The sequence below is a fragment of the Jaculus jaculus genome, chromosome 2 (assembly GCF_020740685.1).
Source record: "Jaculus jaculus isolate mJacJac1 chromosome 2, mJacJac1.mat.Y.cur, whole genome shotgun sequence".
NCBI lineage: Eukaryota > Metazoa > Chordata > Mammalia > Rodentia > Dipodidae > Jaculus > Jaculus jaculus.
Genome location: NC_059103.1, coordinates 68,244,365 through 68,347,997, shown reverse-complemented (window position 1 = coordinate 68,347,997; position 103,633 = coordinate 68,244,365). Strand labels below are relative to the sequence as shown.

General features: G+C 42.1%; 2 protein-coding genes and 1 pseudogene across 5 annotated transcripts; 1 reads left to right on the top strand and 2 right to left on the bottom strand.

The window, feature by feature from the left end:
* Positions 1-6,055: 6,055 nt before the first annotated feature.
* On the bottom strand, positions 6,056-47,119 carry Pdilt (protein disulfide isomerase like, testis expressed). Of its 2 annotated transcripts, none has more exons than XM_045144551.1 (12): positions 46,933-47,119; positions 40,228-40,434; positions 33,727-33,860; positions 32,299-32,436; positions 26,721-26,831; positions 26,517-26,642; positions 18,856-19,053; positions 14,836-14,956; positions 9,262-9,440; positions 7,290-7,373; positions 6,182-6,379; positions 6,056-6,139 (listed from the first exon to the last, which is right to left on the bottom strand). In XM_045144551.1, exons 1-12 carry the CDS (start codon positions 47,117-47,119, stop codon positions 6,056-6,058), a joined length of 1,767 nt encoding a protein of 588 aa, XP_045000486.1. The 2 variants fall into 2 exon arrangements, with proteins under 2 accessions (XP_045000486.1, XP_045000487.1); XM_045144552.1 differs by having other exon boundaries at positions 6,056-6,175; positions 6,248-6,379.
* Positions 47,120-58,621: 11,502 nt separating this feature from the next.
* Acsm5 (acyl-CoA synthetase medium chain family member 5) lies at positions 58,622-93,938 on the top strand. Of its 3 annotated transcripts, XM_045143641.1 has the most exons (15): positions 58,672-58,755; positions 59,074-59,131; positions 61,221-61,437; positions 72,925-73,135; positions 75,521-75,728; positions 77,771-77,914; positions 80,700-80,853; positions 82,997-83,076; positions 84,737-84,860; positions 85,922-86,002; positions 86,106-86,207; positions 89,919-90,046; positions 90,131-90,230; positions 92,537-92,656; positions 93,020-93,938. In XM_045143641.1, exons 3-15 carry the CDS (start codon positions 61,237-61,239, stop codon positions 93,101-93,103), a joined length of 1,737 nt encoding a protein of 578 aa, XP_044999576.1. In that variant the 5' UTR covers positions 58,672-58,755; positions 59,074-59,131; positions 61,221-61,236; the 3' UTR covers positions 93,104-93,938. The 3 variants fall into 3 exon arrangements, 2 of the variants coding, with proteins under 2 accessions (XP_004665499.2, XP_044999576.1); XM_004665442.2 differs by lacking the exon at positions 59,074-59,131 and having other exon boundaries at positions 58,622-58,755; XR_006635756.1 differs by lacking the exons at positions 80,700-80,853; positions 85,922-86,002; positions 86,106-86,207; ... (2 more) ...; positions 92,537-92,656; positions 93,020-93,938 and having other exon boundaries at positions 84,737-84,859.
* Positions 73,441-75,317, bottom strand: LOC123458545 (annotated as a pseudogene).
* Positions 93,939-103,633: the final 9,695 nt, after the last annotated feature.

Genomic DNA, 103,633 nt, shown 5'->3' with positions numbered 1-103,633 from the left:
CAAGAAATCTGAGGTCAAAAGTGTGGAGGTTCCTTGAGCTGAGGAATAACTTTAAAATTAGTCTAAATTTTCCTAAGTCTACCAAGAGCTGAGTCCCAGAGGATTCATTTCTCCCCTTCCTGTAACCATTTCCTTCATCAACAAATGAGACTGCCTATCTCCATGAGCTGTAGTGGCCTCTGCCATCACACAGATGAAGTGAATGAAGACAGATTTGATTCATGGAATTTCTATAAATGCTTCTTGCCTGGTGTGGGGTCCCACAGATGTAAGATTCCAGGAGCTGAGCTGCAAGCCACCTTTACAGTCCCAGTCCCAGTCCCATGTAGGTGACAATTGCCAATCAGTGGAAGAGTGGATATTATCAGGTTGAGAAAAACCAGCCTGTGCCCTTGGTCAGGAAATGCAACCATGGCAACCACACTGATTTTCTTGGACTTTTCTCATTCTGTTTCTCGGCCTGAGTATCAAGCACTGGGCAACCCTTCCCTTCTTTAGGATGACTTCAAAGGAGTAAAATTTCTGCATCAAAGTGGTGTGCAGTTGTAAGAATTATATACCTCTTTCCAAATGACAACCCAGTGAGAATTGAAAGATTAGTTTACAATCACACTTGTAAACCTCACTAGCTCTGAAATATCTGTTTCTCACTTTTACAGTTCTCTGATAAAAAAGGAAATTCACACCTTGTTGGTGTATGTACCATTTATTCTTCTCAGAACTAGCTGTGAGTACCCTGTATCTTTCTCATGAGGCTCTTTCTAATCTCTACTCTTGTGTCTCTCAGGGATTTAAAGATGGTGACTCCATGTGAATCCTAGAATTGTCTGGGCAATGCCTCAGGCAGGATAAAAGGGAGTTTGGGTTGGAATGTAATCATGAATATTAGCATCATTTTTTCATAGTTTCTGTATTTGATACTTTCTGGTCTAAGTGCCTGACTGATCCTGGAAAGAATCAGCTCTCCTGGGTTGGCTGATCCCTGGAAATTGAAAACATCTTGTGGTAAGGAACCTTTCCTAAACAGGCCAATCCCTCCGGAGCCCAAACCCCATTCCCAGCCTCCATATCTGGGTGGTCATACTCAGGGCCACTATTTTACTTTTTTCATAGCCCTAGGAGCCTTAAAATGCAGTACAATTCCTATGCCCCTGCGTCTACTGAAAGTCTATGAACCAACAAGTCCTAAACCTGTCTGTCTACCTTGCCATTCCTTCCTGAAAAACCCTCAACAATTGCTCTTTGCATCTGTCCCTCCTTATTCCTTTGCTTCCTGACCCACTCTGGTGCTTTTCCATATGCCTTCCCCATCTCATTCCTCTAGGCTTTGTGGGCCCTTCTCTGGCACTCTTGCAGGCTATTCAATCCAAGAGTTTCTTCCTAAGCAGTTGTTTTCCTTTTACATATCAGGCTACCTTGTCAGTGGAAGTACTAGCCTCCCCTATTGTCATACTATATCACCATCATGACAAACCTTTATTTCTAAACAATAATGGTCTCTTCCATTCAACAGGGCTGGACCAACGTTGGTGTATTTCGACTGAATCACTTCTTGCTCAGCCACTCTTTTGTCAATTCTTGCTGTCTCTCTACAGCCACACACTAAAAGACTTCTTGGCATTCTTCATAGTTCCCTGTTTCCTCTGAGTTTTAACATTTTCCCCCAGAAAGGAGGAAGGAAACTCAGGAGACTCAGGCAGTCATCTAGGAAATAGGGTTGCAAGACCCCCACCAAAGATATATAAAAGGAAAACAACTGCTTAGGGGGAAACTCTTGGATTGAATAGCCTGCAAGAGTGCTAGAGACTCTCCAACAATGTGTGCACTGAGATACAGCTTCAATGAGTCACCACCTATGCTGGGGTGGGATTTTAAGTGATGCAGCTTCCTCTGGGCCTCCATACTCTGTAAGCCTTGACCCTGAGGCTAAGGGAAGAGCAACTATGGAGGCAATCTTGATGCAAGCTGCTCCTTGGAGCAGCCATAGGGAGTTCCTCATCCAGGATGGGATGAGACTTCTCAGTGGTTCGGCTGCTTTGGGAGTTTTGTGTTCCTATAAATAAAACAAAACCCTCACCTTGCTCTGTAAGTAACCCCAATAAAATCATCACTTCACCAAACTGAAATTGATGCAATTGTACTTTGGTCTGCCATCTGAGCCCTATCTGGGGTAAAGATGTGTGTTCATGTCTCTCCAGGGAGAAAGTTTCCTGTGACAGTACCTCATCTTTGCAGGCTATCTGTATTTCCTCTCCTTGGGTGAAGGCCACATCCCTTTTATTGGAGTTGTCCCTCTCCCCACATGTCCATTCTTTTTCCCCATTTAGTTTTCTTTCTGCATCCTCAGTCTTCACTTGTCATGAGGACTGTTTTCATTGTCTTATTCCTTCTACAATGGTGGTCCTTTGATCCCACATCCACCAGGCTATTTTCTTCCCTATATTAAATAATCAACTTTCTAAATGAGGTATCTACACTAGCTCTATCTTACAACAGTATGGTTTCTGAACATCCAACTCTATTGGCATTGCTCCTTAAGACTGCCACAGACATCCCTATTGCCATATGAATCATATCCAGGACTATTCAATGAATATTTGTCTTTAAAGGAGCCCCACACAATCTCAACACTACTCTCTCTTAATATTCAAATGTGCGTGGGAGATTTGATTTTAATAATTATGTCAACTGTTGTTTACCAAGTGCTTCTCTGGTTAGACAGTACTTTTACATTCTTTTTTTCAAACAGTGAAAAGTCACCGAAGAGAAGACTTGTTGAGAAGTTGAGAAAGGCTGGATTGAGAAAGGCATTGCCCATTTGATTGCACAGCTAGCTATCTCTTGCTCCAGAGTGAAACTCAAATTTCACTGATTGCCTCTGTGATGTACTGCATTCCTTGGGGAAGGATAAAGAACATTCCCTGCTTAGCTCTGCAAGGGCCTTAAAGTAATAAGTGGGTTGGGGTCTTTTGTAGAACAGTGGAGTTAAGGGCATGGAGAGTTTTGAGAAACTGATCAGACAGAATAGAATGGATTTGAATAAGAGGTGGATGTGTTGGGATGGAGCACAAAATGAACCAAGGGAGACCTTGCCAGAAGAGAGAATTGACCATTTCTTTCTGTCTGCTGATTCATCTCTCCCCACCTCTGAGGCTCCAGGTACACCTGCAGGGCTCACAGGTTGCACCCTCCAGCTCTTAGTTTTTCAGGGGTTCGATTTCCACGTGGTGTGGTCTTAGCTGCCCCCATGAGCCCCTCCTCTGACAGGCAGTCACATGGCCATGAGGTGGAAGCAGGTGATCTGTGCACCGTGTCCTGAATACTAACACCTGCCCCTGTCAAGGCATCTGGCTCCAATAAGTTCCAAGGCCCCAGGCTGTTCCCTGCTTCACCTAGATGTGGACAGGTCAAGTATGGCGGTGTTAGGGGAATGGGAACCTGCTCTAAAGTTCTAAAACAGTACAAACTGCCTTTCCTTGTAAGTATGGAACCAAAGTAGAGACCCCAAGATGGACCCTTTTTTTTCTCAAAAGAAGTCCCATTAGTACCTAGTTGAAATGAATCCAGGGGCCAGTGAGTGTGAAGGGATGAATAATGGCTCTGAAATATGTCCACATCCTATTCCCTGGAGACCCTGAAGATTACCTGATAAGATGAAAAGAGCTGTGCCGGTGTGATTAAATTGAGGAAAGGTAGGTGGAGAGCTGGCGGAGCAGGCTGGTTTCAGTCAGTGGTGCTTATCAGAGATACAGGGGAAATAAGAGACGTGAGGATGAAACTCAGGGTCAGAGTGATCCCAGGACAAAAACACAAGCCAAGGAATGTAGACAGCTCTAAGAGCTAGTGAAGACAAGAAAAGCAATTCTTCCAGAGAGTACCAACCCTGATGACACCTTTAGTCCAGCAGGAAAAATTTTGTCATGACAGGACCTTACCTTGGAGACCAGATGAGCCCAAAACTCATGATCCTCCCCACCTCTGTCTCCCAAGTTTCTGGGATTATAGTATGTAATTTATGAAATTTATTTATAAGTTCTAGCATCTGGAATTCTGAGAATAATTTGTGCTGTTTTAAGCCATTAAGTCTGTTCATTTGTCAGAGCAAAGCAATTCAGGTTTTCACTTGGATCTAGAGATACTGTCCTCACTTGTTCCTTTTGGAAAGACCATGAAATCCTATATCTCTTACAGCATGTGCTGCCCTATGGTTTCATTTGGTCTGTGAATACTTACTGAGCATCCACTATGTAGCAAGCAGAGTCATGAGCATTGGGAAAGCAGATATTTCTGCTCTTGTAGGCTGGTGTGACAATGGGGAAAGCAGCAATACAGCCTCACACAGTGAGGAGAAAGATGCTTTCAAACATTACTATCCCAGAGGTCCTCTTGAAAGTGAGGCGTTTGAGCTATTTGAGCAATACAGCCATGGCTTTGTGAAGATCGGGATGAGTATTCTGAGGGTGTTCATTCAGGAAGAGGAAAGAGCCACACAAGAAAGTGAACTCTAAAGGGTGACTGAAGCCTAAAGGCAGGAAGGGAGGCAGAAAAGAGATCTGGCTTGGAAAGTTATCTTACAGACGTGAAGTAACACTCACATTAATTACCTCACAGTACTCATACATGCACAAAACCAACATAATAAGAGCAAAACATTGACTTACAATAGAAGAGGAAGAAGTAGTTGGAAAGAAGCAGGTGTTCAGTGAAGTGGGGGGCAGGAGAGGAGGGACAAAGACAGCGGTGGGAGGGGAATGGGATCAGAGTACATTGTGTCTGTGTCTGGAGGTTGTCAATAGAAGTTGAAAAAGAAAAGGAATGATTTGTAGAGCTAGACATTTCAGGACATTGGAGGCCAGGAAAGCAGACGAGATTTATTCTAAAAGCCATAAAGATGTCATTTTGTGGCTGAAACAGTGTGGAATTGCAAGCACTCATGGCACTGGTGTGTTAAAGATCACCACAGAAGGGGCTGCAAAGATGGCTCAGAGGGTAAAAGTGCTTGCTGTGCATGCTGCGCATGCCTGTAACCCTGGTGCTGAGCGGGCAGAGACAGCGTGACCACTGGGGCTCCCTGGTCAAGCAGTCTAACCAAAAGATGGGGACCTCCAGATTCAGTGAATGTGTCTCAGGGAAATAAATCAGAAGTGCTACAGAAGAGGAGCCCTGGAATCTTCCTTGGACATCTGCATGTGTGTGCATGTGTGCATACACTGTGTATTCATAACACAGAAAAAAGATCACCTCAGCAGCTGCAGGAGTATGGAGTAGTTGAGGGGAGGTAGAGGGCAGGTAGAGAGCATTAGCAGAGAGATCTGCAGCTGAGAAATGGTGTGTGACTGTCATCAGCAATAGAAGCAGATGGAGTCACACAGTTGTCACATAGTAGAAACAGGATGGAGTTACATGAAGGAAAGTGAGTGTAGTCTTACAGAAGATGGTAGAGTCATGGGAAGGAAAGGGAGTGGTGTCATGTGGATTGCCAAGTTTATGGTAAATCCATGGAGACTGATTCATGATGAGTGGGTGACTTACTGAGACATGAAAGTCTAAGTAGGATCCCTATCTTACTCTTCCAAACTGAGTATAAACAAATCAATTCACATCATTTACAAGGATTATTCAAATTCTGCAGGCTACAACCAACAAGAGGTGGTACCACAGTGGTGAAGCACACAGTCTAGAATGAGATTGTGAAGAATGTAGCTGGACAACTTTCTAACTGTATGGTCCTGACTGGCTGTTTAGCCACTTTGCTTCAGTTTCCTCATTTAGATGATGACAGTTAAATGAAAATGAAGGTCCAGCAGCTGCACTCACTCAATGTTGCTAGCATGGTCTGCCTTGTAGCCCTGGCTGATAACAGGCCAAGTGGCTCTCCAACACAACACTGACCAAGAAAAAGAGATAATGAGTCAAGCAGAATCAAAGACACTCATGCACTGTATTGTATAACCTCCCCTCCGCTCCACCACAATAATATATAGTATTATTGGAAGAGACCCATTCAAAAAATGATGCCTGAAAAATAGGCCCTTCCCTCCTGGCACTGGAAAAACTAAAGTTCTTCCTTGGCTTTTGGTTTCTTCTCTGGCCTTGCAGGTTGCTTAGGCTTGGCCTCCTCCTCCTTCTCAGCTGTTTCCTTCTGCGTTGCTAACTCTTCCAGTTTGGTCAAATTCTCCACCTTAAGCAACTCTCCCACTGGCTCTTTCTGTTCAGTTATGTTCTCCAGCTCAGCCAGTTCTCTCACTGGCCTGTCTTGTTCAGTCATATTGTCCAGTTTGAGCACTTTCTCCTCAGGTAGCTTCTCCATAAAAGGTACCTGATTTTCATCAGCAAATATTTCTTCTTCTATCTCTTCAGTTTGCTCAGCGGGGAATAACTATTAAAGAACAAGAGTAAGGAAAGAAGGATGGAGAAATAGAACAAAGATATGTGTGAAATTTTGATTGTATTTGTGATTGTTAAAGCTCTTTTTTTTTTTTTTTAAAGAGAATCAGTTTTTGGACTGGAGTGCCCGCATAAATACAATGAATTAATACAGTGCTCAGTGGTGGTTTGGCCCTTCTGGTAAGGGCCTACTTCTACTCTAAGTCCACAGGTATGACTGCCCAACCCCTCATTCCGGGACTGGGCAGGTGATTCTGGCTTAGCCAATGAAATCCTTCTCTAGGACATACATTGGAACTACAGGGAAGTGGATGCTTTCTTTCCAAACTGGGAAGAGTAAAGTTTGAGGCCATGGGGTAACATTTGATCCTCTATGAAGAAATAACTGATTGAGAAAATAGCCAGCATAGAAGAAAATAGAAGTTGGAAGAGAGAACACAAGTGCTAGCTTCTGGGTCCATCCATGCCAGATGTCCCCATTGGCGTTAAAGCAGAAAAACAGTGCCTTTGACATTTGCAATAGAATGAGTGCTAACTGATGCAGAGGAAACCTTCTAGGAGACATCTTTAGTCAAACATGGTTTGTCCCATCCATCAGGAGAATGATGCCAGAGGACAAGATCCCACCAAAATCCCTCACAAAAGTGGGCCCAGAGAAGCAATGCTGGGAGCTGTGTGTTACTCCAGAGCTTTTGCCTTTCTCTGTGTTTCCAAGGCCTGTCCTTCCTACTTCCTTGTCACAGGTGCCCTGGAAAGTCATGGTAGGATAGTCTTCTATCCCACCTGAAAGCCACCTTCAGAGAGCAGGAGATAATGGAGCACCACCTTTTATTCTGGACAATTGAGTTCCTAATAATACCATGTGAGAGAGAATCATCTTGCATGTTCCCATTTCCCCTCACCTCATCCTCTGTCCTAATCTTGACTTGGCTTTCCAGGAATTCAGTAATACCCTGCACAGTATGTTCTCCTTTGTACAGGACAGCCTAGGGAAAAAACATAAGAGAGTTATGGTGGGAATTGTTTGTGGATAATTACATACATAAAGTCAGAATTAAATTCTTAGCAATCTGGATTTGTTGAGAAGGTACCTTTACCTCTCTGGAGTCTTTATTACCATGGCCTTAAAATAGGGGTGATAAGAACCAGGCATGGTGACACATACCTGTAATCCCAGCACTCTGGAAGCAGAGGTAGGAGGATTGCTGAGAATTCATTTTGAGGCCACCCTGAGTCTACATAGTGAATTCCAGTTCAGCCTGAGCTAGAGTGAAACTCTACCTTGAAATAAAAAAGAAAAAGAAAAACTCTCCCATCATAGAATGTGATGAATAGATCACAGCATGGACTTTATAGGCTAACCTCTGGTTTCAATGCTTTGAGTGTGGTCTGATTACTGAAGGACTAAACTCCGTTTCCTTATCCATAATAAGAAGATAATACTAGTGTTTGCCCCAGGATTATGAACATTAAATGGATTGGTATATTAACTGTGTTTTAAGTGGTATTTGAATCATATGCATTTGTTATTATTAGTAGTACTACAATAATGATGATGATAAGAATAAGTTATTTTATGGGCTGGAGAGATGGCTTAGTGGTTAAGTGCTTGCCTGTGAAGCCTAAGGACCCCAGTTTGGGGCTCAGTTTCCCAGGACCCACGTTAGCCAGATGCACAGGGGGCTCATGTGTCTGGAGTTCATTTGCAGTGACTGGAAGCCCTGGTGCATCCATCCTCCCATTCTCTGCCTCTTTCTCTCTCTCTCTCTGTGTCACTCTCAAATAAATAAATAAATAAGTTATTTTATAAAGCAACTGACACACATTCATTGCTAGATTGTTTACTCTGTCAGTCTCTAGAAAAGTTAAAAAGCTTTTTACTTCCCTGTGGTTGTTTAAGCTTTTTTTCTATAACAAGATTAATCAGTCTTTGCCTCATCTTTTCTATATCATTTCCCCTTGTCCCCTATATTTGTGTCATCTGCACTGGGGTGTCATGCCATCTACAGTGCTCTGATTATCTTCCTTGCTCATATTACATTCTCTCTCTAATCTGATTCTCCAGAGTGCCATGTGCATAGAGATTTCAACTCTGTCTTCCCTCTGAAATCTGTGCCTCCCTTTAGTTTCCATTGCACTTAGAGATGGAACTATATCATTATAATTTATCCTCCCACTCAGCCATATTGTTCTCAGGAGCAGGGACCTTGGATTATGCTTCTTGGATTGACACCCCTCCCCACATGACAAAGTGAGGTACAGAGTGTGTTCCAGCAGCACCAATGATTGTTGTGTGGGGACTAGAATCCCCAGAGTAAAGAACATTGACTGGTTGTCTCTGTCGCATATTATTTCATCTGGTAGCACCCCATTCCCAGTATTCCCATGGAAACTTATTCCATATTGTCTAGGGAAAACACAGCCTCAATACTAGAAGAAATGATGTTATGATGGCTTAGACATTAAGGCACTTGCCTGCAAATCCAAAGGTCCCAGGTTCAATTCCCCAGGACCTACCACATAAGCCAGATACACAAGGTGGTGCATGTGTCTGGAGTTCATTTGCAGTGGCTAGAAGCTCTGGCATGCCCATTTTCTCTCTCCCCCTTTCTCTCTGTCAAATATATATATATGTTCAGTCACATCCATTTGGCACACAGATTGGTCAATAATGAACAAGTTATACTTCAAGTATAGTAATAGTATAGTTATCAAAGGAAAATGCTAGAAAATACTCTTAACTGAATATGAGAGCATATTAGGGACTGGAACCAAGAACAGAGCTGGTTCAGTAAAAGGCACAGCTATAGCAAAATGGAGTCTCTGCTGACAGTATAGCATTATCCAATTATGTGGACCTCAAGAGCCCCTTACCTCTTGAGAGTCAGTGGGGAAAAATCTGAAGAATGGGTAGTGCTCCCAGTTTTCCAGCTGAATGTCATTTGCTGTTACGTCAATCTTGGCAATGAAGACCGTGGAGTGGTTTTGATACTTGATGCCCACCTCTTCCAGCACTGGGAATAGCAGCCTGCACTTCTCAGACCAAGGTGCATCTGCAAGAAAGGGGTCTTTCTGAGCTCACACTGACCAGGACTCTGAAAGCCGATGCCTCCGCACACGTACTACTACTGTGTTCTTCTTAGTGTGTGGCTGCTCTAAAATGTACTCTCTTTCGTTCATATGTTAGGTTATTTCTACATCTCAATACTGGTTATTATCTCTTTATATGTGTGTTCATGTATGTATATATGTCCATATATATGGGCTCACATTTGTGTAGGGGAGCATGTGCACATGTGGACACATGCAAATGGAGGCCAGAAGTCTGTCAGGTCAACCACTCTCCACCATATTTTTTGAGACAGGGTGTGTCACTGAACCCAGAACTCATCACTTGGGCTAGACAAGATGGCTAGCAAGCCCTCCTTTCTCCATCACCCCATTGCTGACGCCACATATGCTTTTACAAGGGTGCTGAGGATACAAGCTCAGCTCCTCATGTTTCCAAGTACTTTATCAACTGAGCCATCTCCCCAGACCTGGTACCTGCTTATTAAATAAAGAAAAAGTTAGCCTGGTCCTGCTCTACCCAGACACTAATCCTTTTCGTATGTTAAATTATTCTTCTATTTTTAAAATAATTAGTCCTTTTAAACTACTGTTCCACTTTGGTTGAAGGAGAAAAATCAAGGAAAATATGCTAGATGATCCCTCATGTCGTGTGTTTGTGTGTGTTACATAGAAGTTAATCAACTTGCCCATGGTCATCTAAAAATGATGAGGAATGAACTGGGATTTGAGGAAAGATCACTTGGACTTGAAAAAAAATGTATTACAAATGTAACATAACCAAACGTACGATACCGCAGCTCAGTGCAACACAGCGCAGCGCAGCACAGCACAGCACAGCATAGGACAGCGCAGAACAGCACAGCGCAGCACAGCACTGCACAGCACAGCACAGCACTGCACAGCACAGCACTGCACAGCATAGGACAGCGCAGCACAGCACAGCACAGCACTGCACAGCACAGCCCAGCACAGCACAGCACAGCACAGCACTGCACAGCACAGCACTGCACACACAGCACAGCACACACAGCACAGCACACACAGCACAGCACACACAGCACAACACACACAGCACAGCACAGCACACACAGCACAGCACACACAGCACAGCACAGCACACACAGCACAGCACACACAGCACACACAGCACAGCACAGCACAGCACACACAGCACAGCACACACAGCACACACAGCACAGCACAGCACACACAGCACAGCACACACAGCACACACAGCACAGCACAGCACACACAGCACAGCACACACAGCACAGCACAGCACACACAGCACAGCACACACAGCACAGCACACACAGCACAGCACAGCACAGCACACACAGCACAGCACAGCACAGCACACACAGCACAGCACAGCACACACAGCACACACAGCACAGCACACACAGCACAGCACACACAGCACAGCACAGCATACACAGCACAACACAGCACAACACAGCACAGCACAGCACACACAGCACAGCACACACAGCACAGCACACACAGCACAAAACACACAGCACAGCACAGCACAGCACAGCACAACACAGCACAACACAGCACAGCACAGCACACACAGCACAGCACACACAGCACAGCACAGCACACACAGCACAGCACAGCACAGCACACACAGCACAGCACACACAGCACAGCACTGCACAGCACAGCACTGCACACACAGCACAGCACAGCACAGCACAGCACTGCACACACAGCACAGCACAGCACAGCACACACAGCACAGCACAGCATAGCACACACAGCACAGCACAGCACACACAGCACAGCACAGCACACACAGCACACACAGCACAGCACAGCACACACAGCACAGCACAGCACACACAGCACAGCACAGCACAGCACACACAGCACACACAGCACACACAGCACAGCACAGCACACACAGCACACACAGCACACACAGCACAGCACAGCACACACAGCACACACAGCACAGCACAGCACACACAGCACACACAGCACAGCACACACAGCACACACAGCACAGCACAGCACAGCACACACAGCACAGCACAGCACACACAGCACACACAGCACAGCACAGCACACACAGCACACACAGCACACACAGCACAGCACAGCACACACAGCACACACAGCACACACAGCACAGCACAGCACACACAGCACACACAGCACAGCACAGCACACACAGCACAGCACAGCACACACAGCACAGCACAGCACACACAGCACACACAGCACACACAGCACACACAGCACACACAGCACAGCACAGCACACACAGCACACACAGCACAGCACACACAGCACAGCACACACAGCACACACAGCACAGCACAGCACACACAGCACACACAGCACACACAGCACAGCACAGCACACACAGCACACACAGCACAGCACAGCACACACAGCACACACAGCACAGCACAGCACACACAGCACAGCACAGCACACACAGCACAGCACACACAGCACAGCACAGCACACACAGCGCAGCACAGCACACACAGCACAGCACAGCACACACAGCACAGCACACACAGCACACACAGCACAGCACAGCACACACAGCACAGCACAGCACACACAGCACAGCACAGCACACACAGCACAGCACACACAGCACAGCGCAGCACAGCACAGCACACACAGCACTGCACAGCACAGCACACACAGCACAGCACAGCACACACAGCACAGCACACACAGCACACACAGCACACACAGCGCAGCGCAGCACACACAGCACACACAGCACACACAGCACAGCACACACAGCACACACAGCACAGCACAGCACACACAGCACACACAGCGCAGCGCAGCACACACAGCACACACAGCACAGCACACACAGCACACACAGCACAGCACAGCACAGCGCAGCACACACAGCACACACAGCACAGCACACACAGCACACACAGCACAGCACAGCACACACAGCACACACAGCACAGCACAGCACACACAGCACAGCACAGCACAGCACACACAGCACAGCACAGCACACACAGCACAGCACAGCACACACAGCACAGCACAGCACACACAGCACAGCACAGCACACACAGCACACACAGCACACACAGCGCAGCACAGCACACACAGCACAGCACACACAGTACACACAGCACACACAGCGCAGCACAGCACACACAGCACAGCACAGCACACACAGCACACACAGCACAGCACAGCACACACAGCACAGCACAGCACACACAGCACAGCACACACAGCACACACAGCACAGCACAGCACACACAGCACAGCACAGCACACACAGCACAGCACACACAGCACAGCACACACAGCACAGCACACACAGCACACACAGCACACACAGCACAGCACAGCACAGCACACACAGCACAGCACAGCACTGCACAGCATAGGACAGCGCAGCACAGCACAGCACAGCACTGCACAGCACAGGACAGCACAGCACATCACTGCACAGCACATCACTGCACAGCACAGCACAGTGCAGCACAGCACATCACTGCACAGCACATCACTGCACAGCACAGCACAGTGCAGCACAGCACATCACTGCACAGCACATCACTGCACAGCACAGCACAGCGCAGCACAGCACATCACTGCACAGCGCAGCGCAGCACAGCACAGTGCAGCATAGGACAGCGCAGCACTGCACTGCACAGCACATCACTGCACTTCACAGTGCAGCATAGCACAGCACAGCACAGCGCAGCACTGCACAGCACAGCACAGCACAACACACACAGCACAGCACTGCACAGCACAGCGCAGCACAGCGCAGCACAACATAGCATGCCTGTCAGTCCCATGAAGGAATTCAAGAAGCAAGCAACTGTGCCCTAACATTGTGACAAGTAAAACTACCCTTGGAAAGGGGTCAAGGAATTTCTGTTGGAAAGATCTTTGAGCTGTGAGTGACCCAAGCACCTGTTCCTCTGGAGAGAAACCAGAGCTGAGCTCCAACAAAGAAGAGGCAGAGATCACCAGCCTAGCCATCCCCTAAAACCTTACCACTCAGATTTTCTTGCTCTGGGGGAGGAATGGCCCCAAAGGCCCCAACACTTTACTTTTGCAGGACCATCCCCATTTCTCAATCAGGTGAGCCTGAGATCAAACCTCCAGCCAGCAGCACCCTGAGATACCTCTGGAGCCTGGCAGGTCCTGGTTAGGAACAGAAGGGAGTATAATGGGTGGAGCCCCAGGGTGCAACTTAACAGCCCTGCTTCCAAGAAAAAAATGAGGCTACTTCTTCAGTTATCAGAAGCAAATGAGTGTTCTCAGAACTCCAGGTGTCGGGTAAGTGCAGACAGGCTGCCCCAGCCGTGCTCGCAAAGGCCACGTTGTAGTGACTCAGCTCTACAGGCCTAAGACACTCTGAGGACAAGAGTGTTTCAGCAAGATTAGGAGAGGCCTTTTAGATGCAATCAGAAATGCAGCAGGGACAGAGATGGAGATGGACTTCAGGTCTTGCTACTGTTTCTGATGTGCACTAGTGACTCTTGTGTGGCTGAGATCCATGACCTGTGTCAATCTTCCTCATAGACTGGTTATTGTATGCCCCACACCTCATTCATGTCTGCTTAGTCTAAGTGCTCACTAAATGCTAATTCTGTTGAAAAAGAGCTGTCTGCAGTAACTTCAGAGTCACAGTTGTTAGGTCTCATGGGAGGAAAGCTCTAGCTTTGGCTCTTCCATGCAAATCAGAGATCATGGGAAAGGTAAATTAGACCTTAGGCAAGCAGTGGAAATAAGTATAATTGGAATAACAATAATCATCATTATTACTCTGAAATATTTATATGAAGTGTTTGGGATGCTAGCTCATAGAGGCCATTTGATAAATCTCATAAGGCCCAGATCATGGGGCTTCTGGACAACAGCAGAACTGGAAGTGCTAGAGGCAGGCTGGGAAGACTCAGATCCCAGTCCCAGCACTTACTAGTGAAAGGACACTGGAAAGTTTTCTTCACTGAGATTCTATTTAGTGGTCTGTAAATAAGAGAGATAATAGTGGCCACTTTCAAGATGTAGGATTTAATCACATAAGGAAAACAGTGGCTCAGCATGAATCCTAATACAATGCTGCATCCAATCAAACATTGTTCGTCATTGGTATTACAGCTGGTGTAAATTGTTACATACTTAGATTATGTAGAAGACATTTGGTGCATTGTAATAACTAATTTGGTGAGCAAACTTGTGTGTAGTTTTCTAGCAACTTGGTGCAAGCTCTCTGGAAGTCAGGAGACAAACCCCTGGCATGGTGCATTTATGAGTTTTAGAGACTATGTTTCCAAAGACTGTTGTCCTTGGGGGCTACAGTTGAAAAATAACATTTGACACTTAGCCTCCCACTGACCCTGTAGAGGTACTTACAGAACAACACAAATACATCTTTTTCCTGGTCAAAGACAACCAAATTGAAGTTATTCCCCACAAGCTGCTTAACTGGCCCTTGGTCCCAGTGTTCTGAGATCGCTTCACTGGATTCGTGTTTCTAGGAAGAAAATTCAAGAGGTTTAACAATCTCAGACTGGAGCATGCAACTGGAGCTCCTCGTCCTTATTACAAACAATAAAAGACTTTCTTCAGAAAAGACAAACTATTAGAAGGAGTACAAAATGCTGGGCTAGATCATGAGATGGATGCCACTGAGTTGTTCAGGACAGGTTAGGGGTTGAGTGCTGAGGAGGAGATAGAGTACTGGGAGACAGAGTTTGGGTGTTTAAGCACAGGTTCTTGGGGTTCCTAGATGAGAGTGGAACTGATGTCTTTAGCATCTTCACTAGTTTCTTTTAAAAATAAAACAGTCCCTCTAATTACTCTGAAAATAAATGCCAAGGTCATTTACATTGCCGGCTTCCCCAAGGTCAACACCTTTCATCTCCTGGCTTTCTTCAGCCATGCTGATCTCCAGCTGACCCAAAGGGTTGAACTTCTGCCACCTCAGCCTCCTGTATGTGTTCTTCCCTCTGCCTAGAAGTTCTCTCCCAGATTACTCTCCCTTCTTAGCTGGTTAACCCAAATTTATCCTTCAAGGTGACATTAAAGGAAAACTCTGACTTTCCCAGATTCAATGAAGTACTGGCCCCATAAATTCTTTGAAGTGTTTTTTTGGATCACTTGTGGAATTTCATTTTTTTTTTTGTTTGTTTGTTTATTTGCCTAATACTTTTCTGCTACACTAGATGGGAATGTCATAAGAGACATTTTCCCTCTCATCATTGAGTGTCTGTTGCCTAGTACAGAGCAGGACCCTCAATAAATACTGTGCAAGTGAAGAAAAGAATGAACTCATCCTCTGCTAATGTCCATGTTTCTCTAAATAATAATGGTCTCCTGAAAACCTCTTAAGCCTGCTCCTGTGTCTCCATTTTCCCCATCACAACCATAGTCTGGATGATGCATTTCTCCCACCTTGATGGGATCCACTGTAATAGTGTCCTAGAGTTCTCCTGGCCCCCTCCTAGGCCCTCTCCATTCAGGGCTCTATCCTCACTTTGTAAATAAGGAGCCTTGTTGCTCTTAGCATGTCAAAACCTTAATGTGTTTATGGAGCCCTTATTGTCTGGCCTCTGCCTAGCTCCCTAGCTTTTTCTTTATAATTCTATCCCTTGTGTACTTTTCATTCTCTGGAAATCACTTAAAGACTTTTTCAGTGAGAGTATAAAGTAGGGTGGGGCTGCCCATGGGAGATAAGCAATGATGAAAATGATGGGAAATTAGGAACAGATAAATCAGGCAGATCTCAGAGGTCGTGTGAGGGATGATTAGCTGTGTTCCAGGAGCACAAGAGGGTGTATTGATTCATCTTCAAGAGTTGGACTGACAACTCAGAGGGAAGAGAGAGAATAGGCAGGGTTTCAGGTCCACTGTAGATGTGGTGATAGAAAATTAGGAGGCCCTCATATGAAGCCCTCTTTTTCCCCCAAACATTATTTTTTAATTTTTATTATTACTACTATTATTGCTATTGACAACCTACTTCATATGGATACATCATATGTTGATACTATCTTTTTCCTCATCCCTGCCCTCATTCTGCTGGGCCCATCCTCACTGGGGTTGCAGTTATTCCCTATGGGGTTGTGGGTTATGCATTGTAGGAGTGAGGATGTGGGGAAAGAGGATCCCTCATCCACTGTTGGTGCGAATGTAAACTTGTACAATCACTATGGAAATCAATAGAGACATTCCTGAAAAGAATGAACATAGAGCTTGCAAAAGACCCAGTTATTCCTTACTGAGCATTTATTCTAAATGCTCCATGCATCACTATAGAGACATTTGTTCAACCATGTTTATAGCTGCTCAATTCATTATAGCAAAGAAGTGGAATCAACCCAGGTGCCCATCATTGGACAAATGGATAACAAAATTGTGGCACATTTACACAATGGAATTCTCAGCAGTAAGAGAAAATGATGCAAGGAAATTTGTAGAAAATTGGACAGACTTGGAACAGATCATACTCAGCAAACTTACACAATCATATAAAGAAAAATGCCACATGGTGTCACTTATCTGCAGTTCCTAATCTGGACCAGCTCGAGTTGCTTGCAAACCTGATAGGGAACTCAAGGCCCAGACAATAGGAAAGGAAGGGTTTGGAGGAAGGGGAAGGAGAGGGAGGGAAAACAAACACAAAACTAAGACCTCTCTTTTATTAGTGATACATGGGTAGAGTACTGAGGAGAGAATGAACATGGGAACTAAGTAGGGGAAGAAATAGACTCAAGAAAAAAAAAGTACAAAATTTTATACAGAGATTTTGGGACATTTCTGAGTCTGTGGGAAGTTTGGCTGGGAAGTCCACAAAGGCACTCAGCCTGGTGGTTGTACTGATTTTCTCCAGTACTGGTACAGAAGCAGTAGAGAAGTTAAGTAGGATCAATAGAAGTCGGATGTTCGGGCTGAGGAGATGGCTTAGAGGTTAAGTTGATTGCCTGTGAAAAGTCCTTTGAAACCTAAGGACCTAGGTTCAACTTCCCAGAACCCAAGTAAGCCAGGTGCACATGGTGGCACGTGTGTCTGGAGTTCATTTGCATTGGCTAGAGGCCCTGGCATGCTCATTCTCTCTCTCACTTGCTCTCTCTCTTTCTCAAAGGAATTATCAGAGTGACAAACCAGGTATTGAAGTTTATATCAGAGAGAATGAAATGTGACCAGAAGACCAGAGGTCATGGGAATGGTAAGGGTCTTAAACAATGTATTTAACAGAAATGTGAAGTAAGACGATGGGGAGCTTGAAATTAGGCAACAAAAGGGCTTCCCTCGCTAGACTGTGGCCAAGACAGCAGGTGGCTGAGATGGCTTGAACATATCAATTGTCAGAGAATAACGTTACCAGTAGCTATTCTGGGAGGTATGGGGTCTCATGAGGCCCTCTGCCATCCATGATAAAACACTGTGACCCAGTTTTGTGCAGGAAACCATAGCTACTATTAGTTCATGAGTGTAACAGCCATATTTAATCCAGGAAACAGCATTCCATAGCCTCCCTTATCATCCTCCTGGTCTTACATCCTTTCTGGTCTCCTGAGCCCTGGAGGGTGAGAGTTAGATGTTATGTTTAAGGCTGGGCACACTTTTATTTGAAGAATTCCCCCTTTACTCTCAAAGGTGCTGCATAGTTTAGGAAATAAATGAGATTTTTAAAAAACTCATCAGGGCAGTGGAGAATATGGCAAGTGAAAAGTAAACAGTGGATGGTGACATATCATATGACTGTCTTTCTAGGGCTCTCCTTTCAGTAACATAGATATCCTCCTGATCCCACGCAACCTAAAGATATCTAAAACTTTTGAGGCTAAATCCTGATTACTCTCTATGCTCCATCCTGTTGTTCTCTACCCTGGAGCCAAGTACATCTTTCACATTAGAGGTTGCAAAGATGACAAGAGTCTCCTTTCAGAGGTCAAGCCACCTCCTCAGAAAATCTGCACTGCCATTGGAAATTCATTTTACAGCTAAAGTAGTAATGTTGGAGTTGCATCTCAGAACAAATAACAAATTGTATATTTTTCAAGGTCGGGATATGTCCCACTTTTAACCTTGAGGCTGAAATTCTTCTGCTTCTTCCTACAGAAGATTAAAACCAGCAAAATTGTCAGAGTCACATGTTGGGTCATGATATGCAGAGACATTTATCGTACCAATAACTGTGGGCTAACTCCACAATGCACGACCCATTTACATCAACAAGGAGGGGCCATTGGGAGGGGGTAGATCATAGATGAGCCTAAACAATGGTACCAAACTGCCTGTATTTGCTGAAAAAAAAATTAAATTTTTTAAAAAATAAAACAAATGACAATAAAAAAATAACAAAATTATAATGAAGAAATTATTATGTGGTTATTATTTTAGGTTAAATTTAGTTATGAACAAGCTTACCTTGGCACTTCCTCTCAGGAAGCTTTTGCCAAATTTCTTGAGGTTTTCATAGGTTATCTCATCTGTAGGCATTTTGTACCTGGCATCAGAGGTTAAATTTAGGATTTGAACAGAGGGAACATTGACCTCTGTGATCCGGAAGTACTTAAAGACATGTCTGTTTCTGGGCTCATCTGCATTAATAAGGATCAAAAGGATCTGCAAAATCAAGCAAAACATTTCCTTTGGTGGTGTAGCCACTGGTAAGCTGCATGTGCTCTGGTAAATAACCTTCCACATGCTCATGCAAACAACTTTAATGAAACTCAATGGGAGACACACACACACACACACACACACGTATGTGCTCTACATCAAAGTAAAAGAGACTAGCAAGGAAGAAGAAGGATTCAGTAAGAGGGGGAAGAGAGAGGGTAGTAGAAGGTGATTATAATCAAAATGCATTATGTGCATGTATAACAGTTAAGAAGGTAAGTCTGGCTGCCCAGGTCCCAGGTAAAAAGAAGTACCATAAGCTCATCTCTGCACCCAGCCCACTTGCTCCTGCCCAGAACAAGGTGGGGTAGGCCACTCAGGCCCTGAAGAGTCCTCCCCCTGCATCCAAACCAGTCACTCATAAAAAAGCACATGACTGTACCCACCAGGAGTAGGGAGGACCAGGCCCAGTTACCTCTGGCCTTGAGCCCCTATGTGTTCACCCAAGATACCCATGAAAATGGCCTGCCCATACCAGGCCCTGATGAAAGTAGACTAGGCCACTTAGGTCCTAGATTTCCAGCCAGAAGTGCCATGGGCTCACCCCTGTGCCCAGACTACAGCAGTGTGTAGTATGCCTCCCCATGTCCTCCAACAGCAAGACAGACAATGCTGTTCAGCACAGGCCCTAGTTGATGGAACCACTGTTGGTGCGTTCATGGCAAGACAAAGAATTATCTCCAAATAGGTCAACCCCAACACAAAACAAATAATGCAAGAAACCAAGGCAAATCATTCCCACCAAGAATGCCTCAGTCCATAGTTGAAGCCTCTAATGAGAACTACTTAGGAAACCCTACACAAAGAATGCCAAAATGCAATTATGATATGCATATTCGACAAATTTAAAAACAAATGAACAAATGGCTGAATAAAATACAAGAGAATCAGCTAAAGGAACACAAAAGATACCTGAATAAATTAAAAAAGGACACAAACAGAACCTGAATGGATTCCAAAAAAGCATAAGCAATCCACTAAATGCAATGAGAGAGTCAAACCAAAGAATTACCATGGAGTTCAATGAAGAGAAAGTGATACTGAAGAAAAACATATTAGAAACAAGACCAGAAATAACTCAATTAAAGGGCTCCCTGGACAGCATTACCATTAGAATAGATCATGTGGAGGACAGAATATCAAGACTGAGGACAAAGCTGAGGAAATAGGATGGGAGGCCAAAATCAATAACAAGTTCAAAAAGCTGTTTAGCAGAACAGGATAGAATTGTGGGACACTTTAAAAAGACTGAATATTTGAATCATGGGCAATAAGAAGAACTAAGGTCTATGGCATAGAAAATCTTTTTAATAAAATTATAGAAGAAAATTTTCCAAACCTTATAAATGTTAAGCCCACATATAAGAAGCAGACACCAAACAGACAAAACCAGAAAAGAAATTCATCAAGTCACATTATAACTAAAAAAATATTAACACAGGAAGCAAAGAATAATAAAAGTGGCCAGAGAAACTGGGCATGGTGATACACCCCTTTAACCCCAGCACTCTAGAGGATATGTGAGTTCGAAGCCACCCTGAGACTGCATAGTGAATTCCAGGTTAGCCTTGGCTAGAGAGAAACCCTACTTTGAAAAACCACAAAAAGAAAAGACAAAAGTGGAGAGAGAAACAACTTGTAACTTATAAAGGTAATCCTATCAGAATAACATCTGGTTTGTCAAAGAAAACTCTAAAAGCCAGAAGGTCTTAGATTGGAGTATTTCAAATATTGAAAGACCACTGCTGCCAATCCAAACTATACCCACCAAAATTATCCTTCATAATAAGAGAAAGAAAAGCTGTCCACGATAAAAAGCTGGCTATATGAATATATGAGCACAAAACCAGACCTACAGAGAATATTGAATGGCATACATCACACTGAGGAAGGGTAGCTATAAGAAAGAAAGAATAATAATCGAAATGAATAGTTATTGGAACAAATAAAGGACAAGAAAACACAAAACTGCACAAAATCATCAATGTGATGGGGATTAATTTACACCTTTCAATAATAACTTTGAATACCAATGAACTCAACTCCTGGATCAAATGACAAAGGTAAACAGGCTGGATCCAAACATCCATCCATTTTCTGTCTTCAAGAAACCTACCTTATCATTAAAGACAGAGTGAATGGATGGGAAAAAATATTCAAAGCAAATGGAAATAAGAAACAAGTGGTTGTGGCAGTGCTCATATCTGACAAAATAGACTTTAACCCAAAAGTAACCAAATGACATAAAGAAGGCCACTTTATAATCATCAAGAGAACAATTCACAAGAGGATATCACAGTCTAAAACATACACACACCAAACACAGGTATACCAAGTTTTATATGACAAATTCTACTACACATGGCATTAGAAAATGGGCATTCTACAAAAGTAATACAGACAAAATTCCAATCAAAATTCTTGCACCATTCTTCACAGAAACAGAATCATCTAAAAATTCATATGGAAGTACAAAAGGCCTCATATAGGCAAAAATGTCTTCATCAAAAAGAATCCTACTGGTGATATCACTATACCTGATTTAAAGATATACTGCAAAGTCATAGTAATAGGAGGCCACCATGAGGCTATATAGTTAATTCCAGGTCAGCCTGGACCAGAGTGAGACCTTACCTTGAAAAACAAACAAACAAACAAAAGGAGGCCTCTGAAACAATGCAGGGCATCACCAAAGCACTTGCTTACCCAGAAGAACCAGATGGCAAGACCCTACTGCTAAAGACACCATAGGCTGTAGCCATAGAGAAATCAAGTTGAAACTGGATGGATCCTGATGGCTAGCTTCCATAGAGCTAGAAAGTGCTATGAGAGTTGCTGGAGGATAAGTCACCAACAGTGTGAACAAGCAGTGTATCCCGCAAGGTACAGAATTAACCAGCCAGGGAAGATGTGCCCACTGATACAATAGTGGCACGTAAATTGTGGGGTAAATAACTGCTCTCTGATTTTATATGAGGCCCTCTCAGTAGGAGAGAATTCATGCCTGGTTTTGAGAACTAAGTCAGGAACCTATGGCTTGGAAAGTCATAGACCATAGAGGGAAGCTTCCACCGTTCTTTGGCTAAATGGAGAGGTTATACCTATCAAAAGCCTTCAAAGCCAGGCGTGGTGGCACATGCCTTAATCCCAGCACTTGGGAGGCAGAGCTAGGAGGATTTCCATGAGTTCAAGGCCACACTGAGACTACCAAGTGAATTCCAGGCCAGCCTGGGCTAGAGCATGACACTACCTCAAAAAAACAAAAAACAAAAAAACAAAAACAAAAACAAAAAGCCTTCAAAATGCATCTGTTTAGGCCCCTTTGATCAGTGCTGTTCTCACTCCTGGGTAAAGAAATTTCTTTTTACATATGGAGGTGAATATTGAGAAGACCCATCAAAATGACAAGAATAGAAAGATGAGCAACAAGCACTCTATCATAGCTAGCAGGGCCCAGGAAACACTGCAGAGGAAGTGGTAGGTTAAACATGAATATGGCTGTCCAGATCACCTTCTCTTTTGAGAAGGTGCTAGACACTGTGGAGACTTGGAATTCATCAAAACAGAAAATAAGAAGCTTCTGGATCTCAACATGAAAACATACTTCTAAGATGTACTCCAAGGGTCAAAGAACACTGTGGAAGAGGGGACTTAAAGAAGGTAAGAGCCACATTTAAAGACCGTGAGAGCCACAACAGGTTGGGAAGGTGTACTCTGAAGCATTGTCCTCCCAACAGAAACAGTCTGGTGCATTCGTGACTTGGCTATGATTACCTCTACTCCCATTGCGGGGAGCCCTAAGTGAAATGGGGTGAGAGAAAGGGGCCACACAAGTATGGCCTGATAAATACAACCAATTTGCAAAAGCTCATATATTAAAGTTCCCAATAATTTATTTTTAAAAAGCAATACAGAGTCATTGACATACACTGAGCAGTTCTTGACATTATTTGTACAAACAGTCCATTTTTAAGATACAATACTCAATTAAGGACATACCTCTGTGGTAGAACATTTGCCTGACATACATGAGGGCTCAAGTTCTATTCCAAGCTCCACAAAAGGAAAGAAAGATCAATAAATAAAATTTAGAAAAATTAAAAACACACAGAAAATTATTCCTTGCCTCTATGAACCATTTACCAGGGGAAGTGAATGTTGGGAGGATATGAACCAGTGTAGTGCCAACCGTGAGGTTGGGGAGAGCCTTGGAGCAAGTGTACCTCTGCACACAGCTGCACACACAGGCAGCAGCTCTCAGCCTCTGTGCCTGCACCATCCACACACCTTCATCAAGTCAGCAAGTCCTGAGTTTTCATCCTTTTTCTACCCCTCAGTTTCCTTATCTGCAAAGCGGTGGTTCTCATAGTACCTGCCTTAGAAGACTCCTGTAAGAATTAAATAGGACAGTGTAGGTAGTGGCTTAGTTTGTTTAATGGCAGATGTAAAATGTTTAACACATGCCAACTCCTATTGTTATTCAGAATTAATCTATCAAGGAAACTCATGACTTCACACATTCACACAATATATATTCATAAAGTGCCAGCTATACAGCAGGCATTTGCTGAGCAGTGGGGACACACATTGCTGCCCAAAGCAGGCCAAAACCTCTTCCTCCATGAAGCATATGTTGTAGCAGAGAAGACAGATAGGAAGTAAGGAGGTGCTCCATAGATGAAGTGTTTGCTGTGTAAGCGTAAGTAACTGGGTTCTGAGTCCCAGAGCTCGTGTAAAAGCCAGACATCATGACAGGTGTCTATAATCCCCACAAGCCTAAGGTCAGAAAGAAGGAGAGACAGGACAACCTCCCAGAAGTTCACGGGCCAGCTAGCCTGTCAAATACAATGGTGAAGAACAAGACACTCTGCCTCAAGCAAGATGCAAGGCCAGGACCAACACCAGAACATGTCCCCTGACTTCCATGTGCATGCCCACACTCACACACATGAATGTACTCACACATACCATACACACGCCACAAAAGAGGAAATAGCTAAGAAGCTAATGGATCCAAATAATAATGAGTGACAACTAGACAATAGAACAGGGTAGTAGAAAAATGTGACTGCAAGTTGGGATAAGGTGAGACTTTGGTAGAGTGAGGGTATCAGGAAGAAACAATGGGGAGATGACATTTTAGTTGGGAGCTAGGTGATGAATAGCAAACAAGTCAGGGAACAATGATCCAGCTGGTAAAATCAGCTAATGCAAGGGCCTGGCAAAGAAAGAGGCAAAGAGCTTAAAGTGCTCTACAAAGGAAAGGCCTTGAGATTTCAGCACATGAGGGACAAAAAGTCAGGAGCTAGGAAAGGTGAAATCAGAAGTCTAGTGAAATTGCCTTGGGTTTGATCATAATAAAGGGCCATGAAGAGTAGCCAGCCAAGGAGTGACATGGTTTGTTTTTCATTTCATTTCATTTCATTTCGTTTTACATATATATATATATATATATATATATATATATATATATATATATATAAATTATTTTCTTAGGTATGGTCTCACTCTAGCCCAGGCTGATCTGGAACTCAGTCTGTACTCCCAGACTGGCCTTGAACTCATTGCAGTCCTCCTTCCTATACTTCCCTAGTGCTGAGATTAAAGGCATGAGCCACCATGCCTGACTCATGGTTTGAATTTTAAATGGTTGTTTATTGTGGTTACATAGAAGAAAAAAGAGAGTAAAGGCAAGAAGGTGAGATAAGAACTCCTTCAGACACTTGCTGCCACATACTTTCAGGTCATTTATCTATAAAAAGATTCATCCATAAATGACAACATGTCATTTGCCTAGATACTAGGAAGAAAAACACAGCAGACCCTTAAAACCATCCTGAATCCTTCAACAAATGCCAGCTACCTTCCACATGCCAGGTACTAGAGTGCAGGGGCCAGGAAGACAGGCATTGGGGAATGGTCTAGTACAGTGATATTCATCTATTTATCTCTGGCTCGATGGCAGTAAGAATTTAGTGCTTCATATCCCAATCTGTCCCCCCAAAAAATTCCAGTTACAGTAAAATTAAAAAGAAAAAAAGAACAGGAAGAGAAGATGGCTACTTACTACTGTAGGTTAGGAGAAGCTGATGGAATACCATCAGATGACAGTTAATTAAATTACTTAAAGCTGGTAAGGTGTAAAATTTAAAAATATGGAAAATATACTTTCAGGAGGTACTTCTGTGATTGGAATGACCTGTCTGCTAAGCAGCATGATGAGTCACAGTGTGCATATTCTCTACTCTTATCCTCTAGGGACCTTATTCTGTGTATTTTAGGTTTCAAAGTTTTATTGAACTCAAAATAATTTTAAGTGGCTAAAATTAGCTTTAACATTCCTTTAAAAATATTGATATTAATAGTAAATAAAAGTAATTAAAGGGGGGCTGAAGAGATTGTTTGGCACTTAGGGCACTAGCCTGAGAAGACTAAGGACAGAGGTTCAACTCCCCAGAACCTACAGAAGCCAGGTGCACAAGGTGACACATGTGCGCAAGGTCACCCACGCACCACGATGTGGTGAGACATCTGGAGTTTGACTGTAGTGACCAGAGGTCCTGGTATGCTAATTCTCTGTCTCTCCCCCTCCCTCCCCATAAAAAAGTAAATAAAGAATAATGAGAAGATAATGAATCAATGTCCCTCAGAATCCAGGTATTTTTATTCTATATTAAATAGAGGCACTGACCTTAGGAGAAACTGATTTGTTTCTACTGAGAACAATGGTAACAGCAGTAATAAGCACCATGAGCCTTACTTTTTCTCATTGCCTTGCATGTAGATTCCCAAAGATTTCTTTAAGTCAGGGGCTTACTATGTAGCCCAGACTTGCCTTGAACTTGTGATTCTCCTGCCTCAGCCTCCCAAAGTGTTGGGGGTAAGAATTCCTAATTATAATTGCAGCTCACCATTTCATCCATGAGGAGACCAAGGTCAAGAGGGCATGAAACTCTTAAGAGAGTATAGCGTATAAGAGGATCAGTGTTAAAATCCAGGATCTCAGCAATCCCTTGTCGACAGCGTGTGCTCCCGGCACCTTCAGCCTGGAGACCTCAGGCAGGAGGCCTCTTCTTTCCTTCTCACCTTCCAGCCAAAAGCTGCTATGTTGCCATCACCCACCATTGATAGAGGTTAGCCCATCAAAAATACCCAATATAACTGCCCCTTTATTAGACTTATTGAGAATGAGTAAAGATCACTGAATTACCAAACAATATAAAATAAATAAATAAGTGAAATAGACTGATTAAAGCAAGATAGATATTAGGTAGCATTAATATATAAGCCATAAAATAGGTAGACAACTGTTTGTGGAAGTCAGTAAAACAGATAAATACCCTCAGGTTCTACAGGTCTGTGTTCCCATTCAAGAGCCCCAAAGAGCACTGGAACATTCTACAAACCTTGTCTTGGAAGTCCTTTAATGCCAATCTATAATGCTGAATGATGATGCCAGATGACGGGGAGCTTTTGGAGATAAAGAGCAGCATGTGATTAAGGATGCGTAACTCATAAATCAGATCCTTGTTCTGAAATTACAAGGACAACAGGTCATTCCATGCACACACCTGCTTCCACAGTTCTCCCCAGAGCCCTTTGCCACTGACCTCTACATTGTACTCTATCACAAAATTTGTGAGGTGCTGCTTTATGATCCAGTTGAGGTCATGTTTGTTGGTGCTCTCATTGATGAGCTCTTGACGTTTCACAATTTTCCCCTTGAACAAAAAGAAAAGCACATTAGAAGGAAGAGACTTCCATGATATACACAAAAAATATAAATAGCAAAATGTTTCCCTTGGATAAGAGAATAACACCAAGGATGGTGACAGGTGTAATGCATAATACAGGTCTCTAGTAAATATGACCACTGGGTAAATGAGCCTGTGAGTAGAATATGGGTATATGGCAGATATGAAATCTCAGATCTACAATGATAAGCAGTGTAATTAACGGACAAGCCTAGATGCTGGGCCCAGGCATCCACCAAAACTGCCAACCAATGGCTGGTGGCATCAGGATTATAGAGGCAAGGCCAGTCCTAGGAGATCCAGGATGTTGCAGTCATTTTCTTGTTGCTGACATAAAACACCCAAATGGAAGCAACTTATGGGACAAATGTGTTTATTTTGGCTTACAGTCTTAAGGGGGAGCTTCATGACGGCAGGAAAAAGATGGCAGAGCAGAGGCCTCCATGCCATAGCAGATGGAAAACAGCAGTAGCAAAGTTAGCCAAGTACTCACAAGAGAGAGCTGGTTATGCCACCCATAAGCCCACATCCAACAACAAACCTTTTCTAGCAAGTCTCCACCTCCCAAATTACCATCATGTGACAACCAGGCATTGAAAACACATGAGTTATGGGGAAACCTAATTCAAACATTCCATCTTTGGCCCCTATAAACTGATAACCATCCATGATGTAAAATGCAGTATATTTAGTCCAACTTTTAAACTCCCCAGGTCTTTTTTTCACCAATGAAACACTGTTCAAACATTCCCATAGTCCAAAATCTCTTTAACTGTGAAACTATTGTATATCATCAATAAGCATTCACACTGTACATGATGGCATTACAAGGAAAGATGGAGCCAATGCAATATCTTAAACAAACAGGAAAAGTATAAAATCCTGTAGTTCCAGATCTGGCATTTCTAACCAGTGACAAAATCTCTGGCATTCCAATATATCCCTCCAGTCTAGGGAAAAATCTATCCCAGACCAGTAACTTTCCTTAGCAGCTGTCTCATAGTCCTGGCATGTCCTGAGGATCTTCACTACAACCCATGGTTCATCCTTATGTCTTAAGGTCTCCTAACAGGAATTCTCTCAAAACTTCTTCAAATTGCTCAGCAACCATTTCCAAGAATTAAACCATGTTGCAAATCCAATGACCTTTTTTTTTTTCCTGCATTTTTTATACTCCCTTAATACCAGGTGGGCTACAAAATTTGTCAATCCAGGGAGGAATAAAGCTGACTTTGAAGAGCAGGACACTCCTTCAACATTCAGGCCTCTTACTTTCAAAAAAGTTTGTATTCTTTCTACTGCTATAATGCATAACAGCTGTCCTAACCTCAACAGGGTTAATCTTTCAAACAACTGCAGCTGAATGAGAATTGCCTTCAGCCTGAAATTTTCATGTCTTTCTGCAATACCTGCCTGCACACCAGTCCATTTCTATTCAAAACAACTCTTCCTCAGGACACAGGAAGAATGCACTAAGCTTCTCATGCAAATTGTCTCTAGCCCAGTCTGGACAAAGATCTTTCTTTTCCTCAAAAGCCAAACCTCATAGTCCATACTTCATTCTGCATCTAGGGCTCACCCTAACCAGAATGGTCTGTCAACCTCTGCTTTCATCACTGTAAGGTATCTCTTAGACCAAGGTTGCAAATCCTTCCAAAAACTACCCCATTCCTACTACCAATTTTATGTCACAGTTAACCTTTGCATTGCTAGTATAAAGCACCCAATCAAGAGCAGCTAATGGGAGAAAATTTGTTTATTTTGGTTTACAATCTCGAGGGGAAGCTCCATGATGGCAGGGGGAAGATGTGGCATGAGCAAAATCTAGATATCACCTCTGTCAGTGAGCCAAACTAACACTGGCAAGCTAAAGCTAATAAACCTCAAGGTTCATCCTGAGCAACACACCTCCAAAAAGTCACCATATCTCAAATTGCCATCATCTGGGGATCCAGCATTCAGAACACATGAGTTTATGGGAGAAACCTAATTCAAACCAGCACATGGAACTTTCTGGAGAAGCAGTTGATAGATTTCCTGCAGTTAAAATGCCTTCCATCAACCTTCCTTCTTCCCAAAAGATCAGATTGCCAACATGATCTAATGGCTCTCTGAATTCCTTACCATTTTGCTTTCTGAGACATTGTTCCTAATAAATGTTTTGCATATTAATACTGCTAGGAAATTGCTTCCCAGAAAGATCTGGACAAACATAGAAAACATTCTCTCTTTCTTTCTTTCTTTCTCTCTCTCTCTCTCTCTCTCTCTCTGTGTGTGTGTGTGTGTGTATGGAGGCTCAAATGTGTGTGTAGGTGACACATGGTATGTGAATGTGGGTGCCAGAGGACAAACTCAGGTGTCATTCCTCAAGTTATATCCACCTTTTATGAGACACGGTCTCTCATTGACCAAACTTACAAATTAGTCTACATTGTCTCCACAGCAAGCCCTAGGGTTCCACCTGTCTTTGCCTCCCCAGCACTGGAATTATAAGCATATGCCTCCATGCCAAGTTTATTTTTATGTATGCTCGGGGGATTGAAATCATGCTTGTTTGACAACTGAGCAGACTCCCTAACCTGTGATATGATTCTTTGTAGACCTCAAGTCTGTGAGGAAAGAAGCAAGAGCTATCTCCTAATTTTTAGTCCATCTTCTCTCCATCTCCATCATTCCTACCTACCATGGTCCAAATTTCTCACCTGCATATCTGAGATTCTTTCCCATTGGCCCCTTCACTTCCTCCCCATCTTCCCCCAAGTCTTCCTATACAAATCAGATTTTTGACACTATTTTCTTGTCTTCAAGTAGTCCTCTGGATAATGTTTTGTAGCTTACTGCTAATGATAATAGTTTCATAATACTAATTATAGTGCTCACATGATGTTCCAAGCATATTTATGCATTGGCCTATTTAATTCTCACAACATCTCTTCAAACTATATGCTTTCCCACTTTTAACTTGAGGAAATTGAGGCAAAGGAAAATGAAGCAGTATCTCCAAGATTGACATGAAATGGACCATAATTAATAAACGGATTAAATTTTTTAGTTATTTAGTTAGTTGTTGATGCCAAGCTTTGAACCCAAGGTCGATGCATGCTCTAGCCCTGGAACAAAGATTGAAAATCAGGCAGTGTGTAGTGTTCATGTGTTCAGCTCTTAAAATATACCTTCTTTGTGGAAAGTATGCACATAGCCCAGGAACCTAATACATTTATCATGAATAAGTGTAAAAACAGCTTAAATGTATTTTCATGCTTACTCTTTGGGTTTTGGTTTTATGATGGGATTTGTTATGTAGAATTTTTAAAGCTTATATGGTCCAAATTTGGTAGCATTTCCTTTGCAGGGTTACTGTCCTGTTTTATAAAGGACTTTTCCCAACCCAAATCTAGGGGAAAAAAATCTACATATCATCTCATCTTTCATGGTCCCAATTTTTGTAGTTTTGATCAGAATCCTCTGGAATTTAGTTGGGCATGAGGAATACTACAAAGTTTCCACATTCTTCCCAATGCCCTTCATTCACTACTACACATCTTTCCATTTTGACTCTGTCTGAACTCTATACTGTCTCATTAAAACTTGTGACTCAGAGTATTTCATTCCTCAGCTTAAAACCTTTCAATGATTTCCACAGGCTCAAAAGCAAAGCTTGGCATCACTCTACAAATAAGTATCACTCTATATTTCAAGAGTAATGAACCTTTTCCAGCAGCATATATAACAAAGCTAATGTAAGGACATGGTTTTGTGTGGGGAGCAAGTAAGGCATGTTTCAGGGTCTAGACTAAAGGCTTAGAACACACACAGAACCTTCTGTGGTGATGGAAAAGTGTTCTATAAGTCGATTATTTCTTATCCAACTAGCCCAAAGTATCTGTGGAACATTTGAAATGTGTGACTGGACTGGCTGAGGAACTGTGATGGTTAATTCTGATTGTCAATTATATTGAGTTAAAAAGTGCCCAAAAGATTAGTAAAACACACATCTGAGTATGTTTAAGAAAGTATATCCAGAAATAACTAAGGGGAGGAAGACCTGCTTTGAATGTAATGGTATCATTCCATAGGCTGAAGGCTTGGGTGGAATAAAAGGAGGAAGAGCAAAGAATCATCTAAGATAACACAGGCATTCTCTTCTCCTCTTTCTCCTCTTTCTCCTCTTTCCCACTCTCTCCCCTTCATAGGTGCCATGATGCACTGAAACTGAGCTAAAGCAATTTTAAATTTTATTATAGAGACAAAAAACACAGGAACTGAAATTTTAATCTAATTCATTAATTTAATAATTTAAATAATCACAGCTGCTGCCATATTGTAAAACCAAGCTCCATATCACATAGAGAGAATGAGGCAGGGAGGGAGGAAAAGGAAGAAGGAGAAAGAAAGCAAATGAGCTCAGACTGTGAAAGGCCTTGTGGATGTCATTAAGAATTTGAAGCCTAATAACCCAGATTTGATTTCCCAGATCCCATGTAAGCCAGATACACATGGCTGTGCATGCATCTGGAGTTCATTTGCAGTGGCTAGAGGTCCTGGTATGCCCATTCTCTTTCTCTCTCTCTCATAAATGAATAGGTAAAAATAAAATATATGAAAATACTTTAAAAAATAATTTGAGCATATCCTAGCATCAGACTGGTATTAAAAGGCTTTCAAAGAGGAGGAGAAAACTGATCATCAGATTTCAATTTTGGAAAGATGTTCTTCAGAGTACCAGTGAAGATCAGAACAGCAGAGCAGCCTTTTCTAATATTCTGTGGGAGACAATGGTCAAAGATTGAAGGGGCTTCGTACATATAAAATCATTAGGATTGGTTTTGGGGATGGAGAAGTGGTAGTCATTAGAATTATGCCTGAGGTTTCTGGCTTGCTTCACTAAATGGAAGAAGGTGATAACATCCACTGAGGGAGTATAAACCCTAGAAAGAACTTGAAGATTATGACTTTGGGACTAAGGGACTAACCATGATGAGCTATCTAGAGCTGTATATCAAAGTCTAGAGATGACAGACATCTGGTTCGAGAGTGAATGGATGGCAGTTGGGGATACAGGATGAATGGGAAGCCTGGAGCAGGAGAATGATCATACATGGAATTGAGCCTTGGTGACAGTTATTGCTATAGAAAGGACAAGTTTACCATGAAGAATTGCTGTAAAGATCATGGAAATGTAGCGAAACTGATATTGCATACAAGTCACTTAGTCCAATGTCACTTGACCTATAGGTGGCAGAGCCAAAGTTTGTATGTAAATTCTCTCTTCTCCTCTTTCCTCCTCTCCTTTTCCTCCCCTCTTCTCTCTTCCTCTTTAACCTTATCCCCTCTGCCCACCTCCCTCCCTCTCTCCCCCCCCCTCTCTCACTCTCTTTCCTAACTGCTATAATGGACTAAGAGACCCCTCACCAGCCACAAGATCAAAACCTACCTTTTTAAACACCAGGACACTGTCAAGAACTACATGGTAACGTCCAAAGGAATTTCTGATTGCTATAGCTCCAAATGTTAGCTCAGGGAAGTCTTTGATTGTGTTGTAGAACAGTTCTGCTACTTCCTCTTCTAAATCCTGTTTGGGAATCATGGTTAGTAAGTCATTGGTAGAAAGCAAAATGCCCTGTTTATTTAAGGGGAAGATAGTAGCCAATCTGTGTATTTGCTTTTTTAAGTTCTGGAATTTTGCTGAGTCGACTAAATCTCCCTTACTGAATAGTACATGCCCATAATGTTTCTCTGGCTGTGACTGAAACCCACACAGGCCAATGCTCAGAAATAAATGGAAATAATGGGCTATCTTCACTATATTCAGATAACATTAATTTCTTAATTACTTTCAGAAGAGCCAATTTATTTGACCATGTGTAATACAAAAATTTCATCTCATATTGAGTTATAATTAGAGTTTCAGGCTTTATTCTTTTACCTGGAAAAAAATGTAAGTCTAATATTCTTAAGGATGTAGAGAGATAAGAGTCACACACTGTTACCATGTGTAAATGCAGTCATAGAAGTCTGACTTCATTGGGAGAAGAAGAGTTATTAACTTAAATTAGCCAAGACATACAAAAAAACTTCTAAAAGCACATAATTTGTGATTTATTTGCATATATAAAAACAAAATCAATAGAAAAATAAAAAGTGATCATAGAATATTTCATATCTAAATTATTTCTCTAATATTTATCCCCAGTGATTCTGTGATGAGGGTTGGATCAATTTCAAATGAGTGAATACTTATAAAGTGTTAACAAATTTAGTTTAGAAGAATGCTCAGAAAGAGTTTAGAGATGGAGGGCTGGGGAGATGGCCCAGTGCTTAAAAGCATTTGCTTACAAAGCCTCACAGCCTGGGTTTAATTCCCCATTACCAAGGTAGAGCTAGATGCACAAGGTAGCACATGCACCGGAGTTCATTTGCAGTAGCAGAAGGCCCTGGTGTGTTCTCTCTCTCTCTCTCTCTCTCTCTCTCTCTCAATAAATAAATAAATCAAACAAATATAATTTAAAATTTAAAAATAGTATACATATGGAGACTTGACCCGACTATATACAGTAATGGCTTTCAAACCAGAAAACATAGACATCCTCTTATTCTGTGATGTTCTAAATAGACCCCATAGCTACACTATTGAAACCAGCTTAATGTTGCTGATCTCTTCTTTCTCTCTATTCTATCTTCTAACTAACTTCTGCTAGCATTTCAACCTCCATGCTTTCTTCATTCAACCTGGGAGCTCCTAAAGGACATTTGCTTGGCAGACACAAGATAGATAATGACCCAAGTGAGAGGACCTGCTCACCCCTCCCAGACACAGCACTTCTTACCAGTTGAAATACCACCACATGAATGACCCCAGTACCTGGAAGAAGCCAATGATGACCAATGGCCTGGATTTCACACAGTCTGCCAACTCCTGACTGTTATTGAACAAAAATGCTTTCCCGCTAATTTGTCTTCTCAACCAAACCACCAGAGCAGCGGATTCAACCACTCCTGGAGAGACACAATCAAATGGATCACAAAGGAATCCTCCCTGACTTGGAGCAAGATCTGTCTTCCCCAAGTTTAGTGAGAGAAGCCTCTAGTCTTGGGTTCCACCCTTTGAAAGCCAAGGTCAGTTTTCCCATTTCCTTTATCCCCCAACCTCTAAGGCATGGACATTAACAATAGCAGCTAAAGTCACCAGGCTCTTACCAAGGTCAAGACAGAGCTGAGTGTTAATTCTAAGAAGTATTCTTAATCTTCCCATTTTGAAGATGAAGAAGCCAGTGATCAGCTCACTAACAGCCAATTAGTGGGTCTGAGACCTAAGTGGAGGTATTCCCAATCCTTGCTATGGTTGACAGAAAAATAGATTGATTTTCTTCAAATATAAGTCCAATGACCAGATAGTCCTGTAATTTTGGGACTATCCCTCTGTGACTCCAGTTCTCTAGTAAAAACCCAAATAACCTCTGAGGTCATAGAATCCTGATTTTCATTTCTCAACTCCTGTTGGGGATGTAGTTAGCATGTACATTCTTATCTTCTAAATGAGGCCACATATACTTGGTCTGGGAAGACATATTGGTACACCCAAATGTGCACAGGGCTATGGACATAAGGATGTGCCTTTCCTAGGAACATCAATTTCACATGACAGCAAGGGATATAACCTACTGTTTTGTGTCAGTGTCTACTGTAGAACCAAATGGAAGATTTTTCAATGACTTTTTAAGGTAAAGCAACATTTGTTGTGAACAGCTTTGGAATACATCCACAGACCTTTATTCACTCACTTATTCCTTCACTTCTTCATCTATTGGACAAATGTTCATTGAGTTCCTATTATGATAGTCCTGCTTAGTCCTGGGGAATGTGATGAAAAATAAACATCTTACCACTGTCTTGAAGCTCTCATTATGATGAAAAAGATAATCCTCAACTAATTACATAAGCAAGTACATAATCACCCTCAAAGAAAGTGTTTGAGAGCAAAGTTCTATGAGCCTGAAGCAAAAGTACAAACCTAGATGGTGAGGTCAAGAAGGGCTTCCTTGGGGCCATGATGATGTAGCAGCTGAAAACTGAAAGATGTGCAGGAGGCAGCAAGGAGAGGGAAAACCTCCCAGGTAACGCAAACAGCTAGTGTAAAGGATTCAAGAGCAGGACAAATGATCTCAAAGGGCTTGATAAATATGTCCTGAGTTACTAAGACAACTACAAAGGGCTCTACTTTCAGTACGGTTGTTTACAATTTCTAAGAACATTTAAAGAAAACTTACAGTAGGGTGATAGCTCAGTCAATATAAAGCTTGGCTTTCAAGTATAAGGGCCAGAGTTCGCAGTCCAAAAGCCACATAAAAAGCCAGGCATGGTGGTAAGCACCTGTAATCTCAGCAACAGAGGTGCAGATATGGAAGGACCCCTAGGGCTTGCTGGCCAGACAGCCTAGCCTACTTGGTGTACTCCAGGCCGCCTCAGGAATATTTTCTAAGGTTGTACTCTGGCTTCCACATGCACAAGCACACATGGGCATGTGCATCTGCCCACATCTGCACACACGTGACCCTGCACACATACCACATCACATGAAACCTTATAACTAAGTATATGTGCTTGCAGGAAGGTATACAAGTTATAATGCACAGTTTCATTACTTCTTACAAAAAAAAATAGATACATCCCTGTAACAATCATCCAAATGAGAAAGTAAAAATGGGACATTGTCACCCCTACAGAAGTCCCCACTGTGCTCCATTGACCCTCCCCTCCCTTCACCCAGGGGTGGCCACCATCCTAACTTCTAACAGTGCACATTTGTTTGCATGCTCCAAACTTCCTATAAATGGAATGCTGTGCTGAGTTACATGGTGATGTTCATCCATTAATCTTCAAGCATGAACAACATGGATTTTACAATTTTACAATTTCCTTATATATGTTCTGTTGAAGAGTACAGGGGTGTTTCCAGTTTGGGGTCAGAGTGAGTGAAATCTCATACATGTCTCCAGGATCACAATGGACCGACTCCTGTGAGGCATGTGGGTCAGGAGTAGAATGTCTGAGCATAGTGGGTTTCGTGCTCAGATTCAGTAGATACAAATAAGAATGTCGTAAAGCAATGGTAAAGCAAGGCATAGAGGTGCGTGCTTGTGATCTCAACACATGGGAGGCTGAGGCAGAGTTTGAGAACAACCTGGGCTACACAGGGACACCCTGTAGAAAAAATGCAAACAAGCAAAACACAAACCTCCAAATAAATTTAAACCCCAGGACATCAGTCTTTCCCATCTAGTCCCATTTCCCCAGCCATTCTCTATCTCATGACCTTTTTTCATTAAGTCTATCATCTTCTGAGACTGCTACTATGATTTAGGAATGACCTTGTTCATTGTGAGCTCCCAGTGGTTCTGCAATGCCAGCAGATACTAGGTGCTCAAATCATTTTAGGATGAGTAAAGGAAAGAAACGAACCACTGGGAAAGCTGGGCTTCTTCTCTGGGACGTATGGGATCCTGTGAAACTGAGATACTTAAGAATTTGACTGACAGCTTACTCCTGAGTGCCTGAAGCTCAGGCATTGGCCTTGCTGGGCACCATGCCTCCCCTGGCACTTGACTCTGAGCCAGAGGACACAGGGACAACTGAGGCGTGAAAGCTGTGTTAATGATTGACTGGGGCCACAGCTTGGCTGCATATTTCCAGGCACACACTGTGAATGCATCATTAATAGAGGCCCTAGAGGCAGTCTGAGTCTCCTGTCTCCAGGGAGGTGGACAAGGCCAACTCTCTCACCATCAGTCCTTGGAAATTAGAGTAGGGCAGGACTAGGTTTTGACCCAGGACTAAATCCCACTACCTCCTTGAAAGAGACTCATAGAAGTCACATTGCAGGAAGTGTACAAAGTATTGTCACCTCTCTGAGCTCAGAGGAGCCCTGTGAAGTAGGAAACATGCACATTATTCACTGTCTAGAAAAAGAAAAATTGCAAGTCCACATATCAGGCTTGTTCAAGTTCTATAGTCAAAGTCTGTCCTAAAATCCAGGAACCTCAAGTCCCAGCTCTGACCTCATCCTGGTATCTGACTGTGTCTCTGCTTGGTAATAACATTGAAGAAGGGGGAGACAGGCAAACTCAGTGGAAGTTTTGGGTTGGCCTTGTGTCCATGCCTGCCTTCAGAGGAGCCTCAAATTCCACCCCATTCAAACTTAAAAACTACTATGAACATAATTGTTTCAAGAACTTAGACAGGGTTAAGAAATTAATAGTTTGAGGCTGAGGAGATGACTCAATGGGTGAAGTGCTTACTGTAAAAGCATGAGGACTTGGGTTCAAATCTCTAACATCCATGTAAAAGCCAATCATGGTGGTTTGTACCTAGAGTCCCAGCACCTGAAGGCAGAAACAGGAAGATCTTTGGGACTTGCTAGCCAGGTAATGAGAGACCCTGCCTCAAAAAACAATAATTATAATGTGCACAATATAGAGAAGAGCTCAACATCCTATATCTAGTGGGCCAAATCTGGCCCACTATTTGATTTTATACATAAATCTTTATTGGAAGACACAGTGACATAAGACTGTTTATACACGAGAGTGGCAAATGAGCATCAGTGACAGATTTCCTGGCTCATAAGACCAATTATTTATTAAGCAGCCCCTTGTAGAATTTTTAAAATTTTTTTTGTTATTTTTATTTATTTGAGAGCGACAGACAGAGAGAGAAGAGGCAGCGAGAGAGAAAGACAGAGACAGAGAGAGAGAGAGAGAGAGAGAGAGAGAGAGAATGAGTTTTCGAGGGCCTCCAGTCACTGTGAACAAACTCCAGATGTGTACGCCTCCTTGTGCATCTGGCTGATGTGGGTCCTGGGGTATCGAGCCTTGAACCAGGGTCCTTAGGCTTCACAGGCAAGTGCTTAACCACTAAGCCATGTCTCCAGCCCTAGAATTTTTTTTAAACCTCACTGCTTACCAGGTGAGGTGCTTTGACAAAGTTGTGCTACCTTTCTGTGCCTCTGTTGTTCTGTCTTTGCAAGTACCTCCAATCCTGGGCTTTCTGTGAAATGTGAGACATGTGGGAGAACTGATCATGCTGCAGGAATGTGTCAGTCCCTGTGCCTTGCAAGTGCAGTCTCATCTTCTCCGCAGCCATAGCAGGCAGTTTTCACAAGCCCCCATCTTACAGATGATGAAACTGAGGTTTGGTAAGAAGTGACTTGCTTTTGAGGCAGGCAAGAGAATATAGATGCAGGGGGCTCTAGGGATGCAGGAAGAATCAGTCTCTACCCAATGTAAAGTAGCAAGTACAGTCCTGTGAAGTAGGATCTTGATGGGAGAAACATAAGCACTGTGGACCACACATGTAGGGCAGACTTCATGCCTGGGGCAGTCAGCACAGACTTTCTGGAGGAGATGATGAGCCTCTTGCATGGCAGAGGAGGTCCCAGATGCTCATAGACACCACCAAGGGACCTCAGAAGACCTTGGGAAATTTCTCTGCCTGATCACCTTGTTGCCTCCTGATGGACTCACCTGTTGTTCAAGCCAGCACTTATTCTACCCCATGAGCAGCTGGACCTGGGCCAAGGAGCCTGAGACTTGTCATTTATTCACAGCCCTCCCCGATGCCATTGGAAAGGGCTTCTTGCTTAGAGACTGTGTGGCTCCCATTGTTGAGAATCATTCCTCATTATTCCTAGGAGACATCCCCATCTCTGGCCACACATCCCCTCTTTGCCCCTTCCTCCCTCCCTCGGGCCTGCTGTTAAGGAAGCTGGGTCAAGGCTCTTACGTAACTGTGATTCTTGGTGTACAGAGTGTACAGCACCTTCCCAGACCAGCCTGTCCTGTGTGCTTCTCATGCTCTCTTGTGTCCAATCTGAGAACTGCAGTGCATTCTCCATGCCCAGGATGTGGAGGCTCTCCTCCATCCCTTGGCAACATTTCATAGGGCTTATAAGCCCCCTCTTCCCATCTCCTGAGATGGGCTGGGGAAACATGGCCTGTTCAGCTCCTGGAATTTTCTTGTGTGCACTGCTAAGAAGAAACTTTCACAGACCCTAAGAAATAGTCCATTTCCAGTATCTCAGTCATTCGACAAATACCTAACAAAACATTCTCTGTCATAGTAGGAGCTGTGCTAGGACTTGTTCTGTTCATCAGTAGTGTTACAACCATCCAGCGCTACATGCATCTCTGCACCCAGCAATTTATTTATTCGCCCACTCATTGAGTCCATTTATACATTCATATGCACAATCTTATAAGTTAGAATCAACCACCTCACACTCCAAGGTGCATAATTCTCCAAACATCTTCAACCTCAAGATAAAATATGACATATGGTAAGCCATTACCAAGTGGTGTCATATAAATGAGTGGACGAACCAACAAATAAATGAAGAGGATTATGATGGGCTAAAGCATCCTGCAGATCACAAATGGGAAGACTAGGGGCAAGGAGTAAAATTAGAAACTGAATTTCTGCTTTGGTAGTTTATGGGGCATGTGCCTCCCTTTTGGCCCACCAGTACCTCTATGGCCTGGAACATGAAATCACTCAAAAGTGGAAGACTAGAGGCAAGGAGTAAAATTAGAAACTGAATTTCTGCATTGGTAGTTTATGGGCCATGTGCCCCACTCTGCACCTTGTGGAATGTCTGGAGCCCTTTACCTGAGGAGGAAGCTATGGTAGAGGAAGCCAAACTCACTGAATCTCATCTTCCTGGTGGACAGAGCTGAACCACATTTCTCAGCCTTTCTTGCAGTTGAGTGGGGTATCAGATTCTGGTCCATGGATTCATAGAGAAGTACTTTAGCCACTTCCCAGCCATGCACCACACCACTCATGGTGACCACCCCCCACCTCACTGCTACCTGGACATTGAGGGCAGAGCTCTAAGACTCTAAAGGCCCTGTGGTGGTTTGAATTAGGTGTCTTCCGCAGACTTGTTTTGAATGCTTGGTTCCCAGTTGATGGCAGTTTTGGAGGTGGAGCCTTGCTGGAGGAAGTGTGTTTTGTGGGGGGCATAGGGGTGTTATAGTCAGTGCCCCTGTGCTAGAGGTTGGTTCACTCTCCTGATGCTGTTGTCCACCTGACATTGGCAGAGGTGATGTCCAGCCTCTTCTCTACCACCTTTGCTCTCCCATCATCAAGACTGTAAGCCAAAATAAACAACTTTCCTCCCATCAGCTCGTTTTGGTTGGGTGCTTTGTCCCAGCAACTAAAAGGTAGCTACAACAGGCCCTAAGGAAAATGGAGCCACAAGTTGGAAAGAGCCTGAATCCCTGACAGGTCATGTGGATTGTGGCCCCTCCCCTCTACCACCTACAGGCAAAGAGGCCTCCCATTAGCATGAAATCAATTCAACCATTACCTTCGCAGCTGATGGGCTCCGACCTATTGCCCTCAAAGAACAGCTTCAAATCCGGGGCCTTCTTAATGTCAAACTCCTGCTTAAGTTCCTTCTCCACGGTGATGTCCACCTTGCCAAAGCCCAGTCCATTCTTGCCCTTACCCATGATCTCCACAGCTTTCCCAAGCTCCTTAGCCAGGTTCCTGGACTGCTTCGAGGATGGGTCATCTGAAAAATGCAATATGAAGACAGACTAATCAGCTTCTCTTCTCCCTACTCACTTTCTGTGGTAGTTTGCTGGGGTGTTTTTTTTTTTTGTTTTTTGTTTTTTGTTTTTTTGCCTTCTTGGCTCCAGTTTTGCTTGTGGTCACTGCTAAGGAGGTTTCAGAAAGCTGGATCTGTGGGTAAAGTGCTTGTCACACAAGTACATAAGTATGAAAACCTGATTTCATTTCCACACACATGCACATGTAAAAGAGACAGAGGTCTTTCCGGTAAGATGGCTGCATAGGTGTCATGCCAATCTAGCCTAGGGAGGGATTTAAGCAAAACCACAGCAAAATGCATTCTTTGTCTGAAAACAGTGTATAGGTTTTTGTCAGACACAGTGGACAAACAGGACAGACAAAGATCTGTCAGAAAGGAGGAAATCGGCCAGAATGCCACCATAATTCCCCATCCTTCGCATTGGCTTGTTGCTGGTGGCTTTGCTGTGACCTTTCCCAGATTCCCTGTGGAACTGGACCTTCTGGGCCCAGGGTTGCTGACTTTCTAAATGAGCAAGTTCAGAGCAAGAAAAAGACCACCCAAATAGTAAAACACTGAGGCTCCACTCACAGCTCAGAGCCCTGGTGTGTCTGAAATAGAGGGAAGGTAGACACTGTGTTCCTACCTTTATCAACTCTTCACATTTGAATTTCTCTTTTTTGTACTCTATAGTACTTTTGAACATAAGATAGACCACATATTCCATTTATGTGTCTATTCATCATTTACCTACCCTCTCCAACATGTAAGTTCAAGTTCCAAGATGGCAAGGCTGTCCATCTCTTCTTAATCATAATATCCTCAGCCCTAGGCATGTGTCTAGGACATAACAAACATTAACTGAAAATTTAACTAGGTACTAAGTACACAAGTAGCTCTTCCAAAAATAAAATAAATACAGGGCTATAGAGTAGATTGAGGACCAGTTTTGGTGATAGACCTGGTTTTAAATCCAAGCTTTTCCTTTTGCTAGTTGTGTGACTGTAATGGTTTGGAGACTTGTTTGCTTCATAAGTCAGACAAGGACAAGGATAATGAGTATAATGGAATGCAAGTACTTGATGAATGGCCATTACCATCATCATGGCTATGGTTAAGGCCATGACAAGTATCCTCACCAACACTGTCATCAACATGGTCATCAGCACCACCTACATCATCACCACTGTAACCTCTATCACCACCACCACCACCTACATCACCACCACCACCTACATCATCACCACCACCTCCATTACTACCACCATCACCTCCACCACCACCACCTCCATCACCATCACCACCTCCATCAACACCACCTCCATTACCACCATCTCCATCATCACCACCACCACCTACATCATCACCAACATCACCTTCAATACCAACACCATCACCATCACCACCACCACTACCTCCATCATCACTACCACCACCACCACCTCCATCACCACCACTGCCACCTTCATTACCACCACCACCACAATCCAAAAAGAGAGAAGCTGGACAACAGTTAGGGATTTCATAGTTGCTAAGACAAGCCCTGTAAATTTTTTGTAAAATAAACATTCTTACTTGGGCTAGAGAAATAGAGCAGTCAGTAAAGTATTTGCTTTACAAGCATGAGGACCTGAGTTCAATCCCCAGAACCCACATAAAGAATAAAGTACTTAAAGCTGGCGCACGCCTTTAATCCCAATGCTTGGGAGGCAGAGGTAGGAGGATTGCCATGAGTTTGAGGCCACCCTGAGACTACAGAGTGAATTCCAGGTCAGCCTGAGCTAGAGTGAGATCCTACCTCGAAAAAAAAAAAAAAAAAAAGAATAAAGTGCTTAGCATGGTGGCACATGCTTGTGATTCTATCACTGCAGAAGCAAAGACAGGAGAACTTATAAGGTTCACTGACCTGCCAGTCTAGCCTAATTGGTAAGCTCCAGCCCAATAAGAAAGCCTGTCTTAAGCTGGAGATGGTCAGCATTCCTGAGAATGATACTCAAGGTTATATACTGGAATTCACACACCCACACACACATGCACACCCTCAAACACATATACACATACCCAGAAAAGGCACTTTAGGGGCTGGGGATGTGGCTTAATGGGTAAAGCACTAGCTGTTTAAACGTGAGGATGAGGACCTGAGTTCAGAGGTAGATGCTTGCAGGCAGGGTGGATGACCTGTAACTCTAGCATTCAAGAAGCAGGGCATATGGAATCCCTAGGGAAAAATGGTTAGCTAGATTAGCCAAACTGGGGTGCTCTGTGTTCAAGTGAGAGACTCTGCCTCAGGAAACAAGGTGCACGATGATTGAGGAAGACACTTAACATCAAACTCTGGCCTCCACACATAGGTGCCCCCCAAAATTTTGAAAAGCCCATTACAGGGATGAGGAGATGACTCAGTGGGGAGAATGTTTGCCATGCTAGTATGAAAACCAGAGTTTGGATTCCCAGAACCCATGTTAAAAGCTGAATATAGTGATGCACACCTGTAATGCCTATGCTTAGAGGCAGAGACAGGAGGAACCAAGCTAGGGCTTGCTGGCTAGCTAATCCAGATGAATCAGTGAGCTCTAGGTTCAGTTCAAGACCATATCTCAAAAATTAAGTTGGAAACCAACTGAGGAAGATATCCAACCTTGACCTCTGGAGTCCAAATGCTTGCACACATATGTGCTCACACACTATATATATATATATATATATATAAAACATGTATATATATATATATATATATATATATATATATATATATATATATATATATAAATAACATGTGTACATACAAGCACACCACATACACATATGCAAAACCTAGGTGATGGAAATGCTTCAGTGGTAAAGTGTCTGCCACACAAGCATGAGGACCTGAGTTTAGATTTCCAGTATCTATGTAAAACGCTGGGCATGATTGTGAGCACCTGAAATCTCAGTGCTGGACAGAGACAGGGAATCTATGAGGGCTCACAGGCTAGATTGTCTAGCTGAGTTGGTGAGTTCTAGGTTCAGTGAGAGATCCTGTCTGAAATAATAACATGGAGAGCAAGAGACAAGGGTTCCTGACATCAACCTCTGCACAGGCACACATGGGCACCCCCAAATTCACATGAGGCTACACATACAAACACAAATACATGCATGCACAGCACACACATACATACATTGTAATGTTTCCCTCAAATGATTTCCAAAGGTCACTGAGCAGGCCTGCCAGTTCTCAAGGACTTGCTTTGAATTAAATTGTTTAATTGGTAGGAATCAGTGTTGGAAATGGAATGTGTCTTTACACCACACAAATCTCTGCTGGTGTGGAGGGGAGTATTCAAAGTGGTTGTTGTCAATGTAGAACCAGGGACGAGGGGTGTATGACAGTGGATATTGCAGTTATTTTCTTGTTGCTGAGACAAACACACAGAAGCAGCTTATGGGAGGAAAGGGTTTATTTCAGCTTACAGAATTCAGGGGGAGTTCCATCATAGTGAAAGAAGTTGGATCACTTCCACGGATGCATAGCAGAGAGAAACCACCAAACAGCCAGTAAACACAAGCAGCCAGAGCTCAAACCATCTCTCAAACCACCTGGGAACTGAGTTACGAGAACTCAAAAATTTTCCCCAGTGACACATCCTCTAGCAGGCTGCTGGAGACATAAGTATGAAACTTGACCTTAACCCAAAAAAGCTCTGAGGCATTTATATTCAAACTACCACATTGTGCCCTTGGCCCCCAGACTCATGACTATCTCACAGTGAAAATTGCACTCAGACCAACTTCAAAGGTTCTCATAGTCTTTACCAACATTAACAATGTTCAAAAGTCCTACCTCTCATCTGGGACTTAAGACTGTCTCTTAATTGTGATCCCTGTAAGATCAAAACACAAGTTATATACTTCAACACATAATGACACAGAGTAAACATTTCCTGGGCCAATGCAAAATCAATAACCAGTAAGCAAACTGCAAATGTCTGCAGTTCATGTCTAACAGCCATAACCAGTAATGAAAGTAGCTGGATTCCAATTCCACCATTCTGGCTGGGCTGAGTAGCCTGAGGAAAATTCCATCTGAGCCAGAAGCTCTCCCTGGCAGCTGTCCTACAGTCCTGGCATATGCAAAACATCTTCAGGTCTACACCGTGAACCATGGTTCATCTTCATAGCTTCATACAATGACCTTACATGTCCTCAAATACAGGGATTTCAACCCTGTTCCCCATGTTTCATCTCTGCAGCCCCTGGAGCCAGTTCATCTTCATACAATGTCATTGCTGGGTCTCCACACAGGGATTTTAACCCGGCTTCACTTTGCCCAGGAGCCATTTCCAAAACTAAAATCATGTTATACTTTATGACCTGCTTCCCTGAATTTTTCATGCTTCCAAAACCAGCACCAGGTGTGAGGCATAGTCAAATTTATAAGTTGAGTGGGAAATAGACTTTGACATTGAAGAGAAGATTACATCTTTAGAATTCCTCCATCAAGCATCCTCCTTGAAAAATAATTTGTATTCTGATGCATATGAGCCTTCCACGGGTGAATTTCATCCTCAGGCATCATTTCTATTATTTTAGTACAAAACAGTTGGCCCACCTTTAATAGTGGTAATTAGCTTAACAATTGAAGCTTCCTGTCAGTAACTTCAAACTTGCTTGAATTTTTCCTATGATAAATCATACAGCTTTCATATCCTTTGTTCTGTACCTTATGCCAAGCATATCAGCCCATTACTTTAAAATTCAACCTTATAAGACTCTCTGGGCACAGGCAGAAGAACACAGGTAGTCTTTACCAAACAGCCAGTTCCAACAAAGTTCTCTTTTTCTCCTTTAAAAGTTTATAAGCCAAGCCTCCATAGTCCACAGTTCTCACTGAATTTTGAATTATCTTTTAATTTTTATTTATTTATTTGAGAGAGACAGAGAGAGAGAGAGAATGGGTGTGCCAGGGCCTCCAGCCAATGCAAACGAACTCCAGACTCATGTGCCCCATTGCGCATCTGGCTAACATGGGTCCTGGGAAATCGAGCCTCGAACCAGGGTCCTTAGGCTTCACAGGCAAGCGCTTAACCGTTAAGCCATCTCTCCAGCCCATTTTCAATTTTTTAAGTCTCACCAGAATAGCTCATCTATCTCTACTTATAGCAAACAAACTACAGATTGCATCTAGCTTTATATGGGGACTAAGGAATTGAACCTGAGCTATCAGGCTTTGTAAGCAAGTGATTTAACCACTAAGCCATCTCCCAATCCTTGTCCATTATTTTTTGTGTGATTGACACAAACAGTTTATAAACAACATAAGGGAGAAAACATTCACTTTGCTCACAGACTTCACTTTGCTCACTCTTCAGAGGCTCAAACCATGGTCACTTGGCCCCATGTGCTTGGGCAGAACATGATGGTGGTGAGTATGGTTGAAGAATGTTTTCACCTCATTGTAGACAGGAAGTAGAGGGTGAGACGGTGTCCAGAGGTCAGGCATAATCTTCAAAGCACTTTCAATAACTCCCTCCAATGAGGTCCCACCTCTTAAAGTTTCCACAATTCCCCAAATAGCACTACCAATGGAGACCAGGTATATAGCACATGGGCCTGTGGGGACATATTATATTCACATATCATCCCACCCCTGGCCACCTATCAGTGGTGGCCATCTCACAATGAAAACTGCATTCAGTTCCATCTCCAAAATCCCAAGTTCTTACCAGCTCCAGTACTACTCTAAAATCCAAGTTCAAATCTAGAGCAATGCCTCAGTGCTTAAAGAACTTGTATACAAAGCCTGATGGTCTGGTTTCTATTCCCTCAGTTCCCACAGAAAGCCAGATGCACAAAGTGGCACATACATCTGGAGTTTGCAGCAACAAGGGCCCATGCACACACTCTCTCTTTCTCTCCATCCTCCCTCCCTACCTCTCCCTCCTCACAAATAAATTTTTTAAAATATTTTTTAAAAAGTAAAGACCATGTTCAAAGTGTCATCTGAGACTCTTACTCTTAGTTGTGAATCCCTGTTAAGCTTAAAGAGAGTTAGTAGTTCCAACAAACAATTCACAGAGTAATTGTTCCCATTACAAAGCGGAGGAATAGGAGAATAGCAAGACATCTTGGAACACATGAGTCCATGGAGAGCAGAAGGCATTACCTTTCAAACTATAACACAAATCCAAGATTAGAATGGCAGCCTATCATTGGCAATTGGTTTAATATTCCTGTCCCTTGATATTTCCATTGGGAAACAGGATAATTCTACATGTATGTGTGTTAGGTATATATAAATATAATTTGTAATATCATGTGTTTTAAATATATGCTTTTATGTTTTATATAATGTATATACTACAATGTGTAAGTATTTTAGAAAATGTATTTTAAATTAACAATGTTTTGTATGCATTTGGCAATATATGCAACTCCTCTGCCCCCTAGGAACAAGCAGACCTGAATCACCCCTCATTTCTTCAGGAATAGAATACTCACGGAAAAGCACCATCAGGAAGCGTGTTTGGTTGAGCTCCTGTGTCAGGCCAACAGGAGTCAACACCATCAGGTTCCCTTCCTCCGGGATGTACACATACCGGGCAATGTTGATGTTGGAAATGCTGGAGTCCACCTTTGTTGAGCCACAAACGGCCACTAGCAGCAGGGGCATCCAGAACAGTGCCATGGCTGTCCTGCAGGAGGCAGCAGAGGAATTAGAGCCCTCAATCATAGCAGATGGTGGACATTGAGTGTTTACTGCGCACTCTCTTCTACCTGTTAAGAGTGGGGTATTATAGCTCACTGCCTGGCAGCAATGCTCACTACTTGGAAGCATCCCCTGGATACAAGAAAAGATGTTAGGCCAGCCTCAGCCCCAGGGGTGACTGCATGGGATGAAGCTAGAACAGCTAGCACATGTGACAGGGCAGGGAATCAAACAGAAGACACTGCAGGCTTCCCAGGCACCAGTTAAGATCTTTGCAGAGATGGATCTCTTCCCAGAGTCCAGGGGTGAGCCCCTGGCCCAATCCCAGCATGCCCTTTACACAGCCCTGCTTCCTACAAATAGCCCTGCCTCCTTATGCTCAAACACCCGCTTGGACGTCCCTGTGGCAGGAAGCTCACTACCTGGAAGTGCACCCCATTTGGCTTTTGAAATGTTCTCAGGTGTAAATATTTTCTCTTTAAAACTCATAACAAGGGGTTGGAGGAGTAGCCCAGTCAGTAAAGTGCTTGCCTCGCAAGCATGAGGACCTATTTCAATTCCCAATATTCATGTAAAAATGTCAAGCATGGCGCCACACATTTGTAATCCCAGGGCTGGAGAGGGAGAAAGAGAGGGATACCTAGAGCTTGCTAGCTAGCCAGTCTTAGCTTAACTGGTGAGCTCTAAGCCAATAAGAGACCATGTCTCAAAATACATGGATGTGTGTCAAGAAGATGGCATCCGAGGTTGTCCTCTGGCCTCTACATGCATGTACACACATGTGAATGCACGCACACACACACACACAAACACATGTGGACCTTCACACATGCATACATAAAAAAGTCATAATGATAGACACTTGTAAATGTTCTAAACAATACAATAAAAATATGCCAAGCCAGGAGTGCTAGCCCAGACCTGGACTCCCAGCACTCAGGAATATGAAGCAGGAGGGTTGGAAGGTAAAGCCTAGCCTGGGGTACATAATAAGATGTTATCTTAAACAAGCAATAAAACACTATAAAATATCAAGTAGAAAATAAAAATTTCTCACATAGTTCCGCTGCCAGTAACACTATTAGTTTGGCCAGGCGTGGTGGCGCACACCTTTAATCCCAGCACTAGGGAGGCAGAGGTAGGAGGATCTCCGTGAGTTCAAGGCCACCCTGAGACGACAGAGTGAATTCCAGGTCAGCCTGGACTAGTGTGAGACCCTACCTCCAAAAAACAAAAATAAATAAATAAAAATAAAAATAAGCTGTTAGTTTGGAATGAAACTTTACAAATGTCAAAAATACCTACATGTACATTTTTAAAATGTAAATTCTTATTATATTGTTTAGAACATTTACAACTGTGTATTGCTATGACTGTTTTACGTGTGTGTGTGTGTGTGTGTGTGTGTGTGAATGTGCATGCATGTGTGTTTATGTTTGTGTGCACAGACACATTCACATGTGTTTGTGATTCTCTTTCCTTCACCCTGGATTACATATTACAATTCTCTGGGTAGTTTCAAGGACATAACTGGCATTAAATATTAGCTCCATTCAAAATAATTCAGAATTATTCAGGATGGAGCTAACATACCTGATATGTTTTTTAAAAGTAGTTCCCCAGATAGTTCCATTTTTGTTACTGTTTTAACATCTTACGTGGGAAAATTTTAACACAGGTAAAACTGGAGAGAATGGTATGACGTGCCTGCAAAGATACTCACCCGCCAAGTTCAATTATTGCCATGACCAGTTATTCCATTTGTATTCCCATAAACTCTGTGCTGTCAATTATTGTGAAGCTGATCTCAAACATTCTACATGTCACCCACAAATGTTTCCATATTACTGAATGACTGAATGATAAAAAGAATGTAGAAGCCACAATACCATTACTGTACTTAATGAAATAGATAACATTTTTCTTTATCAGCTAAGAAGTATACCAATCACTCTGACTGTCTCATAAATTTTAACTTTGTATGAATTGGGATCTGTAGTGCTTCGAATGTAAATGGTCCCATAGCCTCAGGCTAGCAGGCTGCACCTGCTAGAGGAGATGTGTCACTGGTGTAGATCTTAAGTCCAGCTCTAGATATGTGTTCAGTACTTGCTGGTACTGGCTATATTCTCTCTCTCTTTTGTGGATGTATGATGAAGTTAGCCAGTTTTCTCTGACCTGATGAAGCTTCCCCTAGAATCTGTAAGCCTGAGATAAACTCATTCCCCCCAATAAGCTATTTCTGGTCAAGAATTTGTCCCAAAAACAAGAGGGTAAGTTCAGAAGAAAATTGGTACCAAGAAGTGAGATTGTTGATGCAATAAATCTGACCAGGTGTTTTTGATGTTTGGAATGTGTTTGCAGGAGGCCTATGGAAGGAGTTGATGCTTTGAACTGGAGAAGCCTTGCATTATTGTAACCAGAGCTTTATGGGCTATTCTAGTGAGATTTGAAAATGCTAAATGTAGAGATAATTGTGGACTGTAAAGGCTTGGCTTATAAACTTTCAAAGGAAAGGAGAGAACTTTGTTGGAACTGGGCTTCTGGAAGAAAAGCTGGCTATGTTCTGCCCATATCCTGAGAATGTGAGTGAAGTTAATTTTAAAAGTAATTGGACTAGTGTACTTTGCAAAAAGCACAGAAAGAAAAATATACACCATGTCACAGGGAAAAAACTCACTCAAGTTGGAGACAAATTAAAGGTGGTCCAACTGTTTCTCACTGTGGCAAAGATAAATATGCCCTGAGGGTAAAAACAAGCCCATGGAAGAACCTAGCTAGAAAGGGTGCAATGTCTTTTTAAAGGAGGGGTTTGAAGGAAGATTAGTAAAGTTGTATGCTGCTCTTCAAGGTCAAGCTTCTTTTCCCTCTGGATTTACAAATTTGGTACTGGTTTTGGAAGCATGAAAAAATGCAAGGAAGGGGGTCATGAAGTTCACATGGTTCCAGGAGCCACTGTGACGCAGTGATGTGAAACATGGTTGAAATCCCTGTATCCCAGCAAGGCCATTGTATGGAGCTTTGAAGATGAGTCATGGGTTGTGATGGAGATCTAAGGAGTTTAGGATGCTAGAACTATGAGATATCAGCCAAGTAGAGCTGCCAGGTTGGGAAGGACTTGTCTCCAACCTGTAAGCTGCCCAACTGGAGGGGTGGAATTGGAACCCATAGATTTTGAAACTGGTTATAAATGTTGGACTTGGAACTGCACATATTTGATGTTTGTCTGCTGGTTATTTATTTTGCATTGTTCCAGTCTCTCCTTGTTATGCCTTCTTTGTGCAATGGGAATGTCACTCTGTGGCCTTGTGTTTGAAGCAAGTAACTGTGTGTGGTGGTTTGATTCAAGTGCCCCATAAATTTAGGTGTTCTGAATGCTAGGTTCCCAGCTGATGGAGATTTGGGAATTAAAGCCTTCTAGAAGCAGTGTATTATTGGGGCTGGGCTTATGGGTATTATAGAAAGTGTCCACTTGCCAGTGTTTAGCACACTGGCCTGTTGCTATTGTCCACCTCATGTTAGCCAGGGGATGATGTCCACCCTCTGCTCATACCATCATTTCCCCCTCCATCATGGAACTTCTCCTCAAGTCTATAAGACCAAATAAACCTTTTTTTTCCCCACAAGCTGCTCTTGGTTAGGTGATTTCTGCCAGCAATGCAAACTGACTGTAACACTATGTTTTGCTTTTACCAGGATCACATACAAGAGACAGCCTTGAATCTTAGATGAATCTTTGGACTTTTGAACAGTGTTTAAGTTGATAAAGACCATGGGACATGTGAATTTGGACTGAGTGCATTCTGCATTGTGAGATGATCATGTGACTATGGGTGTCAGGGGAAGAATGTGGCAGTTACAATGTCAATGACCCCATAGCCTCAGGAATTTTTGATAGTTTCCTACTTAGTGTCCAGCAGGCTGTACCTGCTAGAAACAGTGTGTCACTGGGGGCAGATCCTGAGTGCAGCCCTGGGTGGTAGGTGGTATGTATTCAGATCTTTTCTGGTGCTGGCTGTCCTCTCTCTGTCTCTCTCTCTCTCTCTTTCTCTCCCTCCCTCTCTCCCTCCCTCCCTCCCTCTCTCTCTCTCTCTTTCTCTCTCTCGGATGTATGCTAAAGTAGGCCAGCTTCTTCTGCCATGATGAAGGTTCCCCTGGTATTTGTTAACCTGAAATAAACTCTTTTCTCCCTTAAGCTGTTTCTGGCCACATGTTTGTCGCAACAACAAGAAGGAAACTGCAACATGATCCAAATGAGGCCCATGGGTTGTTTTATCTTTTGACCCTCTTCCTGGTAAGCATTTATGTAGAAGGTAGCTTGAGAACCATGTGATCAGGCAAAACCAACAAAGACTAGTGAAGATAAGGGTGAACCTCAGTGTGAAGGGACTGGTTTTCTAAAAGATAGACACATGAAGTACTCATTTAGAGGTCATTAATAATGTATGCTGTCCAGGGATCTGCCAGGTAGGTAGATGGCCAACAGCCTTGGCTGGTTTAGGTATAGCAGGAAGGCTTGTGTTTGAACTGATCTACTCATTAATATATTTGTTCACTGAGGCACTTTTTTTTTAAAATTTTTTTATTTATTTGAGAGCGACAGACACAGAGAGAAAGACAGATAGAGGGAGAGAGAGAGAATGGGCATGCCAGGGCTTCCAGCCTCTGCAAACGAACTCCAGACATGTGTGCCCCCTTGTGCATCTGGCTAAAGTGGGACCTAGGGAACCGAGCCTCGAACCGGGGTCCTTAGGCTTCACAGGCAAGCGCTTAACCGCTAAGCCATCTCTCCAGCCCAGGGCACTTTTTTTGTAAGAGACATACCATGTGAAACTTTTCATAGATGGAGATATCAAAGCACTAATTTTCATTCTTTGGAAAAATCACCAAATTTTCTAAGTTATGCAATCATAAGGCCAACAAGAGCCTTTCTCATCTTGGCATTGGTGGTCAGCACCTTCCCCATCTCCTTGATATGCAAAATGCCTTCCCTGGCAGCTGTGGACTAGATTTGTAAGTGTGTCCAAGGATCTTCTGTGAAGAATTTCTGGAGTTCAAGGTTGTGAGACCCCCTGTGAATAACACTTGATAAAATAAAGTGAAGCTTGGGCTGTTGACTGAATTGATTGTAGGACCATGAGGATGAGGGAAAATGCTGCTGGGCAGCTTAGCCAAGGAGGGTGACTAAGCATCTGAACACAGCATGCCAGGCAGCTAGGATGAGCATGCTCCTCTTGCATGGGTCTTTGACAACATTGCAATGGCCTGCTAATCTGGGAAGACTACACACTGAGCCAAGTTAGATGACTGCCTCAGAACCTCAGCATGGAAACCAGGCCCTGAGTGGTGAGGGAAACTTGCCATTTATCCACTGGCTCACTCATTCATTCACACACCAAATATGAGAGAGGTCTTGACATGTGCTTCCTGCCCTTCTAGGCACTGGGACACAAAAGTGAACAAAATAAACCAGAGTCTTTGTGCTCTAGTGGTAAACAAGTGGATGAGACAAACAGGAATAATTCAGAGTATGTCAGATGCAAGCAAATGGTGAGGGAGGAAATAGATAGGGAAGATTGGTAAGTGATGGGAAAGGGAAAGGGTTTTTAAATGGGAGCTTTTTTGAATAAAAGCTTTATTCATGGAGCTTGAAAGATGGCTCAGTGATTAAAGGAGCCTGTTCACAAAACCTGCCAACCCAGGGTTCAACTCGCTAGTACCTACATAAAGCAGCTGCAAAAGGCCCTGGTGTGTCCATGTGCTCTCTCTCTCTCTCTTTCTCTCCCTCTCTCTCTCTCTCTCTCTCTCTCTGTCTCTCTCTCTCTCTTTCCTAATGTCCTATCTCTTTTTTCTCCATCCTCCTCTATCTTGCAAAAAATTAAATTAAAAATATTTGTAATCATTTCATTTGAAAAACAAATGATGAAAGCTTCATTCATTCAGAAAACCTTTGGACTGAAGCCAGCAAAGGAGTGAGCTATGTGCATTTCCTGGGGTGAAAGAGAAATAATACCTCTCCCCAACCATCACCTTTTTATCTTTCTCTTGAGACACCCCTAAAGCCAAGGCTCAGTTGTGTGTGATCTCTAGGGTGCCCTCAAACTGCACCCCAAGCTGGTTCAGCCTGACAGAGGGCACTGTGCCACCAACGGTCCTAGGTGTGCGCCTCTTCATTCTTTCTGCACCTCACTCTGCCGTCCGCAGCATCTTCTGGGGTCCCTCTGGTGCCCTTCATCTGAGTACTACTCAGTCCTACTAATTATAAGTGCAGCAGAAAGAGACAGAGATGGGGACCGTCACTAGTGAGAATAGCTCACACGCAGGGGTATATTGCGAGCCAGCAGTGTGTAGAGCAAGTAGAGTTGTGTCCACCGGCATGTCACCGATCCCCCATGTCCCAGCCACAGGGGAACTGCTTCTTACTCAGACCATGGTGGGATTCCTCGATGCTCCCTCACTGTTTCTACTTGTGCCTGGACAGCATTAGGTAGCCTTAGAGATCTCCATTTTAAACATGCATTAGACAAATAGCTTCTCACTGGAAGATTCCAGTGTCCTGCCAGCTCACACCATCCAAGCCTTGTACAGGTCTATCAGGTCCACTGGCTCTGGGTCTTGTCCTTACATTCTCTCACCTTCATCTCTCCCCCATCCCTCGCCCTGCCTGAGGGCCTTTATCTCTGCTTACTGCATGTTTATCTTGCCTCTTCCAGCAATTCTGATCAGTCAGGTCCCTGCCCAGCAGCACCCACTGAGCAATTATACATGGACACCAAAGGCTACTCCAGCTCAAACACTGGCTCATCCAAAGGGCCTTTCTGAGTGCACATGGCCTCACCCACCTCTGCTCGGAATGTTACCAGTACTTGCTTCATATTTCATTTTGGAGGGCTCTTTTGTACCTTGTTTTTAACTTTCTTTTTAAAGATAGTCTAAGTGGCTGAGGCTGACTCACTATAGAGTCCTGGCTAGACCTGAACTCATGATCCTCCTCCCTCAGTCTCTTGAGATTATGGACATACACCACCTTCCCTGGGTTTTTAAACCTTTAAGTACAGATGAATATCATTGTTCCTAACTGTTTCCCCACCTCCTAGGATGGTGCCTGGACCTGATTTGGAGTCAGTGAGTAGTTGATGGATGAATAAATGAATGAGTTTAATTCCCACAATAAGACTTGTAGTCCATTCTAGTGTTTTTCCAACAAACTATACTTCAGACTATCTTTAGGGAGTATTTCAAATGCTGATACTTAAGTCCAAACCCAGTAGGTTCTGATTTAAGAGGTTGTGGCAGTGTTAGGCTGGGCATCACTTTTGTAAAGCCCTTACACTGGTTCTTCATGTGGCCATATTGCAAGTATGATACAGCAGAAGAAACGCATTCAGGTAGGGTCTGTCGATCAGAGTGGTCATGTCCCCCATACTCATACCTGCCAAAAGCTGGGTTGCTCTCAGGGATATGGGGCCACTCTGGGTCTCTGTGGCACTTCAGGAGGGATGTGGTGGCCTGAGAAGTAGGCTTCTGGCTTCCCCTTGTGATGAAGCTAGACTTGTCTACAGATGGGTGTTCTGAAGCAACTCAGAGTGAGAAATGGAGTGACTTCTTCAGCACTGTGAGCCACAGCTGCCTCAGCTACAGTGTTCTGAGTTCTGGGAGGGTGGGGGCACAGCGTGGGAGGGAGAAGAATAATGGAGCATTGTTGAGTAAGAAAGGTCTTTCCTAGCAGTCCCTGCTCAGATCACTTGCCATGAGCACCAGAGTTTATGTAGGTGGGGGCCTGAAGGGCGACTGACTTCAGGGTGCTAGGTTGCCTATGAATTGGAGTTTGAGTCCCACCATTCAGTATAACCCTAAGCTTGTCATTTACTCTTTCTGAGATATTATTTCCTGTTATTCAATGGTATGTAATTTATTAGGTGTGGAAAAGGTTAAACAAACATATGTGTAAAATAAATAGCTGAGTATCCAGAGGCAACAATCACCCTCTCCCATCTTTCCCGCTGCCTTTTTATCTCTTCTCTTTTCCTCTTCTCTCCTCTCTTCTTTTTTCCATTTCTTTCCCTTTCCTCCCACTCTCCTCCCTCTGCCTCTTCCATTCTCTCCCAGTCCATCCCCTTCTCTTCCCCTCATTCTACTTCCCTTCCCTTTCTTCTAAGTTGCATGTAACTTCCTTTGCTTAGCATATGTAATTACTCATCATTAAATATTTGTTGGCTGTTCCTATTGATCATATATCACTATTTATTGTCAGAGTTTGAAGCTTTTCAGCTGCTTTTCCAACTCTTGTCTAGCACTGGTGGGGCTAAGGATATTGGGAACAGAATGCTTGAACACTGGTCCATGTGCCTGATGAGGAAGGAGAGAAGCTGCCCATATGGAAATGGGCCAGGCTGATGCAGCTAGGAAATGAGACTGAGTTACAGGGGAACAGGACACAATGACAGACATGAGGTTGCCATGATTCATGAGTTTCCTGTGTATACAAACCCTCATCCATCAGTTCTAGTGGTAGAAAGATGCTCTGAGACAAAATGAATCTGAGATGCCTGTGTTCTGGTATTGGGAACTTCACAAGTTTAGGTTTGACTAGAGAAAGAAAGCAACAACAACAACAACAAAAAACCCTCAAGCTGGGAGTGGTGGCACATGCCTTTAATCCCAGCACTTGGGAGGCAGAAGTAGGAGGATCGCCTTGATTTCAAGGCCACCCTGAGACTACAGAATGAATTCCAGGAAAGCCTGAACTAGAGTGAGACTCTACCTCGAAAAAACAAAACAAACAAAAAAAATAAAAACACCCTCAAAATACATATACCCTTTGCACTCAGAATATCAGAAATGAGTTTGTATTTGTTACTCATAGAACATTTTAGCACATATCTGGCAGATAAAAAATGTTTCAACATTTCCAATATTTTAGGTACAAAGGGTGTTTTTTATTTATTTTTATTTTATCTTACTTTTTTTTTCTTATTGTAGAGATCTAGGGGCTCCTAAGTGCTAATCACTGAAGCAGACTTAAAACTCACCCACCATGACTCAGGAAATTTTGAGGAAGAGGCTCAGAAAGATTGTTAAGAGCCACAGGTTGAGACACCATGCCCACAGGCATTCCCTTCCCACAAAATAACTGACTACTGTTCCCACAACACATAAATCACAAGCCCATAGGGCATACCTGAACCCCCACTGAGGAGGGTCCCCAGTGGAATGGGGGCAAGGATGAGTGAAAAGAGGGTAACAACACATGTTGTATCCATATTAAATGTGCTGTTAATCATAATAAAAAAGAAAACATGTTGAATAAATAAGAGTTTTTACTATTTGTGGACTCAACCAATATTTACGGTACTCTCCCGATGTGGACAGTACTGGTCTAAGCACAGAGACCTGGAAAGTGCATAAGATATATGTGTCTTTGGCATGTATGTATAATATGTGTGGTGTGAGGTATGTGTGTGTGCATGTGTGTGTATGCACATGTGTGTGCAGATGCATATGCATGTGTGTGGAAAGCAGAGGGAAACATTGGACATCCTCGTTCATCTTTCATGTCATTTCCTTCAGAGAGAGTCTCTCATTGAACCTGAAGCTGCCATTTTAGTCAGATTGGCTGACCAGGGAGCCCCAGTGATTGTTCAATCTCTGCTCTCCATAGGACTGGCCCTGAGATCACACTCAGGTTGTTTCAGGCCCTCATGGTTGCATGGCAAGTGCTCTTACCCACTGAGCCACCTCCGCAGCCCCAGAAGAGCCAAAGTCTACACCCTTATGGAATCTATGTTCTAGTGCATATGTATGGAGGAAGGGATCCAGAGAACACACCAAACACATGCACTGTCAGATGTGAGCAATGCTGAGGGGAAAAGCCCAAAGGGAGAATGTTCCAGTCTTAGGAAGTTCTGTGGCATACCCAGTGAGACTTTGATAGGTAAGGTAGAGGACCATGTAAAAACGAACAATTTGAGCAGGGACAGCAGCTCTGTGGAAGCAGAAATCCATGTGTGTTGGAGTTGGCTTGCAAAGGGAAGCCAGGGATGAACGTTCCCCTGTGGGAGCTTTGAAGGCAGCCTCAAACCTTAAGCATGAAGCTGTCCTTCAGTCATTGCAGATACTACAAGTCAGGACTTTTTTTTTTTTTTCTGCTGTTGTCTCAGACAAAGAGTTCCCAGCATCCCACTATATAGAAGAACCTCAGAGAACAAATAAGGAGATCAGTGTGGCTGAAGGGGAATGAGCTAGAAAGTGAAAGGAGAAAAGAAAAGATGGTGTCACAACTTTGGCTTTGACCCAAGAGAAATGTAGATATAGGAAGCTTTTTATCTATTTTCACAATTTTATACAGGTTCTGTATAATTCTTGTTATTATTTTTACAAATTCACAGAGCTGTCCTGCCATGAATCCATCCAAATGCAGAACCATTTTATTGCCTCAACAGATCCTTATGACCTTGCCCATAACTCCCTACTTTTGTTCCTCACTCCAGAAAAATTACTTATTATAATAATTACTTATTATTACTTCTTTTTTGTGCTTTTTTGTTTTTGTATGTGTGTGCATGGTATGCTATTGTGTATGTATACATCTCTGTGGGTGAGAGCTTAAAAACGTGTGTGCAAGTGCATGTATGTGTAAGTACATATATGTGAGGGCCAGAGGTTGACATGAGGTGTTTCCACCCTTATATTTTTGAGACAGGGTCTCTCACTGAACCCAGAACTCACCATTTGTCTAAACAATCAAGCTAGCACACCCTGGAATCCACCTGTCTCTACCTCTCCAGCGCTGGGATTATAGGCAAGCCACGATAGCTACTCAACATTTAAGAGAGAACTGGAGGGCTGGAGAGATGGCTTAGTGGTTAAGCGCTTGCCTGTGAAGCCTAAGGACCCCGGTTCGAGGCTCGGTTCCCCAGGTCCCACGTTAGCCAGATGCACATGGGGGCGCACGCGTCTGGAGTTCGTTTGCAGAGGCTGGAGGCCCTGGCGCGCCCATTCTCTCTCTCCCTCTATCTGTCTTTCTCTCTGTGTCTGTCACTCTCAAATAAATAAATTAAAAATTAAAAAAAAAAAGAGAGAGAACTGGAGATCTGAACTCAGGTCCTCATGCTAGTGTGGCAAGTATTTTTACCTACTGAGCAATCTTCCCATCCCTTTACTTTCTATCTTTATGCAGTGAGGGGTTTTGAGCAGTAAACAGACATGGTCTGATATATTGTCACTATTAAATCCTTTTTGTTGAGTCTGAATGAAGTTGTCATTCTCTTTTCAGGCTGATTACCTGAAATCCACGGAACACACTCATGGTTCTGGGAAAGCAGTCATCCAGTTGGGGTTTAATTTTACGCTTGTCACTGTGAGCCTAGGAGATACTGGCAGGGAGCCACTCTTACTGGTTCAGATTGTTCTAACCCGTTGAAAGTTGAAGCCATGTACCCGCCTATTGGCTTCTGGCCCAGTCCTCCTTGGCTGTGCTCGGGGACAGAGTTCCCTGTGGGAGCCTAAGTCAGCATCTTACATTCACCAGGAAACAGAGAAACAAACTTTCACTTCAGCCCTTCAGCCGAAGCAGAACATAGATGGTTTTTGCATGCCACGGATTTTAAAGCAAGGTACGTGAGCAGGAAATCTTTCAATGACAGGGTTTATCTGCCCTGAAGTCTTTAATGACCAAGTCAACGATTGGCATGGTGGAAAATGGCCTTGAGAAATAATGAAAGGAAATCTGTGTACTGTAGTGATTAGCTGCCAGTGAAGTGTGGGAGGCCAAGGAAAAAAGCATGTGCTCACTTGAGAGAGATGGTAGATTAGTGCTCTGAAGCTCTAGGCTCAGAGTTGGTAGCCACCATAGAATCTTAGCATAGACTTTTCTGTAAAATTAGAGTTTTAAGTTAATTTCCCCCTCTAAACTTTCCTGTCCTTATTTGCAGAATGGAGAAAATAACATTGGAGACATTGAGTTGCTGCTTTCAAAGTGCTCTCTATATAGTAAGCCTTTGGTAAATAGAAGTTTGGAAAGGAATTTTCTTGTCATGAAACATTTGATTGTCTTATTCTATTGTTATTATCACCAGGAAGAACTTGGCTAGAGAGATTGAAACTAGGGGCAACCCTCAGACACTGCTTCTAAGACTTTAATATGCACAGGCTACCTCTGAGCTCCTGCTAATGTACGCAGATGGGGACTGAGGTTCCTGTCACCCACTCTCAGGATTTTGAGCAGAAAGACACTAACACAGCACTGTGGAGCACCACACTGCCACCCACCTATGGCTTCTGAGCACTATCCATCGTGACATGTGTTTGTGGGTGATATACCCATCACATTTTGCAGACTTAGTAAAAAAAGTTCCAAGTACCTCTTTCATGGTTTCTTCTCATAGGGATTCTATGTTGGAAAGATAATATTGTTCATATGCTTGGTTAAGAAAAATGCTTTATTAGAAGCGATGTTTCATGCTTTTTACTTTCCTTCACGGAAGTACTAGAAAATTAAGTTTTATATGTTTTATGGATCATATTTTATTTATACTGGACAGTGCTGTGGGATAATTTCTCAGCTCTGTCAGGCTAATTAAAGGTTGTCCAAAGGTTATTAGAGGTAATAGCATGTTTCCAATACAGTTAAATGATGAGTCATGATGTGATAGGCTTGCTGACTACTCTGATCTGATCATTGCCCAGTGTATTTGTGAGCTGAAATATCAGTGTCTCATAAATTTATATGTATAATGACATGAATATTTTAAAATTAACAGTTAAGCCAGGTGTGGTGGTGCACGCCTTTAATCCCAGCACTTGGGAGGCAGAAGGTAGGAGGACTACTGTGAGTTCAGGGTCACCCTGAGAATACATAGTGAATTCCAGGTCAGCCTGGGCTAGAGTGAAATCCTACCTCAAAAAACCAAAACCAATAGTAATAATAATAATAATAATTAACAATATTAAGACTTTATGCAACAAAAATAAATGAAATTAATGGATTCCCTTCAGAGGACTTATTTTTTAATTTATTGATTTTTTAATTTTTTTATTGACAACTTTCATGATTGTAAACAATATCCCACTGTAATTCCCTCTCTCCCCACTCTTTCTCCTTTGAAACTCTACATCATATCCCCTCCCCCTCTCAATCAGTATCTCCTTTATTTTGATGGCATCATCTTTTCCTCCTATTATGATGGTCTTGTGTAGGTATTGTCAGGCACTGTGAGGTCATGGATATACAGGCCATTTTGTGTTTGGAGGAGCACATTGTAAGTAGTCCTACCCTTCCTGTGGCTCTTGCATTCTTTCCACCACCTCTTCCACAATGGACCCTGAGCCTTGGAAGGTGTGATAGAGATACTTCAGTGCTGAGCACTCCTCTGCCACTTCTTCTCAGCACCATGGTGCCTTCTGAGTCATCCCAAGGTCACTGCCACTTGAAAAGAGAAGGTTCTCTAACCAAAAGTGAGAGTAGCATTAATATATGGAATGAACATTAAGAGAAGTACTTACTGGAAAATTTGGTAAGCAGAGTATATACATTTAGCCAAACATAAGTAGATGTTATACCCCTAGGGCTCATGACTACCCTGTTGTAGGTTTTCAGTATCAGGGATGTATTACCTCCCATGGAGCAGGCCTCCAGTCAAATTAGATTTTATTGTATTTTTTATAAAAGGTTGCACATATAGACTCCATCTCCCCTATCCCAATTCTGCAGAGGATCTTTGGTGAGGTTATTGGTATTTATTGTGGGGACCAAAAGGCCTTAGTCAGTCTTTGCAGGGATGGGGAAAAAATGATGTCTCAAGATATTCCCACCCATTCTGACGCTCTTACAATCTTTCTTCCCCCTCTCCCATGATGTGGAGGACTCAATTTTGTGAGTGGACTCTGAATGTAAGGTGACCTGAGGTAAAGAGAGGTGGAAGGAATGGACTTCAGATTCAGAGGTGAGAAGTGACCAAGATCACAGTAGAATTGACATAAGTCAAGTATGAGATGGTGTCACCCTCAGAGATGACTATAGGCTTCTCTCCAACCTCAAAACCTAGAATGGAATACTACAGTCTTTTCTCTCTGGCGACAGGGAAGAGGCCAGTAACATGAGGCCACGGCTGAGAGGCCTGATCCTCCAGGCTCTGAAAAGCTTCCGGGGTGTGTGCACAGCTCATGGACAACTACCACCTCCACCTGTCCATCAGGCTGTGGCCACCTGGGAAGCCATAAGCCTTGGGAGACAGCCAGTGCCTGAGTACTTCAACTTTGCCCATGATGTGCTGGATGTGTGGAGTCAGCTGGAGAAGGTGAGGCCCATTCTGTCTCCTGTAGCTTCTAGTGTCTGAGGCTGCCCTCAGCCACTGCAAAAAGTATCAATATGCTGAGATAGATACATTTGGACATTCTGACCTGGGAACTTTGCAAGTCCAAAAACTCAAACTGAGCTTTTAGACTTAGTGTGGGTAGGGGGGATTCGTACCAAGTGCTATGAGCCATAAACACCTTGCACTTGCCGTAAGGTGTCTCTCAGTCCTGAGGGCAAACCCCACCACAAGTTAGCCATGACCCCTCTTGATTCCTTCCAATCTATCTGACTAAGTGAAGGAGGTTTTCTTGTTGGCACTCCACCTCTCACATTTCTCTTCCTTCCTAAATAAAAGGAGATCAGAGTGTATACTTAAATGATTATTGAATAAGAAAAGCCTAATTTCATTTTGTATCTATCTGAATATAATTCCTTCTTTATTTTCCCTTCTATATGTGCCTGTTCTGTGTCTCTTGTAGTCCTATATTTATGCAATATTAACATGATTCTAACATTTAGTTGTTAATAAATAAATGAAAATTTTTATTCCAAAGAAATTTATGTGTGTTAATTTTGTTTTGTTTTTTTTTAATTTAATTTATTAGTTTTCTTTTCAGCAAATACAGGCAGTTTGGTACCATTGTTTAGGCTCATCCATGATCTACTCCCTCCCATTGGACCCTCCTTGTTGATGTAAATGGGTCGTGCATTGTGGAGTTAGCCCACAGCTATTGGTACAATAAATGTCTCTGCATATCATGACCTACCATGTGACTCTGACATTCTTTCCGCCCCCTCTTCCGCAAAATTTCCCTGAGCCATGTTGGGTTCATTTTTGGTCTGCTTCAGTGCTGAGGTGTTGGGGGCCTCTGAGGCTCTGGCTCTCTGATTTGGTAGGAGTTGATTTTTCTCTGCGTTGGTCTCCTTCCCCTTTGTGCTGGTATCCGGTTCATCAGGAAAACATCACCCTTGCTTGTTTCGCCAATTGTCCTTAGTTTCAGTCAGGCCCCTTTTGAAGTATGTTGGGGCAGCTCTCTCCTTAGGATCTGCATCTATCTGAAAAAGAGAAGCAAATTCTCCAGCAGAGAGTAAGTTAGCACCCGGAAAATTGAGATAAGAATTACTTTTTTGATAGAGAGTTTGATAGGTGTAGGCCCTCTTGTAGCCCATGATTGATGGTAGCTTGATATTGGTGAGTGGGTTTATGTTTGGGTATGGTTCTGACTTGTTTCCCAGCTCCAGCTATGGGTCTCATACCACTGAGGGGATCAGTTAGCCAAATCAAGAGCAGTTGGTTCCCCACCATGGCTGTGTGCCACTATTGCACTTGTGTGGGCATCACATCAGGTTATTTGTTGCTAATTACATTAGACAATGAGTTGCTTGGACAGATATTGGTCATTTACCCCAGTCGCCCATGTAGCACCTTCTGGCACTAGACACGCTGTCTGGGGACTGACTCTCTCCTGGCTTCCAGCCATGCCATTCCATTTTACGTGTCAGCTGCATATGGAGTCTTCAGCAATAGGGTCTTACCACTGGCCTTTGGTGGGTCATCAAGTACTCTGACAGAAGTCTGTCATTGTTTTTGGGAAACCTTGTAGGTTTCTCTGATCAAAAGCTCATTGTGGACGGTAGCCCCAAGCTGGAAGTGGGGGTTACAGGTCAGTGCCCACTAAGAAATTGAGGAAAAACATAAATAATATTCAAGAGTTAGAGAGGAGAGAGAGAGGGAGGAGAGGGGGTGGGGGAGGGTGAGAAGATGTAGATTTAGGTTAGATAAGATCTCACTCTGTAACCCAGGCTGTCCTGAAACTCTATTATGCCCAAGCTGGCTTTGAACTCAGGATAGAACTTTTGCCTCAGCGTCCCTACTGCTAGTTTTATAGGCATGAGCCTCCATGTCTGGGTTCATTTGTCTTACTTTTGTACAACCTTTTAGAGGAAAAGATAAGATTGATTCTCCTGTTAATGGATATAACATAGCACACTGCTACTAGATGCAGCAATAGTACACTGCTAATAGATGTAATAGATGTAGTGGCAATACACTGCTAGTGAGTACAGTGATGTTGCACTGTTACTAGACATACTGATAGTACACTGCTAGTAGATGTAGCGATATTACACTGCTAGTGGGTAGGGAAACTGGTGAAGATTGTGTGGGAGTGAATGAGACTCACAAGCAGGCTTTGTAATCATAGAGGATGTTTCTTCAATATACTTGAAATATGAACTGGGCAAGTGCCCTGAGCTATCTGAGTCTTATGGGAATCATAGCATATGCCACTCAGAGTCCCCAGCTCTGGTACTACAGGTGAATATCACTTCACTGACCTTTTTGTAAATTAATTAATTTATTTTTTCAAGATAGGGTCTCACTCTAGCCCAGGTTGACCTGGAATTCACTATGCAGTCTCAGGGTGGCCTTGAACTCATAGTGACCCTCCTGCCTCTGTCTTCCGAGGGATTAAAGGAGTGTGCTACCACACCCAGCCTCAGATTTTTAGAATATATTTTTAAATATGTTTTAATTAATTTTATTTATTTATTTATTTATTTATTTATGTATTTATTTGAGAGAGGGAGAGAGAATGGGTACACCAAGGCCTTCAGCCACTGCAAATGAAGTCCAGACACATGTGCCACCTTGGACATCTTGCTTATGTGGGTCCTAGAAGTCAAACCTTGGTCCTTTGGCTTCACAGGCAAATGCTTTAACCACTAGGCAATCTCCCCAGCCCCTGCACCCAACTTTTGACATGAGTGCTAGGGATCTTAACTGAGTGCTGGAATTAAAATGTTTGCCATCATGCCTGGCCTATAAAGCATTCTCTCCAGCCTTTATTTATTTAGTTAGTTAGTTTTGGTTTTTTTTTTCTTTAATTGATTTTTTAAATTTTTTTTTATTAGAATTTACCATGATTATAAAAAAAATCCCATGTTAATTCCCTTCCTCCCCCCCCCACACTTTCAACTTTGAACTATAAAGCATTCTTAATAATAATAATAATAATAATAGAGTAACTCAGTAAAATGGTAAACAAAGGACTTTAAAAAGTTCTGTGCTGGGCTGGAGAGATGGCTTAGTGGTTAAGCGCTTGCCTGTGAAGCCTAAGGACCCTGGTTCGAGGCTTGGTTCCCCAGGTCCCACGTTAGCCAGATGCACAAGGGGGTGCACGCGTCTGGAGTTCGTTTGCAGAGGCTGGAAGCCCTGGCGTGCCCATTCTCTCTCTCTCCCTCTATCTGTCTTTCTCTCTGTATCTGTTGCTGTCAAATAAATAAATAAAAATTTATAAAAAAAAAGTTCTGTGCTAACAAAAGCAACAATAACAAGGAAAGCAAATACCTTAGACAAACTATGAACCCATTTTTTTCTCAGTACTCTGCAAACTAACCAGAGATCTTGGCAAGACAGGGAATATTTATTCAAGGAATCAACCAGGTGAATCCCAGACAGTATAGCAAGTCCAGTGGCATTTTATTTTACTTTTTGAAGGTTTAATTTTTTAAAATTTTTAATTACTTTATTTTTTATTAATTAGTTTTGTACTCAGTGAATACAGTCAGGTTGGTACCATTGTTCGGTTCATCCATGTCCTACCCCCTTCCCTTGGCCTTTCCTTGTTGAGGTATATGGGTCATGCATTGTGGATTTAGCCCACAGTAATGAGTAGGAGAAATGTCTCTGCATATAATGACCCAATGAGTGGCTTTGATATTCTTTCCGGCCCCTCTTCCGCAAAATTTCCCTGAGCCATGTTGGGTTCATTTTTTGTCTCCTTCAGTGATGAGGTGTTGGGAGCCTCTGTGTCTCTGGATATACAATTTGGTAGGAGTTGATTGTTGTCTGTGTTGATCTCCTTCACCCTTGTGCTGGTACCTGACTCACCAAGAAAGCAGCACACTTGCTTGTTTTGCCAATTATTCTAAGTTTCAGCTGGGGCCCTTTTAAGGTACGATGGGGTGGTTCTCTCCTTAGGATATGTATCTACCAGAAAAAGAGAAGTAGATTCTCCAACAGAGAGTAAAGTTAGCACCAGACAAATGGTGTTTATTTTTTATAGAGAATTTAATAGGTGTAGGCCTTCTTATAGTCCACGATTGGTGGTAGCTTGATAATGGAGAGTGGTGGTTCATGTTTGGATGTGGTTCTGACTTGTTTCCCAGCTCCAGCTATGGGACCCATTCAACTGAAGGGATCAGTTAGCCTAATCAAGAGCAGTTGGTTTCCCACTCATGGCTGTGTGCTATTATTACACTTGTGTGAGCATCACAACAGGTTATTTGCTACTAAGTAGGTTAGACCATGAGTTGCTTCAACAGATATTGGTCATTTACCCCCACTCGCCCATGTGGCACCTTTTGGCACTAGATGCGCTGTCTATGGACTCACTCTCTTCCAGCTTCCAGCCATGTCATTCCATATTACATGTCTACCACATATGGTGTCTTCAGCAGTAGGGTCTTACCACTAACATTTGGTGGGTCATCAAGTACTCTGACAGAAATCTGTCTTTCTTTTAGAAAACCTTGTGGATGTCTCTAATCAAAAGCTCATTGTGGTTGATAGCCACCTGCTGGTACTGGGAGTAGCAGGTCAGTACCCACTAAGCGAAGGAAGAAAAAGATAACTAATATAGAGAGAAGAGAGAGAGAGAAGCTGTAGAAGATTAAGGTCAGTCTTCATCATAACCTCTACAGTGCCTTGTGACTCAGGTGTTCTCTCTAAGGGCCTGGTGAAGGTTCAACCATTTATCTGCCATTTAAGATGTAGGATTTTATGGTACCATTATGGTTTGGGTTTAGATTTGTGTCTTCCACCTCCTCCTTCACCCTCCCCTTACTCCCCACCAACCCTATTGTCTGGTCCTTGAGATGCTTGCTGGGTATGTCGGCATCTTGGGTAGATTCAGGTTAGGTGCTGTAGATGAGTGAGACTATGCAGCGATTATCTTTCTGTGATTGGGTAAGTTCACTGAGAATGATCTGTTTCAGGTTCAACCATTTTTCCTCAAATTTCATTGTATCATTATTTCTTACTGCTGTGTAGAAATCCATTGTGTAGATATACCACGTCTTAGTTATCCATTCTTCTAGTGATGGATATCTGGGTTGATTCCAGCTTTTAGCTATTACAAACTGAGCTGCTATAAACATGGTTGAGCAAACCTCTCTGGACTGTGGTTTAAAGGTTTTAGGGTATATGCCCAGTAAGGGAATAACTGGGTCTGTTGGTAATTCTATAGTCAGCTTTTTCAGGAGTCTCCATATTGCTTTCCAAAGTGGTTGTACCATCTTATATTCCCTCCAACAGTGGATGAGCATTCCTATTTCTCCACATCCTCACCAGCATTTATTTTCATTTGATTTTTTGATGTTTGCTATCCTTACTGGGATAAGGTAGAATCTCATAGTTGTTTCAATTTGCATTTCCCTGATGATTAGGGATGATGAACATTTTCTTAGGTTTGTGTTTACCATTTATATTTCTTCCTCTGTGAACTGCCTGTCCAACCCTTTGCTCCATTTTGTGAGTGGCTTGTTTGACTTTTTATTGGTTTTTGAGTTCTTTGTAGATTCTAGAGATTAGGCCTCTGTCAGTTGGATAATCAGCAAATATTTTCTCCCATTCTGTGGGTAATCTATTGGCTTTGCTTATTGTATGCTTGTCTGTAAAGAAACTCTTCAGCTTCATGTGATCCCATTGGTTGAGTGACTATAATATCATAAGTTACTGGGGTTTTGTCAGGAAGCCTTTTTCCATTCCTATGTCATGGAAAGTTCTTCCTATATTTTCTTCAAGTAGTATTTGAGTTTCTGGTCTTATATTGAGGTCTTGGTTCCATTTGGACTTGAGTATTGTGCATGGTGAGATGTGTGTGGATCAAGTTTCTATTTTCTGCATATGGTTATCCAGTTTGTTCAGCACCATTTGTTGAAGATGCTGTCTTTTCTCTAGCCTATATTGTTAGAGGCTTTGTCAAATATCAAGTAGTTGTAGTTGCTTGACCCAAAGTCTGGGTCCTCAATTGTATTCCATTGGTCTATACTCCTGTTTTTATGCCAGTACCATGCTGTTTTTATTATTATGCCTTTGTAATAGAGCTTTAGATCAGGTATGGTGATGCCTCCAGAGGTATTTCTTTTGCTGAAGATATGCTTGGATATACAAGGCTTTCTGCCTTTCCATATGAAATTTGAGATCTTTTTTTTCTATCTCTGTGAAGAACAACATTAGGATTTTAATTGGAATTGCATTAAATCTGTATATTGCCATCCATACTATGTTAATTCTGCCTATCCAGGACCATGGGAGGTCTTCCCATTTACTCAAGTCCTCTTCAATTTCTTTTTTTAGTGTTTTTATGTTCTTAACTTCCTTGGTTAACATTATTCCAAGGTATTTTGTTGTTGTTGTTGCTATTGAAAATGGGACCATGTGCCTTATCTCTTTCATTTGCATTTACACAGGCTACTGATTTTGTACACTGATTTTGTATCCTGCTTCTTTTCTATAGGAGTTAACCACCTTCAAGAGTTTTGTGATGGAGTCTCTCTAGTCTCTTAAATATACAATCATGTCATCAGCAAATAGAGCTAACTTAACTTCTTCCTTTTGAAATTATTTCACTTTTATTTCTCTCTCCTTTCTTATTGTTTGAGCTAGGACTTCCAGTACTATATTGAAGAGCAGAGATGAGAGTGGACAGCCCTGTCTTATTCCTGAACTCAATGGGAATTCCTCCAGTCTCTCTCCAATAAGTATTATTTGGGCCTTAGGAGCTTTGCATATTGCCTTTATTATGGTAAGATATGAACCAACCATGCCAATTCTCTCCAATGTTTTGATCATGAAGTGATGTTGTATCTTGTCAAAGGCCTTTTCTGCATCTATTGAAATGATCACATGGTTTTTTGTTTTTTGACTTTTTTTTTTTTTTTTTTTTTTTTGCTTAACCTTGTTTATGTGGTGTATTACATTGACAGATTTCCGTATGTTGAACCACCCTTGTGTTCCTGGGATAAATCCCACTTGGTCAAGGTGGATAATGCTTTTGATGTGTTGTTGCATTCAATTTGCGAGGAAATGGTTCAGGATCTTTGCATCTAAGTTCATCAGGGAAATAGGCTGGTAGTTTTCTTGTGGCATCCCTGCCTGGTTTTGGAATTAGGGTGATACTAGCTTCATAGAAGGAGTTGGAGAGCTTTCCCTGTTCTCCAATTGTGTGGCATAGTTTGAGAAAGATTGGTTTGAGCTCTTCCATGAAGGTTTGATAGAATTCAGCTGAGAAGCTATGTGATGCTGGGGTCTTCTTTCTTGGGAAGTTTTTTTTATTACTTTTTCAATCTCAATGAATGTGATAGGTTTGTTTAGGAGATTAATCTGCTCTGAGTTTAGCTTTGATAAAATGATATGTGTCCAGGAATTTATCCATTTCTTCCATGTCATCCAGTTTTGTGGAGTAGAGGCTTTTGAAATAAATCCTGATGATTTTCCCAATTTCACTTTTGTCCATTGTGATCTCTCCTTTTTCATTTCAAATTTTGTTAATTTGAAGCATCTCTTTTTTTGTTTGTTTGATCAAATTGGGCAGGGGTTTGTCAATCTTGTTTATTTTTTTCAAAGAACCAGCTCTTTGTTTTGTCAGTTTTCTTAGTTTCCAATTCATTAATTTCTGCTCTGATCTTAATTATTTAATTCCTTCTGGAGATTTTGGGTTGGATTTTTCTTGATTTCTATTGCCTTTAGGTGGATGGTTAGGTTATTGATTTGGGATTTCTCTGTCTTTGTTATGACGGCATTTAGTGTCTGGAGGTTTTTTGTTTTTTTTTTTTTTTTTTTTTTTTTTGTTTGTTTGTTTCCAGTGGCTGAAGGCCCTGGAATGCCCATTCTCTCCCTCTCCCTCTCCCTCTCTCTCTCTCTCTCTCTCTCTCTTTCTTTCTCTCTCTCTCTCCCCCTCTTTTTTTCTCTGTCACTCTCAAATAAATAAATAAAAATAAACAAAAATGAAATAAAGAAGTAACATTGACAATTATTACTGTATACATCACCAGGGTCAGTACATGCTTAGAGAAAATTTGAAGAAACCTTGAGCTTTTGAGAAAGCAAGAAATTAGGGCTAAAGTAGAGTTAGTAATTTTTGTACTATTTCTTTTTAGGATAATGCAAATGTTTGGGAATCAAACATTGCTAATGCTTGCATAACTTTGTAGAATACACTAAAATTAAACAAACTAATGAACTGTGTGTGCTTTTCCACAATGACTTTTACAGTATATGAATAATATTTCTATTTTAAAAGGGAATAGCCAGGCATGGTGGTGCATGCCTTTAATCCCAGCACTCAGGAGACAGAGGTAGGAGAATTGCCATGAGATTGAGGCCTCCCTGAGACTACATAGTGAATTCCATGTCAGCCTGGACCAGAGCCCTTTTGCATTACAAAGTTGGTATGGAGGGTAGAAGAGATGGCTCAGTGGTTAAAGTGCTGCACACGCATGATGACCTGTGTTCAGATACCCAGCCTCAGCATGACAACACCTATAATCCCAGTACTGAGGAGGCAAAGAGGAAGAAGCTCTAGGGCTTTCTGGCTAGCTAGCCTAGCAGAATCAGTGAGCTCCAGGTTCAGTGGGAGGCTTTGTCTCAATAAAGAAGGTGAGCAGCTGAGAAAGATATCTATTATTGATCTCAGACCACCACATTCATATGTGTATTTGCACACATACACATGCAAGGAAAAATTGGTATGGGAATACATACTTATGTTTGCCAAAAAACATTGAAATAATATGCAAACAACTAGTAAAACTGGTTACTCATTTGAGGCACAAGTAAAGAGCAAGTTTTAAAATACTTCCTTCCTTTTCTTCTTGATTTCTGTTTTTTGTTGGTTGGTTGGCTAGTTAACTGGTTTTATGAAACAGGGTCTCATGTAGCCAAGGCTGGCCTCAAACTTACTACCTAGCTAATAACTACCTTGAACTTCTGATTCTCCTGATTCCACCTCCCAAGTGCTGGAATTGCCATCACACCTGGGTTATCCCATGCTAGGGGTGGAATCCAGGGCTTTATGCATGTTAGGCAAGTACTTTACTAACTAAGCCATACCTATAGCCCATTATCTTTGTTTTTGGACTCTATGACCATATTAAATGTAGTAACTATCTGTTGCAGTCAGGTTCTCATTGCTGGCAGAAATCACCCAACCAAGAGAGCTACATGATAGCAGAAGAAAACGATGGCATGAGCAGAGGGTGGACATCACCCCCTGGACAACATTAGGTGGACAACAGGAGCAAGAGAGTGCACCAAACACTGGCAAGGGGAAACTGTCCATAAGCCCACCCCCAACAATACACTGCCTCCAGGAGGCATTAGTTCCCAAATCTCCATCAACTGGAAATCTAACATTCAGAACACCTAAGTTTATGGGGGACACTTGAATCAAACCACCACAATACACTCCTGGCCCCCATAAACTGATAACCATGCATGGTATAAAATACAATTCATCCAACTTTAAAAGCCCCCATAATTTTGATCAATCTCAATAATGTTCAAACATCCTCATAATCCAAGGTCTTTTAACTGAGCCATAATACCAAAAATACCCCCCCAAAACCCATAATGGCACAGAATAAACATTCACAATGTAAACAATGGGATTGGGCATAGCAAAGAAATATTCAACCAATACAAGATTTAAACATGGCAAACATCAAAGCTCCATGCCCAACAATTCTCATCAATGACAAGCCTCCAAGTCCAATATTTCTAACAACTGGCAAGACTTTGGAGTTCCAATTTGAGCCCTCCAGCTAAGCAACTCAAAGTCCTGGAAAACTTCATTCAGGGCCAGCAGCTCTCTTCAGCAGCCATCTTGTAGTCCTGGCATCTCCACTGGGTCTCCACTGCAACCCATAATCCATCATCATGACTCCATTGGGTCTTCATGCAGGCAGTCCTGCTTCTCACTGCCCATGGCCATTTCCAAACCACAAACTCAATGACCCTCTCTTTCCTGCATTTCTTGTATTCCATAATACCAGGTAAGGTGCCACTTTGTTAATCCAGGGGGAAATAAAGCAGATTTTAAAGAACAGGACACTCCTTCAGCATTTAGGCCCCTTCAAAATAGTCTACATTCTTCCTGTTGACCCACTGCAGTTCAGCTGACTCAATCTCAAAGGTTGTGATCTCTCATATAATTACAGCTGAATGGGCAGAAGTTTCAGCCCAAATATTTCATTTCTGTGCCATATCCTCTGCTCACACAAGTCCATTTCTATGCAAAGCAACCCTATATAAGTTCTCAGGGCATGAGCACATAGCATTCTCACACAAGCTGCTTCTAGACCAGTCCAGGCAAAGCTCTTACTCACCCTCATAAGCCAAATTTCACAGTCCTTAGTTCTTATGGCATTCAGGTCTTTCAAATCTGACCAGAATAGTCCATCAAGCTGTACTTACAGCATTGCAAGACATCTCCTAGGCCAAGGTTTCACATCCCACATTCCTCTTGAAAATAAGCTCCAAAAGGCCAAAGCCACACAGTCAGGTGTCTAGCGGCAAATGACACCAGTCCTTGGTACCAACATTCCTTGCAGTCAGGTTGGCATTGCTGGCAGAAATCACACAACCAAGAGCAGCTTGTGGGGGAAAAAAAAAGGTTATTTTGGCTTAAAGACTTGAGGAGAAGCTCCATGGTGGCAGGGGAAAATGATGGCATGAGTAGAGGGTGGACATCACCTCCTGGCCAACAACAGATGGACAACCATAACAGGAAAGTGTGCCAAACACTGGAAAGAGGAAACTGATTATAACACCCATAAGCCCACCCCAACAATATACTGCCTCCAGGAGGTGTTAATTCCCAAGTTGCCTGTGGATTCCTGGGTTCTTGCTCTGGGGGCCGGCCTTGGAGCCCCCCAAAGGCACCCAGGCAACCCGGGTGGGTGAGCATGTGAATGTAAGACTTTGAGGAGGAGTTTCAGTGAATAGCTCTCTCAGTTTATTGTCAGGGAAATTAGGTTTATAAGCATCTGAGAGTGAGGGGAGGACCCTAAGGGGATTGGACATGCCAAGTTCATTTCTGATGCCTAATTAGCATATGGGGACATTCATTCTAGCATGTAGGCAATGGCGGGGGCAGGGGCAGGTGATCTAGGGTCTCAGGACTGTGTGAAGTCTGCTGGCTGATAAGGAGTTTCCTAGGCAACTATCCAAAGGTCACAGGGCTATGGGCAAAGCCTAAATTCAGGTGCCAGGTTTGGAGAGGGAGTGGCCTCCTGTAGACTGGGGATCCTTAGCTGTGCCTGGAAGCTCAGGCAATTCTCCTAAAACCTTTAGCCTGTGCCTGGCACTGCTCAACAGTTGCCATCAGCTGGAGACATTACATTCAGAACATCTACAATCATAATTTTTTTTAATCCTCAACAAATGTCTTCTTCTATTTTTTTTCCTGTCTTCACCACTGTCTAGGCTGGGCACCGGCCCACAAATCCTGCATTCTGGTGGGTGAATGACACAGGAGCAGAGGTCAAGTGGACCTTTGGAGAGCTGGGGCATCAGTCCAGGAAGGCAGCTAATATCCTGGTGGGTGCGTGCGACCTGCAACCTGGGGACAGAATGATGCTGGTGCTCCCACGGCTCCCAGAGTGGTGGCTGCTCAGTGTGGCTTGTATGCGCACAGGTCAGTGACCACAGAGCTTATAGTTCCTGGGGACTTCCAGATAGGGCTAGCATGGCTTACCAGAGCTTTTCAGTTTCCACAAGGCTTGGTAAAGGGAGTCAAATAAATGCCATGTGGTTTACTTCCCCTTTTGTCTAACAAGTACAAACTTGGTTGCATGAAGCGACCAGAAAATGGCATAATAAATGCATAGCCACTTAATCAGGGCCAAAGTGTAAGAAACCCCTTCACTTCTCTTTCTGTTTTTTTTTTTTTAAGTTACTATTATTTCAAGAGATTTTGTTGCTGGAGTACACAAGACAAACTTATGCCACTAAGGCAGAGACCGTGGAGGACTCATATTTCTAACTGGGGGAAGGACCCACTGGTCTTATAGTAACCAGCCAGTTGGTGAATATGGCTCTCTATCAAAATACGATGGAACTTAGCATCTTTATCCTTTCTGTTCCTCTCAAGATGCTTACAGACAGGAACTGATTTCTTAATTAAATGGTAGAATTTCTCAGGAAGATCAGGAGAGAGTTCTTTGGACTTCAGGATTCACAAGATTTTATTGCCGGCCACAGAATGTACTTGTGCAAATCCATGTAAGTCCCTCAGGATCACACCAATTCACGAGGGAGTCAGGCCTTTCTTGGCCAGTTTGTGAATCCGCTCAATCACATCATCTGATGTCAGCTTCAGCCACGTGCAGACTCTGTAGACATGAGGCAGAGCTGACTGGGAACATGCGTGCAACCCATGATAGCAGTGGTCTGGCAGCAAAGACCCCCCCCCCCATTTTTCTTGAGCAGCTGCTGTGTGGTATGCTGTGTTAAGTAAGAGCTTTGCATGATGATCACCTCCCTTTGATGTTTTTGTTAATTTTTGTTACCAATTTTCCCAGTTCCTGCTATTCTACAAGTTCACCCATTTCTTTGATGTCCAAACAAAATAACTTATAACACTCCAGGTCTGAGGAAATAGCTTAGTCAGTAAAGTGTTGCCTTACTATGTAATGGTCTGAGTTTAATCCCCAAAACCCACATTTAAAAAACGTTGAGCATGGTGGCACACACTTATAATCCCCACTCTGGGAAGGTGGAGACAGGAGGATCCCCAAGACTCTCTGGTTAACTAGTCTAAACTACTTGGCAAGTTTCAGGTCAATAAGAGATCCTGTCTCAAAAGAAATGGATGGTGTTCCTGAGGAATAACACTCAGGGTTGTCCTTTGACCTACACACACACACATATATACACATATGTGTACCTTATAATAATCAGGCATAAACACACACATATATATAAGACTCTTAAGTTACTATGTCAAATATGACATCCTCTCCAACATTTTGGAAGATATCAAAACTAATGCCATTACAACCTTGCATCCTCACATTCATCTCATAACATTTGTTAGACAACAGTGCATACTTAGTTCTCTCGCTGGCTCTGGCTGTCTGCCATTTTCCTGGACCTCAGGCTTTAACACGGCACTGAAAGCATGATAAACAACAGAGTTTCACTGGGTGTAATGAAAACAAAGAGGTAGAATAAAGAAGTACACCATTCTTCTCCAAGTGTTCACACTGGGGTTTCAATGCTGCAAGAGTTGGGGAGACAAGAGCAAGGGCAGAAGGAACAGGAACTGGATTTCATGTCTAGTGGAACTAACTATTTCTGTGCCCTGCCTTCACATGTAGCAGAATGGTTGATTCTTTTTTAAAGTTCATTTCTTCTCTATGAACTGACAATATTGGGTTCAATGGAATACCTAAAACTTGAATTTGAAGATATTTGAAGGTTTTCAAGTATCTATTAAAATTTTCCCCAGAGTTCTGCCTCTTCATCTTTCTGCTTGAGAGATAAAATCAGCTACTCTTAGAAAAGCTTTAGTTGAAATAATTTAGGGGTCTTGGAATCCTATCTGTTTTACCTCCTGTGCTACAATGAATTGTTGTGTTTACTGAGTATAAGGATTCACTGTGACTGTTTGAAAAATGTGGAAGCCATTGAACTATGAAATTATTCAGGCAAATAATACAATAAAGATAACAGACTCAAATTTAGCTCCTCTTGTTTCCATGATTCAGCTTTACTGCTTATGAGCTGTGTGCGTTTGGAGAGGGCATTCAATTTTTAGTTACAGCATAAAGGTCTAAGTCTGTGAAGTGGCTGTCATGGTAGCAGTCATTTCCCATGGTTGTAAGAAGTAGATATAAGAATGCATGTAAAGTTCTTACCATCTGTAAAGGCTGCATATGGATTTTTCAGATTTTCTTATCATTATGGCTCCCTCTTTCAGCTCAGGCATCTCAACTCTCTCCAGCCATTTTCTTCTCCCGTCTGTGCAGTAAGATCCTCTTGTACATCTAAGCCAACTTCCCCCTTCTGTGTGATACAGGTGTCGTCATGATCCCAGGTGTCACTCAGCTGACGGAGAAGGACCTCAAGTACCGTCTGCAGGCGTCCAGGGCCAAGTCCATTGTTACCAGTGACTCCCTAGCTCCACAGGTGGATGCCATTAGTGCCGACTGCCCTGCCCTCCAAACCAAGCTGCTGGTGTCAGACAGAAGTCGGCCAGGCTGGTTGAACTTTCGGGAACTAATGTTGTGAGTTGGGGCTCTCCAGGGGGATAACAATGGAATGAACTTGGAGTCTTTTCAGCAACAAGAACTGAAATGCTTGCCATGGGGAGACTGAATCAGGGAGGAACACTCATTCTGGAAACCATCTTAATGCTCAGTCAGTCAGTATCCAATGCACCATTTGCTCTGTGTGCTTAAGTTGCTTCTCTAGTGGCAGCAAGAGTGATTAAAATGTTAGGCAGCATTTGTAAGCTGAGCTGTACGATGCGTTGGGTTCACAGCAATGGTCTGTAATAACACAGCTACCATATATTTGGTGCTTACTATGTATCAGGCATGGTACTAGGTAAGCCTTAACCTGCATTCATTCATGCAGGAAGAATTGAATGAACATGTGTTTTGTGACAGGAAAATTGTGCTTGGTGCTCATAACATTGTAGTGAGTAAGATATCACCTTATTTAATTCTTGAAATAACTCTATGGAAATGCAGCTCAATTTTTATAGAGGAGAAAACAGACTTAGAAAAAGTACAGGGACTTGCCCAATATGCAAAATGTAGCTGTTTTAATCCTCTTAAGGAACAGAAGCAATAGCATAAATACATATTATGAAAGGATTTATTAGATTGGCTTATGTACTAGGCAGTCCAATAATGGCTGTCTGTAGGTTGGAGAGTCAGAGAACCCAGGAAAATACTCATTCTTTGAGGCTGGATGCCTCAGCACTCCCATACTGGTGCTGAGGACCTGTAGGATTCCTGGAGAGCTGCTGGGCTTCAGTCCACAGTGAAAGGATGAAGACACTGTGTTCCCATGTCATCACAGGATGGCAACAAAGGGCATATGCACTCATTAGTAAGTACGAAGGGGGGGACAAAAGCAGTGCTGCTTTTCCCTTGAGCTGTTTTCTGTCTAGGCTGCTGCTGGAAAGGCTCCCCACTCCAGGGGAGGGTTGCCCGCTCTCAGCTCCCTGTAATGCCCTCACAGATTGGTCTTGAAGTGTGCCTCTTAACTGACTCCTAACCCAGTGAAGCTGACAATTGAGATTAACCATCACAGGCATAAATTCAGTGTTAGGGAAGAGTCAAAGCCACTTCTGTCTTGTAACAAAGATCTGGCCGCATTTAACTGAGTTTAAGCTTTTGTCCTGATCCAAGGCCAGACATATGCCGAGAGTACTAGCACCCAGAGAAAAAGAAAGAGGATTTTAAGTTTGAGGCCATCCTGGGCTACATAGCCAGAACCTATATCAAAACAAAATAAAAAAAATGCAAAACAAAAAAAAGAAGTAAGAATCTAAAACAAAATCCTCAAGACCTGCACTCTTAAGTCATGAATGTCTACCTCATAGACCAGATGTCTCTGGGTGTTTCAAATACAGATTCAAGGGCCAACATCTGACTTACTTAGCCAGACATGTCTTATCAAGGATCCCTGGATTCCATAATTCTAAGAATCAGCCCATGTGATTTTGGTGACCTAACAGGTTGCCCTGGATCTGTTCTAATTAAGTTGTCATTAAAATTGCTTGAAGAGCTTTGAAAAGTCAATATTCTCATTTTGTCCAAGGTAGGGCACAAATAAAGGAATTTCTTCATAGAGCTAACTCAGAGATACCAAAGTACACCCAGGATAAGAACCATGAGCCAGCTGATTCTTAAATCATAAAACTTTTGAAAGTACCCAAATCTCCACCTCCCCCAAAAAAGTCAGGTAAATATTTAAAAAATAGTTATAAATTAATAGAAATTGAGGTGAGGCTGGGGCTGGGGCTGTGCCTAAATGGATTAACTAGGCACATGAAAATATATATGTTTCACCAGAAAGTCCCTCATATCTTGGCCAAAGAACATAAGATTTGTTTGAGAAAGTCTTTTGTCCATTGTAAGCCTCAATTTCTTTCTCTGCAAAAGGATTACAATGATGTGGACAACATAACCCTAGACAAAGAGCCTCACACATGGTCTCTTGAAATGGCAGTCATTTCATCAGTGTTAAAATATTTTTTTACAAGTCACTACTTTTGAGCCCATCTATAACACAAAATATTTCCTCTGTTTTCTAGAAAGGCATCTTCAGAACACAAATGCATGAGGACCAAGAGTAGTGACAAATTAGTGATCTACTTCACCAGTGGAACCACCGGGGCCCCAAAGATGGTGGAGCACTCCCAGTGCAGTTATGGACTTGGTTTTGTGGCCAGTGGAAGGTACGAGGACAGCTTATCTTAAAGGGCCTAAGAGCAGCAAATGAGTAACTGCGCAGTGGGGAGTGTGTGAGAGGAAAGAGACAGAGACTGAGGTCAGAGAGGTCAGAAGGTGAGTCACATAGGGTCATGAGGGCTGTAGCTTTAAGATGAAAAGCTGTCAAAGTTTGTGCAACTCTTAGCAAGATATACAATACATAAAGTTCACCATTTTCCTTAAAATATTTTAACTGAAACATATCAATTGTGCCTAATTATAGGGTACTATGTGATATTTCAATCCAAGCATATATTGCATAATGCTTAAACCATGGAAAAAACTGATCCATATTTTCAAACACTTATTACTTATTTATGATGAAAACACTCAAAACTTTCTGTTGAATTTTACCATTTTAAGTGTATCATCCAATGTCATTAAGCTTACTCATGGTTGCACGGCTGCCACCACTATCTATGTAGTAGCAGAAACTCTGCAGTCATTACGTGATTCCCTCCACGTCGTCCTGTCTCCAGCTCTCACAAGAGTATTCCAACTTTCCATCTCTGCACATTTTACTACTTTACGTACTTCTTGAGAGTAGTGTGGAGGGATTCTGAAATCTGGTTTCTTTCAATGAGCATAATGTCCTCAGGGCTCATCCATTTCTTGGCAGGTGAGAAAATTTTCTTGTTTTTCATTAATGAACAATATTTCATTGTATGCATCATGAGTTTTAAATCCATTCACCCACTGGAAGATATAGAGATTACTTTTCCATTGTGTCTACTGTCAGCCAGGCTGCTATAAATATTAGTGTATAAATGCCTTATTCAATCCTCACTGTTAAGTCTATTGGATATCTAGTAGGAATAGAATTGCTCAACAATGTTACAATTCTGTTTTTCTTTTAAATTTAATTTTGTTGTGTTTATTTATTTGAGAGACAGAAAGAGGCAGATAGAGAAAGGGAGAGAGTGGGCATGCCAGAGCCTGTGTCCACTGCAAATGAACTCCAGACACATGTGCTACCTTGTGCATCTGGCTTTACGTGGGTACTGGGAAATTGAACCTGGGTCCTTTGGCTCTGCAGACAAATTCCTTAACTGCTAACCCATGTCATTTTTTTTTTTTTTTTTTTTTTTTAGTTTTAGAAACACTGAATCTTTTATTTTTTGAGCAAAAGACTGTTGTATGATTTTTAAGGCTCACTCAGGATTTGGGGTTACTAATAGTAAGGGGCAAGGAATAAAGCAAGGGATTAATAAAAGGGACAGGGCATTTGCAGAGGTCAAAGAGTGAAGGGAAAGATGACAAGATTATGAGGATTTTAAACATAGACCTAATGAGATTTGAGGACAGTTTACTCTGGGAAGAATAAGAGGAACTGAATGAGTGTCAAGGATAAATCTAAGTTGTGTGGCCTGCACTGCACAGAATGTTAGAAAGGAGACTAGAATGAGCTATGCAGAGGGAAGAAAACCAAGAGTTGTCTCCTGTATCATAAATGCAGCTGTTACTCATGTTTCCCACTCCAAGTTAAAGTAGAGGTGTGGAGCAGGAATTTGGGTCTGTAAACATAGAAGTAATGAGTGATGCCTACTGAAGTTTCTAGCATACAGATTATATTCAGCACATTGATACTGGCTGATATTTGAAAAGAAAGTCTCAGGACTGAGTACCCAAAGCATGTATGCAGTGACGGGAGGGACCACAGTGGACTTAGAAGGAGCTACTCATGAGGAAGGCCAAGAGAGGGGAATGGCAGCATGTCTGTCTTCGATGTTTGCAGGCCCTGTTTCATAAGATGTTTCTCCTCTGCCTCGCCTCTGTGTCTCCTATGCACCACTGAAGTCAAACTCAGGTGTCATCTCCCCAAAAGCATTTTTCAAACCCTCACTCTGTATCCCATGGAAGCATGAGATCTGTTGTAAATATGCTCAGTAATGCCCAGTAATTATTTGGTGAGATAAGGCTTGACTTGCTCTGTGTGAGGTGTATGTTCTCTGACATCACTCATGGCTTTGATTTTTACTCTGTGTGTGAATGGCTACATGTGTATGGGCACATATATGCATAGATGTATAAGCACATATATATGCATATTGTGGAGGCCAGAGGACAACCACTGGTATCATTTCTCAGGAGCCCCATCCACCTTTTTATGAGACAAGGTATTTCATTGGCCTGGGAGTCATCTACTTATGCTAGAATGACTGGCCAGTGAGGCCCCATCTCCTCCTCCCCAGCACTTAACAAGGGTGTGCTGCTATGCCTGTTTCTTTCTTTTTTTTTTTTTCATGTAGGTTCTGGGGGTAAAACGTATGTTCTAATGCTTGCAAGGCATTGGCTTTATGGACCCAGCCCAATTTTAACTCTCTTAAGATTCTTTTCCAAGGGTTTCCTAGATGCTTATACTTAGTAAGCTATAAGCCCCAAGGAATAAGATTTATCACTTCTATATCCCTAATGCTAGTTCCAGACAAAGTGCTAAATTAATGTCAACTGAGAAAAGTCCCTCATCACAATATATTGTGATTATTTATCTCCTTGTCAGTTGCTCTCACCAGATATTGACTTTCTTGATAATGTGGGATCTGTTGTTTTAATTCTGTCCTCTTATCCTAGGACACAGATACAGAGATGTTCAGCAAATGTTATTTGAGATAATCGTTGACTTGATGGATCTTTTGTGAACTTACAAGCTTAATTATGTACCCACTTTGATCAGGGCTCCAAATGAGGTGATGTAGATATTATAACACTTTTTAAATATGGAGGCTCCTATGACTCTCTAATATTTGGCAGGAGGTGGGTAGCCTTGACTGAATCTGATATCTTCTGGAACACTACAGACACTGGTTGGGTGAAGGCAGCCTGGACTCTTTTCTCTGCCTGGTCCAATGGAGCTTGTGTTTTCGTCCATGAGCTGCCTCGAGCTGATGCCAAAGCTATCCTGAATGTAAGAGAGTATTTAAAAAATGTTGCTTTTCCAATATTGGAAGTTAATCAGGCATTCTACCATGGAGCTACTTTTCTAGCCCATTTTTAAAATTTGAGGGAGTCTCACTATTTTACTGAGGCTGACCTTGAACCAGAGCTCTTTCTGCTTTCACCTCCCAAGGTGCAGGCATATGCCACCATGCCCAGCTCAGAAATACCTCTTGTGCATTGGGTGTAAATTAAATGAATGGGATACAAACTGCAAACTTGTAGTAGAAATGTATGAACCAGGGACTACTAAACTTCCTTAATGTTGAAACTAACCAAAAATTCTCTCAGGACCTTCCATAATAGGGACCCTGCCCACCTGGCTACCCCTAATCATTGTCTGTGTTCAAGGCAGCTCCCTAGACACAGAAGCACTCGCTCTCCCCAAACTTTAGTATATCTTGTTTGTTTCCTGCCTGTCACACCTCTTTCCACCACCATCTTCCCTATGCTGCTGTCAACTCCTAGAAATTTATGGGTAAAACCAAGGGCATGTACTACTGTCCAGGGAGCTTATCACGTGTCTTTCACCCAACTATCCACCTGGTGACTCCTGTCTACTTCCATGAGGTCTTCTCATGAAGAGGAAGAACTGATATCCCTCATGAAGATACAATATATCTTTCCTCTGCCCTTCACCCTAACTTGCATTTCTTAAAATATCAGCAGGTCCAACTGTCTAGACTCATTTCTTTCAGGTAAGATGAAACACGGGCTGTGCCACTGGTCAAACTTGGACTCTCATCTTACCTTTTCAGCCTTTCTGAGCTTCATTTTCACCCGGAGAAAGAGTTCTGTAGTGTTGTCATGAAAATGAAATGATTCCTGGCATCCTTGGGTCCTTAACATGTATTAATTATTATTAATTAATCATTATTGTCATTATTCATTTAGGACTTGTCAGTCTTGTATATGCACCTTCTCCCTCCACTGCCCATAGCTCCGACAATGTATTTATAACTCACTGCTATGCCAAAGCTAAAGAGCAGCTTAAAACACAAATATTTATCATCTCACAGATTTTGATAGTCTGGATTCTGGCAACAGCTTTACTAAAGGGAACTGGAGCAGGATCCCTTGTGAGACTATTGTCAGGATGTCAGCAAGGATCCTTAATGCTCACAACCATTATTCATGGTACCTAAAATGCAAGAGCAAGCCAAGAGTCCATCAACAGACAGATGGGTAAAACAAATAAGGTATATGCATACAATAGAGTGTCAGTCCACCTTTAAAAGAAAAGAAATGCTGACATCCTGCAACATGGCTGAGCTCAGAGGACATCATGCTAAGTGAAAGAAGCCAGGCATCAAAGGGCATAAACTTCACAACTCCACTTACATAGGTGCCTATAGTACTCATTGTCCAGAAAGACAGTAGAATGGTAGCTGCCTAACTTTGGAGAGAAAGTAAGAGGGTACTAATGAACAATGAACATACAGATTCAGTTTTGGAACACAAAATAGTTCTGGATATGGGTGGTGATGATAATGCAACCTTGTAAAGATACCTAAAGGAAGGTTAGAAAGGGGTAAAGTGAGTAAATTTTATGATATGTACACCCTATAATAATTTTTAGAAATTTGCCAGATAGGAGTGCAGCTATCTCAAGGCCTGGTTGAGATTGGAGAACGTGGCTTAAGGATCTGTGGTTTTTATCAAGCTTCAACTGCCCACTGGCTACTGTCCAGAGGCTTCAGTTCCTCACTATGTGTCCTCATCTAAAGAATAGTTGGAGTGTAGTCACAATCTGGCAACTTGCTCTCTCCAGAGCAAGTAATACAAGTGAGGGAGAAAAGACAAAACCATCCAAGACAGAAGTCATCCTCTTTGTGTATCCTAAAATCTCAAAATAGTGCTACCACGTCAGCAATGTGCTATTTATCCCACATACCAGACTTAGTGAAGAATGGGAGAGGATCTCACAAGGGCACAGGGCACAAATGTCGATAGGTGGAAGCCTTGAGGACAATTGTGGAGGCTGGATGCCACCCAGAGTTTTCTAGTTGTCTGCTTTGCTAATGTTAAGATGGAGATTTAGTTCGCCTGCTCCATCTCTATGAAATCCCACTTGAGTGACTCTATAGAACCTTCCACCCCTTCTTTTTTTGTAGATTCTCTGTAAATTCCCAATAACCACCTTCTGCTGTGTCCCAACCATCTTCCGGATGATCGTGCAGGAGGATCTGACAAGGTAGAACCCATCTGCTTAACATCTGATTTTCTACATGTGTGAGCCTACACCACGCCTACCCTTTCACTTCACACCTTCCCTTTCACTCTACATGTGTGAGCCTGCACCACACCTAACCATTAACCCTCTTTTTCCTGTCTCTGTTTTCCCATATACCCTTTTCTGTCTAGGAATGTCTTTCTCTTTATCACTATCTGGCTGCTGTCCGTCACACAAACAAACACGCATATAGACACTCACCACAAGCACACACACTCATAATCCTTATAAACATACCATGCAAAGATGATTTTACCAGTGCCTAGGAATTCGTGTCCAGATGTAACTGAGTAGATTTAAGGCAATCTGAAATTTGAACACTTGAAGTAGGCTTTCTCCTCAGCATGTATCCATAGGCTAGTTCCTCAACAGTGTGTTTGTTACTTCTAGGAGAGTAAAGAAGTTGTTGTATTTCCATTAACCATCTAAAGAATGAGATTTGTGGTCTAGAATCTTAAGTTTAATTAGACTAACCAGCTTACCAAGTATATACTCCTCTCCCCAGACTAAGCCAAGCAAGCTAGCTGTTCTTGAATATTTGCCTTTGGGAACCCAAGAGAGGGTGACAATACATTGTGGATGGCTCTCATCCTGAGTAAATCCAAAGCAGTATCTGCTGGCAGGGCGAGGTGGTAGATTAGAGTGAATCTCCTCATCTCTCAGTAACCTGTTGACCTCAGTCTGTTTTTCATTTCTCTCCTTACCAGTCCTCATTTTCCTTAACCACAATGTCTGGCCATGAAAAGAATGTCCTTACATGATTCTCCAATTCTTCTGGAGATGCTTAATATATCCTCACATTATTTTAGCTGATGGCAATCTCTGACTAATTTATACAGGACCAGTTTGGTTAAATGATTCTTAACTGTACTAAATAACTCAAGCAATAGATGTTATCCAACAGGAAGAATGATAAAAACAGTATTTGTAATCACTGATTTTTTTTTACAATGCTTTTTGTTGAACTGGTAAGTAGTTTGTAACTTTGTTAATGCCTTTGAGAATTTTTGGACCAATTTTCAGGCGATTATTCAAAGGCTACTTTCCATTTAAAAAATATGTATATTTTTTTTATTTATTGACTTGAGAGAGAGAAAGAGAGAGAGAGAGAGAATGGGCATACCAGGGCCTCTATCCACTACAAACAAATTCCAGACTTATGTGCCACCTTGTGCATTGGGCTTTACATGGGTACTGGGGACTCAAACTTGGGTTCTTAGGCTTTTCAGGCAAGTGCTTTAACTGCTCAGCCATCTCTCCAGCCCTATTTTTATATTTTAAATTGATTTATCTTTTACAATCATATCATTGTCTCAATCTACTTACTATGACTACATTTGATTTCAGATAAATTATTTAGACTGACTTACTATTATGCCAAAAACTGCCATTTGAATCTCTGATTTTTATCCCAAACTCAGGTAAGATTAATTACTTTTTTAGTGATCTGTCCTAGAGGAACATGCCCAGAGTCAGAGGTTTGGCCACTGGGAGCAAACTGTGTAGCAGTGAGGAGTTGCATTTCTCGTGTCTTTGGAATTTTGGACCTGGATAGCAATGCTGAAGTGTGGGTGAGGATGAGCTCCTGACTCAGAGGTATTTGTCTTCTTGCTTGAGAAAGGTATCGCTTTCAAAGCCTGAAGCACTGCATAACAGGAGGAGAGGCCCTCAACCCTGATGTGCGGGACAAGTGGAAGTGTCAGACGGGCCTGGAGCTGCATGAAGGCTATGGACAGTCTGAGACAGTGAGTGCAATGCCCCAAAGATCACTGGACCCCAGCAGTCACCAACTGACCTCTGCTCAACACCTGTCAGAGACTACCCTGCCCTTAGGAGAAACACTTATAATTAAACATTGACATCCAACCACCTTTGTGTTGAAAAGCAGTAAAGTAATTTCACAAATACATCATGACCAGAAAATCAGCTCTCCTGGTGTATCAATTATTTTTGTGTGGCTGTGACAAAATATCTGACAGAAACAAAATAAGAACAAGGGACTTATTTTTACTCATTGCCTCAGAGGGTTTGGCCCATACTCACTTGGCTCCTTATGGTTGCACAGAACATCACGGTGGAAGGAGCTTGTGGCCAGCCAGGAAAAAGAGAAAGGTCTCATGTTTCCTTTTTCCTCTTCCTTTCTCTTGTGTCTTTTATTCCACTCTGGCTCCCAGCTCATGGGATGGTGACACTCATATTCAGGGTGAAGTCCCCACCCTCAATTAATCCTCTCTAGAAACAGCCTCACTGACACACCCAGAGCTGCGCCACACCATGTCCTAGGCAATTCTAAACTTGGTCTAGTTAACAGTGAAGATTGATAATCACAGCTGGCCAAGAAATAGCCCACAGCAAATCCAAGTAAGCTCAAAATTCTACCAGTGACCCCCACAGACATCTAGAGGTGATAAGGGAATTGGTTCTCTTGGCTTCAGTGGTACATTGAGCACTTTATGTGTGGCTACCAACTAGAGTGCTTGATAAAGGTGTGTATACTGTGGGAAGAAGACAGAAAGAAAGGTAAAGGAGAAATGAAGGAAGAACAGAGAAGGGAGGGAGGAAGAAAAGGTATGGCAAGAGTGAAGGAATGAGGAAAAGAAAGGAAAGGAAGAAGAAGGAAGGAAAGAAGTTGAATGAGGCAAGGAAAGGGAGAATAACAGAGGGAAGTGATGAGGAAGGCAAGAAGGCGGCGAGGGAGCAGAGAAAGAAATAGGAGAAAGAAAGTACCAGATGGCCGGTGGCAGCACTCATGACGGAGGGGCTAAGATGACGAGGCTTCTCCTTGGTGGTACTGATTTCTCTCCAGGTTGTAATCTGTGCCAATCCGAAAGGCTCAGCAATCAAGTCTGGATCCATGGGGAGAGCATCCCCACCTTATGATGTGCAGGTAGGTAGCCTCTGCCCACTCTGGTGAGGAGCCAGACACATCTTGGGAGCACAGGCTTGAGGTTGTGCACATAGTTAGATGCCTCTTGTGGTGTCTCCATCAGATTGTGGATGATGAGGGAAACATACTGCCTCCAGGAGAAGAGGGGAGTGTTGCTGTCCGCATCAGACCAACCCGACCCTTCTGTTTCTTCAATTGCTATTTGGTAAGAAGCTGGAAACAGCCTGTTATTGTGTGCCAAGCCCTGAAAGCACCTTTTTAAATCAAGATTGGTTAGCATAACTCTTGGAATAACTGCATGTGGTAGGTTGGTACTATTACTGATATTGGATGAGTATTGATTAGGAAACGAACCATTGATGAGGAAGTTACAAAAGTGAAGTATTGGGCTGGGAAAGATGGCTTAGAGGTTAAGGAACTTGCCTGCGAAGCCAAAGGGCCCAGTTCAATTCTCCAGTGCCCAAGTAAAGCCAGATGCACAAGGTGGTGCATGTGTCTGGAGTTTGTTTGCAGTGGCTGGAGGCTTGGCATGCCCATTTTTTTCTAAATAAATAAATAAATAGTGAAGTGTCATCCACTGTCACACAACTAATGGGTTCGGGTCATGGGCACAGAATGAAAGCATACGATAACATCATCATTTTATGGATGAGAAAATAAAGGTTCAGAGAAGGAACGGGGCTTATCAAAGATCAAACTGCAATTTTGTATCACAGCCAAGTTTTCAGGAGGCTTCTTTTACTGGTTTGCTGGCTAGGCTTGTATCCTAGGACTTTAGTCCAAGTTTCTGAAATAATCCAGAAATAAGCCTTTCCTTTCTACACATGCTGGCTGGTGTTTAGGATGGACTTTTCTGAAAACTTTTGCTGTAACCACCCCCACCAAAGCTGTCTGCCATCAGAAGCACCCAAGAAGCCTCAACTATGATGAATGCTGGCATGCCACTTCAATATAAATAAATTACAATTCTGAATGGTGTGGACGAACTCACCACGTGATCTAAATATATACCAAGGCTTGAGAACCGCTACCTCACAAAGACCCCATGTCTCTGACATACAACTGAGAACCATTAAGCTATAGCAATCTCATATCATGCAAACACTGATCTGTTAATCAGTCACAGATTGGAATAAAATACCAATCCATTTATTTCTAGAATGTTCTTTAGAGGTTTTATGTGACTATAAAAATATATCTTTACTGTACTTTATTTAAAATCACAGAAACTTGGGATGGATAGGTGGCTTTGCAGTTAATGTTCTTGCCTTCAAAGCCAGAGATCCAGGTTCAATTCCCCAGGACCCATGTAAGCCAGATGCATAGGGTGGCACATGTGTCTGGAGTTCATTTGCAGTGGTGTGGCTAGAGGCCCTGGCATACCCATTTTCTCTCTCTCTCCCTCCCTCTTTTTCTCTCTCTTTCAAATGAACAAATAAAATGTTTTTTTAAAAAATCACAGAAACTTCTCTATTTGAAAAAAAACATAGTAATAACACTGACAAGGGGTGTCAAAAATTTAATGTGTTTCCATATATGTGTGTGTGTGTGTGTGTGTGTGTGTGTGTGTGTGTGTGTGTATGTATATGTATATGTATATGTATGTATGTATTGCTGGGCATGGTATCACATGCCTTTATGAAAGAGAGAAAGAAAGAGAGAGAGGAAAGAGAGAGAGAGAACTGGCACGCCAGGGCTCAGCCACTGCAATCAAGCTCCAGACGCATGCACAACCTTGTGTACATATGCAACTTTGCACACTTGTGTCATCTTCTGCATCTAGCTTATGTGGGACCTGGAGAGTGGAACATGGGTCCTTAGGCTCTGCAGACAAGCACCTTAACTACTCAGCAATCTTTCCATACCTCCTTCTAATATTTTTTAAAGTGATACATTGCATTCCTGGAAAAGTTACTCATATATTTCTTTCTTCCTTTCTTTCTCTCTCCTTCCCCCTTCTCTCTCTCTCTCTCTCTCTCTCTCTCTCTCTCTCTCTCTCTCTCTCTCTCTCTCTCTGTGTGTGTGTGTGTGTGTGTGTGTGTGTGCACGCATGCATATCTGATGTGGTGTGTGTTTGTGCCCTTGCTGTGCATACTACACTCACCTGTGGAAGTCTCTCACCCGAGTTCTTCACAATCCCTCTTCCCCTGGTCTTGTTTGTGAGACAGTCTCTCATAACTGCTTCAAGCACTTGTGGGGTCCATTGATTCTCGAGTTTCTGCTCCCCTGCAGGACTAGGGTTATAGGCACATGTAGTTATGCCCATCTCCCAGGCCCTCATGCTTGTGCCGGAAGCACACTTAATCATTGAGCCATCTCTCCAGCAGTACTCAGTTTTATTGAATACCTGCTTCATGGGTCTAAATGTGCATTGGAACTCATGGAGTTTACACACACATCCTCTCTGAATCTGTAACCATTCCACTGATCATGTTCTAAAATAATCTGTGAACTTATTTAGTAGGCAAAATATTGCAATTTCTTTGACTTTTTCATTCCAGAACTACTACCAGTAGTAGTTGTTTTTCTAGAAAAGTATCTCTTTGTGAGAATAATGGCATGTATAAAAACTAAGGGAGAATGCCAGATCAAGGTGGCTTTGTGAGTGCTAAGCAAGACTTCAAAGTGAATCCCACACTCACATCCAACAATAAGCATGAACATTTCACATTTATGTTGGTTCCTCCCAACAAGCTGAAATTGCACATGTCAGTTACATGAATATTCTCATGTCAATTTTATGTCAATAAAATAAATGTAGTTCCTACACTAGGGAAACAAAGTGATAGATGCACACAGTTTACCACATTGCTATTTATAACAGACAAAAACAATGGAGGTCTTCATACTTAATAGAGCAAGTGTCTCCTTACTCAGCTCCTTTATTACTGTTGTATCTGCTATTAGCTTCTTCTTGTTGTTTACATCTATTCTAGAATCAACTTATCAAGTTCCATGACAATGTTTGCTCCATTTTTAACTGGTATTGCATTAAGTCTATATACCAAGTGGGGAAGAAATGACTTTCCTATTCAGTTTTTGCACTTATTTATATTTTCTTGAATGTTCTCTAGAGTAGTAAATTTTCTGTGTCTGTATATTACAGATTTTGTATCAGATATATTTTAGACATTAATAGCTTATCTTTTATCAAAATGTATTTTTGAATGGAGGTATAATTTGCCTACAATCTAATGTACTTATGTTAAGTATACAGTCAGTGGCTTTTGACAAATGCATACCCTTGTGTGATACCACCACAGTGAAGATACTGAATGACATTGCTGTTATCTCCCAGAGATCCCTTGAGCTCCTTTGAAGCCTACAATCTTCAACCCAGACTCTAGGCAATGGGCAAAATGTTGTCATTATATAATAATTTGGTCTTTTTAAAAAAGTATCTTATACATATAATCATAAAATATCTACTTTCTTTGTCTTATATTTATTATGTTGTGTTTGCCAGCCACCCATGTCTTTGCATGCATTATTTATTAACTTTTTTATTACCAAATAGTTTTCCAGAATCATGGTTGATTTCTTTCTGTTTCCTCTACCCTTGCCTCCCAGTGATGGGCTTTCCAGCTAATGCCTCAATTTCTACTTTCAGGGCATTCTTTTCCTGATCCAATGGTACTATATATGCATCCTGGACATTCAAAAATGCTTCATAGGACCGCTTCAAGGGTGGTCACCCTGAATCACTTCCTGTCTCCCTCCCAATTAAAACAGGAAAACCCACAAGTAATAGTATTACAGCTGCCTGTCCAGTGGAAAATTCTGGTCTTCTTGGGCCTTGGGAACCACTCGACTTCTGTTGAAAGGTCTCCAGACACCAGCATAGGACTCTCCTGACAGTGGCAGGCATGAGCAGCCACATCCACATGGTTCCTCATGAGCTCTCTTTGTCTTTCAGGATAACCCTGAGAAGACAGCAGCATCCGAACGAGGAGACTTTTACATCACTGGGGACCGAGCCCGCATGGACAAGGATGGCTACTTCTGGTTCTTGGGGAGAAATGATGACGTGATAAACTCTTCAAGGTTGAGCTATCTGTTCTTTTCTCCTCCCTTTGAAGTTCCATAGTGGGAGGAAAGCCATTGGAAGAGTTTGTTTTTCTCTTCCAGCTACCGGATTGGGCCAGTTGAGGTGGAGAGTGTTCTTGCTGAGCATCCAGCTGTCCTTGAGTCTGCTGTGGTCAGCAGCCCAGACCCCATTCGGGGGGAGGTGAGGTCAAGAGCATAATCCCTTGCATTTGCACCTATTAGTACCTATCAGAACAAAAAGAAATGTCTGGATTCCTCTTGCATGCCTCACCCAGTACCGGAAGGTTGAAACAACATTGTCAGTCACACATTCCTTTTGATTAAGCTTCATCCTCTGGCCTTTAGAAATATAAATACTCTCTACAAAGACATAGATGGAAAATAACAAGCTTTAGTTTTAAGCGGACATTGAACCGGCTCCTAACAAGGCTGCCTAGGAGGCAGGAGGTCTTCACAGATGCAGGCACTATCCTCCAACCATCCAATAAACAGGCAACTGCTGTCAGATGAAGACATAGAGTGTATATCAGACATGGTGATGGATGAGGACTACAGCTTGGAAGGGATATTCAACTTGACAGAAAACAAAATACACATCCAAAAGGATCTCAATATAGCATAAAGATGAGTCAAATGCAAGACACGGGACTTTTACAGAGAAATGCAAATGCAGAGGGACCCACAGAAGGGAAAAATCAGATCAGCTTCAAGGCAGATCTGTTGTATTAAGTTTTCATCACTGTGTCCATGATGCCTGACAGAAACAATTAAAGGGAGGAATGCTTCATTTGAGCACACATTTTGAGAATTTCTGTCCAACATGGTGGGGCAGCTCATTTCATGACAGTATGAACATATGGCGAAGGCTGGTCCCTATGCAGAAGACCAGGAAACAGAGAACCAGGCAGGAGCCAAGGACAGAATACACTGTCAAAGATCTACCACTAGTGACTAGTTCTACTTGCTGAGAGTTCTACTCCTAAAACCTCTCAAAATAATGCCCACAGCTAGGGAACATTCAAAACACAAGTGTATGATAGACATTTCAGATTCAAAGGATAGTTATAAAACCAGCAAAACCCTAAAGTGCAAAGCAGTTATCTTGTGAAAGTTAATGTGATGTGAGTTTTCATGCCCAGAAGCATCAGAGCCAAAGGAGTGGTTTTGAAAACTAGTCTAGTCTGTGGGCGATTTACAGCTGCATTGTCTAGGGCTGTTGTTTAAAAGGCATCTTTGTAGACCCTACATCAGACCTGATGAGTGAAATTAACTCGAGAATCAGTCTAGGTCATAAGCATTTCAGTCAGCAGCCCTGTGCCAAGTGATTCTCTGCTAAAATAGCATGAGTGAGGCGTGAATCCTATCTGTGTGCTAGAGAAACTATACCTGCAAAGAACAAGTTTTGCATGCTGTGAGTTAACAGGAGTAATGGTAAATGTCTCTCTGCTCAACGCTAATCCATGTATAATATATAGCATGTGCTCAATAAATAGTTAGCATTGTAAAAGAAAGTTTTTCCTAAAACCCAGGTTTGTCTGAACATGAAATGATAGTGAGCATACCACCTTTGAGAAGTATGAAAGGACAACAAACTTCCAGGATATTGTTGGAGGAGTTTAACATTGGTAAGAAGCAGCAGCCAAGATCTCTGAACTCTTCCATTCCCATAAGAAAACAAGTTTTGAACATCTGTTTCCTCCTTAGCAGGAGGCAAATGGCAGGAGAAACCTAAGCAGTGAAAGTCAAGGTGCAGGATGTCCCACAGGATGCCTGAAATAGAAGCTGGCACACTCTCTCCTCAGGAGGGATTTCTTCAATCTCACCTGTTCAGGCTCATGCCTTGCCATTGTCCTAGTCAGGAAAACCCAGAACCTCATCATCTTAGGAGCTCCTTTTTTCCAATGTTTTTGTATCTAAAAAGAATAAACAGTGACTCCTAATGGTGTCCTTGAATGTCAAGGAAGTAGCTTGGGAAATAAGTATCTGAAATCATTCCACAAAAGCCAGTATTATGTGAGTGGGGAGATGCGAAACACTTGCCATGTAAGCATGAAGACCTGAGTTTGGGTCCCCAGAACTGATGTAAAATCCATGCATGGTGGCACATGCCTGTGGTGCCAGCACGGAGGACACAGAGACAGAAGTATCCCTGGTCTTGCTGGTCAGCTGGTCTAGCCAAACCAGTGAGCTCTGGGTTCGCGGAAAGACCCTCTCTCAAATCATCATCATCATCATCATATGGTTGAGAAATTGATGTCCTGCCTTCATGTGAACACACGTGCCCACACATACATCACCAGTCATACACACCACACACAGAGAAACAGACATGCCACACATGAAAAAAACAATCAGACAATGCTCTAGCAGTAGATTCTGGAAAGGCAAATGGGCTGGTACGAATGGGCACTTATCCACACGGTTAGCTTAAAGAACAAACATTATTCCTAAAGGTTTGATCCTTTCTGGGCTCCCCCGCCCCTGCAGGTGGTGAAGGCATTTGTGGTCCTTTCTCCAGAGTACTCTTCTCATGATCCAGAGGCACTGACCAGAACACTCCAGGAGCATGTGAAGCAGATGACTGCCCCATACAAGTATCCCAGGAAGGTGAGAGTCTGGGGCTCTAGACATAAGATGGGAAATTGCATGAACACACACTCCCTGGCTTCCTGTGTGCTATGGGGCTCTATGTCAGAAAGACACACATGCTAGCTGCTACTACAGCCTTTTCCTAGTCTTTCTTCACTGGATCCCTCCCAAAGTTCATTGCATTCTTCCTCTAAGACTTGATCAGATGTCAAGAGTGGTGGTGAAATGCAATGGATTGTGTGTTTTCACTGTTGTTACTTGGGGGTAAATCCTGGCTTGCAGCAGAACCCTGCACTGATGATACCGAAGGTAATGACTCAAGACTAGTCTTGTGGGACAATGGCAGTTTCTAAATATTTGTTTGTTTGTTTTTTTCACTAGGTAGCTTTTGTTTCGGAACTGCCAAAGACCGTGTCTGGAAAGATCCAAAGGAGTATACTGAGAAAACAAGAGTGGGGGAGATGAGCTATGATCTAGGAAGATTCCATAGTCCTCTGAAGGTTCCAAGAAGAAACAGCTGGTGAGCCCCTGAAGGGAGCACCACCCCTTTAGCTCACAGGCATCAAAGATACTCAGCTTCCATGTGGCATCGTGGGATCATCCTAGAAAATATCAATAACATCACTGGGTCCGAGCAAACAGCCACTTTCCAGCTTAGCAAATGCCCCGATATTTAAATCCCTCTCTGTCTGGAGGCATCCTCAACCTCTGCCCACTAGTCTCATTAAGATTTTGCGCCTGTCCCTTGGAAAGACAGATCACCATAGCCTTGGAGTACTCATGTCTCATTCTCTGCCAGTTGGCATAAAGGCTTGACTCTTTAGATGAAGCCATATTTGGAAACAGCATTAACATAAAACTGGCATACCCTTTGCTTCTAAATCCCATATTTGGAAATCATGGTAAAAGAAAAATATTCAAAATGTAGAAAATGTCTGATGGAAAAAGATACTCAGCCACCATTATTTAAAAATAAAATGAAAATCAGAAAAAAATTTTAAAAATGAGAAAATGATTAAGTTGATTAACTTTGCCTGTTGTGTGGCTATTAAAATAATTAATAATAGTTTATCATGCCTTGGCAAAAATAAAAGCTATATTAAGTTTTTAAAAATATATGGAGAGAAAATAATTTTCCTACTGGATAATTATAGATCTGAAAACAAAAAGCACTAAAAACAATGGCAGTAATTGTACTGGGAATTGAGAAGGGAGGGAAAATAATAATGGTCATTGTTTTTCTTGTCTCTATACATGTCTATTTTCTTAATAAATGGATACAACTATTTTAATGAACAAATCACTTCTATGAATCAATATTCCTAAAGCACACAGTTTCTTAGGCCTAGCTCTCCCTTCCCACCATACCAGTGTTATCCTGAACCTGGAGGACATGGTTCTCGATAGTGGACACCAACTACAAGGTAAAGAACTGGTGAAAACTCAAAACAATATTAGTGCCTTCTACCTGAATCCCAGGACTTCCTGTTGCTTATCAACACATATTTATTGAGCACCAACTCCAAGTTGGAGTCTAGCAACATAATAGGAAAAGTCAAGTAGTCCCTACCTGTATGAGTTTGCCAGGACCTCTACAAATAAGCCCCATGGCTGAGTGGTTTCCACAACAAATTCTCTTCCTTGCAGTTCTGTGGTTCAGTGCAGGCCTAGTACCAAGGTGTTGATAGGTTTCCCCCATTCCACGGCTTCTCCTTGGACTGAAGGAGGAAGTGTTCACTCCATATCTCCATACAGACTTTCCTCTGTGTGGATACATCTGTGTCTGAATCTCTTTTTCTGAGAATACCTGTCATTTCCTGCTGGATCAGGGCATTCGAACCCTCTTGAGTTCACTTTAGCTCCATCACCTCCTTAAAAACCCAGTTTCCAAAACCAGTCTGGTAGAACAGGCTTTTAATCCCAGATACTCAGCAGGCTAGGCCATAGAGATTGTAAATTCAAGGCTAGCTTGGGTTATAGTGACTTCAAAGACAGTGTAGGCAACTTATTGAGACCCTGTCTTAAAATTTAAAAGAATGAAAAAATAACTGGTGTGTAGCTTAGTGGCTGAGTGCTTGACTATCATATATAAAATGTGTTCAATCTCACTATTTAAAAAAAATACTATCTTCAAGTAAAGACACATTTGAGTTGGGGAGGGGTAGTAGGAGTTAAGACTTCAAAATATGAATTTGGTGGGATAATTCAACTCATTGCACTTTTCTTACAGAGTTTAGTCTAGGGGGAGGCTGGTAATATTTATCAAGAGTATTGGCAGTAAGTACACAAGGCTGATGAACTCCACAATGCACAAAGACTATAGGTCTGCCTTCTCACTTCTCAAAAGGACAAAGGCAAAATTTCTAGCTACAGCTATGCTCTCTGGAGCCAGGCTCCACCATCTATATGCTGGCACTTCCCCACCAGCCCCAGAAGTAGTTCTCAGCAATGACTATTGCTGCCTCCATCATGCTGTGAGAAGGTATTCTATCTCAGGTATTGTGCCAAGTGCTTTGCTGACATCTATCATGGCTCCATTCACATTTTAGGAATTCCCATTGTACCACCACGATTATAGCTCTGTCTTCATACCATATGTGATGGTTAACATTAATTGTTAACCTAACATGTTATATAATCACCTAGGAGATAAGGAAGTTTCTAGATTATGTAATTGAGGTGGAAAGACATACCTTAACTATGGGTAGAACTATCCAGAGGGCTTGGGTCCTGGGCTGAGTAAAAAGGAGAAATGGATTTACACACAAGCATTCAACTCTCTCTCTCTTTCTCTCTCCTTCCTGACTGTAGATGTAATGTGACCAGCTACCTCATATTCCTTCTGCCACACTTTCTCAGTCATGATGGGTTGTATCCATGGTGGTTTGATCCAGGTTCCCCCCATAAACTTATGTGTTCTGAATGCTTGATAGATAGCTGATGACAACTGGGGAATTGAAGCCTTGTTGTAAGTGTGTTGTTGGGGGTGGGCTTATGGGTTTTATAGCCAGTTTCCCCTTGCCAGTGTTTGGCACTCTCCTCAACTATTGTCACCCGATGATAATCAAGAGGTGAGGTCCAGCTTCTGCTAGTGCCAAGTTTTTCCCTACCACCATGGAGTTTCCTCTCCAGTCTGTAATCCAAAATAAACCCTTTCCTCCCACCAGCCTCTTTTGCTTCGATATTTTCTGCCAGCAATGTAAAGCTATCTGCAACAGCATCCTCTTGACCTATAGGCCAAAATAAACTTTTTTTCTTAAGTTATTTATTGATGGGTATTTTTTCAAAGAAACAAAGAAAGGTACTAATACACCATCCATTCCATGTATCAATTCATTTTTAAAAAGAAAATATCGCCAGCCGTGGTGGCGCATGCCTTTAATCCCAGCACTCGGGAGGCAGAGGTAGGAGGATTGATTGCCAAGAGTTCAAGGCCACCCTGAGACTACATAGTGAATTCCAGGTCAGCCTGAGCCAGAGTGAGAACCTACCTCGAAAAAGAAAAGAAAAGAAAAGAAAAGAAAAGAAAAGAAAAGAAAAGAAAAGAAAAGAAAGAAAGAAAATATCTTCACTCCAATTGATATTGAATATTTGTGAAAAGATAAGTCTGGTAATACTCTCCTTCATAATGCATGTCAAGATAACCAACAGCATGAGAACCACTTGTCTAAAATCAGTGGCATGCACACATACACATACCCACCATTACACACACACACACACACACACACACAAACACACTGTATTAGTTACTTTTCTTGTTGTTATAACAAAATATCTGACAAAAGAAATTTAAAAAGGAAAAGTTTATTTGGGATCTGGTTTGAAAGTGCAGTCCACCATCTCAGGGAAGACATGGTGCTGAGAGCAGATCTAACTGTGGCTATAGTGAGTCAGCTAATCACACTGCGTCTGTATGTAGTCAGGAAGCCAGAAGAGATGAACGTTAATATTCAGCTTACTTTCTCATTTTTTCCTCTTTGGTTCAGTCTCAGACCACAGTCCATACGATGGTGTCCCTCCCATTCAGGATAAGTCTTTCCATCTCAGTTAAATTTTTCTAGAAATATCCATTTAGGCATATCCAGAAGTGTTTTTCTTAGGTGATTCTAGATCCAATCAAGTTGAAAATAAAGATTTACCATTACATAGATGTATGTACAAATTCACATGAGTACTTACACACAAAAACATACACACACACAGTCATACACAGAATAAGATAATAACACACCCATAGCAGTCATGTACAAAAATGTAAACATACACACTCATATACACATAGGCTATCATACATGTACCTATATACTTCACCCAATCATACTCATTATCATGTCAAATGTTGTATTTTCTTCCTTGTGCTAGTTTATTTACTCAAGTATTTATTGAGGAATTTCCAAGTTCTCTAGATAACTCAATGCAAGATCTCTGTCCTCATGAAGCTTAGAATCTAGTGGGAAAAGGCTGGAGAAATAGTTTTAAAATAAATCCTAAAATGTTAAAAGGTCATTAAGGCTGGGAAACAGTGCCTGGTGATGGGAGAGATGGAAGAAGAACCAGTTTGGAGGTAGACTGTAATTTTAAGTACATAGGCAAGTTAAGCTTGATTGAGATTGTGACAGAAAAAAAAACCTCTCTGGCCAAGATTTGAAGGATTAGAAGGAATTATGCAGGTGGAAACTTGGAGGGGGGAGAAATAATATGAGAAAAGAGAACAGTATGTGCAAAGGACCTTGTGTAGGGTTGCTTTCAAGGAACAGGAAGGAAACAGTGTTACTGATGTGAAGACAGTAAGAGAGAATGAAAGGTCAGGATATCAACAGTAAGTGTGGAGGTCATGAAAGACCTTGCATGATGGTGGCAAAACATTGATGTTTATTTTGTATGAAACTGAGAGTGTTTTAAATAGATATGTGACCTATGCTTAGCTATCTAAAATGAACTAAGTGGTTTTCCATGTTCATTTCTGCCCTATCTCCAAACTAGGAGGATTGTGTTTTAGTTAGCTCTGTGGGCATGAGAGTAACATCCAATAAATATTTATTTATTAATTGACAGGAACAACTAATCCCAGTAATGACAGTGCCCCATGACCTGTGTACTGAATGATGACCCTAAAAGCTTCAAATCAATGGTTTTACAGGTTCCTTTGCCCCACTTTCTGGAAGGAGAAGTGACTTTGCTGCTAAGCTTCCTTCTATGCATGTGACCTGTACTAATGTTCCCTGAACCATTCCCCTAGCTCTCCAAATCTTCTGCATCCACAGGACCAACAGGAAGGGCTAATAACCCCCAGACCCTCCATCCACACAGAATAAATTTATGTCAAAATATCCCCTCCAAGTTCCCTGTACTAAATATGCTGGCTTCAATCTATTGGGTGCTTATAATGTTCGATCAATTTTTTGTAATCTATGAATATCAAGTTTTAAAATTTTTAATGGGAACTTAATATATGAACAAACTGCAATTTGTTCATATTCCCATCAAGTTTCATCTCCCCTATTTACATTACACCTAGGCTTTCCTCTTTCAAGGAGGTCTTTCCCTTTTTGCTGTCTGATTCTTTTGGTTTTCCTCCATCTTCCATGTCAAAATGATTGTGGGTTCAGAATAGCGGAGGTATTGTGAGAACATCAATAATTGCTATGGGGTCATGAAAGCATCAGTCAGTTTATGTTGGGAGAACAGTGCCTCAAAGTATACCTTCCTACCCTGTGACTCTTACATTGTTTATGTGTCATCTTTCTCAATGTTCTCTGAGTCTGAGAGGTCAAGATAGAAATTTGCCTTAATGCCATGCTCCCAAAAGTCTCTTATTTTCTTTCTGCATTGATGAGGTTTGAGTCTCCTCAGTGTCTACTGTCGTTATCAGTGAGAGAAAACATGCAGTACTATCTTTCTAAGCGTGGTAACCTCAGTATAGTTCTTTCCAGACCCATTCATTTTCTGGTGAATTTGTAATTTCATTTTCTTTACAGCTGAGTATAACTCCATTGGGCATATGTACCACATCTTCATTTTCCTTTCATCAGTTAATGGGCATGTGGGCTGACTCCATTTCCTAGATATTGTGAATAGAGAAACAACAAACACAGCTAAGTAAGCAAATACCTCCACAGTAAAGTATAAGGTCTTCAGGATATATGCTCTGGAATGATTTAGCTGGATCAAAAAGTCAATATATTTTTGGATTTTTGAGATATAGCCATACTAATTTCCCTAGTGGCTGAATAAGTTTACAATCTGTTCAACAGTGAATGAGGGTTACTCTTTTCCTGCACCATCACTAGCATTTGTTGTCATTTGACTTTTTTATGATAGCCATTCTGATCTGAGATGGGACCTCAAAGTATTTTTAAATTGCATTTTTCTGATACCTAAAGATATTAAACATTTTAAGGTGTATATTGCCATTTCTATTCCTTCCTTTGACAATGCACTTCAGTACTCTGACCCACTTTTGAATGGGTTGGTTGGTTTCTTATTACTCTTTTGAGTTCTTTGTATATTCTAGATATTAAATCTCTGTCTGATGTATATCTAAGAAAGAATTTTCTCCCATTCTGTGGGCTATTGACTCTGTTGATGGTTTGTTTGGATATACAATAGCTTCTAGGTTTCAGAAGATCCCATTAGTTAAGTGTATGTCTTACTCCCTGGGCGCCTGGAGTCTTAATTGGAAAGTCTTCTCCTATGCCTGTATCTTGAAGTGTTTTACCCACTTTTTCTTCTAGTTGCTTCACAATCTAAGGTCTTATATTGATGTACTTCATCCATTTGGAGCTGATTTTTATACAGCGTGAGAGCAGAGGTTCTACATTCATCTTCTACATGTAGTTACTCAGTATCTCCAGCACCATTTATTGAAAATTCTATCTTTTCTCAAGTGTGTGCTTTTGTCAGATTTGACAAAGGTTAGGTGGCTGCAATTACTTGAACTTATATCTGGATCTCCTATTCTACTCCATTTATTTATGTGTCTGTTTTGTGCCAGTACTATAATGTTTTTACTATGGTGTGGTAGTGTGTCTTGAAATCAGGTAAGATGATACCACAAGCACTATTCTTTTTTTAACTTTTTGTTGACAATCTCCATACACATATACAATATACTTTGATCATCATTTTCTTCTGCAGTCCTTTCTTTCCCTCCTCTCCTGTCCTCCATGCACTGAATTCCTTCTTTTTTCCAACTAGTCCCTGTTCTATTTTGATGTCATCATTTTTCCCTCTCCTATTATGTAGGTAGCATCAGCCACTCTGAGGTCTTGAAAATCATGATGACTTTGTGCCTGGAAAACAGTATTGCAAGGTACTCCTCCCCTTGTTTTGACTCTTACATTCTTTCCTTCATCTCTCCCACAATGGTCCTTGGCCTTGGAGGATAGGATAGTGATGTCTAACATAGTAATGAACACTCCACTGTCTCTTCTTCTTAGCACTTTGATGACTTTTGAAGCTTCTTTCCAAAGGTTACTCTTTGAAGATAGTCACTGCCATCTGAAAAGAGAAGCTTTTCTAACCAAAAGTAAAAGTAGCATTAGTATATACCATAAACATGGATGTGCTTAGAGTGCAGTTTGTGGGAACAATATAGCCATTTAGGCAAACAATAGTAATAGTTTCCCCACCCCAGGGCTTATGATTTCCCCAGACATAACATTTTTCATTACCAGTCCCTTCCAGTGGAGCAGATCTCAAGTCCAGTCAAAGAACAGTTGGTTTTCTCCATAACAGCCTTGCCACTATTGCACCAGTTGGCATATTTGGCTTGGCTGGCCAACCATAAAGCTTGCAGGGTCCACAGCTAGTTAAGACAATTTATGACTTTTCCCCCAACAGGCTACATAGCTATTTCTAGCATTATTACAGCCAGTCAACAGGAAGGAGGCTTCTAGCTTAGCTCTAGCTTGAATTCTTACTAAGAATCAGCAAAACCTTGTGATATCTTCAGTCCCAGCAGTTTTCTTTTTGCTGAGGACATTTTTGGCTATATAAAGCCTATGCTTTCAAATAAAATTCAAGATATTTTTTTCCTTTCAAACAAGACAATGCTTTATTTAGATGATCCAAAATAACATCTCATAGAAAAGGAACTGTAAATACAGCCAAGGTGTTTTATTTACATGACCAGAAATTTTATTTCATGGAGAGGGAATTGTTATCAGTAATCTCTTTCACCATCAATATCAATTTCCTCTAAAATACTCTGATACCACTTTCCAAATATAAACTAAAAAAATTTTACCACCCCACCCCTCAAACTAAATTTTCCCTATAAATGAAAACAGTCTTCAGGAACATTTGTTTAATGTTAACATAAGTAAACAACATGGTTCTTTCTAACAACCAACAATTATCTACCAAAATAGCCTGCCCTATGCATACTTTCATAAATGCTTCACTATGGGCACAGCTACTGCTGTTCTTTGTCATGGTATCACATATGACCTATGCAGCAGTATACGAGAACACATCCAGGCACTCTGGAAGTAATTAGTATTTTAACTTATATTTAGTCTTCACTTTGGAGGCAGGATGTCACTATGGAGCCTAGACTAACCTAGAACTCATGATCCTCCCTGGTGCTGGCATTATATATAAGTATATAAGTATAATTCACCACATCCAGCTCAGGAATTAACTCATAAGGGAAATAACTACAAAATGTGAAAAACTCAAACTGAAACTGCCTGCCTGTTGGAGCCCCCCAGGTACACTGTGAAGAGAAGGCCCATTATCTCATTGGTTCACCTGGAACCTAGACCCTAAGCACAAAGACAAAGCAGCTATTCTTATAGCACCAGCAAAACTTTAATATATTGCCCTGGGGTTCTTGGTGCTATAGTGCACCTCAGAAGCAGCCACATATGTTGACTCCAGGAAAAAGTCATGATGATATTCTGCTAAAAACCTCAGAAGGACATCAAAATGCTTCAGTAAAGCCTTCAAATTCTTCTCTGGTAAGGACATCTTTTCAAGGATTTCTGGAAGTTTTACAAACAATCAAAACAAATGTTGTGCCCATAAACATAAGAGGGAGCATCCTAAAAGGCAGACCAAATGGCTGAACCTCACCAGGCCCTTAGAGGAACACCTGAGCCACAAGACACTGGAGAGGGTATGATGAAGACTGACCTTAATCTTCTACAGCTTCTCTCTCTATTCTCTCTTCTCTCTAACTCTTTTATATTAGTTATCTTTTTTTTCCTTTTCTTAGTGGGCACTGACCTTTAACTCCCAGTACCAGCATGTGGCTATCATCCACAATGAGCTTTTGATCAAAGAGATCTATAAGGTTTCCTGAAAGAAAGACAGGTTTCTGTCCGAGTACTTGATGACCCACCAAAGGTTAGCGGTAAGACCCTACTGATGAAGACACCTTATGTGGTTGACACGTAAAATGGAATGGCATGGCTGGAAGCTGGAAGAGAGTCAGAGTCAGTCCCCAGACAGTCAGCCATCTTCACAATGTTAATTCTTCCTATCCAGGATCAAGAGAGATCATTCCATTTTCTCAAGTCCTCCTTAATTTCTTTTTTGAATGTTTTTATGTTTTCATTGTATAGATCTTTCACTTCCTTGATTAACATTATTCCAAGTTTTTTTTTTTTTGCTATTGAAAATGAGACCATGTCCCTTATATCTTTCTCTGTATCTTTGTTATTTGCATATAGAAAGTCTACTGATTTTTATATATTGATTTTGTATCCTACTACTTTGTTATAGGAGTTAATCACCTTTAGGAGTTTGGGGATGGAGTCTCTCAGGTCTCTTATGTATACAATTATATCCTCAGCAAATAGAGCTAACTTAACTTCTTCCTTTCCAAATTGTATCCTTTTTATTTCTTCCTCCTCTCTTATTGCTTTAGCTAGAACTTCCAGTACTATATTGAAGATGAGAGTTGAGAGAGGGCAACCCTGTCTTGTTCCTGATCTCAGTGGGAATTCCTCCAGTCTCTCTCCATTAAGTATTATTTGGGCCTTAGGAACTTTTGACATTGCCTTTATTATGTTAAGATATGAACCAACCATGCCAATTCTCTCCAGTGTTTTGATCATGAAGTGATGTTGTATTTTGTCAAAGGCATTTTCTGCATCTATCGAAATGATCATGTGGTTTTTATGTTTAAGCTTGTTTATGTGGTGTATTGCATTGACAGATTTTCATATGTTGAACCACCCTTATGTACCTGGGATAAAGCCCACTTGGTCAAGGTGGATAATGCTTCTGATGTGTTGTTGGATTCAGTTTGTGAGTATTTTGTTCAGGATCTTTGCATCTATGTTCATCAGGGAAATAGACCAGTAGTTTTCTTTTCTTGTGGCATCTCTGCCTGGTTTTGGAATTAGGGTGATACTAGCTTCATAGAAGGAATTGGGTAGCTATCTCTGTTCTCCAATTGTGTGGCACAGTTCACAGAAGATTGGTTTGAGTTCTTCCATGAAGGTTTGATAGAATTCAGCTGAGAAGCCATCTGGTCCTAGACTCTTCATTTTGGGGAGGGTTTTTTAAATTACTTTTTCAATCTCAATGAGTGTGATAGGTTTGTTTAAGAGATTAATCTGCTCTAAGTTTAGCTTAGAGCAGATTAAACACCTCTGGCTGCATCACCACACCTGATCTAAAACTATATTACAAAGCCACGGTGACAAAAACAGCATAATACTAGAATAAAAACAGAAACAGAAACAGGAACAGAATTGAAGACCTGGACCTTAGGCAAAGTAACTACAACTGCTTGATCTTTGACAAAGGTGCCAATAATATAGACTGGAGAAAAGATGGCATCTTCAACAAATGGTGTTGGAAAAATTGGATGACCATATGACCAAAAAATGAAATTAGACCCACTCATTTTGCCATACACAAAAATCAAGTCCAAATGGATTAAAGACTTCAATATAAGACCTGAAATTCTTCAACTACTAGAAGAAAAAATAGGAGGCACTCTCTACTATATAGGACTGGAAAAAGACTTCCTGAACA

Coding starts and splice junctions, on each gene's coding strand:
- Acsm5 (XM_004665442.2), top strand. CDS start 61,237: ATGAGGCCACGGCTGAGAGGCCTGATCCTCCAGGCTCTGAAAAGCTTC. Junction 73,136..75,520: donor TGTGGCTTGTATGCGCACAG/GTCAGTGACCAC, acceptor TGTGTGATACAG/GTGTCGTCATGATCCCAGGT. Junction 84,861..85,921: donor GCTATGGACAGTCTGAGACA/GTGAGTGCAATG, acceptor ATTTCTCTCCAG/GTTGTAATCTGTGCCAATCC.
- Pdilt (XM_045144551.1), bottom strand. CDS start 47,119: ATGGCACTGTTCTGGATGCCCCTGCTGCTAGTGGCCGTTTGTGGCTCA. Junction 26,643..26,720: donor TGATAGAGTACAATGTAGAG/GTCAGTGGCAAA, acceptor TTGTAATTTCAG/AACAAGGATCTGATTTATGA. Junction 9,441..14,835: donor AGATGTATTTGTGTTGTTCT/GTAAGTACCTCT, acceptor CCTTTCTTGCAG/ATGCACCTTGGTCTGAGAAG.